The sequence below is a fragment of the Ursus maritimus genome, unplaced genomic scaffold (assembly GCF_017311325.1).
Source record: "Ursus maritimus isolate PB19 unplaced genomic scaffold, ASM1731132v1 scaffold_27, whole genome shotgun sequence".
NCBI classification, from domain to species: domain Eukaryota; kingdom Metazoa; phylum Chordata; class Mammalia; order Carnivora; family Ursidae; genus Ursus; species Ursus maritimus.
The window spans coordinates 26,687,535-26,817,215 of NW_024425230.1; the positions used below are offsets into that span (position 1 = coordinate 26,687,535).

The window sequence follows — 129,681 nt, forward strand, 5'->3', positions numbered from 1 at the left end:
ACATAGGAACAACTGTGATTTGTTCAGTGAAATGCCGATGTTTTGTTTTCAACATTAATCTAAAATACAAAAATAAATCACTACTTTTTCAATTTGTATTTAGTAAGCCATATCATCTTTATTTACATTTAAAATAATCAATACTAAAAATTGGAAGTCAGCGCCTGGGTGGCGCAGTCGTTAAAGCATCTGCCTTCGGCTCAGGGCGTGATCCCCGGGTTCCGGATCGAGTCCACATCGGTCTCCGCTAGAGCCTGCTCCTCTCTCACTCGCCTGCTGTGTTCTCTCGCTGGCTGTCTCTCTGTCACATAAATAAATAAAATCTTTAAAAAAAAAAAAAATTGGAAAGTCATTAAATACTTTCAGTTCTGAAATTGTTGAGGCCTATTTTCAAATATTTAAACCTGTTTTTTAACCTTATTTTTATTCTTTCCACAGTGGAATCTCTGCACTGTCACTCATGGCTGGCATGGAACAAAGTTAAATATCTTTAATGTAGAAATACCTAAGATTTGATCTTTATATATAAATAATTCCACCACATGCAGCTGAGAAATCAGAATTCCATTTTGGTTCAGTTTAAAAAGCTGTTTACTGTCTCGAAAAGTACTTTGTAGGTGTTTTCTTTGGAATTATTGGATAGTATGTAAGGTTATGTGCATAAAATTATATCAATAAAGAAAATGTATATAAGCTGTCTGTACTTATATTTCCTACTCTAAGATACATTTATGGTATTGATACCTTTAAAGGTGAATTATGTCATTTTTGGAAATGCAGTTATTGGCATTAAAAAGAAAGCATTTTAAATTCTTCTGTTCTCCTTTTGCTTGGTCACAGAAACTTTATATAGTTTTCTTTGTTTCTGTTTTTTTTTTTTTTTTTAGGTCTTAAATTCAAGTAGGTTAACATACACTGTGTTACTAATTTCAGGAGTAGAATTTCCCAAGATCTACACGGACACCACTGTCTTACTACAAAGCTTTTCCACTCATCACCCAGTTACCCCATCCTAAACCCACCTCCCTTCAGCAACCCTCAGTTTGTTCTCTATAGTTAAGGGTCTCTTATGGTTTGCCTCCTGTTTTCTCTATTTTTTCCTTCCCTTCCCCTATGTTCATCTGTTTTGTTTCTTAAATTCACATGGTGAAATCTCATATGGTATTTGTCTTCTCTGATTTACTTAGCTTAGCATGATACCTCTTAGTTCCATCCACATGTCATTGCAAATGGCAAGACTGCATTCTTTTTGATGGCTGAGTAATATACCACTGTATATATACACACCACATCTTTCCATTCATCTGTTGATGGACATCTGTTCTTTCCATAGCTTGGGTATTGTGGACATTGCTGCTATAAACATTGGGGTGCACGTGCCTTAATCACTATGTTTGTATCCTTTGGATAAATACATAGCGTGCAGTTGCTGGGTCATAGGCTGCTCTGTTTTTAACTTTTTGAGGAGTCTCCATACTGTTTTCCAGAGTGTTCGTACCATTGCATCCCACCAACAAGGTAAGAGGATTCCCCTTCTCCACATCCTTGCCAACATCTGTTCTTTCCTTGTGTGTATTTTGCCATTCTGACCAGCTCTTTATTCATTGATCTGTTCTGGTTTTGTTGTTGTTGTTTCTACATATATATATATATATATTAACATTTATGTATTTATTTGAGAAAGCATTGTGGGAGGGGGAGAGAAGGAGAGAGAGTCTTAAGCAGACTCACATCTGAGCACAGAGCCCAGTGCAGGGCTCGTCTCAAGATTCCAAGATCACGACCTTAGCGTAAACCAAGAGTTGGATGCTTAAGTGATTGTGCCACCTGGGTGCTCTTCTGTATCATTTATTTCTGTTCTGTATTATTTCCCTTCTCCTGGCTTTAGGCTTTATTTGCTGTTCCTTTTCTAGCTTCTTAAGGTGTAAGGTTAGGTAGTGTTGAGACTGCTCTTGCTTCTTGGGTGGGCCTGTATTACAATATACTTACCTCTTAGGGCCACTTTTGCTGCATTCCAAAGGTTTTGGACTGTCATGTTTTCATTCTCATTTGATTCCATGTATTTTTTTATTTCTTCTTTAATTTCCTGGTTTACCCATTCATTTATTAGTAAGATGTTTTTATCTTCATGTATTTGTGCTCTTTCCACATTTTTTTTCTTGTGGTTGACTTCAGTTTCATAGTGTTGTGATCTGAAAATTGTATGGTATAATCTTGATCTTTTATACTTCGAAGTCCAGGTTTGTGACCCAGTGATCTATTCTGGAGAATGCCCTGTGCACTTGAAAAGAATGTGTTTTCCTTTTGCTTTAGGTGAAATGTTCTGAATATATCTATTAAGTCCATCTGGTCCATGTGTCACTCAAAGCTTCATTCTCTTGTTGATTTCGCTCAGATGATCTGTCTATTGTGAGTAGGGTGTTAAAATCCCTCTACTATTACTGTATTATTATCAATGAGTTTCTTTATGTTTGTTATTAATTGATTTATATATAGTGCTCCCAAGTTGGGGGCATAAATATTTACAATTACTAGATCTTCTTGTTGGATAGAAGCCTGAATTATAATATAGTGCCCTTCTTCATCTCTTATTACAGTCTTTTTTTAAAATGTAGTCTGTCTGTTATAAGTATGGCTACTCTGACTTTCTTTGATGTCCATTAGGATAATGGTTCTCTGCCCCCTCACTTTCAATCTGGAGGTGTCTTAGGTCTAAAATGAATCTCTTCTAGGCAGCATATAGATGGATCTTGTTTATTCATTCTGATACCCTATGTCTTTTGATTGGAGCAGTTAGTCCATTTTACATTTGGAGTGATGATTGAAAGATACCACATTAGTTGCTGATGGGTGGGGACGGAGGGGGACAGTAGGGGAATGGTGTTGCCCTGCTCTCTGACCCCTGAGCAGTGAGTTCACACCTACCTCTTCAGGCTCTCACAAAGATCAAACAATCACCCCTCTTGTGTCCCAGCTTCCTTCAGATCCCCCTGCTTCTTCACCCGCACCTGCTAAGTGCTCGTCGCCAGCAACCCATTCAAAACTCCAAATTTTAGAGATCCCGCGCAGACCCATCCTGGGGAGGGTCTCCCCATGCTTTTGCCATTTGCCGGTTTGTCCTAGAAATCAGTTGTGTGATAGCGCAGCAGTTTGAAGTTTATGGTAAAGATCAGCAAAAGACAGCACCATGGCTTGCTGCCCTCAGCTGGTATCGTTGTTCCTATGCAAGGGAACAGGGCAGCTCAGTGGTGCCCATGAGGTCCTTTGTCCTGAGGCTGTTGTGCCCTTCTCCCAAATGTACTCCAGGCAGGAATTGCTTCTCCCCGTGCAACCAAGGAGATCCTGAGACCACGCTGCCTGTTCTACCCTCCTTTCCCACTCAGAGCACTGCCGAGCCCAGCAGGCACAACCCTGGATGGCACGGACCTCCAAAACTTCAGACTTTGTGCTCCGCTGCTTGTCAGTGCTGCTCAGTCAGCCCCTTTCCTTTTCCCAGGCAGTGGTTTTGGAGAAGTTTTCTTGTGCAATGCCCTGCATGCTGATGCTGATTCACTGTGTGTGTGTCTCTCCCTGTCTTCTTTCTCTCTCTCTCTCTCTATCTCTCTCGATCTCTCTCCCCACTCTCCATGATCAGGGCTCCCTCCCATTACAGCACCCTCAGTTCTTTTCTCCCCAAATCAACTCTCCACAGTTCCTACCTTCCATGATGTCATTTTTGCTTCCTCTTGTGGAGTTTTCCTCTCTCAACTCTCAGATCAATTTCTTGGGTGTTCAAAATTATTTGACATTTATCTAGTTGTGTTTGAGGGATGAGGCAAGCTAGCCCGCACCCCCCACTCCTCCACCATCTTAACTCCCTCTCTGCAAAAGGATTTTTAAATTGACTTTTATTTTAATTTGACATCTGGCTAAAATAAACAAAGGAAATATACAAAGGATGGCTTTCAGATAATCAAATCCATTTAGGATGTATTATAATGAACATGGACATTCCTATGTCTGATGGTGAAATGACAAGGTATAATTAATTTATTGAAGATAAATCATTCTTGTTTATGATGTATTTGTTTCTCATTTGTCCTCTTCACTGCACTGTGAGATCCTTGGGCACAGGCTCATCTGACCATGTATGGTCAGTATCTGTCATGGGGCAAGGTGCATGGAGGTGCTCAGTGTGTTTAAAGAGTAAATACCGACAATGAAAATGGGTTATCTGTGTCATGAACCTGTATGTCCTCATAAAAACAGAATCAGTGTATAAAATGCACTACATGTTGTATTCCAGCATAGTGAGAAGAAGTGCAGTTATGCTCTTTTTGTTTCTTTGCTTTTACAAATCAGGTCAGATTCTTTGCATTGAATTAGACACTGTATTGAACTTCAGTTTGAATGTGTTTCCATTTACTAGTTTGTAAATTGACTTTCTCTTTTTTTTTTTTAAACTTTTATATTTAAGTAATCTCTACACCCAACATGGGGCTCAAACTTACAACCACAAGATCAAGAGTCACATGCCCTACCAACTGAGCCAGACAGGTATCTCTGCTTTCTATTTTTAAAGTCAAGTTTATTGAGGAAAAACTTGGGGTAAAAGTTGCTCTTTTTAGATCTGTAGCTCTTTGAATTCTGATGTACCCATTAGTCCAGTCGTTAGAGAACACTTTTATCATCTCCAGTTCTCACATGCCTCTTGTGTCAGTCTCTCCCTTGAACACGCCCCTTGCAACAACTTAATCTGTATTCTATCCGCTGATGTTGTCTTTTCCAGAATATCATAAAACACGAAACCACATATTATTTTTTTAAAATAATTTTTTATTATGTTAGTCACCATACAGTGCATCCCAAGTTTTTGATGTAAGCTTCCATGATTCATTACTTGCGTGTAACACCTAGCGCACCGTGCAACGTGCCTCCTTAATAGCCATCACCAGCCTATCCCGATCCCTCACCGCACTCCCCTCTAAAGCCCTCAGTTTGTTTCCCAGAGTCCATAGTCTCTCATGGTTCATTCCCCCGTCTTTTTACCCTCCCTTCCTTCTTCCCGTTTTTCTCCTACCGATCTTCCTACTTATGTTCCATAAATGAGTGAAATCATGTGATAATTGTCTATCTCGACTTGACTTATTTCACTTAGCATACTCCTCCAGTCCCGCCCATGTTGCTGCAAATGTTGGGTAATCATTCTTCCTGATGGTGAGTAATATTCCATTGTATGTATGGACCACATCTTCTTTATCCATTCGTCTATTGATGGGCATCTTGGCTCCAAACCCAAAAGACTCCACCCCAAATTACTACAACTTATAGAGAATTCATGTAGTGCGGATACAAAATCAATGCTCAGAAATCAGTTGCATTTCTATACACGAACAATGAGAATGAAGAAAGAGAAATTAGGGAACCCATTCCATTTACAATAGCACCAAGAATCATACGTTATCTCGGAATTAACTTAACCAGAGACGTAAAGGATCTGTATTCTAGAAACTACAAATCACTCTTAAAAGACATTGAAGAAGACACAAAAAGATGGAAAAATATTCCATGCTCATGGATCAGAAGAATAAACATAGTTAAAATGTCAGTGCTACCCAGAGCAATCTATACTTTCAATGCCACCCCGATCAAAATACCAATGACATCTTTCAAAGAACTGGAACAAACAGCCCTTAAATTTCTGTGGAACCAGAAAAGGCCCCGAATCGCCAAGGAAGTGTTGAAAAGGAAAAACAAAGCTGGGGGCATCATGTCGCTGGATTTCAAGCTATACTACAAAGCTGTGATCACAAAGCCAGCATGGTACTGGCACAAAAACAGACACATAGACCAATGGAACAGAACAGAGAACCAAGAAATGCACCCTCGGCTCTTTGGGCAACTAATCCTTGACAAAGCAAAAAAAAACATCCAGTGGAAAAAAGACAGTCTCTTCAATAAAGGTGTGTGGAAAAACAGCTGCATGCAAAGAAAACCTTGACCACTCTCTCACACCAACACAAAGATAAACTCCAAGTGGATGAAAGACCTCGATGGAGACAGGAATCCATCAAACTTAGAGGAGAACATAGGCTGCAACCCTTTTGACATAGGTCACAGCAACCTTTTTCATGACACATCCCCAAAGGCAAGAGAAACAAAAGAAAAAATGAACTTGTGGGACTTCCTCAAGATAAAAAGCTTCTGCACAGCCAAGGAAACAGTCCAAAAAACTAAGAGGCAGCCCACGGAATGGGAGAAGATAATTGCAAATGACACTACAGATAAAGATTAGTACCAAGATCTACAAAGAGCTTCTCAAACTCAATACATATGAAACAAATAATCAATCAAAAATGGGCAGAAGATACGAACGAATTTTTCCAGTGAAGACGATTAAAATGGCTAACAGACACAGGAAAATATGTTCAAAATCATTAGCCATCAGGGAAATTCAAATCAAAACCACACTGAGATACCACCTTATGCCGGTTAGAATGGCACAAATGGACAAGGCAGGAAACAACAAATGTTGGAGAGGATGTGGAGAAAAGGGATCCCTCCTCATTGTGGGAATGCAGCTGGTACAGCCACTCTGGAAAACAGTGTGGAGGTCCCTTCAAAGAAAATTGAGCTACCCTATGATTCAGCCATATTGCACTACTGGGTATTTACCCCAAAGATACAGACGTAGTGAAGAGAAAAAGTGTGCACTCCAATGTCCATAGCAGCATTGTCCACAATAGCTAAATCGGAAAGAGCCGAGATGCCCTTCAACAGATGACTGGATTAAGAAGATGTGGTCCATAATACAATGGAATATTACTCAGCCATCGAAAAGAACGATTTCTCAACATTTGCTGCAACATGGACGAGACTGGAGGAGATCGTATGTAAGTAAGTCAAGTAGAGAAAGACAATTATCATATGGTTTCACTCATTTATGGAACATAAGAAGTAGGAAGATCGGTAGGAGAAGAAAGGGAAGAAAAAGGGGGGGGGTAAACTGAAGGGAATGAGCCATGCGAGACTATGGACTCTCGGAAACAAACGGAGGGCTTCAGAGGAGAGGGGGGTGAGGGAATGGGATAGGCTGGTGATGGGTAGTAAGGAGGGCACATATTGCATGGTGCACTGGGTGTTATACGCAAGTAATGAATCATGGAACTTTACATCAAAAACTAGGGATGTGCTATATAGTGACTAACATAATATAATAAATAATATTATTTATTATAAATAAATAATAAATAATTATAATAAATAAATATTATTTTAAAAAGATTTCTTTATTCAAGAAGGAATGTGAACATCTGTCCATCATTTAAATTAGCATAGGAAGTAAAAGAATCAAATAACTCTCAGGCTGTAAAAACAACAGGACTTTAATATAAAGATATTTAAATCTAGCATTTACTAAATATCGCCCCTCCAAATAGGTATATATAGGCCTTGAGAAGTCAGGAGATGGGTGGGATCATTGCCTCTTCCCCTGGCCTTCAGGGGACCACAGGAAGAGCCTCCCAATGGTCTCCTTCCTCAGAGCAGGGTCCTGAACCCCAAGCATCCCAGTTGTGTCCCCACAGCTGAGGAAGAGGTTGCATTGCCAGGCTGGACACTCACTTGCCCCTGAGCTTGATGGTGGCTGGCTCTTCCTGGCCTTGACAGTTCTGCTGGCTGACTAGGAGCGGGGCTCCAGCTGGCAGGACAGGATGTAGCTACAGGACAGAGTGACACCTATGAGCCTATCAGGAGCCACAGTTAAGATGTCCTTCCCAGTGTCTGACCAGCAGCTAAAGTCCAGGTACTCCAGGGGTCACAGTGCAAAAAGGTCTGGGGCTGTCCGGAGAGCCATGGACACAGGTTCTCTGGACTGGCCACCAGGGAGAGTCCACCACTGCCCTCCCCACCTCCGGCCTGGCGCTATCTCACCTCTCTTTCTCACTTCCTCCATGTCTCGGAACCAGGCCCCAAATTGCTCCTCGAGGTTGTAATTCTTTGCAGCCACCTGAAGCAGCAGGATCTCCCTCATTATTTCATATCTCTGGGGCCAGAGAGGAGGACAGGATACAGCCAAGAGCTCATGGGGATGCTGGAAGGCCTCATGGGTACGAGGAATGGGCCAGGGATAGGTCCTAGGTCTTTGCATACATGGGAACCTGCCTTCCCTCAATTCCATCCAGACCATGTCTGTTCTGAGAAGTAGGTATAAATAGCCCGTCCTAAAGGAAGTTTGCTCGAATCTACCCCCAACCCCACCCCAAACGTCAGTTGGCCGGGTATTACACTTCTCTGCTATCAGATCTGCCCAATAAACATAAAACACGCGATGGATCCAGGAGCAATCTGTTGGGGTGGGGGTGGAGGTCTCTGATTTCCACTCCCAACTTCTCCTGCAGGAGGTGTCACAGCTGCACCTCATTCCTCTTCCTGAGATTGAGCTCTCCCCTGGAAGGCAGACAATCAAAATCCATCAGAAAGAGCCCAGTAGCCACATTAGCCCCCTTATGCCCACTTTTCTCATGTTGCACTACCGCCAGGTCCGCAAGGGGCCAGACACATAAAGAAAACAGGACAAGGTCTACCAGGTCTGGGCCCAAAGAAGTGGGGGCATGGGGACAGAGGCTCAGAGGCTCAGGGACGTTATAGCCCAGCCCTTTCTGGTGATGATACGAGGGAAGCTGAGGCCTCAGGAGAAGGGATCCCATTCACTTATGTGCTTCCTGACGTGGAGGGCTAGACTTCGCTCTTCCGAAGGGGCATCATATGAGGAAAAAGACTGATTCCAGCTCTGTCAGAACCTTGTGCACTTTGCAGTCAGGCATGTCTGCTGCTTTACCAGCTCGAGCCCAGACCAATGTCTTATGGAGTCTCCCTTCACTCACCCTTAAGATGGGCATGATTTACCAGCTCACAGGAGTGGCTATGAGGTTCTCAGGAGAGGAGGTTTGCCAAGTTCTCACAGCTCAGGCGCAGCACAGGGGCTGTCTACCTCAAGCCTCAGTCATGGTTCCCTGCTCAGTCCCCAGGCTAACTCACCTCCAGATATTCCTCCATTGTCAGGTGCAGCATAAGCAGGTCATTGATGAATGTTTGAAGGTAGGCGACAACACCCTGTGCCATCATAGGTAGGGGTGGATGAGCCCCTGCTCTCAGGAGCCCACAGCTTTCCACAGAAAACTCCTCACCCTCAGCCTCTTGGCCCACCCCAGAGTTCCCACATGGAGCAGGCTATGTCCCTCAGCAGCCTCCCCAATTCCTCCTCTCCTCACCCTCCAAGACCACCAGACGCCTAATTACTCCCAGGACCTGACTTTGGCAAATCGCAGGGTTATGTGGTCCCAGGCCCCTCCCTACCCCCAAATCCATCCTGCACCCAGCTTTACACACCATCTTCCTGGTCACGAAGGAAGGATTTCAGGCGCCGACAAGAGGAGTCAGGGCTGGAAGAAGGCCCTCCTCTCTTGATTTGGAGGCCTCCTGCTGGAGGGGGAGCCCCTGCTCTCACCTCTGGATCCCCTGCCCCACGGAATACTTACTTTCTGCTGCTGGCTCTCCTGGGTTTCCTGGGTGTTTATCCTGGGTGACAAACTTGGAGGGTGCCTCCTGCCAGGGTGAGGATGGGGTCAGTGAGGCTACACTCCTCACTCAAATGGTTTGAGCACCACTGGTTTTGGCCACAGGACATCTGACCTGAGTTATCTGTTCAGTGTTATTCTATCTTCCCAGTGTGTCTGATTCTGGATCAATCCCAGCTCCCGCACTCACTCTGTGTGTGACCTAGGGACCACAGGCTTGGCACTCCTGAGCCTGCTCCCCTCATCGGATAAGAAAAGCTTAGGCCCAATGTCTGAGAGGGGACATCGCCATCCTCCCAGCATCTCATCTGAGCGCAGAATCTTCTCTCCAGTCCGGCACTAACTCGGTCCACACTCTTCTGTCCGGAGAGCTCTCTCTAGCCACAGTCCTAGAAGCCGAGAACCAAGGCAAAGCCAAATATTTCACCTCTCGCCAAAGACCAGCTCCCCTCAGGGCATTCCTCAGCGGAGCAGTCTTTCTTCATTCACTCAGGAAGGGAACCCTGAAAGTGCTACCTCTGGCTGACAGAGAAGAGGATGACAGGACACTTTGTTTCCCCACTAACATGAAGCTGCTGAGGCCCATCTGAAGGATCCACTGTGAATCTACATTTCCAGACGCTCCTCATTAGCCTCGAGGGCATATGTCGTTGTCAACTGGACACTCAGGTGAGAAGTAGCAGGTGAGTGTACCGTGGTGTCACAGAATGCACACATATCTGTCTCTGGACCCAAGCCCGGGAAGCCTTTTTGTCCACCGGGTCCATGGGAATCCTCAGATGCCCTCCCCTTGAGTGTTGCGAAACAGAAGAACAAGCAGAATCCAGGTTTCTGAGAGCAGGCTGGGCTGGTTTAGGAAAGAGAGGAATCCCTAACCATCCCATCCACTCAATAGCCTAGAGGAAGATTCGTGCCAGCAAGATGGGCTCTCACGGAAGCAAGAGATTTGCTAATGTTGCCAGCTGGACAGCCCAGCCGACACCGCCATACACTATGACCAGAGACCCCTGTACCTCAAAGTGCCCCCCCCCACTTGGCCATAGGCCACACGGGTCCCTCTTCTTGTTAGTCCAGAAAGTCTAAAACATTAAGTGGGAAACTAACAGAACCACATCCTGCACAGTCCCCCTTCCCTCTCAGTCCTCCTCTCTTTCCAGACCCCAGCCTCCACTCTACCCTGGTCATCAGGTCCCTGCTCAGTGCCTTGTCTTGGGTTTGCAGTTTCTTATATTTTTGGTAGTTCTTCCTGAGAGGAGAGAAAAGAAAAAGAAAAATTTAGGAATAATGAGGGATCTGAGGGCAAGTCCCTTTATTTCAGAGCCAAAAGCTTCACCTGAATGAGTGTTTTCCCCTGGGTTCCTCTGTGCGCTAAGGTCTCTGTGTGACTGGGGAGGGGACCTCCCGTGCGCCTGAGGCCTCATTCGCATTTCTGTTGAGCTTCTCTGTGTTGCCTAGTTTTGGTTTTCTCTGTTGCTGTAAACACTTGAATATCTCCAACTTAAACCAACCCAGTATCTGACATAGTAAAGAAACTGCCTCCGAGGCAGAACTGGTGGACTGAGGACCCAGAGAGGCTAAAGACCCCGACATCAGCCCAGTCTCTGTCTCCAGGGTTTGCTGCCTCCAGGAGCTCCCAGCTGACTGAGGGAGCAATGGCAGACATGAGAGACCCCTAATCCATCCTGGTCTGACCTGTGGAGAGAGGCCTATCTACCCGGAAACTTGCTGCCTGTGTTCTTCAGACCGCAATGGAGGTGCTGCAGAGCAGAGAGGATTGCATGCAAAGAGGAGTAGTTCCTCAGAATTTGGCACTCCTGGGGAGGAAAGAGGATGAGCTGTGAGGTGGGAGCGAGCCTTATTTGCTCTAGCTTCAGTCCCCTCATTTTAAATCTCTCCCCTGCCTCCCGCACCCCAGATGAGACAGATACTCAGGGAGCCCTGGAAGTGCACATTTAGGGCCAGAAGAGTAACACTCACAGGGAGGAGGATTTTGTTTAATTCAAAAAGAAGAAGCCAGGTAGGCCCACCACTGGCACATGTGAGTCAAAGTCAGTGTGCCTCTTGCAGGAAAGGCCTAGGGACCGTTGGAGGGGCTCAGACCACAGAACTGAGAAGCTGAAGAGGCAGTTCCCAAGAATCCAGAGTGGGACTCCACTGGAACTCCCCAGCATACCTGCGCCACCTGGATCCAGTACTCCACTACCCTGGCCCTGTCCTGGGCAGTCATGCTCAGGTCCCTGAGGCAGGTGGTGATGACACAACTGGTTACACTTTGGTAATGGGTGATGGCAGCACGGACTGTGGGTGCCAGGTGCTCATTGCCAGGCTTGTTCCTCTTGGACCAGATGGAGCCCAGGCAATGACTGGGTACCACCTTCTTGAATAGCTCCTGGGGACCAAGGAGAGAGTCACCTGGCACTGCCACACCCCAGCTCAGTGTTCACAGTCCCCCACAGTCCCAGGCAGGAGTGACTGGTCTAGACCTGGAGCTCAGGAAGCTGAGGAAATGTCTGAGCCTTGTGGGAGTGCCTAGGTTTTGTTCTCTGTCTACTGAGGGCATACAGCATGGGATGACTGGTGGGGAAGGAAGGAGTCATTTGCATCCAGCCCATCCTCATTAACTCTACGATTCCAGAAGGTGGTTCAAGTTGGTTCTTCCCAAGGGAGCATCTTTCACCCATGCTGATCACCCTCTGCTCTTTCTATTGAGATGCCCATTCTCCTGTGACAGCTACAGCCATGGCCTTGTTTGTCCTCCTTGTAATTAAGTACACAGGTGCCTAATAAGTGTGAGGCTGCTGAGCCTCCTGGCAAATGGGTCAACCCATGGGCCTGGCTGCTCTATCTGTTCTACTCCCTTTTAATCTGCACAGTCAACCTTTGCAGCAGGTGCTATTAGTGTCCATCTGTCCTGACCAAGGTGGATAGCAAAGGCACAGGGGCTAAGAAAGTTACCCACGTCACACAAATGGCAGGTGGTGGAACTGGGTTTTGAATCCAGATCGTAAGAGTCCAGATCAGGAAAAGGCAGGTCTGGGGCAGCTGATGGCAGAGGAAATCCCCGCCCCCTCCCAACAAGAAACCAGCTGCTCACCGCATCTATTACTGTTAATTGTTCTGCCACCAGCTGGGAGGGAAGGCCATGAGGTCAGGCTCTCCCTCAGTGGATTGCTCTTATTGGCCACATGCCAGGGGCAGGAGGCTCTCTGAGGCTGGAGCTGGCTCGTCTACTTTCAGAGGTGGAGATGAGGTTCTGAATATAGCTGAAGGTCCAGCTGACTCGGTTCAGGGCCGGTACAGGCATGAGCTGATGTTTGCTCTTGCTCCAACACTGGAGCCCTTGATGGTGGCTCCATCACTAAAGGTGGTGGTAAAAACAGAGCTGGAACAAGCTCTAAATCCAGAGTTGGCCCTTGTTCTGACTTGGCAGTGGGCTGGGGCACTGGAGCTGGCAACGCAGAGGATAAAGAGAAAAAGTTCAACAATGTACCTGGACGCATGCGCTCTTTCCAGAGAAGGGATCCTACTGCCTTTATTGGAATACCCAGCACATGAACCCCACCCTAGATATTTTTCCCAGACTGAAGTCCCCCTTACCCTTTTTCTGCCTCCTCATAGGCACTAGATGTTCCAAATGGACCATGGAAAGTGGGTCGGCGCCTCAGGCCCAAGCCAGGCTGAAGTTGGTGTGCATGTCGCTCACCTTTAGTTTTAACCAAGTGGTAGAGGGTCTGCCAGTCCTCCGTAGCATTGATCTGGCCAGGTGTGTGCAAGATGGGGAGAGAGGGCCTGGAAGTCGTATGGAACAGAGTCGAGGCCCATCCTTGACACCGTCTTCACATCCCCTTCCTTGTGTTGTCTGACCAAAAGATGGCTCCCACCCTTACCCCAACCACTCTGTGGCCATTTTTGCAATGAAGGCACGGTCAAGGAGCCATCTAAAAGAGATCCCCAGGAGGCTCATCTTCCTGACACTTGTCTCCCCAAAGGGCCTGGGCATAGCCTACCCCATCTTCCATGCTGTTGATCGCCAGGATTGAGGTTTATGGCATATTTGTGAGCAGGCTGCTTACCACACCTACTATTCTGGGCCCCAGTGGTAGTGGTCAGAAGAGATGGATATGGACAGGCAGGGAGTGTAAGATCGGTGGGAACGACTTGAGTCCTCAGGGGCTGACCTCAGCCCAGCCTCTCCCTCTGCCTCCCAGGTAGAATCCACAGCTCTCTGACTCATTTTCTCATGATAAGCCCTCAGACCCTCAGACTCCTATGGGAATCCAAACATGTGTGAGATCAGGGGACTACCAGTCCTTCCAGGGGCTCCCTTACTATCCCATTCTGCCTAGGCCCAAAGACTACTTATTCATTATTTCTTGTTCCTTCGTCACGTCCAAACATGGGGGTGCATCTGTATCTACAGGAGGTCACGAGGTCATCACATCTAATGTACTGAGAACACGACTGCTTATGATATCTAGTGTGACGCTACTAATTCTCAGACTAAATTGAGGCCCAAGGATTGAGTCTGCTTAGATCATGAATTATCTTAGTAGCTACAAGCTCCTGCATGTGTTTAATATATATTGTGGAATGAAGATGAACCCCAACCAGAACCTCCCCAGACATCTGAGTGGGACCAGGGCCCTCTTCCTGCCCTCAGAGACTAATCTGGCTACACCAGCACCGGGAATAGTGGGATGGAATCTCAAAACTTCTTTTGCAATTGGGAAACCGGGTTGCTTTCAATGTGCCTTTAAATCTCACAGAGGCCACAGGCCTGGGAGGGCAAGACAGAGAACTCTTCACTAGGGACAGAAAATAACAAACATGAAGATGCCCGGCAGCCCATCGCGGTCCTTTCTGCAGAGCCAGGCACCAGGTAAGCATCCACCATGGGCTTATCCCACGATTTCCTACAGTGACTCTGTCCTGTTTGTTCTCTTGCACCCTACTTTTCAGAAGAGCAAGGTGAAGCTGTCGAGACGTGTTGACATTCCCGAGACACACAGTTAGTAGTGAGACTCGCCTGCATAATGCTATGGAGAAAGTGCATCACCTTTAAAAATAATCCAGGATCTTTTGGGAGCTGGTGAAGGCCTGGTAGGGGTCAGGAATGTAGTGAGGTGAGATGTTTTCACATCTTGGGTATGCTGGTACCAGGGACTCTAACATTGAATGGCCTCCTGGAGTGTCTGCATTAGGGGCCTTCATCCAGAGCACAGTGTGGACTCTTTCACGCTGGTGGACAAGAGGAGCCTATCACTATGAGCCACCAGGAAGATCGCGGTCTGGCTCAGACTGGCCTCTCTATCACCTCAAGAACTGTGCAAAGAGGCACCTGAGTGTCTAACCATAAAATGTTCTAGGCTTTAAAAGTACATTTCCTGTATGGTCTCACTCATATGTGGAATTTAAGAATGAAAACAGATGAACATACGGGAAAGGGGGGGTGAAAGGAGAGAGGGAAACAAACCATAAGACACTCTTAATGATAGAGAACAAACTGAGGGTTGATGGAGGGAGGTGGGGGGGATGGGCTAGGTGGGTGATGGGTATTGAAGAGGGCACTTGTGATGAGCACTGGGTGTTGTATGTAAGTGATGAATCACTGAATTCCACTGTAGAAACCAATACTGCACTGTATGTTAACTAAGTAAAATTTAAATTAAAAGAAAAGTTTTTAAGTAAAATAAATAGAAGTACATTTTGATTTGGGGGGAATGATGAATAATTGATACCTTCAAGGCATTTTGTTAGCTGAAAACAATAGCACCTCTCTGTATTAATAGCCCATATTAAGAGGATTATCCCAGTGACTTAGAATTGTATGATGTGATACATCAACAAACTTCCCCACTGTGATGATCTGGGAAAGAGGCAGTTAGGGATTTCGATTAGAGCTAAGATCATGCACATCCGAACTGAGAGTCATCTAAGAGTAGTCTGATGACATTCTCAATCTAAATTACCCTGAGGTCATGACAGGGATGGGAAGGATATGGAGTAACCACATTCCTGGCCAGTTTGTCAGATTTGAGTCATGTTCTGGGCCCAATCCCCAGTCCCGGCTGTGGTAAATCTGTAACCCCTCTGTGCCTACACTACGAGCCCAATGTCGGCTCTCTCTTGCTTGTCCTGGTGCATCTGCCCCTTGCTTAGGAGAAGGAGTAGCTGAACCCATCCACGTCAGCTCGATGATCTCCTGGTTTGAGTTCTGCAAAGACAGTGCCTAATAGCTTGGCCAGGAGGAATAAAGGACATGTCTGGACATTGCCACCGGGGGATACTCTCAAGAGAAGAACTCCACAGTTGGGGCAGGAGTAGGGCATCTGCAAGAACTACCCAGAGAGGAAACAAGATAAAACCATAGGGCTTGGGATTAACATATGGGTAGAGAATTACCTCTCATGCACCAGCCATGACCCAAAGGTATGAACATGAAAGAACCACCAGGCTTCCAACACCTACCAACCAGCTTCTGCCCAGAAGGGACCCAACCCTGATCCCCTGCCTCCATCCCCAACACACAACACACACACACACACACACACACACACACACACACACACATGTGATGAGGGACAGAGGGTCAGGGCTGCTCAGGGGGAATCACAATTTTGTCCCAGCCTGAATTGCCTCCCTGGCTCTTCTGTGTTACCTTCTCGATTGCCTTCTCCATAATGACCAGATCTCGCTGGACTGATGGCTGAGCCAATGTCTACAACGACAAAAGATTCTCAGTCTGAGCTTTCTTGGGCCCAGATCTTCTGCTACCGGGAGACAACATCGGAACATTTCCTCTCCTGACTGTCTCCAGCAAGTGAGCTGAGTGCAGGCTATCTCTAGAATGTAGGTACTTGGTTACCAGAGTTTCTAAGTTCTGTTGGAGGTCTCCACATACCAAACAAGTAGGTCACTTTTGAAGATTCTGCTACAGGGCCCTCCTTCAACCAGACTTACCCCTATGGACTGCTTACTGCTCCTCCTCCCCCCCCATGCCAACTCCCTTAATCAGTACAAAATTAGTCAAATCATCCCTCTTCACAGATCCCTGAAATGTCATGAATCCTAACTTGAGAAGACGAGAGCTGATTTGGGGCTCTCCTTTTTCTTACTATTCTTTGTCCTGGCAAAATCACTGTGCCTCCAGGTCCTCCCCAGTCACCAAACCTGCACAAAAGGGATGAGGCTGAGAACCTACTTTCTAGGGACCTCATCAGTTGTATCTGAGATTATATCTATACACCTGTGGGATGGTGTCCTATGTATCTATGGCACAATTTAGTGATTGAGAACAGAAGGGGTTGGAATTCCCAAGAGCAGACCATGCGTCCAGCAGTGTGGTATTGGAAAGCACTTCCCAACTTTGCCTCATTTCTAGGTCAGACCCATGGGTGGATGAAATTAATGTTAATTCAGATATTGTCATCCTCTGGCATAAAATTTGTCCATTGTCTCCGTTATATTTAGAATGAGACCCATGTACGTCATCTCAGCTTATGGGTGGACTGCCTCCACAATGGCTTTCAGTGATCCCCTCCCTCCTGAGTATACACATCCCCGTGTAACCACTAACTGTTTAGAAACTGGTTCATGACCAACAGAATATAGCTAATGTGATGGGATGTCTAAATTTTCAGACAAAATGTCAAAAAAGGCTCTCACTTTCCTCTCATTCCATCTCTGCGTTTCTCCTCTCTCTCTCTCCCTGGCTCTCTCTCTCCTGCTCTTCTCTCTCTCTGGTTTGCCTCTGTCACATCCCCAGGGAATCAGGCACTGATGCTTTGAGCTGCCCCGTTGAGTCTCATAGAAGAGAACCAGGGTGCCCAAGCACTGACACATGGGAAAGATCTCAGGCTCTCTGTTGAAACTGCAGTTGAGGAGCCCCTGTGAGTGAACTCTGGGATTACTGCACAGTCGAGCCTTTAGTGGGGCTACAGCCCCAACCTTGTGATAATCTTAAGGCAGAGACACAGCAGAGACACAGGTGGTGTCATGCCTGGACAGCTGGTGCACACAAATGTGAGATATTAAATATTTGTGGTTTTAAATGCAAGGTATTGGGGCAATATAGTCAGAGAGAGGAAAAACTGACACAGCCACGAGGCTCCCAGAACTTTGGCCATGCCACCATTGCCCCCTTCCTCCAAGGCTCCCTCCAGCACACTGGCCCACTTCTCTAACCTTGCTGATCAAATCCACTTTTGCCTGTGAGTCTCTGTACCAGTGGTGCCTTCTCCCTGACACCCTGCTCCAAGACTTGTGCAGAGTGGCTTCCTCTCGTCATTTTGCTAACAGCAATGTCACCCCCAGTGAGGCCTTGCAGACCCTCCACAGTCCTCCTCCAGCAACCACTCTTTGCCACAACACTTGCTGTTTCTTTTTCACATGTCACGCTTTGTGCTTTAGTCCATCCCCGCCCCACCCAGACATGAACTTCCTCCCTCTCCTGGCAGGCAGGGGATCACTGGGTCATTTTCTTCCCTGTTGTAGGCGAGAGTGCTCCTTAGCGAAGGGAGAGAGTTAGCATGCATAGTTGCTGAAGGAATAAATGGGGTCTTGTACCTCCTCCTTGTGCTTTTTGAGCACCAGATAGTGGAGATGAATGCTAGTAATAGGAGATGCAAGTTTCTGGGGCGGGGAGTTACAGCCAAAAGACCTCTGCGTGACTCTGATGCTCCCGTAGCTCAAGAAATATTCAGCTGGTACCGTGTAAGTTTAGTGTACAGCATAATTATTGTCTATCAAGGTTTGTGTAATGATTACCTAAGTTTAGTTAACATCACCTCAAAATAATATATATATATTTTTCCACTTGTCCTGAGAAGTTTTAGGATTATTCTCTTAGCACCTTTTCAAATATACCACACGGAGTGTTAATTTATACAGTGCTTCTATGTCCAAATATCTCAATAAACTGCAACACAGAAGAAACAAAACTCAGTGGGCACACTGACACAGGAGACTACCTTCTTCCTGGAGGCCAGCAGCGCCTGCACCCCCACGCAGGAACACTACTAAAACAAAACAGGAACGCGTTTATTTGAGTTTCTGCACGATAGAGTCTCTCCAGAGTCCCAGGGTAAAGGAGCGGGACCTGCAGGCTTCCAGGGAGCGTAGGAGGGACTTGAGAGACCCCCATGCTCCCCTATTTCTACGAATCTCCCCCCGCCACCCAAGTGTCCTCTTAACTCATGAGGCATCCTTTTACCAATTTTTATTTAAATTCTACTCAGTTAACACATAGGCAATATTGTTTTCTGGGGTAGAATTTGTGAGTCAACAATTCTTGATATTTTTATGACAAATTGCCTCTTATCACCATCACTCCATCATAAAGCCCATCCCCCACCCACCTCCTTTCCCACCAAACCTCAGTTTGTTCTCTGTCGTAAAGAGTCTCAAAGGGGACTGAAACATGAGAGACTATGGACTATGGGAAACAAACTGAGTGCCTCAGAGGGAGGGGGTTGGGGGAATGGGGAATGCGTGATGGGTAGTAAGGAGGGCAAACATAAAAGGCACTGGGTGTTATAGCAACTAATGGAATCATCGAGCTTACCATGTCTGAAACTGTGGGATGTACTGCTGGTGACTGACTAACATAATATAATAAAAATCATTAAAAAAAGAAAAGAGTCTCCTATGGTTTGTTCCTTCCTCTCTCTCTTTTTTCCCTTCCCATGTGTTCATCTGTTTTCTTTCTTAAACTCCACATATGAGTGGAAATCACATGGCATTTGTCTTAGTCTCCTGTCTTATTCTTCACTTAACATAATACATTCTAGCTCCATCCTCGTCATTGCAAATGGCAAGATTTCATTCTTTGATAGGTGAGTAATATTCTTATTGCATATATATAATTCACATCTTCTCTGGTCCATTCATCAGTTGATGTACATTTGGGCTCTTTCCATAGTTTGGCTGTTGTTGATAGTGCTACTATAAACATTGGGGTTCATGTATGCCTTCAAACCTGTATTTTTGTATTCTTTGGGTAAATACTCTAGTAGTGCCACCTGCTGGATCATAGTAGTCTATTTTAACTTTTATTTACATGTCTGTTAGCAACAGATTGCTGAGGGTAGGATTTCCAGTACTATGGTGAACAACAGTAGTGAGTGTGGACATCCCTGTTGTTCCTGAACTTCGGGAAAGCTCTCGTTTTTCCCACCGAGCATGATGTTTGTGTGGGTTTCATAAATGGCTTTTATGATATTGAGGTATGTCCTTCTTCCCACACTGCAGAGAGTCAAGCAAGAAAGGATGCATTTTGTCAAAAAGCTTTTTCTGCTTATTGAGAGGATCATATCGTTCTGTGCTTTCTTTTTTTTAATGTGGATGATATCAAATTCATAGATCTCATGGATGTTGAAACCCTTGCCACAGCTCAGGAATAAATTCACTTGGTCGTGGTGAATAATGATTTTAATGATTTTTATTATATTATGTGATCACCACTACAGTACATCCCCGGCTTTCCGATGTAAGGCTCGATGATTCAGTAGTTGTAGTATAACACCCAGTCCACCATGCAATACGTGGCCCTCCACATACCCATCACCAGCCTATCCCATTCCCTCACCCCCCTCTCCTCTGAAGCCCTCCGTTTGTTTCCGAGAGTCCATAGTCTCGCATGGCTCATTCCCTTCAGTTTACCCCCCCCTTTTTCTTCCCTTTCTTCTCCTACCGATCTTCCTACTTCTTATGTTCCATAAATGAGTGAAACCATATGATAATTGTCTTTCTCTACTTGACTTACTTCGCTTAGCATGATCTCCTCCAGTCTCGTCCATGTTGCAGCAAATGTTGAGAAATCGTTCTTTTCGATGGCTGAGTAATATTCCATTGTATTATGGACCACATCTTCTTAATCCAGTCATCTGTTGAAGGGCATCTCGGCTCTTTCCACGATTTAGCTATTGTGGACAATGCTGCTATGGACATTGGGTGCACATGGCCTTTCTCTTCACTACGTCTGTATCTTTGGGGTAAATACCCAGTAGTGCAATGGCTGGATCATAGGGTAGCTCAATTTTTAACTTTTGAAGGGACCTCCACACTGTTTTCCAGAGTGGCTGTACCAACTTGCATTCCCACCAACAATGCAGGAGGGATCCCTTTTCTCCACATCCTCTCCAACATTTGTTGTTTCCTGCCTTGTCCATTTGTGCCATTCTAACCGGCATAAGGTGGTATCTCAGTGTGGTTTTGATTTGAATTTCCCTGATGGCTAATGATTTTGAACATATTTTCCTGTGTCTGTTAGCCATTTGTACGTCTTCACTGGAAAAATGTCTGTTCGTATCTTCTGCCCATTTTTTGATTTGATTATTTGTTTCATATGTATTGAGTTTGAGAAGCTCTTTGTAGATCTTGGTACTAATCTTTTATCTGTAGTGTCATTTGCAATTATCTTCTCCCATTCCGTGGGCTGCCTCTTAGTTTTTTGGACTGTTTCCTTGGCTGTGCAGAAGCTTTTTATCTTGAGGAAGTCCCACAAGTTCATTTTTTCTTTTGTTTCTCTTGCCTTTGGGGATGTGTCATGAAAAAGGTTGCTGTGACCTATGTCAAAGAGGTTGCAGCCTATGTTCTCCTCTAGGATTTTGATGGATTCCTGTCTCACATCGAGGTCTTTCATCCACTTGGAGTTTATCTTTGTGTATGGTGTGAGAGAGTGGTCAAGTTTCATTCTTTGCATGCAGCTGTCCAATTTTCCCAGCACCCTTTATTGAAGAGACTGTCTTTTTTCCACTGGATGTTTTTTTTTGCTTTGTCAAGGATTAGTTGCCCAAAGAGCCGAGGGTGCATTTCTTGGTTCTCTGTTCTGTTCCATTGGTCTATGTGTCTGTTTTTGTGCCAGTACCATGCTGGCTTTGTGATCACAGCTTTGTAGTATAGCTTGAAATCCAGCGACATGATGCCCCCAGCTTTGTTTTTCCTTTTCAACACTTCCTTGGCGATTCGGGGCCTTTTCTGGTTCCACAGAAATTTAAGGGCTGTTTGTTCCAGTTCTTTGAAAGATGTCATTGGTATTTTGATCGGGGTGGCATTGAAAGTATAGATTGCTCTGGGTAGCACTGACATTTTAACTATGTTTATTCTTCTGATCCATGAGCATGGAATATTTTTCCATCTTTTTGTGTCTTCTTCAATGTCTTTTAAGAGTGATTTGTAGTTTCTAGAATACAGATCCTTTACGTCTCTGGTTAAGTTAATTCCGAGATAACGTATGATTCTTGGTGCTATTGTAAATGGAATGGGTTCCCTAATTTCTCTTTCTTCATTCTCATTGTTCGTGTATAGAAATGCAACTGATTTCTGAGCATTGATTTTGTATCCCGGCACATTACTGAATTGCTCTATAAGTTGTAGTAATTTGGGGGTGGAGTCTTTTGGGTTTGGAGCCAAGATGCCCATCAATAGACGAATGGATAAAGAAGATGTGGTCCATACATACAATGGAATATTACTCAGCCATCAGGAAGAATGATTACCCAACATTTGCAGCAACATGGACGGGACTGGAGGAGAGTATGCTAAGTGAAATAAGTCAAGTCGAGATAGACAATTATCACATGATTTCACTCATTTATGGAACATAAGTAGGAAGATCGGTAGGAGAAGAAACGGAAGAAGGAAGGGAGGGTAAAAAGACGGGGGAATGAACCATGAGAGACTATGGACTCTGGGAAACAAACTGAGGGCTTTAGAGGGGAGTGCGGTGAGGGATCGGGATAGGCTGGTGATGGCTATTAAGGAGGGCACGTATTGCACGGTGCGCTAGGTGTTACACGCAAGTAATGAATCATGGAAGCTTACATCAAAAACTTGGGATGCACTGTATGGTGACTAACATAATAAAAAATTATTTTAAAAAAATAATATGTGGTTTCGTGTTTTATGATATTCTGGAAAAGACAACATCATCGGATAGAATACAGATTAAGTTGTTGCAAGGGGCTGGTGTTCAAGGGAGAGACTGACACAAAGGGGCATGTGAGAACTGGAGATGATAAAAGTGTTCTCTATTTTGACTGGACTAATGGGTACATCAGAATTCAAAGAGCTACAGATCTAAAAAGAGCAACTTTTACCCCAAGTTTTTCCTCAATAAACTTGACTTTAAAAATAGAAAGCAGAGATACCTGTCTGGCTCAGTTGGTAGGGCATGTGACTCTTGATCTTGTGGTTGTAAGTTTGAGCCCCATGTTGGGTGTAGAGATTACTTAAATATAAAAGTTTAAAAAAAAAAAAAAAGAGAAAGTCAATTTACAAACTAGTAAATGGAAAACTTAATTCAAACTGAAGTTCAATACAGTGTCCTAATTCAATGCAAAGAATCTGACCTGATTTGTAAAAGCAAAGAAACAAAAAGAGCATAACTGCACTTCTTCTCATATGCTGGAATACAACATGTAGTGCATTTTATACACTGATTCTGTTTTATATGAGGACATACAGGTTCATGACACAGATAACCCATTTTTCATTGTGCGAGGTATTTACTCTTTAAACACACACTGAGCACCTCCTGTACACCTTGCCCCATGACAGATACTGACCATAACATGGTCAGATATAGGCCTGTGCCCAAGGATCTCACAGTGCAGTGAAGAGGACAAATGAGAAACAAATACATCATAAACAAGAGCATATTTATCTTCAATAAATTAATTATACCTTGTCATTTTCACCATCAGACATAGGAATGTCCATGTTCATTATAATACATCCTAAATGGTAATTTGATTATCTGAAAGCCATCCTTTGTATATTTCCTTTGTTTATTTTAGCCAGATGTCAAATTAAAATAAAAGTCAATTTAAAAATCCTTTTGCAGAGAGGAGTTAAGATGGTGGAGGAGTGGGGGGGGGGGTGCGGGCTAAGCTTGCCTCATCCCTCAAACACAACTAGATAAATGTCAAATAATTTTGAACACCCAAGAAATTGATCTGAGGATTGAGAGAGGAAAACTCCACAAGAGGAAGCAAAAAATGACATCATGGAAGGTAGGAACTGTGGAGAGTTGATTTGGGGGGAGAAAAGAACTGAGGGTGCTGTAATGGGGAGGGAGCCCTGATCATGGAGAGTGGGGAGAGAGATCGAGAGAGATAGAGAGAGAGAGAGAGAGAGAAAGACAGGGAGAGACACACACACAGTGAATCAGCATCAGCATGCAGGGCATTGCACAAGAAAAACTTCTCCAAAACCACTGCCTGGGAAAAGGAAAGGGGCTGACTACGACAAGCACTGACAAGCAGCGGAGCACAAAGTCTGAAGTTTTGGAGGTCCGTGCCATCACCAGGGTTGTGCCTGCTGGGCTCGGCAGTGCTCTGGTGGGAAAGGAGGGTAGAACAGGCAGCGTGGTCTCAGGATCTCCTTGGTTGCACGGGGAGAAGCAATTCCCCTGCCTGGAGTACATTTGGGAGAAGGGGCACAACAGCTCCAGGGACAAAGGACCTCATGGGCACCACTGAGCTGCCCTGTTCCCTTGCATAGGAACAACGATACCAGCTGAGGGCAGCAAGCCATGGTGCTGTCTTTTTGCTGATCTTTACCATAAACTTCAAACTGCTGCGCTATCACACAACTGATTTCTAGGACAAACCGGCAAATGGCAAAAGCATGGGGAGACCCTCCCCCAGAGGATCAGCATGGGTCTGCGCCCCAGGGATCTCTAAAATTTGGAGTTTTGAAACCCAGCCCCACGCACGCCTGAGATAAAACACAGGAGTACTATACCACCCAGCAGGCGGATGCAAGCAGGGTGAAGGCAGGGATCTGAAGGAAGCTGGGGACACAAGAGGGGTGATTGTTTGATCTTTTGTGAGAGCTTCCTGAAGAGAGGTAGGTGTGAACTCACTGCTCAGGGGTCTAGAGAGCAGGGCAACACCATTCCCCCTACTGTCCCCCCTCCGTCCCCACCCATCAGCAATGAATTGGTATCTTTCAATCATCACTCCAAATGTAAAATGGACTAACTGCTCCAATCAAAAGACATAGGGTATCAGAATGAATAAAAAACAAGATCCATCTATATGCTGCCTAGAAGAGATTCATTTTAGACCTAAGACACCTCCAGATTGAAAGTGAGGGGGCAGAGAACCATTTATCCTGCTAATGGACATCAAAGAAAGTCAGAGTAGCCATACTTATAACAGACAGACTACATTTTAAACCAAAGACTGTAATAAGAGATGAAGAAGGGCACTATATTATAATTCAGGGTTCTATCCAACAAGAAGATCTAGTAATTGTAAATATTTATGCCCCCAACTTGGGAGCACCCAAATATATAAATCAATTAATAACAAACATAAAGAAACTCATTGATAATAATACAGTAATAGTAGAGGATTTTAACACCCTACTCACAGCAATAGACAGATCATCTAGGCAGAAAATCAACAAGGAAACAATGGCTTTGAGTGACACACTGGACCAGATGGACTTAATAGATATATTCAGAACATTTCACCCTAAAGCAAAGGAAAACACATTCTTTTCAAGTGCACAGGGAGCATTCTCCAGAATAGATCACATACTGGGTCACAAACCTGGACTTCGCAAGTATAAAAAGATCAAGATTATACCATGCAAATTTTCAGATCACAACACTATGAAACTTGAAGTCAACCACAAGAAAAAAATGTGGAAAGAGCACAAATACATGAAGATTAAAAAACATCTTACTAATAAATGAATGGGTAAACCAGGAAATTAAAGAAGAAATAAAAAAATACATGGAATCAAATGAGAATGAAAACATGACAGTCCAAAACCTTTGGAATGCAGCAAAAGTGGCCCTAAGAGGTAAGTATATTGTAATACAGGCCCACCCCAAGAAGCAAGAGCAGTCTCAAACACTACCTAACCTTACACCTTAAGAAGCTAGAAAAGGAACAGCAAATAAAGCCTAAAGCCAGGAGAAGGGAAATAATACAGAACAGAAATAAATGATACAGAAGAGCACCCAGGTGGCACAATCACTTAAGCATCCAACTCTTGGTTTACGCTAAGGTCGTGATCTTGGAATCTTGAGACTGAGCCCTGCACTGGGCTCTGTGCTCAGTGTGGAGTCTGCTTAAGACTCTCTCTCCTTCTCTCTCTGCCCCTCCCCACAATGCTTTCTCTCTCAAATAAATACATAAATGTTAATATATATATATATATATGTAGAAACAACAACAACAAAACCAGAACAGATCAATGAAATAAAGAGCTGGTCAGAATGGCTAAAATCACAACTCAGGAAAGAACAGATGTTGGCAAGGATGTGGAGAAGGGGGAATCCTCTTACCTTGTTGGTGGGATGCAAATTGGTACAGACACTCTGGAAAACAGTATGGAGACTCCTCAAAAAGTTAAAAACAGAGCTAGCCTATGACCCAGCAACTGCACCGCTATGTATTTATCCAAAGGATACTAACATAGTGATTCAAAGGGGCACGTGCACCCCAATGTTTATAGCAGCAATGTCCACAATACCCAAGCTATGGAAAGAGCCCAGATGTCCATCAACAGATGAATGAAGGATGAATAGATAAAGAAACTGCGGCATATATACACAGTGGAATATTATTCAACCTTAAAAAAGTTAATCCTGCCATTAGTGACAACGTGGATGGACCTTGACAGCATCATGCTAAGCGAAGTAAATCAGAGAAAGACAAATACCATATGATTTCACTCATGTAGAATTTAAGAAACAAAACAGATGAACATAGGGGAAGGGAAGGAAAAATAAAATAGGAAAACAGGGAGGCAAACCATAAGAGACCCTTAACTATAGAGAACAAACTGAGGGTTGCTGAAGGGGAGGTGGGTTTAGGGATGGGGTAACTGGGTGATGGGCATTAAGGAAAGCACTTGAAGTAAAGAGCAGTGGATGTTATATGCAAATGATGAATCACTAAATTCTACTCCTGAAATTAGTAACACAGTGTATGTTAACCTACTTGAATTTAAGACCTAAAAAAAAAAAAAAAAACAGAAACAAAGAAAAACTATATAAAAGTTTCTGTGACCAAGCAAAAGGAGAACAGAAGAATTTAAAATGCTTTCTTTTTAATGCCAATAACTGCATTTCCAAAAATGACATAATTCACCTTTAAAGGTATCAATACCATAAATGTATCTTAGAGTAGGAAATATAAGTACAGACAGCTTATATACATTTTTCTTTATTGATATAATTTTATGCACATAACCTTACATACTATCCAATAATCTCCAAAGAAAACACCTACAAATGTACTTGTCGAGACAGTAAACAACTGTTTTTAAACTGAACCAAAATAGAGATTCTGATTTCTCAGCTGCATGTGGTGGAATTATTTATATATAAAGATCAAATCTTAGGTATTTACTACATTAAAGATATTTAACTTTGTTCCATGCCAGCCATGAGTGACAGTGCGAGAGATTCCACTGTGGAAAGAATAAAAATAAGGTTAAAAAACAGGTTTAAATATTTGAAAATAAGGCCTCAACAATTTCAGAACTGAAAGTATTTAATGACTTTCCAATTTTTTTTTTTTTTTTAAAGATTTTATTTATTTATGTGACAGAGAGACAGCCAGCGAGAGAGGGAACACAGCAGGCGAGTGAGAGAGGAAGAAGCAGGCTCCTAGCGGAGGAGCCCGATGTGGGACTCGATCCCGGAACCCCGGGATCACGCCCTGAGCCGAAGGCAGACGCTTTAACGACTGCGCCACCCAGGCGCCCCCATGACTTTCCAATTTTTAAGTATTGATTATTTTAAATGTAAATAAAGATGATAATGGCTTACTAAATACAAATTGAAAAAGTAGTGATTTATTTTGTATTTTAGATTAATGTTGAAAACAAAACATCTGGCATTTCACTGAACAAATCACAGTTGTTCCCTATGTCATAGAACCTAGAGTCAGTTCATAATAAAATGCTATGTTCTAACCTGTGAATGGATCCTATTCGCATAACAATCACCCAATGCAAAAATGGACAAATGAGTCAATGTTTTCTCTAACACATTTCTAACATAGTGTTTTTTAAAAATGTTCACCGTCTCTTAATTAGCATATCACAATTAGAATATGCAGAAAAAGGGAAGAGATTCTGCACGCTTCAAAAAAAAAAGCTGTGCATGATATCTTGGAAGGATGCTATTGGGACAGATACTTTGAATTTTAGTGAATAAAGGTTATTTCTGTGGTTGAATTATCCTTAAAAAAAAAAAAAAGCTGTGCAAAGAGATATTACTTAGTCCTCTGTTTCTACAGATGAAACAGCTCTCTTTTCCCTGTGACTCAATCCACAGACCTGTCTGCCTCATGTGGTATTTTGAACTGTTACACTTGTACTTTCCTCAAGTTTTTAAAATTGTGGGAAAAAGGGGTGCCTGGGTGGCACAGCGGTTAAGCGTCTGCCTTCGGCTCAGGGTGTGATCCCGGTGTTATGGGATCGAGCCCCACATCAGGCTCCTCCGCTAGGAGCCTGCTTCTTCCTCTCCCACTCCCCCTGCTTGTGTTCCCTCTCTCGCTGGCTGTCTCTATCTCTGTCAAATAAATAAATAAAATCTTTTAAAAAAAATTTAAAAAAAAATTAAAAAAATTGTGGGGAAAAAAAACAATGCTTATCTTTTGAAAAGGAATAATTACAAGAGCTACACATAATAATAAAGTATGACTGAAATCTATTCTGTCATCTGCTTTACTTAATAATAGTTATAGAAATCCACTGGTGTAACAAATCATATACTAAAAAGCATTATCCGCAGTCTCAGTGTTTTACGTTTGATATTCACTCATCACATTGTAATTCTGAAAAAACAAGTCAAAGCATGGCACAACTGCTGAGGGATGTTCCAGGTTTGAAATGGTGAAAAATTCTCATTCTTCATGAGATTAGTACTAAACAGTAGACTTAGCTACAAGAAAATATAAAAGCAGTAAGAATTTACTATGGTATACTCACGATGGGGAAAGGATCCTCTACAGACAGCTTTGTTTAAAATGGTTACAAGAAACATATGGCAGTTTTTAAAATCAGACTCCATTTTCTCGATAGATTCCATTCTAGGAAAGAAAGTAAATTTCAATTTAAGTAAGTAAATAAAGGGTTAATGGGTAGGCTACAAAACATCTTTGGAGTAATTTCAAATGTACTTCAGTTTAATTTCCTAAATCTAAAGATTACGAAGTAGAAAACTTCCCGCCCCACTTTAAAATATAAGCTTTCCAAATATTTGAAGGAAAAAGTCATCAGGACATAAAACTGTGCTCTTTTTGGGTGGTACTGTGTTCCGAAGCTGGGATGACTAGGGATGTTCCCTTTTCCATTACACATTTCTGTATTTTTCATTTGCATATCTTCTTTTTGAAACAAATTATAAAGATATAAAACCCTACATTTTAAAATTATTAAAAAATGGGAGGGAAAAATCAAATAAGACGAAATCAGAGAGGGAGACAAACCATAAGAGACTCTTAACTATAGGGAACAAACTGAGGTTTGCTGGGGGGGAAGTGGGTGGGGGATGGGGTAACTGGGTGATGGGCATTAAGGAGGGCACGTGATGTAATGAGCACTGGGTGTTCTAATGCAACTGATGAATTACTGAACTCTACATCTAAAACTAATGATACACTATATGTTAACTAATTGAATTTAAATAATAAGTTATAAAAAATAAAATCTCAAAAAAAAAAAAACTTTATCATGGGCAATATGGAACATACAAAACAGAGAGCGCAGAGGACACTCACACACCCACAACCAGCTTCTGCAGCCATCTACTGCCTAGAGGCTCTGTGCACAGCCCAGCCCCACCACATTTAGAAGCAAATCTGAGACATCATAGCCCTTCTGTCATAAATATTTCAGTGTGTATACATTAAAGATAAAGATTCATTTTAAAACATAGCCACAATACTAATTGCTTGAAAAAATTTAACAATGATTTTTTAATGTCATCAAGTAACCAGTGTTCAAAATTCACGTTGCTTTTGAAATTTTTCACTCTTCTGCTGTAAGTCTGAATCAGGATCAATTAATTTCCACGCACTATAATGGCTGATAATGCTTCTGAAGACCTCCTCACTCCTGGTTGTTTTTCCCCACAATTTACTTGTTGAAGAAACTGAAACAATTCAATTTTAGCCAAGCATATGCAGCAGTGTTATTTTCTCCTCTACCTCACAGTGATATGGAAAGAAAAATATGCTTTCCATACTTTGAGACTGCCTTAACAAAGCAAGTAAGACTTTTATTTTTATCCTGCAATTAAGAATTCTAAACTACACTTAGTTTCTTCATTCAGAGTATTCTGGTACAGCCATAGATTAAAATTTTAAATTTGATTAGCACTATCATGAACTCTCACCTCCTTACTGACAAGTACAAGCTATTATTCCAACACTCTGGTTGGCCAGACTTGTGCATTTATTTTAGGGAAGTAACAGAGGCATTACCATTACATTAATTTTATGAACAAGACAGGGACAAACTACTGAAGGTTTACAGGTTAACAGTAGAGGATGGTACTCTAGATATGAAGAGCAAGCTCCTGGCTGCACAACTGTCCTCTGATTTCATGGCATCTGTCTTTTTTTTTTTTTTTTTAAGATTTTATTTATTCATTTGACAGAGAGAGACAGCCAGCGAGAGAGGGAACACAAGCAGGGGGAGTGGGAGAGGAAGAAGCAGGCTCCCCGCGGAGGAGCCTGATGCAGGGCTCGATCCCAGGACCCTGGGATCACACCCTGGGCCGAAGGCAGATGCTTAACAACTGAGCCACCCAGGCGCCCCAGCACCTGTCTTTCTACATGATTTTGGACAATAGCCTACCAAGACATCCAATTTGCCTTAAAATAACTCAGCAAGTTATGAATGGGGGTAGACACCCAGAGTTTGTTATGCAGTTCTACTTGTGTGTATGTTTGAAAAGTGTTCATAATTAACAAAACCTATACAAGTAAACATGAATGCAATCTAAGAATATTTACTTGTTCCAATTATGTTTCAGACATTTCTTCTTGTTTTACAACTCATAAAAGAACTGCACACTTTTGATTCTGCCTAAAGTGAAAAACTTCAACTCTTCCCTTAATATAAGTGATGTGTAATACACTGCCAAGATGTAAAAAGACTCCCACAATGTACTTTACAAAAAAGGGTTTCTAAAATAAAGCCTGTTTAAAAAATTTTTAATTTAAATTCAATTTAATTAACATAACCTGTATTATTAGTTTCTGTGATAGAATTAGTGATTCCTCAATTCTATACAACATCCACTGCTCTTTACTTCAAGTGCTTTCCTTAATGCCCATCACCCAGTTACCCCATCCCTAAACCCACCTCCCCTTCAGCAACCCTCAGTTTGTTCTCTATAGTTAAGGGTCTCTTATGGTTTGCCTCCGTTTTCCTATTTCATTTTTCCTTCCCTTCCCCTATGTTCATCTGTTTTGTTTCTTAAATTCTACATGAGTGAAATCATATGGTATTTGTCTTTCTCTGACTTACTTCGCTTAGCATGATACCCTCTAGTTCCATCCACATGTCATTGCAAATGGCAAGACTGCATTCTTTTTGATGGCTGAGTAATATACCACTGTATATATACACACCACATCTTTACTCATTCATCTGTTGATGGACATCTGGGCTCTTTCCATAGCTTGAGTATTGTGGACATTGCTGCTATAAACATTGGGGTGCACGTGCCCCTTTGAATCACTATGTTTGTATCCTTTGGATAAATACATAGTGGTGCAGTTGCTGGGTCATAGGCTAGCTCTGTTTTTAACTTTTTGAGGAGTCTCCATACTGTTTTCCAGAGTGTCTGTACCAATTTGCATCCCACCAACAAGGTAAGAGGATTCCCCCTTCTCTACATCCTTGCCAACATCTGTTCTTTCTTGAGTTGTTAATTTTAGCCATTCTGCCTGGTGTGAGAGATGGTATCTCACAGTGGTTTTGATCTGTATTTCCCTGATGCTGAGTGATGTTGAGCATTTTTTCCTGTGTCTGTTGGCCATTTGTAGGTCTTCTCTGGAGAAATATCTGTTCATGTCTTCTGCCCATTTTTTGACTGGATTGTTTTTTAGGTGTTGAGTTTGGTGAGTTTTTTTTTTTTTTTTTTAAGATTTTATTTATTTTTCAGAGAGAGCGAGCAATAGAGCACAAGCCGGGCGGAGCAGCAGGCAGAGGGAGAAGCAGACTCCCCGCTGAGCAGGGAGCCTAATGTGGGCTCCATTCCAGGACCCAGGGATCATGACCTGAGCTGAAGATAGACGCTTAACCGACTGAGTCACCCAGGTGTCCCAATAAGTTCTTTATAGAGTTTGGGTACTAGCCTTTTATCTGATGTCATTTGTATCTTCTCCCATTCCATAGGCTGCCTTTAGTTTGTTGCCTGTTTCCTTTGTTTTGCAGAAGCTTTTTATCTTGATGAAGTCCCAATAGTTCATTTTTGCTTTTGTCTCCCTTTCCTTCGGAGACATGTGTAGCAAGAAGTGGCTGCGGCTGAGGGCAAAGAGGTTGCTGCCAGTGTTCTCCTCTAGGATTTTAATGGATTCCTGTCTCACATTGAGGTCTTTCATCCATTTTGAGTTTATTTTTGTGTATGGTGTAAGACAGTGGTTCAGTTTCATTCTTCTGCATGTGGCTGTCCAATTTTCCCTACACCATTTGCTGAAGCGACTGTCTTTTCTCCACTGGATATTTTTTCCTGCTTTGTTGATTAGTTGACCATAGAGTTAAGGGTCCATCTCTAGCTTCTCTGTTCTGTTCCATTGATCTATATGTCTGTTTTTATGCCAGTACCATACTGTCTTGATGATTACAGTCTGTATTACAGCGTGAAGTCTAGAATTGTGATGCCTCCAGCTTTGGCTCTTTTTCAATATTCCTTTGGCTACTCAGGGTCTTTTCTAGGTTCCATACGAATTTTAGGATTATTTGTTACAGCTCTGTGAAAAATGCAAGCTGTGTTTTGATAGGGACTGCACTGAATGTGTGGATTGTTCTGGGTAGCACAGAAATTTTTAACAACATTTGTTCTTCCAATCCATGAGCATGGAATGTTTTTCCATTTCTTTCAGAAGGGTGCTTATACTCTTCAGAGTACAGATCTTTTACCTCTTTGATTAGGTTTACTCCTAAGTATCTTATGGTTTTTGGTGCAATTGTGAATGGGATGGATTCCTTGCTTTCTCCTCCTTCTGTCTCATTGGTGGGTGTACAGAAATGCAACTGACTTCTGTACGTTGATTTTATATCCTGCCACTTTGCTGAATTTTTGTAGGAGTTCTAGTAATTTGTGGGTGGAGTCTTTTAGGTTTTCAACATAGATTATCATGTCATCTGTGATGGGTGAAAGTTGACTTTTTTTCCAATTTGGATGGCTTTTATTTCTTTTTGTTGTCTGGTTGCTGAGGCTAGGACTGCCAGTACTATGTGGAACAACAGTGGTGAGAATGGACATCCCTGTCGTGTTCCTTACCTTAGGGGAAAAGCTCTGTTTTTCCCCCTTGAGGATGATACTCACTGGGTTTTTTTGTATGTTGAGGAATGTTCCCTCTATCCCTACTTTTTGAGGGTTTTTATCAAGAAAGGATGCTGTATTTTGTCAAATGTTTTTTCTGCATTAAGAGGATCATATGGTTCTTGTCCTTTCTTTTCCTAATGTGGTGTATCACCTTGATTGGTTTGAGGATGTTGAACCACCCTTCCCAGGAATAAATCCCACTTGGCCCTGGTGAATAAGCCTTTTAATGTACTGCTGGATCCTATTAGCTAGTATCTTGGTGAGAATTTCTGCATCTATCTTCATCAGAGATTTGGTCTGTAATTCTCCTTTTTGGTGGGGTCTTTGGTTTTGGGATCAAGGTAATGCTGGCCTCACAGAGTGAGTCTGGAAGTTTTCCTGCCATTTCTATTTTTTCAAACAGCTTCAGAAGAATAGGTATTAATTCTTCTTTAAATGATTGGTAGATTCTGCTGGGAGGCCATCTGGCCCTGGACTCTTATTTGTTGGGAGATTTTTGATTACTTATTCAATTTCTTTGCTGGTTATGGGTCTGTTCAGGTTTTCTATTTCTTCCTGTTCTAGTTTTGCTAGTTTTTAAGTTTCTAGGAATGCATCCATTTCTTCCAGATGGCCCAATTTGTTGCCATGTAGTTTGTATTTTTTTGGTGTTGGTTCTGATTTCTCCTCTTTTCATTTATGATTTTATTGATTTGGGTCCTTTCTCTTTTCTTTTTGATAACCTGGCTAGGGGTTTATCGATCTTATTATTTCAAAGAACCAGCAATTAGTTTCATCGATCTGTTCTATTGTCCCCCCTCCCCATGTCATTGATTTCTGCTCTAATCTTTATTATTTCTCATCTCCTCCTGGATTTAGGCTTTATTTCATGTTCTTTTCCCAGCTCCTTTAGGTGTAAGGTAAGGTTCTGTATTTGAGATTTTTCTTGCTTCTTGAGGAAGGCTTGTATTGCTATATACTTCCCTCTTATAATCAGGTTTGTTGTAGCCCAAGGGTTTGAACTGTCATGTTCTCATTTTCATTTTCTTCCACGCGTTTTTTAAATTCTTAATTTCCTGGCTGACCCATTCATTCCTTAGTAGGATGCTCTTTAACCTCCAAGTATTTGTGTTCCTTCCAAATTTTCTCTTGTGATTGAGTTCCAGTTTTAAAGCACTGTGGTCTGAAATAGGCATGTCATAATCTCAGTCTTTTGGTACAGCTGAGACCTGATTTGTGACCCAGTATGTGATCTATTCTGGAGAACGCTCCATGTGTAATTGAGAAGAATGTGTATTCTGTTGCTTTAGAATTAAATGCTCTGAATATGTCTGTGAAGTCCATCTGGTCCATTATAATGTCTTTCAAAGCCCTTGTTTCCTTGTTGATGTTCTTCTTAGATGATCTGTCCATTGCTGTGAGTGGGGTGTTAAAGTCCCCTACTATTATTATATTATTAACAATGTGTTTCTTTCAAAGTCTTTGTTTCCTTGTTGATCTTCTGCTTAAATCATCTGTCCATTGCTATGAGTGGGGTGTTAAAGTCCCCTACTATTAGTATATTATTATCAATGTGTTTCTTTAATTTTGTTTATATGCTTGGCTGCTCCATCAGGGGCATAAATATTTAGAACTGTTAGATCTTCTTGTTGGATAGACCCTTTAATTATGATATAGTGTCCTTCTTCATCTCTTATTACAGTCTTGGATTTAGAATCCAGTTTGTCTAAGGATGACTACTCTGGCTATCTTTTGATGCCCATTAGTATGACAAATGGTTCTCCACCCCCTCACTTTCAATCTGGAGGTGTTGTTGAATCTAAAATGAGTCTCTTGTAAGCAGCACATTGATAGGTCTTATTTTTTTATACATTCTGATACCCTATGTCTTTTGATTGGAGCACTTAGTCCATTTACATTCAGAGTAATTTACTGAAAGATATGAGTTTAGTGTAATTCTATTACTTGTAAAGTCACTGTTCCTGTAGATTGCCTCTGTTGCTTTTTAGTCTCTGTTATTTTTGGGCTCTCTCTTCGCTCAAAGTATTCCCTTTAATATTTCTTGCAGGGCTGGTTTAATGTTCACAAATTCCTTTGGTTTTTGTTTTCCTGGAAACTCTATCTCTCTTTCTATTCTGAATGACAGCCTTGCTGGATAAAGTATTCTTGGCAGCATATTTCCCCCATTTAGCCCATTGAATGTATCATGCCAGTCCTTTCTGGCCTGCCAGGTCTCTGTGGCCAGCTCTGTTGCCAGTCTATGTTTCTACTCTAGCAGGTTCCGGACCTACTGTCCCGAGTGGCTTTCAGGATTCTCTCTTTACTTCTGAAATTTGCAAGCTTCGCCATCATGTCGAGGGGTTGACCTGCTTTTACTGATTTTGAGGGTGCAGTTCTCTGTGCTTCCTGGATTTGAATGCTTGTTTCCCTCCCCAGATTAGGGAAGTTCTCAGCTATAATTTGTTCAAATGAACCTTTTGCCCCTCTCTCTCTTCATTTTCTGGGACCCCTATTATCTGGATATTATTTTGCTTTATGGAATCGCTAATTTCTTACAGCCTCCTTTTGTGATCCAGTAGTTGTCTCTTTTCTTTCCAGCTTCTTTATTTTCCATCATCTTGTCTTCTGTATCACTTACTTCTCCTCTGCCTCATTCATCCTCGCTGTTAGAGCCTCCATTTTTGACTGCATCTCAGTAATAGCATTTTAAATTTTGCCCTGATTAGATTTTAGCTTTTATTTCTCCAGTAAGGGATGTTGTAGTGTCTTCTACGGTTTTTTCAAGCCCAGCCAGTATCTTTATAATTGTTTTAAATTCTAGTTCAGACATCTTAGTTATATCCATATTTAAATCCCTGGCATTGAGTGCTACCCCCTTTTCTTTCTTTCATGTGAATTTCTCCATCTGGTCATTATGTCCAGAAAAGAAGAAAGAGAAAAGACAACAATACCAACAAGAACAACAGAAAAAAATAACAAATCAGAAGAAAACAAAAACAAGACAAAATAAGAAAAAGTCAAACCAAAAATGAACCGAACAAAACAAAATACTAGTCCTGGGTTTATTTTGGTCTGCCTGTTAAAAGAAACTAGATTCCAAAATAGGAAAGAAAACATACATACATATACATATACATATACATATACATATACATATATATATGCATATGTATATATATATACACACACACAAAGTAAAATAAAATATACAATGAATAGAAAGCATATATATATATAACATATATATAAAAATAAAAAAAAAGAAAAAATAAGAAAACAGCAGAAGAAAAAATAAAACAGAAAGATTAAAGAATAATAAAACAACCACAAATGCTATATACTGCTTCCCCAAGAGCTGAAGTTTTACAGTTCTTTATGACTGGTAAATTTGGTGCTGGTTGGTTGCTCCTGCTGGTCTTCTGGGGGAGGGCCCTGTTACACTGATTCTCAGGTGCCCTTGCGGTGGTGAAACTGCGCCTCCCTTGCTGGGAGGCCAAGTTCAGTGTTAGTGGCTCTGGATTCTACTTTGTGGTGCTGTTTTGCTCCCTGAAGGCTTTCAGCATCAATGGGGGGCAGAGAAAATGGCAGCGCCCCACTCTCTAGTCCCAGAGCTGAAAGTTTGTGCCCACCACTCTTCAGTGAGCCCTCATAGAAAAGCAGTCATTCATAAAGCCAGTTTTAAAAGGAAGCTGAAATGGTCAAAATGCAGAGGTTCCACAAGCTACATACTTACTGCCATGCCCCCAGACCTGCTTGCCAACCATCTGCAAACATAAGAGCCAAATTCAGTACCTTCATGATGGCTTCTTTCACAAAACTGACCTGGAGATTAAAGCCACAGACAGAATACAGGCTCTGTAACTATGGACACTAACACCAACACTTTTATTTAATCCACATGAGTCACAGAAAAAGTTCATCAATGCAATGACAGCCTTCAACATAATATAAAAGGGTGCTAGGCTGTGAATAAGTGCACTTGGAATCAGGCCATGCACCTAATTCACTTGTGATACAGGGAGTATTAGCAACAGAGTCGACAAACAGAGCAAGTGGCGATTTCCTAGGATGGCCATTTAAATTCACTAACAAAAGGAACCAAGTAATCCAATGGCTGTAAATTGACTTAATCCCATATATTTTCACTAAGCTGGATGCACTTCCTGACCAGAGACACAATTTTCCAATTGAATCCAAGTGCAGTGCAGGGTGCAGATGATCATAATACAGTTTTCATCTGTTTCTCTTAGACATAATTTCTAGTAAAGGGCACAAATTTGTAACTTTATTTGATTTGGTCATTCCTTATAGAATATTCTGCTTTGTAAGTACAAAATTCCGAAGCAGAGACAACCTCCCTTGACCAGCTTCGTTCCTGCCTCAGTGGCCAAATCTGCAGATGACATCTCACATACCTTTTCTCTCAGCAAACATCGATCATGGATAGTTGACAAGTATCTATAGTGAATCTTAATCAACTGATCTAAATCCTTGGCTTCCTCAACTTGATGTTGAAACTCCAGCCCTGTGCTGTGAAGAATCTTGAAGAGAAAGATGAAAAGGTTTAATGAGCAGACTTCTCTGAGGACTTGTATGCTAGACACAAAACTTTTTACCAACCTCTTCTACTCCTCTCAAATTCTTTCTTCAATAATTACATCTGTAAACTTTACAAAGTACCTCCTTTAAAGGCTGACATTCTTATCCTAGAATAATGGTGGGGGCCAGTTCTTTAGGAAATCCATTCACATAGTAAATGAATGCCTTGCTTTGGACTAACAGTGTTCCTGGTGGGGAGCGGCAAGTACATCAAATCACATACAAATGCATTGATCTTTTTTTTTAAATTATCAGGAAATTGAACTTACATGTTTTTATAAGTTCCAATGTTTTTTATAATGATCTTTCTTTAAAAGTAGCATAGAAATACTTTAACTAGAAAACAAGAAAGAAGCAAAAACTTAAACTGCTACCGTTTACTCTCAATAATTGGTTTAAGGCTGCCTCTGAAAGCCAATGCATGGTAAGCAGAAAGCACCTCTGCCATATGCATCATGTCTATAACACAGGCTTCAAAGGCTCACTTCTTCCAAATAAAATGAGTTTCAGAATTTGTGTACAAATGAGTTTTTTTTTTTAAAGCAACCATTTTAAATCCCAAATGAATACTATCTTCCAAGAACACTGCTATTGTTCAAATATCTGAACTCCTCTTCCAGACTTCCTCTAGATCTGGTTTTAAGATGTATAAGAAAAGCAGTTTCATTTACTTCGTAATGAGTTGCTTCTTGTTTCTAAGAAAAAAGTTTGTAATCAGGCTGCATCTTCCTCCTTACACACCACACTAGTCTGACAAATTTTGGCTGTTATTAAGATTTGAAGCCATTTTACAGGGACAGACCTGTCATCACTGATAAAAGTTTAAAAAGCTATACTGCAAGTTCTGAAGGCAATTCCAGAAAAGGAGCTCTGGGTATGCCCATCCTAAGAGGCTGCTGGACAGGAGGGACAGGAGGAATCTCTGGATACACATGCTCTGGCAATTTTAAAAAAACATTTTCCCCCTCTGCATGTTATTTTATGATCAAATCTTTTATATGTGCTATTTTCACACTTATAGTCTACAACTATTTTGTGGGCTCTTATAAATATATCACAAGTAATCCAGACACAAACCCTGGTCATGATGTAGTTGTGTAAGCTGTTCACAAAGTGCATGAGCTTTACTCTCAAGAGGAACATACGATGAATCTGTTGTCTTATTGGTTCCTTTTGCGGTCCAAACTGAGCAGTTGTGTCTTGTTCACGTAAAAGTCCTTCTCTGAGCTGTGGTTTTCCAGCAGTACTAGCTAGTTCTGTACAAGATTGAAAGAGCAGAGTAGGTGGGAAGAACATCTACTCAAACCCCACCAGTGCCACTGCACAGGGGTGGGACTTCTGATGTGGTCATAAACCTGCAAAGGGCACTCTACAGGAGGCACATTAGGGACCCTGCCTTCGATGTCTCTGGAAGGTAAAGCAGTGAAAAGCTCCCCTTATCACCGTCATTAAAACGTAAATGCCAAGTCCCAATACTTTGTCATTAAAATTTTTTGCACAATTTAAGAATATTTACTCTGGCCAAATTCTTCAACAAGCTGTTACATTTCAGAATGACTGCAGTACAATTCCCTGGTATCTCATTCAGGGAAGTTAATTTTGACAACAGTAAAACTGTTGCTATAAATACCTGTCATTTGGGCACTTGTGTTACAAAAAAAATGACCAAAGATCACCACTTCTTTATTTCAGGGCTAAAATTCAATTATAATTTATCTGTTGAAAACAAATCTTACCACCAAATAGTAAAACATCCAGACTATATTTTGCCCACTTTATTTGCAATAAGAGAAGGAACACCTGATTATAAATTTTTTGACATTCCAAACTTATAACAATATCCACAGGCCATGGGATCTATGAAAACAAAAACAGAAAATTAGAATAGAAAGTAGCCTATTACTTGCATGTTGTAATTTTAATAGAAAACAATGTTCTTACAAAATGTATCAGCACATACCTTATAGCTCAGGGTCAGACCATCTAAGATATGAACAGGGAGTTTCTTCTTGGTTGTCTCAACATTTTCATAAGATATAGACAGACTAGATAAAGAAATTTCAGTTTTAGTTTGTGAAAGTACTATGCTCAAATAAAAATACTCTTTAAAAAACGATTAGCATTTTAACATTTACATCATATTTCAAAGAAGATATAGTTCATAAAAGGAATGCAAATATTTCAATAAAGGTTTTCTAGCATATACTCCAGAACAGGAATTTGGTTTTAGAAGTAAGAGGAGCAAAGTTTTTAAATAATGGGTTTAGCTATGAAACAGAAGAGACACTTCTACGTAGTTAAGTTAGGAAAAAAGATGGAAGTCAGGGAAGAAGATATAATGGTAATAGGCTGGGTGCGTAATTCTGATAAAATTCAGGCAACAGGCTCAGAAGAGAGACCTCTGCTGAAGGCAGTGGAGGGAGACTGCTTTCCTTGCCCTGGAGAGTGTGTGTGCAAGTCTGTTGACAGCAGTGGGGTTTGCTTCTAAAGCAAAGGTCTTTCCTAACATTGGTTTGAATTTGACTCTAAATAAAAGAATCAACAAATGTGCATGAGAACGTCCTTGCACCAGGCACCACATGGGCAGTTAACTGCCCTTACTCATTCATCCCCACAGTAGTCCTGTCAGTGGACTGGGAAACGATGCAACTCTCCCACAATTACAGGGGCATCAAGTGATGAAACCAGGATGCAGACCATGGAAGGTTTAAGTGTAACACAGAGGTGGGGAGGCAGCCTTACAATCAGAGACAGAAAGCACAGTGTGTAACTTATAAATTAGTCAATTTGTTCTATGTCACAGCACTAGTCAGAATTTTTTTAACTTGTAAGTTATGTGCACCCACTGAGTACTTAGGAGGCACTTACTGAATACCTTTGTCAGTCATCATGCCACACAGGTGAAAGAAAGTCAATCAATTCTCCCCTTCTAGGGACTCACAGCCCAGAGAAAATCCCAGAGCAGACACAGGGTGCTGCACCAATCCAAGCCAAGCAGAACTCTGCAGGAGAGCAGACCACTGCCGGGCCATACAAATGGAAGAGCACATAACTGGAGGAAGCTATGAAGCAGGGAGAGTACAGCTCTTCAGCAAACCAGAAATATTCCAAATTCCTGAAATGGAAAGTGTGGTAGGAGAAAGAACATGATGTGTCTGTATGTGTATACGTATTAGAATGAACAAGATAGTAAAAGCATGCCCTCTCATGAGAAGGAGCTCAGCCCATCTGTTAGGAGGAGCCAATGAGGAGCCTGAACACAACTGGTGGAGGGAGTTGCTGGTATCACTGTGGTCATTCTGGTGGCCCTGTCAGGGTCAAATGGAAGGGAATGAAGCTGAGACACAGAGACAGGAGGTGTCAAGAGAGGAGCTCTTGAGTCAGCACTGAGAGGTAAGGGGAAACGTTATCTAGGAGGCACAACAACCAGGGAGGGTGTAGGAGCTAGGACAGAGGGAGGAATCTAGGGCAAGCCACACTGCCTTCGGGCACCAGAATGAACAATGGTGCTCGACTAGAAGAGACAAAAGATTGTTTGGGATGAGACAATGATGAGCTCAGTTTCAGATACATGACATTTGAGTATAGTCACAAGCTGCTGGCTGTGCAGGCACCTGGGCTAAAGGTACTGATCTGCAGATCATAAGGGGTCACTGAAGCCATTAACAGGGACTGGAACTGTCCCAGGCAGGAGCGCTGAGGCAGTAGAGCGAGAAGCTGTGCCAAAGGTAGGTGGGAAGCAAGAGGTCCACAGGGAGATTACAGAAAGAGCAGCAGGGATGTGGGAGGGTTGTAAGGCAGCGGTACTGGGCAGGGCAGGAAAGCAGCATTGGCACTGATGCTGGAACTGAGAGGGAGACTCAAGGGCCAGACTCAACAAGCCTGAGGAGGCAGACAGCTACCCAGAACATATGGAAGCCAATGCAGAAGGGGTCCCTGGGGGTGGCTCATTTCTCCTGAATTAATCTATGAATAGAATGCAATCTCAATAAAAATACCATCAAAGTTTTTGTTTTGGTGAAGCTAGACAAGTTGGCAATAAAGTACATTTGGAAAAATAAACAAACAAGAATAGCCAGGAAAGCCCTATTATTAAAACAGGACGTTATTAGCACATGAATAAACAGAACAGGGAAACAGAATGGGGAATCTAGAAAGATACTCAAGTACATATGAAAATTTAATGACAAAGGGATATGTCAAATAAATGCAGGAAAGATGGATTTTTTTTTAAAGAAATAAGTGATGGGAACGAATTAGTCATTTGGAAAAAGATAAAACTAGATCTATTTCTCATGTTTTTAGCTGGATAAATTCCAAATGGATCAATATCTAAATGTAAAAAAAAAAAATAACCTACTCAAGTATTAGGAGAAAAGATGGGTGAATTTCTTTGTAACCTGAGAAAAAGTAAAACTTTCTTAACTCAAAATCCAAAAGTAGTAAAAGCCTGATAAATTATAAAACTAAAAAAATCTACATGACGGAACAACAAAAAATGATTATACCATAAGCAGAATGAAAAGACAAGTGTCAAATTGGGAAATGTATATAATATAAATAGCTTCTAAAAGAATAAGAGACTGATAACTAACAGAAATGGTGGCAAAAGATATGGATAGTTCACATTAAAAAATTCAAAACTAAACATATGGAAAGATGATAAAGCTCACTCATAGTTAGAAAAATGTAAATGAAAACTATACTAAAATACTGTTTCTCAGCAGACTGGCAAAATTCCAAAAGTGACAACATATTCTGTTGGTGAGGCTGTGGAGAAAGCCACTCAACACATTGCTGGTGGGAATCCGAAAAAATACAGCCCATATGAAGAGAAATTTGGAACAGCTGGCAGAATTTCACACACATGTACCCTTTTACCCAGCAATCCCATTCTAGGAATATACTCCAAAGTTACACTGGCAAAAATATGAAGTGAGATACACAAGATTAGTCAGTCACTGCAGATATGTACAGCAGAAGAACTGAAACCAAAATGCCCACCAACTGACTGAAAAAATACAGCGGAAAGCCGGTCAGCTGTAAAGGAGTAAGGACAAGGTCTCTAGCTTATAAATGGAGTGGGTGTGAGATACATTAGTAACATAAGAAAAATAAACCAGATGCCAGAGTGGGCAATGCATGCTACCTTTTGTACAACATGCAACAGTTGCCTAAAGGAAAGGGAGGAAAAGGGCAGGAACAGAAGACAGATCTCCCTAGAAGTACCACTGTTATCAATGATTTTAACTTAAGAAACATACAGCTGTTTACATAATTTAAGAAAAAAATTGAATCAAGAAAAAAAAAAGCAGTTACTAAAAGTAGAAAATAAACTAAAACAAATGAACTTGACCCTATATTAAGCTGGTGGCATAATCACACAGAGAATTATTCCAAATGACCTCGAAATAGCGTATTCTGATGATTTGATAGTTTAGGAAGAGAAAACAATCACAAACAGTAATTTAAACTCAGGGTGGGCTTGTTGCTATTATTGTTATTTTGGAACTATTACCTATTATAGAATAAAAAAACCATTAGTTATGTTAGTGTGTTAATAAGCACTCAAGAGAAGAAATACAAAGGAAAATCAAAGAAAAACTAATCTTTAAATTGGAAATATCAATATGAAATTATGATTATTCTTCCTACACATTTCATTTCTCTGTCCACTGAGAAAGCCCAGAAGTATTGACAATCCAATACTGACGAATACTCTGGCACCCAGATAAAGGGCTTTTTAAGCCATCAAAGAGATGGGACCAGTGCTCCTGGGAGACGTATACAGGCCTAAGGCAGGGGATGCACAGGACAAGCCTGTATATCTGACTAGTCCTGAAAAGTATGGACACACTCTGAGATTACTAGGGTCATACGAAGGGGTTCCCTCTGGGTAAAAATGCAAGTCTGAGCAACAAAAAAAGAAAAGCCATAATAGACTGTGCCATTGAACATAACAAATTCCTGAGTTTCTGCTGGTAGTGAAAAACAACTTTCCCTGGCTCCCTCTGGGGGTTGCTGGGCACCAATTTCTTCTTATGAAAAGAACTCAGCTGTTACTCTGCTTTTACTAAATATGTAACTGATAAAAATTCTGCTTTTATGGAGGAATTAAAGGTAATAAAAAAGAATGACATAAAATAAGAGGAATTAAAATAATCTACTAAGTAGTAGCTTGGTAACCTGGCATGGCTGTGAGGAAAAGAATGCTTTGTCTGGCATATCATGTTAATTACTATTACTATTCTTGAAGGACCACTGAGGGAGCTGAGAAAGGAAGCCAAGTAACAGAGCCACACAGGGACATGGAACAGGAAAAAGGACTGCCAAGCAGTGTAGTAGATGAGTCTCTGCTTCACAAAGATTTGGTGGTACCAACCCACAGACCTGGGTGAGTTGAATGTTCAGCAGGCAGACTGAGAGGGAGACAGGATTGATTAGCTCCACAGCTGGGTATAAGCTGACGTAACAGGTTGAGAGAGACAAATCCTAATCACTAGACCACCAGGGATGACATAACTGTTTGAAAACATGCAACACTGTCCATGAAGTGGTGGAATCTACTTCCCACCCCTGAACTTGGCCTGACCTGTGACTCGGTTTGACCAACAGCATGTGGTGGAAGTGAAGGTCCTTGAAGCCTGGAGCTCAGGCCTCAGCAGGTACTGAGAGTTTTGTTCTGTCTTAGAACATCGCCTAAGACTTCTATGTAAGGAGGCCAGCACAACCGGCTGGAGAGCAAGGCCAGTGGAGCAGAGAGGTGCCACACCCAGTGGCTAGCACTGACTGTAGTCCTTGAGGGAGGCCGCGAAACCCTGACAGCCTACATGGCCCCATTTCATCATCTCCTCTTGCTTAGTGGGCAAGTCATTTAGCTATCTTCTGCCTCAGCTTTCTAATATGAAAAATAATATTAGTAAAATTTATAGGGTTAGTGTGAAGACTAAATAATATACGTAAAAATTCACAGAAAAGTTGTTGCACATGGATTATTTTGTATTATTTAAAATAAAAAGGTGCCTCCTGTATTTTACCGTGAACTGTCTTCAGGATAACGTTGTCCTACTGCTTCTTGAAGCTGGACATTAAGAAAAGACACATTCTGCCAGGTTTCCTTTTCTCTTATTTTATCAAAAATTGATGTATAGAAGTCGTACATGGTATCTCCACCTTCCATTAAGAAAAAATTTCTCATAGCCTGCAAGTATTCAACCAACCTAAATGGAGAGAAAATAAGCGACAGAAAGATCTTACAATCATGAGACAGAATTCTGGATCAGTACCAGTCTTTGTACACTACTAATTTTGAAACAGGTTTACATTCTACATTTACTAAAAACAGAAACATTAACACCTTTTAAAGACCTTTAAAATAACGAAAATAGTATATGGTTGCCTTCAGTAGACAGAAAGAAATAAATTACTTTTCTGTAACATTGTAGAAAGATGGGAAAAGTAAAAAAAGTGTAACAAAATAAAGTTAGTCCAAATCCTGCTATTCATAGTGAATTTCTACTGTCAATATTTGGGGTATTTCTTTCCCATCTTTTTTACTATGCATTAAAAAAATATAGTTCCCACCATATTATATATTCCGCCTTTTAAGCTTTAAGAACACTTTATACTATTTAAAACTCTGTATAAACATAATTTGTTTAAACTTTATAAAGTTCATACATGACACTGATATGCCATTATCTAAAGAACTAGTCATCCACTACTAAGTAATTTCATGTTCTTCCCTCTGACAGCAAGTTTTCTGATGGGTTTTTTGTGCAACAAGCTTTTTCTGTATTTCCTTCAGGACAGAGTCTCAGATACAAAGGATTAAATTTACAATATAATGGTGTGAAACACTGATGGTTTGTTGATTCTCTCAAAAGAAAACAGTTTACTGAATACCCATTTCTTACTTTATTAAAAATTAACTTGAAATATAGGTTTTAAAATAATTTAAACTGTTCTTAAAGTACAATAAACTACTGACTACTTCTACAACTAAACTACTCCCTTATACCTGTAATCTTTTTTTAGAGTTCGCATGAGGTTTCCACAGCACTCTAGATATTGCTTATCAATATGAGGATAGAGGCAAGATCTCAGTGTTAACTCAAAAGTCTGGCACGTCACAGATTCTGATGATCTATCCACACATATATCTCCACCAGCAAACTTCTCATGAAAGTCACTCTGTTCCAAATACAACCTTCAAGATAAAAATATGAGTCTCTTTTTATGAGCTGCTGTCAACAGAATTCCCTTCATCAAAACTCCAGAGTCCCCTTTTTACATTTAGTCTTAAAATTACCAACTATTATAGAAACTCTCCCCCCCCCCCGCCCCAAATATCCTTCAAGTGAAACAGTTTTTCAGCCACTTCTGCCTTAAGAATCAAGTACTGAGTAGGTCTTTTTGGCCACTGGGCCTCGGGCAATGAATAATGGCCATCAGACAATAGGGTGCTGTGTGGGTATTAATGACTTACTTCCTACAAGCACCTAAGGGCCAAGATGCATTTTAAGCAGGGTGTGTGTGTGTACGTGTGTGTCTGTCTGATGCCTGCAGATGACCCAGACTTTCGGAAACATCTTCTGTATGAGTAACGGCAACTCCCAATGGATACAGGGCACATGAAAGTCGGTGGACTTTAACAAAACAAGGAGGCCAAACTGAACGCAATGTCTTCTTGCATTCATTAGAAAGGATGAGCTACAAAGGTTTTTATTTTTAAGGGTGGAAAGCCCTACTTGGCAGAAATAAACGGTTATTAAATAGTAACTGCACAGATTCTGCTATTTCAATCATCCAAAATCTTCCAGGTATGTATCACCTTGCAAAGTTAATTGCCAGGAGTGGATCGTGAACATCATCCAGTTCAAGATGCCTTTCAGCAATGGACTGCATCTTAATTAGGTTCTCTTTGGTGGCCTGCTGCTCAGTGAGGACCTGTGCAGTGGAATCTTCTCCATGTCGAAGACGCGACTGTACAGATTCCAGAAACAGGGTATACAAGCTTTTTCTTTCTGCATCTGAAACATAAAGTTATCACCAAAGTGGATAGCACTATGATAATACTAATAGGAGTCATAATTTCACTGGGGAAAACACTTCTGACAGTGGCCCTGGAAGCTCATTACATTTTATTATTCAGTCAAAAAGGAAACATTCTGCAAAGTGAAAATATTATTTAAATACAATAATACAAAGTAATGTAACATTAAGGTGATTTACAAACAAATAATTAGGTCACATATATACCTTTCTTTTTGGTCAGCTGATAAAACTTGAAGTATATTACTTAAATTATATCAAAAAAGGCCAGAAATCGTATCAAGGTTTTCTCAAAACCTACGATCAAGTCTGAATTACTAAAATAACAAATTCCTATCTACCAGGGTTTATATTTATGGTCCTCAACAGCTAAATGCTGCACTGCATTAAGAAATGCCAGAAAATTATTTTTTAAAGGACCAGTTCTAAGGAATCAAGATTAAGGAAAAAGCATGTGGAACTGACTTTGAAACACAGTGCTACAAGCTTCCGGTGAGGATAATCTTTTCAATCAGGAGCAGTAGTTTGATCAAGGTGATAATTTCCACAAAAATAAAAAGCTTTGATAATTTTCCAACTACAAAATAATTACTATCTATCTCAGGATGACAGGAGTGAAGAGAGAACAGCTGCCTGACTGCTGAAGGGTACATGAAGAAGGAACCTGCTACCTCTGGCTGTGTCCTGGGATGTGGTGCTCTCCACACACTGCAGGTTCTTCAGCAGCTGCATTGACTTGCCAGCCATAATTATCTGCTTAAGGACAGGTTTGAGGAAGGACACCATGGTATGCTGCCTGCTGGAGGGGCCCTGGTCACTGCCAGAACTTGCACTGGCATTATCACTCATTTTTTCTTCATTTTCTGTCTTTTCCGATACACTGTATAGTGTATAAGTCGCATACCAAAAGTCTCTGTGATTTACTGGAACATTTTTGTTTCTATAGAGATTCAAAAGAATTTTAAATTTCAACTTTTCTGCCATAAAAACAACAATATATCTGTTCTAGCTTAGGCATGTCGTCCAGACATTCCAAAACACAATATCATCAATTATTAGTAAAATGAAGCAATCTTCAGGCAAAATGGGGCAGAGGTTTTATTTGACTTCAGTTTAACACAGAAAAGTGGATAAATACTCTGAATGGCACAGGTAAAATTTAACTAAGTAGAAAGTTTCTTGAATTGGAATTAAACAAAATATGATTACTTTGGTTCTCTTTAGAGGTAGAATAAAAATTTACCTATTTTGCCATTTCCTATAAAAGTAATCTCCAGATTTCTGCATCTTTTTTCTACATAGTTTTTTTTTTTTTTTTTTTTTAATGTAGGCTCCATACCCAGCATGGAGCCCAACATGGGGCTTGAACTTAAGATCCTGAGATCAAGACCTGAGCTGAAATCAAGAGCTGGACGCTTGACTGACTGGGCCACCCAGGCGGCCCTCAACACAGATTTTAAAAAATTATTTATTTATTTATTTATTTATTTATTTATTTATTTGTCAGAGAGAGAGCGCGCATAAGCAGGGGGAGTGGCAGGCAGAAGGAGAAGTAGACTTGGGAGAAGCAGGGAGCCCGACTTGGGACTCGATCCCAGAACCCAGGGATCATGACCTGAGCCGAAGGCAGACACTTAAAAAGGAGCCACCCAGGCGTCCCTCCATGTAGATTCTTAACTGAATTGCTTTTAACAATGAAACAGTGGTCACTCATCACCCTTTAAGAACAACCAGAATCCCATTTTCACAAAAATTATCATGCAAGATCAATGAAAAACAATATAACAACAGATATGATTCAGTTAGAGAAGGCCTACTAATTTATATGAGCACTGCTAAACAGGGTTACATTTTCAGAGCTGTAAGGACTTAATACTTTCCTTCCTGATGAGTTAAATGGATAGCTATCCACAAGAACCATACATCTAAACAGAGTGCACAATTTAAAACCAAGTTAAGAGAGTTCTACATTGCAGTTTGTATGATTCTGTTCAGAAAAATCAATTAACTGAAGGGGAAATCATAATAAGTGAATTATGATTTTCCCTAATGTTTTATTAAATATTATACAAAGAAGGTTAACAACAACAACAAAAAAAAACCCTAATCTGGAGAAATAAATATATTAGAGGAATATCCTGTAATATTTTCATATCTTTTATCCTATTGATAATTTGTAATGGGAATTAGTTGAAGCCATTTGATACCACCTAAATTAATTTTGTGGGAAGCAATGTGCCTTTTATAGTACCAGCCAACCATCAACACACTACCATTTAAAAAAATGAATTTGCTAAGAAAAGCTATAAACTGACATAAAACTTGGAAACATATTTTTTTGGTACCTGACATTTCCTATAAAAATGCAAAAGAACTTGTTTATGGTAAAAACACAGCTCTGTCACTCACACTGTTATCCCTCAGTATCACCTAACTAACAAAAGCGCATAATTTTCCTGTGAGAGAAAAGAGGTACAAGCAGCGCCCCACATCTCCCAAGCTGTGTGTGGGACCCGACCTCTGGATGATGAACTCCCTAGCGCAGTCACATAGGTGCCCATGCACGATCCACTCATCCACAATCTGCAGGTAGGGTCGCACTGTTTCCACCCAGAGAGAGAACAGCAGCGAGACCTGAGGACAGAGTGTGCATAGTCAATTCTCGGAACTCCCTTGTCTCTGGATAAAATGAAGTTTAAACATTTCTGATACACTGTTTTTTTCTTTTAAGAGAGGGAGAGAAAGAGACAGAGCATGTGCATGGCGGGGGGGGGGGGGGGGAGAATGCAGAGAGGGAAAGAATGGAGCCTGACAGGGGGGCTTGATCTCACAAACCTGAGATTATGACCTGAGCCAAAATCAAGTCAGATGCTTAACCAGCCGAGCCACCCAGGCACCCCTCTGCAACACCTTTTAAAAAGTGATCAGATTTCTGTTTTTTGACACAAAGAAGTTAAAATTCCAAAACATACTCTATAAAATCCTTATGAAAACTCACCTAAATATGAGATGACCCCACTGTCTGTAGTCCATACCAGGACTCTCTTGAAAGTTAAAGAGGGACAACAGTTCTAAGCTCGACAGTCCAAACTGAGGTACAGCTATCCTATCTAAAGCATGCTATTAGCAAAACGTCCACTAAGAATGAGGAAATGATTTCATTCTTAAAAAAAAAATGCATAGCTGACAGAAATCAACCTGTTTTATACTGAAATGCAGTACCAAAATGGTGAGAAAACAAAGTTACCTCAACTAAGAAACACACCTAATATGTGTATCTAAACAAACATGCAGTTTTCTAGATTATAGTCTCTAGATTATAGTCTCTTGTATTTTTTTAAATTGTGGCAAAAAAATGTAACACTTTTAAGTGTACAATTCAGTAGTGTTAAGTATATTTATATTGTTGTGGAAACAGATCTCTGGCATCATGTTGCAAAACTGAAACCCTGTACCTATTAAACACCTTCCCTTTTCTCCTCTCCCCATTGTGGCAGAACCATTCTACTTTCTGTTTCTATGAATTTGACTACTCTAGATACCTTATATAATAGATTTGTATTTTTACTGAAAAAAAGTTATTGTAAGTATCTATATAATTCAGCTAGGTATTTTTCACATTTTGCTTTTGTTTTGCTCTGTCCTTGCTGCATCCTCCCCATGATCTCTGTGATTAAAGCCAAGAAGCTGGTTTCCTGTAGCCTTGAATTTAGAAGCTAATTTAAAAACTCTGAATAGCTGTCTGACACAGCGTGACTTAAGCATTTTTATTTTTACAAAGAGCTATAACAAGTTATCCACCACTCCTTTGGTTGAACAGAAGGGAGTCATACAACTTAGGACGGAGGTCTTACATACCGTTTGCTCAGAGGCTTCTCCAACATTGTCGTATTCAAGAATGGCCTTGTACAGTGTGTTGAGCAGGTGAGATGCCCGAACAACATTTCGAGTGTCAGGTGGAACTTCTGCTACTCCAGTACTAAATACTTTATGCAGAACTTTGAGCTGAGCCAGTCGAGGTGACAACTTGTCCACCACTATTGCAAGAGTTATCGTAGTATCTGCAAAATATTCAGAAATCAAACTCATTCGCAAGGAAGAATATCTGCATTGAGAATGTGACATAAATGCTAAGTCACTTATGGAAAGACATGGCAAACTGGAGGCTGGTGGGTTTTAATCTCATATCATAAGGAGCTAATCTCCCTAAAGAAAGAAAAAACAGCTCAGAAAAAAAAATAATGTATAAAGGACCTGAGAGTTAAGGGGAAAGGAAATAAAAGATATTCTTAAACATACAGAGATACTCGACCACAATTATAACAAAAGAAAACAAACTAAAACTACATTCAGCAAATAAAAAACAGACTTCCGTGGGCTACAGTATTAGTGAGGGAATGGTTACTACAAAGGGGAATAAGAACCAGTTTTTTCATGGGGATGGCAGAGCTCTGTATCCTGAAGATGGAAGTGGATATACAAATACATACATGTAATACAGTGTCAGAGAACTATACACAAAGATATTACTCTCCTCCCCACGAAGAGCAAGTACCTGCAAAACCAGTGACACTCATGTCAGGTCTACAGACCAATTAATGTGCCAATGTCAACTTCCTAGTTTGGGTAACATAATATAATTATGTTAAGGTGGGGATTATTGGGGGAAGTTGGGTGATGGGAACGCAGGACTTCTGGGTACTATTTTTTATAGTAGTTGAAAATGAAAGCAGAGGGCACAGGGAAGCTAACACTGGTAACCATTTTATTCCTCTTTGATAACACATTGTTGATAATATACCACTGACAAGAGTGTGAGGGAACAGGTATTCATATACATTGCTGGCAACTATTTCTATGGAGAACCATGTGGCAGTATGTATCAAAATCACACATGCCATCACATAATCTTTAACCTAGGAATTCCATTAAGAATATATGCTACAGGGATGGGAAAAGATGGCAGAGGAGTAGGGGACCCAATTTCAACTGCTCCCCTGAATTTAGCTGGATATCCACCAAACCATTCTGAATACCCATGAAATCAGCCTAAGATGTAAGAATACATAGCTAGAGCTCTACAAACAGAATACCTCCAACCGTGTCGAAGTATGATGCAGGGAGCCATGATTCTGCACACAGATAAAGGAAGATAAACAGAAGTTGGAGGGAGCCGCCATAAGCTGGCACCGAGAAGGTGATGTAATGCCGGAGCGCAAAAGCATCCTGCTCTGGGGACTGGGCACGGACTCGAACACCAGTAGCGGCGGGGAAAGGACTTCAGTTCAGCCCCCAGACAGGATCCAGAAGCTGCAGGTGCATGCACGAACCAGGGGGTACGGGGGCCTGTGGTTTTAGAAGCAGAAAGGGTAGAGACAGGCCAGTCCTGGGTTCCACCGCTGGGAGCGTTACTGTGGGGCGCACAACTGGAGAGGCTGTGGTTTTTAGTAGCGCAGACAGAAACAGAGACTGTATGGCCCGGTAAGCTCAGTGAAGACCAGACTGAGATCTCTCTGTTCTGAGACAGAGGTTTGGATGCGGTCACGTCTGCTCTGACTCTCAGAAGACAGATGGAAAGCTGCCAGGGAAAGCTGCCAGAGAACTAAAGCCCCCCAAAACTCATTTTCACTGAGTCCATCCCGGCCCCACAGGGGGCAGGACAACTCTGCCCAAGCAGGGTTGCCTGAGTAACAGTGCGGCAGGCCCTTCCCCCAGAAGATAAGCTGGAAGAACAAGAGGCCCACAACCCTAAGGTCCCTATAAAACAGGTGCATCTTGCTTGGGTCGTGGTTAATAATTTGGACTCTGTACATTACCTCTACCACACCCCCCAACAGAGTGACTAAGAGGAGGAACCCCCAACAAAGAAAAGAATCAGAGACTAAGAGAGATTAATGACGCTATGAAATATTCCAATGTCAGAATTATTGGGATCCCTGAGGGGGTTGAGAGAGAGAGGTCTAGAAGATATATTTGAGCAAATCATAACTGAGAACTTCCCTAATATGGGAAGGAAACAAGCATTCATGTCCAAGAGGCAGAGAGCAGCCCTCCCAAGATCAATGAGAACAGACCGACACCCCGACATATAACTGTAAATTTGCAAATCTTAGATCCAAGGAAACAATCTTGAAAGTGATGAGGGGGAAGAGATTTCTTACGTACAGAGGGAGTAACATCAGAATAACGTCAGACCTGTCCACAGAGACATGACAAGCAAGAAAGGGCTGGCAAAACATATTCAGGGTACTAAATGAGAAGAACATGCAGCCAAGGATACTTTATCCAGCAAGGCTGTCATTCAGAATGGATGGAGAGACAAGAGCTTCCAAGACCAGCAGAAACTGAAAGAATATGTAACCACCAAGCTGGCCCTACAAGAAATATTAAGGGGGGGTTCTATAAAATAAGAAAGACCCCAAGAGTGATATAGAACAGAAATTTACAGAGACAATCTATGGAAAAAAGGACTTCACAGGCAATATGATGGCACTGAAATCATATCTTCCAATAATCACTCTCAATGTGAATGGCCTAAATGCTCCCATGAAACGGCACAGGGTTGTAGGTTGGATAAAAAGACATGACCCATACATATGCTCTCTACAACAGACTCATTTGGAACCCAAAGACACCTCCACATTGCAAGTGAGGAGATTGAGAACCATTTTTCATGCTAACGGACCTAAAAAGAAAGCTGGGGAAGCAATTCTCATATCACACAAATTAGATTTTAAGCTGAAAACTGTAGTAAGAGATACAGGACATTATATCATTCTTAAAGGGTCTATCCAACAAGAAGATCTAATAATTGTAACTACCTATGCCCCCAAAATGGGAGCATCCAACTACATAAGCCAACTGTTAACCAAAATAAAGAACCGTAATGATAATGATACATTAAGAGTTGGAGACCTCAACACTCCACTATCACCAACAGACAGATCACTAAGCAGATCAACAAAGAAACAAGAGCTCTGAATGACACACTGGACCAGATGGACCTCATAGATATACACAGAACATTCCACCCTAAAACAACAGAATACTCATTCTTTTCCAGTGCATATGGAACTTTCTCCAGAACAGACCACATATCAGGTCTCAACCAATATCATAAGACTGAGATGATTCCCTACATATTCTCAGACCACAGTGCTTTGAAACTGGAACTCAATCACAAGAAAAAAATTGGAAGGAATTCAAACACTGGGAACCTAAAAACCATCCTGCTTAAGAATGTTTGGGTCAACCAGGAAACTAAAGAAGAAGTTAAACAATTCATGGAAACCAATAAGAATGAAAACACATTGGTCCAACACCTATGGGATACTGCAAAGGCGGTCCTAAGGGGGAAATACATAGCCATCTGAGCTTCACTCAAAAAAAAAAAAGAAAGAAAGAAAAGAAAAAAAGAAAAGAAAAATTCTGAATATGGAAGCAAACTTCACACTTTAAATAAGTGGAGAAAGAACAACAAATAAAGCCTAGCCAAGCAGGAGAAGAGATAATAAATATTAGAGCAGAGATCTATAAATTAGAAACCAGAAATACAGTAGAGCACATGAACGAAACTAGAAGCTTGTTCTTTGAGAGAATTAATAAGATCGATAAAACACTGGCCAGACTTTATCCAAAAGACAAGAGAAAGGACCCAAATTAATAAAATTCTGAATGAAAGGGGAGAGATCATGACTAAAACCAAGGAAAAAGAAACAATTATTAGAAATTATTATCAACAACTATATGCCAAAAAATTAAGCAATCTGGAAGAAATGGATGCCTTCCTGGAAGCCTATAAAGTACCAAGACTGAAACAGGAAGAAACAGACAATCTGAGTAGACCAATAACCAGTAATGAGGTTGAAGTAGTGATCAAAAACCTTCCAAACACAAGAGACCAGGGCCTGACAGACTCCCAGGGGAATTCTATCAACATTTAAGAAGAAATAATACCTATTCTCCTAAAGCTGTTTCAAAAAATAGAAAGGAGTTTGGAAAACTTCCAATCTCATTCTATGAATCCATTACCTTGATCCCAAAACCAGGCAAAGACCCCATCAAAAAGGAGAATTACAGACCAATATCCTCGATGCATATGGATGCCAAAATTCTCAAGAAGATCCTAGCCGATAGGATCCAACAGTACACTGAAAGGATTCTCCAACACAACCAGGTGGGATTTAGTCCTGGGATGCAAGGGTGGTTCAACATTCGCAAATCAATCAACACGATACAGCATGTTAACAAAAGAAGAGACAAGAACCATATGATCCTCTCAATTGATTCAGAAAAGGTATCTGACAAAATATAGCATCCTTTCCCGATTACAACTCTTCAGAGTGTAGGGACAGACGGTACATTCCTCAATTTCATAAAAACCACCTACGAAAAGCCCACAGTGAATATCATTCTCAGTGGGGAAAAGCTGAGAGCCTTTCCCTTAAGATCAGGGACACGACAAGGATGACCACTCTCGCCACTATGGTTCAACATAATACTAGAAATCCTAGCAACAGCAATCAGACAACAAAAAGAAATAAAAGGTATTCAAATTGGCAGAGAAGTCAAATTCTTTCTCTTTGCAGATGAAATGATACTTTATGTGGAAAACCCAAAAGACTCCACCCCCAAATTACTAGAACTCATACAGCAATTCAGTAATGGGGCAGGATAAAAAAAAAAAATCAATGCACAGAAATCAGTTGTTTTCCTATGCACTAACAATGTAACTGTAGAAAAAGAAATTAGGGAATCAGTTACATTTACAACAGCACCAAAAATCATAAAATACTTTGGAATAAACGTACCAAGGAGGTAAAGGGTCTATACTCTAGAAACTACAGAACACTGATGAAAGAAATTGAAGAAGACACAAGAAGATGGAAAAACATTCCATGCTCACGGATTGGAAGAATAAACATTGTTAAAATGTCTATGCTGTAAAGATCAATCTATACTTTCAACACCATCCCATGCAAAGTACCAATGCCATTTTTCAAAGTGCTGGAATAAACAATCCTAAAATTCGAATGGAACCAGAAAATACCCCAAATCACCAAGGGAATGTTGAAAAAGAAAAACAAAGCTAGGGGCATCACGTTAACCTGATTTCAAGCTATACTACAAAGCTGTGATCACCAAGACAGCATGGTACTGGCACAAAAACAGACACACAGATCAAAGGAACAGAACAGAGAACCCAGAAATGGACTCTCAACTCTATGGTCAACTAATCTTCGACAAAGCAAGAAAAAACATCCAATGGAAAAAAGACAGTCTCTTCATTAAATGGTGCTGGGAAATTGGATAGCTACATACAGAAGAACGAAACTGGACCATTCTCTTACAGCATACACAAAGATAAACTCAAAATGGATGAAAGACTTTGATGTGAGACAGGAATCCATCAAAATCCTACAGGAGAACATAGGCAGTAACCTCTTCGACATCGGCCAAGGCAACTTCTTTCATGACACATCTCCAAAGGAAGGGAAACAAAAGCAAAAATGAACTTTTGGGATGTCATCAAGATAAAAAGCTTCTACACAGCAAAGGAAACAGTCAATAAAACAAAGAGGCAACCCACAGAATGGGAGAAGATATTTGCAAATGGCATTACAGATAAAGGGCTGGTATAGAAGATCTATAAAGAACTTCTTAAACTCAAAGATAAATAATCAAGTCAAAAAATGGGCAGAAGACATGAACAGACACTTCTCCAATGAAGACATGCAAATGGCTAAGAGACACATGAAAAAATATTCAACATCATTAGCCATCAGGGAAATTCAAATCAAAACCACACTGAGATACCATCTTATACCAGTTAGAATGGCGAAAATTGACAAGGCAAGAAACAACAAATGTTGGAGAGGATGTGGAGAAGGGGGATCCCTCCTACATTGTTGGTGGGAATCCAAGTTGGTACAGCCACGCTGGAAAACAGTGTGGAGATTCCTCAAAAAATTAAAAATAGAGCTATCCTGTTACCCAGCAATTGAACTACTGGGTACTTACCCCAAAGATACAGATGTAGTGATAACAAGGGGCACATGTACCCCAATGTTCACCGCACAGCAATGTCCACAATAGCCAAACTATGGAAGGAGCCAAGTGGCTCTTCGAGACACGAATGGATAAAGAAGATGTGGTCCATATACACAGTGGAATATCACTCAGCCATCAGAAGGGATGAATACCTATCATTTGTATCGACTTGGATGGAACTGGAGGTGATTATGCTAAGTGAAGTATGTCAAGCAGAGAAAGACAATTATGTTCCACACATAAGGGATAGCATAGAGGAAATTAGGAGAAGGAAGGGAAAAATGAAGCGGGTGAGACGAACCACGAGAGATTATGGACTCCAGGAAACAATTTGAGGGTTTCAGAGGGGAGGTTGGTGGGAGGATGGGTTGCCCGGTGATGGGTATTGCATGTATTGCAATGAGCACTGGGTGGTAAAGCAAATAATGAATCGTGGAACACTACATCAAAAACTAAGGAAGTACTGTACGGCAACTAGCATAAGAAAAAAAAAATGAAATGAAAAAATATATTGCCCAAAAAAAAGAGTTTATGCTATAACTTGCTGCACATGTGTACAATATACTTACATGTAAGTGGTTATCACTATAGCACTGTTGGCAACTGAAGATCAGAAACAACTTAAATTCATCAAAAGAGGACTGGTCTATGATATATTTGCATAATTAAATACTCAATTTGTAAAAAAGAATGAGGAGAGGTTTTACATTTTTGAATGGTATATTCCCCAAAATTTAAATTGGAGAATAATTTGAAGACAGAAGTTAATAGACTAATAGGTAGGTATATATGAATATGCCTTGTTTTATATATTTAAATTATTTCTAGAAGAATGCAAAAGAAACTTATGACTTATCTCCTCTGGGGAGAGGAACTGAGTACTTGGCTGGAGAATTAGCATAGGAAGAATAATTTTCACTGTAAACTTTCTGTACTAATTGGATTTTTAGAGAACGAATGGCTTAAAACACAAATTTAAAATGATTTAAAATGATCACGAGTATTACTTATTTGTCATGTTATTTACAAACACTGTATCAATTAATAACCTAGATGGCACTGAAAATATGACTTATGTGTCTTATGAGTAAAAGGGAAGGACATTTAAATACCATTATTAATGATGTACTTCTCAATGTCAGTAAGTTCCTTTTTGAAACTAATGAAGTATTTGTATAGGGCCCACATGAAAGCCTGGTATGTCCTAAAAGGAGCTTCAGTCAACTTCTTAGGAAGAGAACCATTTCCAGGTAAGATGCCTTCGGAGCTGTGCCCCATAACTTCATCGATGAACTCCTGGAGTCGAAACACAACCTGGCCGTATGCTGCTATTTGTTCTAGCACTGATCGTAAACAGCTCTATAACAGAAGCAAACCGCACACATTTGAAGTCTTCTATAAACATTCAAATACATACTCGCTCACTAAAATATTTTGTGACTTTTAAATAGTATGCTTAGTATAAGAAAAATAAAACAAATAGTTTTATACTCAAAGTAAATAATGTAAGCATTAATTTCCACAGAGTATAGAATTGTGGCTTATACTTTTTAAAAACACATATAAGGTAAATAAATGTACTACAAGCAAAAAATTTATAGTACACAGCTTCCCAATACAGAATTGACAGAATTAAGCAGAAAACACAAACTGAAACTAAATGTAAATATAACAAAAATATTAAAGAATTCTCTAGCACTGTAAAGATGGACAATTTAATTTTGTCTTTTGGATCTTAAGTATATTTAATAATTAATTTTAATACTGCAAAATGTTTTAGAGTTACAGAACTACGGTTTACATAAATCCTATTATTTAATATTAATTAAAATAAATACAAACAACTTACATGAGTCAAATGAGTTACTATAATACTGTTTCTCACAGTTACCTTCCCATCTATCAACTGAAATATAAAGAGCTTTTTTACTCCCGAAAGTAACCTGAAATGGAATAAAAAAGATTAATGTACTTTAAGTCTACAAAAATATTCACTACAGTAATACCTAAGAAATTATTTCCTTACAAATTTTTATTTAAATTCTAGTTAGTTAACATATAGTGTAATATTGGTTTCAGGAGTAGGATTTAGTGATTCATTACTTACATATAATACCCAGTGTGCATCATAACAACTGTCTTCCTTATTAGCTCACAATCCACCCACCTCCCTTCATCAACTCTGTTGAATCAGTTATGGTTTGCCTCCCTCCTCTCCTTTTCTTTTTTTCTCCCTTCTCACACATTCAACTGTTGTTTCCCAAATTCCACATATGAATGAAATCATATGATATTTGTCCTTCTGTGACTGACTTATTCACTTAGCATAATACACTCTTAGCTCCATCCTTGCCATTGCAAGCCATGCTTAAGAAATTTTAATAAAAGATTCAGAATTGGGGGTTGGGGCAAAGAGGTCGGATAATTAGAAAATAGAAGGCATTCATCTTTTTATCTGATTACCTTAAGACTCAAGATATTTCAAGAGAGAAGTCAAAATAGTGTTGTCAAAGCATTTCTTCAACTGTGTGATGGCCCAAACAGACCTTCCCATTTTTTTAAAAATGTCAATATTAGGAGAGGCAAAATGGTGGAAGAGCAGGGGACCTCATTTTATCTGGTCCCCTGAATTAAGCTAGATAACCATCAAATCATTTTAAACACCTGTGAATTCAATCTGAGATCGAAGAAAAGAATTGTTGGAATTCTACAAATAGAAAAGCGACCACTTTTTGCAAGTAGGAGTGTGGAGAAGTGAAACTGAGGGGATATATCGGAGGATACACAGCAGGGAAGGGAGCCTCCAAAAGCCAGCTACTGGAAAGTGATCTAGCCCCGGAGCACAAAAAAAAGCACAACTTTTAGAAATCTGCTCCAGTCAGACACGTCCCTGCCTGAAAGGTGCTGTAGTGAAATGGGGCAGAATCCAAGGTGGGACAGTGTGGGCTCAATATCCTCAGGGTGACAGAAAGAACGGGGGTACCTGAGCTGGTAGAGTTCCCAAGCACTGGAGCTGGGAAACCGGTCATGGTCAGCGAGCCTGAGAGGGGGGTCTCATCTCACTTGGCAATAAACTGAGAACCGCTGCCTGATCTGGTGACTGCTCTCCATGTAGGGGCCCAGCAAAGGACAGTGACCTGGCAATCCTCCGCCTTTCCCCAGGGAGGATAAGTGTCGGCACGCACAGTAGGAGTCTGCAGAGTTTGGCACACAGTGAAATCTTTCAGCTCCAGGGCTAGAGAGGCAGGTGCGGTCACTTTTATTTTCACCCTCTAAAGAGGCATGGAAAGTCTTCCGGGAACAAAAGCCACACAGAGAACCAGCTTACACTGAGCCAGGCTCCCTGGCAAGGGGCAGTGCAACTTTGCCTGGGCAAAGACACCTGACAATCAGCGTAGCAGGCCCCTCCCTCAGAGGACCAGCTGGAAGAACAGGTGAACAGCAAGTTTATGGATGAAACAGAACTGCAAAACTCCAGTGGTAGGGGAAAACAGTATACAGAATTTGAGTTTTTTTTCTCATGATTCGATTATCTTTCAGTTTAAAATTTTCCATTTCTTTTTTTCCTTTTCCCTTTTCAACTAGTTTGTTATTTTATCAACTCTTTGTTTTTAAGCCTTTTTTTAACTTTCATTTTTTACATTTGCATTTTTTAGATATAGTCTCACTGTATCCATTTCTATTTTTATATGTATCCAAGTTCTCTCTCACAAAGAGAACTGTACAATTCTCTTTACAATTTTGGGATCTAGTGTCTTCTAACACACAGACCAAAATACATTCAGGATCAAGTGGATCACCCTGTCTTGTCCACCCTGGGTGATTATATTCTCTCTTCCCCTGCCTTTTTTCTCTTTCCTTCTTTTTCTTTTCTGTTTTGGTTTCTGACCTCCTGGGATTTCTCTACTGTGTATTTCGCTTGGGTCATTGTTGACAGTTTTAGTTTACTCATTCATTCATCCATTCTTCTCTGGGCAAAATGACTAGAAGGAGGCATTCACAATAAAAGAAAGAACCACAGGTAATATTCTCGGCTACAGATCTAATCAATATGGATATAAGTAAGATATCAGAGCTGGAATTCAGGATAACAATTATAAAATTACTAGCTAGGCTTCAAAATAGCATAAAAGACACTAGAGAATCTCTTAGTGTAGAAATGAAATCTAATCAGGCCAAAATTAAAAATGCAGTCTAAACTGGATGCTAACAGCTACGGTAAATGAGGCAGAAGAAAGAGTAAGTGACATAGAAGACAAGTTGACAGAAAGGAAGGAAGCCAAGGAAAAGAGAGGAAAAACAACTAATGGACCATGAGCGGAGGCATCAAGAAATCAGCAATGCCACCAAACAAAAAAAATATTAGAATTATGGAGTCCCCATATGTGGAACATAAAGAATAGCATGGAGGACATTAGGAGAAGGAAGGGAAAAATGAAGGTGGGGAAATCAGAGGGGAGACGAACATTGAGAGACTATGGACTCTGGGAAACAATCTGAGGGTTTCAGAGGGGAGGGAGGTGGGGGATTGGGATAGGCCGGTAATGGGTATTAAGGAGGGCACGAATTGCATGGAGCACTGGGTGTTACACGCAAACAATGAATCATGGAACACTACATCAAAAACTAATGAAGTACTGTATGGTGACTAACAATAAAAAAACGTAAAATAAGTGTTTTACTTTATTTGTTTCCAAGACATTTATAAAGCATGTAAAGCTCTTAGCTAATACTATGTCAGCAATTTGTACTCAATAAATGATATTTTAGGGGAAAACAACAACAACAACAACAACAACAACAAAAAAAGAATTATTGGAGTCCCTGAGGGAAAAGAAAGAAAGAGAGGGACAGAAGGTATAATTGAACAAATCACAGCTGAGAACTTCCCTACTCTGGGGAAGGAAACAGGCATTCAAGTCCACGAGGTAGAGAGGACCCCAACCAAAATCAATAAAAACAGATTAACACCCTAACATGTAATAGGGAAGCTTGCAAATTTCAGAGATAAAGAGAAAATCCTGAAAGCAGCTCAAGACAAGAGGTTCTTAACGTACAATGGTAGAAACGGAAGGCTGGCAATAGAGCTATCCAGAAACCCAGCAGGCCAAAAATGAATGGCATGATATATTCAGTGTGCTAAATGAGAAAAATATGCAGCCGAGAATACTTTATGCAGGAAGGCTGTCAATCAAATGGAAGGAGATAAAAAAGAGCTTCCAGGACAGACAGAAACTGGAAGAATATGTAACCACTAAGCCAGCCCTGCAAGAAATATTAAGGGACATCCTGTAAGCAAAGAGAGAGCCCAAAAGTAACAAAGACCAGCAAAAACAGAGACAATCTAAAGAAACAGGGACTTTATAGGTAATACAATGGCAATTACTTTCAACATCATATCTTTCGACAATTACTCTGAATGTAAACGTGCTAATTGCTTCAATTAAAAAGACACAGGGTATCAGATTGGATAAAAAAGCAAGACCCGTCCATCCATATGCCGTCAAGAAGAGACTCATTTTAGACGTAAAGAGACCTCCAAATTGAGAGTGAAGGGGCGGAGAACCATTTACCATGCTAATGAGCATCAAAAGAAAACTGGGGTAGCAATCCTCATTTCAGGCAAATTAGACTTTATTTTTTATTTATTTATTTATTTATTAGACAGAGATAGAGACAGCCAGTGAGAGAGGGAACACAAGCAGGGGGAGTGGGAGAGGAAGAAGCAGGCTCACAGCGGAGGAGCCTGACGTGGGGCTCGATCCCATAACGCCAGGATCACGCCCTGAGCCAAAGGCAGACGCTTAACCGCTGTGCCACCCAGGCGCCCCCAGGCAAATTAGACTTTAAACCAAAGACTGTAGTACAGGATAAAGAGGGATACTATATCATACTTAGAGAGTCTTTTAAACAAGAAGATCCAACAATTATAAATATTTATGCTCTTAACTTGGGAGTGGCCAATAATATAAACCAATTAATAACCAAATTAAAGGAACACATGGAAAATAATACAATAATAGCAGGGGACTCTAAAACCCCACTCACAGCAATGGACACATCATCTAAGCAGAAGATCAACAAAGAAACAAGAGCTTTGAATGACACATTGGACCAGATAGGACTTCACACACATATATAGAACATTCCATCCTAAAACAACAGAATATACATTCCTCTAAAGTGCTCATGGAACTTTCTCAAGAACTGACCACATACTGGGTCACAAATCAGGTCTCAACTGATACCAAAAGACTGAGATCATTCCCTGCATATTTTCAGACCACATGCTTTGAAACTGGAACTCAATCACAAGAAGAAATTTAGAGGGAACTCGAACACCTGGAGGCTAAAGAGCAGCCTGCTGAAGAATGAACAGGTCAACCAGGAAATTAAAGAACAATGTAAAAAATTCATAAAAACAAATCAAAATAAAAACAACAGTTCAAAACTTTGGGATACAGCAAAGGTGGTCCTAAGAGGACACTGCAATACAAACCTTTCTCAAAAAATTGGAAATATCTCAAATGTACAAGCTAACCTTAAACATAAAGAAGCTGGAGAAAGAACAACAAATCAAGCCCACAATAAGCAGGAGAAGAGAAATAATAAAGATAAGAGCAGAAATCAAGGAAATAGAAACCAGAAGAACAGTAAAACAGATCAAAGAAACTAGAAGCCGGTTCTTTGAAAGAATTAATAAGATTGATAAACCCATGCCAGACTTATCAAAAGGAAGAGAAAGGACCCAAAACAATAAAGTCATGAATGAAAGGGGTGAGATCAGGACCAACCCAAGGAAATACAAACAATTTTAAGAACATATTATGAGCAACGACATCCCATTAGGCAATTTGGAAGAAATGAATGCATTCCTGGAAATTTATAAACTACCAAAACTGAAACAGGAAGAAATAGACAATCTGAATAGACCAATAACCAGTAATGAGATTGAAGCAGTGATAAAAAACCTCCAAAAACAAGAGTTCAGGGCCAGATGGCTTCCCAGGGGAATTCTACCAAATGTTTAAAGAAGAAACAATACCTATTCTTCTGATGCTCTTTCAAAAAACAGAAACCGAAGGAAAACTTCCAAACTCGTTCTATGAGGCCAGCATTTGCTTGATCCCAGAAGCAAGCAAAGACCCCACCAAAAAGAATTACAGACCAATATCCCTGATAGACATGGATGCCAAAATACTCATCAAGAGAGTAGCCAACAGGATCCAACAGTACACTAAAAGGATTATTTACCACGACCTAGTGAATGTAAGGGTGGTTCAACATCCGGAAATCAATCAACGTGATATATCACATTAATAAGAGAAAGGACAAGAACCATATGATACTCTCAATTGATCAGAGAAACCATTTGACAAAATACAGCATCCTTTCTTGAATAAAACTCTCCACAGTGTAGGGATAGAAGCAAAATACCTCAATATCATAAAAGCCATCTACGAAACGTCCACAGTGAACATCATTCTCAATGGAGAAAAACTGAGACCTTTTGCCCTAAAGTCAGGAACACAACAGGGATGTCCATTCTCACCACTTTTGTTCAACACAGTACTAGAAGTCCTAGCCTCAGCAATCAGACAACAAAAAGAAATAAAAAGCATTCAAACTGGCAAAGAAGTCAAACTCTCTCTTCACTGATGACAGGATACTTTATCTCCTCAGGACATTAAAAATAGAGCTACCCTATGACCCAGCCATTGTACTACTGGGTATGTACCCCAAAGTTACAGATGGAGCGAAAAGAAGGGGCATCCGCACCCCAATGTTCTGGCAGCAATGTCCAAAAAAGCCCAGCTCTGGAAAGAAACGAAATGTCTATCGACACTTGAATGGATAAAGGAGATGTGGTATATATATATACAATGGAATATTACTCAGCCATCAGAAAGGATGAATACCTGCCATTTACATCAACGTGGATGAACCAGAGGGTATTATGCCAGTGAAATGAGTCAATCAGAGACAGACAGTTATCATGTGGTTTCACTCACATGTGGAGTTATGGGAAATAGCATAGAGAATCATGGGGTAGGGGAGGGAAAACTGAATGGGAAGTCATAAGAGAGGGAAAAGAACCATGAGAGACTCTTGACTACAGGAAACAAACTAAGGGCTGCTGGAAGGAAGGTGGATGGGGGATGGGGTGATTGGGTGATGGGCATTAATGAGGGCATGTGATGTGATGAGCACTGGGTGTTATATGCAGGTGATGAACTGCTGAACACTACATTTGAAATTATGTTGGCTAATTGAATTTAAATAAAATGAAGTTGTAGAAGTGTCAAAAAAAAACCACAAAAAAACAGGAAAAAAAGAAAAGATGTCAATATTATCCTGTGTGGCAGAGAGAACCAGAACCTGGAACTCTTAGTAGTACCAGGCCTACATGTTGCATTTCTCATTTTCATTTTTATGTGAACACAATCTAAATTCTTTTTTTTTTTTTCCCCACAACCTAAATTCATAGATTCCTGGTTTCCAGGTATAGGACACAGGTTCTCACTGACATACTCTGCCTAGCAAACTAGGAGCCTTTCTTTGAACTCAGTAATTAAGAAAATAATGGTGTAATCTAATTAAATAGCATACTACATGATTTAAAATGGAAAAGAAGTAAACATATCACATTCTCACAATCTCCACAATCGACTTTGAAGTTTGGGTTTTCTGAGTTCCCCAATTTACATTTAGGTGCCCATTAGAAAGGTTTTAGGTTAAACCTACTGGCCCATTTTTAGTATGCATGTGAAGAAACCATGAATACTTTTCCTTAAAATATCAAAATTCTGCTTCTCAGTAACAAAGTCTTCTACACTATTAATTAAGCTTAATAGGTCTTACCATAAGGTTTCCCGAATAACCTGTGTCTCAGTAACAAAAACTCTGTCATCTGGAACATATAACGGGTCACTGCTATACAAGTGTTGGTCCCTATTAGACAGCAAACATCAAATGTCAATGAAAAGGTTTCTCATGAAGTAAAATTACATGCGTTAAAGAATATATGCATTTAGTGTTAATTTAAGCAGTAACCAATAAGCGAATAAATATAATAATATGTTTTAAATGCCCTCCCATACTCATTTCTACATATCAACTCTAATACTCTCAGATAAGTACTTTCAGAACAATTCCAATTTTTTAAAAAAAGATTTTATTTATTTATTTGAGAGAAATAGGGAAAGAAGGCACGAGTGTGGGGGGTTGCTGAGGTGAGGGGAGAGGGAGAAGGAGGCTCCCCGCTGAGCAGGGAGCCCGATGTGGGGCTCAATCCCAGGACCCTGGGACCACGACCTGAGCTGAAGACAGACACTTAACCAACTGAACCACATAGGCACCCCAGAGCAATTCCAATTATTATACTCACTGCTGATATAACCAAGTGCTTAAAACTATGTATCATGGCCTAATTCATACCACTCCATTAGCTTTGAAAGTAACAAATCAAAAAACAGGCTATAATTAAATAATAATCTAATTTTTAAAATAATTAAATAACTGAAAAATGTGTTAAATCAGAATCACTAAAATTTTTCTTTAAATTTCAGGGAAGTATTTAAATCATAAATCAAAAGCAAATACTAAAACATCGAAGTTTCTCCTATTTACACATTAAATGAAAAACTTAGCTTCTTACCAGACAGAGGCTAAATTGGAGTGCAGATGTAAACTATGAGGAAACCTTGAGGATCTGGCTGTCCAGTACTGATGAACCACATGCTGTTCCAGCCAGCTTCGGCCATCTGTCTCATCTACTGGAAGGATATTTAAAACGTTTAAATTATGAGAGTTAACAAAAAAAAACCCAAAACACTTGAGCAACTATGCCACAATTCCGGATTTATGACTCCATTCAAATAGTCAATAAAAAAGCTCTTTAGGGGAGCCTGGGTGGCTCAGTTAAGCGTCTGCCTTCGGCTCAGGGCATGATCCCAGGGTCCTGGGATCGAGCCCCGCATCGGGCTCCCTGCTCTGCTGGGAGCCTGCTTCTTCCTCTCCCACTCTCCCTGCTTGTGTTCCCTCTCTCACTGGCTGTCTGTCAAATAAATAAATAAAAATCTTTAAAGAAAAAAAAACAAAAGAAAAGAAAAGGCTCTTTAACTTACCAAACTCAAAACCCATAAAACAAATAATACAGTTAAGAAATGGGCAGAAGACATGAATAGACACGTTTCCAAACAAGACACCCAGATGGCTAACAGACACACGAAAAGATACTCAACATCATCATCATCATGGAAATACAAATCAAAACCACAATGAGATACCACCTTACACCTCTCAGAAAGGGGTAAAATTAACAACACAAGAAGAAACAACAGTTACTGGCAAGGATGCAGAGAAAGGGGAACCCTTGCACTGTTGGTGGGAATGCAAACTGGTGCAGCCACTCTGGAGAAGTTTGGAGGTTCCTCAAAAAGCTAAAAATAGAACTACCCTACAATCCAGTAATTGCACTACTAGGTATTTACCAAAGGATACAAAAATACAGATTCAAAGGGGTATACGACGCACCCTGATGCTTATAGTAGCATTATCAACAACAGCCAAACTATGGAGAGAAACCAAATGTTGATCAACAGATGGATAAAGAAGATATGGTATATATACACAATGGAATATTATTCAACCATCAAAAAGAATGAAATCTTGCCATTAGCAACAGGTGGATGGAGCTAGAGTGTATTATGCTAAGTGAAATGAGTCTGTCAGAAAAAGACAAATACCACATGATCTCACTCACATGTGGAATTTAAGAAAGAACACAGATGAACATATGGGAAGGGGTTAAAGGAAAAAAAAAGGAGAAAGGGAAACAAGCCATAAGAGACTCTTAACAACAGAGAACAAACTGAGGGTTTATGGAGGGAGGTGGGAGGTGGGGGGTGTGTGTGCTAGATGGAGGACGGGTATTAAAGACAGCACTTGTGATGAGCACTGGGTGTTGTATAAAAGTGATAAATCACTGAATTCTACTCCAGAAACCTATATTGCACGGTATGTTAACTAACAAAATTTAAATTAAAAAAATTTAAAAAGAAAAGGCTCTTTAAAATATATATAGAGAAATGTACATACAAAATTTAGTTAAATATCATTGTCTGTAAAAAAAAAAATTACTCAATTTTAAATGACCCCATGAATAAGACGACACAAACCGTATATTCAGATAGTTCAATAATCATTAAAGTAATCAAAATAGTAAGTAAAGATGTTCTCAAGAACCCCCAAACCCTCAGGACTGGTACTAAGCTTTCAAGAATTAGAATGTCTTATTCAGATTATAAGGCTAATATAACCTTGCTTCTAAAACCAGATAAAGACATAAAAAAGTTCATCGAAGAATAAAAATGAAAAATCCTAAATTAAAAAATTGCTAACTCAGGGGCACCTGGGTGGCTCAGCTGGTGGATCATGTGACTCCTGATCTCAGGGTCTTGAGTATGATTGAGCCCCACGTTAGGTGTAGAGCTTATTTAAAAAAATGTAGTAAAAAATAACAGAATCATTATGGGAATTTAGCTCAGGAATTCAAGGATGATTCACTATCACAAAATCAATGTAGGAATAGAACAAAAGAGAAAAATTAGGATTATCTCACAGTTAAAGAAGAACTTTTTTTGTGTGTGTGTAAGATTTTATTTATTTATTTGACAGAGAGAGACACAGCCAGCGAGAGAGTAAACACAAGCAGGGGGAGTGGGAGAGGAAGAAGCAGGCTCCCACAGGAGCAAGTAGCCCAATGTGGGCCTGGGCCGAAGGCAGACGCTTAACGACTGAGCCACCCAGGCGCCCTAAAGAAGAACATTTGATAAAGTTCAATATTTATGATTAAAGACTTCTAGAAAAACAGGAATAGAAGGAAATTGTCTTAATTTGATAAAGGCTACATACCCAGAACCTATACCAAAACTCATCACACTCAATGGAGGAATTTCAGATGCAACCCTTTAGACTGAGACCCACTCCAGGAAAACTGCTCTCACTGCTGATGCTTCCTCTGCAGACTAGAGGCCTGGCCAGAACAGACACCATTAACGTAGTCACAAAAGAAAATACAAGAATTGATAGGAGACAAAACTGTTTGTAGACAATAATGATCATCTACATTAAAAAACAGGGAGAGGGGTCCAAGATGGCAGTATAGGAAGACTCTGAACTCTTCTCCTCCCACAAACACACCAAATGTATACCTATATATAGAGCAATTCCTCCTGAAGAACAGGGCTGACTGAACAGCTTCTGCACAACAAAATATAGAGGGACCATAGAGAGAGGGGTAGGAGAAGCAGAAACATAGTAATGACAGGAATCTGATCCCCAATGCTGTGAAATGCAGCGGGAAGAGATAGTACTGAGGGACCAGTAGAAGATTTACCCAAGCTAGGTCAAAGAAAAAAGCTGCAGATTAAAGGGCAACTAGACTAGAGGTGATGGAAACCCTTTTACTACCCCAGAGTGTCCACCAAACAGCAGAGGAATAGCTAAGAACTCTCTGCAGATCAGACGTGCTGGTGAACATCATTGTTTATGTTCCTTCTCCACCTTGATATACAGAGGGGAGCAGAGTCTGGGTGCTCCAGGTGGCCGTGTTGCCTTGGTGAGTCCTGGGCGCCTAGCCCATACCAGCTCCAGCTGCATACCCAACGTAGTACCTCTGCCTGTACTCATCCCAGCTCCTGTCTCCCAATAAGGCTATCCCAGTGTGGTAGATAATGGAACAACCCTAGCCTGCACTGACTACAGCTCCAGCACTCTTGCCAAAACGGCCCTGATGTGGAGCACACTGGGGACACCCTGGCCCATGCCTGCTCCAGCACCAGCTTTTCTGACACAGCACCCCCTACATGGAGCAGCCAGGTTTGTGGCTGTTCCACCTGTCCATCAGGGTGCCCCTGATGCAGAGTGCCCCCATACCTCCAGCCTGTACCTGCTACAGCTCCAGCCAGCCAGCCTAAGTTGCCAGGTATACATAGTCTATGCAGGGGATATTCCTACACATGGCTATACCTTCAAGACTGGGAGATGTAGCTACTCCATCTAATTCATAGAAACAAACAGAGAGTGTAAAACAGAACGAGGAGACAGAGAAATATGCTCTAAATGAAAGAACAAGGGCCCCCCTGAGTGGCCCAGTCAGTTAAGCGTCCAACTCTTGATTTTGGCTCAGGTCATGAGATCGAACCCTGTGTCAGGCTCCGTGCTCAGTGGGGAGTCTGCTTCTCTCCCTCTCCCTCTCCCCCCATCCTCTCTCTCAAAACAATAAATCTTTAAAAATATAAATGAGAGAACAAGACTAAAGAACTAAGTGAAACAGAGATATGGAATCTAGCTGATAAAGAGTTGAAAGTAATAATCATAAAGATCCTCACTGCACCTGATAGAAGAGTGGAGGAACTCAGAACTTCAACAAAGAGACAGAAAATATAAAAAAGAGCCAATCAGAGCTGATATGAAATACACAGTAGAAGGAATCAGCAGCAGATTAGAGGATGTATAAGAATAGAGCAGCTACCTAGAATACAGAATACTGGAAAGTATTCAAGCCGAACTGCAAAAAGAAAAAAAAAGAATTAAGAAAAAAAGCCCACCAGGGATAGGTTAAGGTACTTCCGAGACAATAAGCATACTAACATTTACATTATAGTAATTCGAGAAGGAGAAGAGAGTTTAGGGAAAGAGGCAAAAAAACTTGAAAAAAAAAAATAGCTGAAAACTTTCCTAACCTGGGGAAGGAAATGGACATCCAGGTCCAGGAAGCACAGAGAATCCAAAAAAAGATGAACCCAAAGACGTCCACACCAAGCCACATAACACGTAAAACGTCACAAATTAAAGATAAAGAGAGGCTCTTAAAAGCAACAAGAGAAAAACAACTAGTTTTGTACAAGAAAAACCTGGCTAAGAGTAACAGCTAACTTTTCAGCAGAAACTCTGCAGGTAAGAAGAGAGTGGCATGATATATATGTTCAAAGTGCTGAAAGAAAACCTACAACCAACAACCTACACAGCAAGATTATCATTCAGAATTGATGGAGAGATATTTTCCAAAGCAAAAGTTAAAGTAGTTCACCATCACTAAACTGGCCTATATCATGAAATTAAGGGACTTCTTTAAGCAGAAATGAAATGGCTAAGAGTAGAAGAAAGAAAATTATGAAAGAAAAACAATTTCACTGGTAAACACATAATAAAGTTGGTAGATCAATCACTTATAAAGCTAGTATGAAAGTTGAAAAGACAAAAGTAGTAACTTGTATCTAAAAAATTAGTTAAGGACTCATAAAATAAAAAGATGTAAAACAGGAAAAAATATACATTAAAACATTGGGGAATAAAAATGTGCCTTTCAAATGTATTCAAACTTAAACAACCACCAACTTAAGTACAGAATGCTATATACCTAGGATGTTAAATATGAACCTCATGGTAACTAAAAACCAAAACCAAAAACAAAACAAAATAAAAAATAAAAGATATACACACAAAAAAGAAAAAAGAATCCAATTTTCATAAAACTAAAGAAAGTCCTCAGTCATGAGGGAAGACAGCAACAGAGGAAAGGAACAGGAAAGAGCCACAAGAACAAACAAAACAATTAACAAAATGGCAATACCATTTTGTATATACCTGCCAATAATTACTTCGATTGCAAACGGAGTCAAGACTCCAATCAAAAGACACAGGATGACTGGGTGGACAAAAAAAGAAGACCCATCTACATGCTGCTACAAGAGATTCACTTCAGATCCTAAGACACATACAGACTACTGAAAATGAGAGGATGAAAAAGATATTCCATGCAAATGTAAGACAAAGGACAAAAGACAGGAAACAAAAAAAAGCTGGCGCAGCAATACGTACATGAGAGAAAACAGACTTTTAAAATTCTGTAATAAGAGACAAAGGGCATGATGTAATGATAAAGGGATCAATCCAACAAGAGGATTTAACAATTACACATATTTATACACCTAAATATATAAAGCAAATATTAACAGACATAAAGGGAGAAACTGACAATGATACAATAATAGTAGGAGACTTTAACACCACATACATCAATGGATAGATCATTCAGACAGAAAATCAATATGGAAAACAGTGGCTTTGAACCACACAACAGATCAGATGAACTTAGTAGATACATACAGAACATTTCATCCCAAATCAGCAGAATATACTTTCTTCTTCAGGGTACATGGAACATTCTCCAGGGTAGATTACATGTTAGGCCACAAAACAAGTCTCAATAAATTTAAGATGGAAGTCACATCAAGTATCTTTTCTGAGCACAATGGTATGAAACCAGAAATTAATTATGAAAAACCAATTGGAAAAAACCCACAAACATGTGCAGGCTAAACAACCTGTAATTAAACAACCAATGGGTCAACGAAGAAATCAAGGAGAAAATTAAAAAATACATGCAGACAAGGAAAATGGAAACATAAGAGTCCAAATTCTTTGGGATGTCATAAAAGTAGTTCTATGAGGGAAGTTTATAATGGTAACAAGCTTTCCTAAAGAAAAAAGAGAAATCTCAAATAAGCAATCTAACCTTATACTTAAAGGAACTAAAAAAAACCAAAAACAAACAAAACCCAAAGTTAGTAGAACCAATAACAATTACAACAGAAATAAGTGAAATAGAGACTAAAAAACAACAGAGAAGATCAATGAAATTAGGACCTGGCTTTTGAAAAGATAAAAAAAATTGATAAACCTTTATCCAGAATCATCAAAAAAAAAAAAAAAAAAAGCTGGGGGGAGAGGATTCAAATTAATGAAATCGGAAATGAAAGAGAAGTTACAACCCAAACCACAGAAACACAAAGGACTGTAAGAGACTATTACGAAAAACTATATGCCAACCAACTGGACAACCTAGAAGAAATGAATAAATTCCTAGAAACATACAATTTTCCAACAGTGAATAAGGAAGAAATAGAAAATCTGAATGGACTAACTACTAGTAACAAAATTGAATCAGTAATACAAAAACTCCCAATAAACACAGGTCTAGTACAGATAGCTTCCTGGGTAAATCTCACATTTAAAGAACAGTGAATAACTATTCTTCTCAAACTATTTCAAAATAGAAAAAAAAAAAAAAGATTCCAAATTCATTCCATGAAGTCAATATTACCCTGACACCAAAACCAGATAAAGACACTACAAAGAAAGATTACAGGCCAACATCCCCAATGATGCAGACGCAAAAATCCTCAACAAAATATTAGCAAGCTAAATTCAACATACATTAAGAGGATCATCCACCATGATTCATCAAGTAGATTTTTTTCCCAGAAATGCAAGGATGGATACATATTTGCAAATCAATCAACATGATACACCACATTAACAAAATGAAGGATAAAAATCATATGATCATCTCAGTAGAAGCAGAAAAATCATTTCACAAAATTCAACATCCATTCACAATAAAAATTTTCAATAAAGTGGGTTTAGAGGAAACATACCTCAACATAATAAAGGCTGGATATAAAAAACCCACAAGTAACATCATACTCAAAGGTGAAAAGCTGAGGATCAGGAACAGGACCTACCACTTTTACTCAACATAACACTGGAAGTCCAAGACATAGCAACCAGAAGAGAAAGAACTAAAAGGCATCCAAATTGGTGAGGAAGAAGTAACACTGTTATTATTTGCAGATGATATGATATAATATATTGAAAACCCCAAAGGCTCCACCAGAAAAAAACTATTAGAACTAATAAATGGAGGGACAAGATGGCAGCAGAGTAGGGGACTCTGTTTTATCTGGTCCCCAAATTTAGATGGATATCTATCAAACCATTCTGAACACATATGAATTCAACCTGAGATGTAAGTAAATTTATCTGGATTTCTACAAACGGAAAAACCACTTTTTGCAAGGTAGGAGATGCAGAATCTTGAATCTTCGCGGGGAAATATGAGAACATAAATGGAGGGGGCAGGGAGCCTCCATAAGCTAGCCACCGGAAAGTGATATAATACCAGAGAACAAAATCGGGACCCTCAGAAATCTGCTCCAGTGACATCCCATTCTGAAAAGGGCACAGGGGATGAACAGGACAGAATTCTAGGTGGATCACTGTGGTCTCAGGATCCCAGGAGACTCAGAAAGAATGGGGGAGCCTGAACCAATACAGTGCCCAAGCAGTGGAGCAGTGAGACTGGTTATGGTCAGCGAGCCCAGAAGGGACTCTCAGCTCCAGTCACCATAAACTGCGAGCCGGGCCGGTAGGGAGACTGCTCTCTGCCTGAGCGCCCTGAAAAGCACTAGAGGATGTGGGCTGTTTAATATCCCAGGGGAAATACGAAATGGCTTGCGCCCACAACAGGGCAACAGCTCTCAGGGTGGTGTGACCCCCGAAAGGACACTGGGGCAGCACCCAGCCATGACCTGGGAGCTGCGGAAGAGGGTGCATGCACAAGCCCACAACTGCTTGCCAATGCAAAGGCACAAAGCACACAGACGCTCATGATTCCCTGGAACTACCCCGGGAGAGTTGCAGCAGGTGTGAATAGCACGAGTCTGTGGAGTCTGGTGCACACAGAAGTGGAGACGGTCTGACCTGGAGAGCTTATTGAAGAAAGGGGACCGTGACCTTGTAGCACTGGGCCAGAGATTCGTGCATGGCCATATTTGCTCTGACTCTCTAAAGAGGCACAGAAAGCCACCAGGGAAAAAAACTACACAGACAACCAGCTCACATTAAGCCCATCTCCTTGACAAGGGGGGGAGCAACCCCACCCAGGCAACGACTCGGAGAAGCCGAGCAGCAGGCCCCTCTCCCGGAAGACAGACTGGAAGAACAGGTGAATGACAAGCTTATTTCCCACAGGACTGTAAAACTCCAGCACCAGGGGAAAATAATATATTGAGCTCCAAGTGTTCCCTCATGACTCATTTATACTTGAGGCCAAAATTTTACATTTCTTTTTAGTTTCTATTCTTTCTTCTTCTCCTTAGTTTCTATTCTTTCTTCTTCTCCTTTTTCTTTTTTTTAACTCTCTTCCCATTTCAAATAGATTATTTCCCAACCTATGTTTTTAAGCCGCTTTTTAATTTTTCCCACATTTATGTTTATATTTATGCCCCATACCAGACCATTTTTCACTCTACTCAATTATATCTTGATATATATATAAATTCTGATTTCTTTGCAATTTTGGGATATGGTATCTTCTAACATACAGACCAAAAATCAATCAAGAACAGGCAGATCACCCTGCTTTGTCCACCCTGAGAGATTATGGTCTCTCTTACTCCTTTTTTTTTTATTCTTTTGGATCATCTTGGCTTTGTTTGTATACTGTGGTAGCTTCTGGCAACTTCAAATTTTTTCTAGGGTGCATTTTGTTTGGGTCGTGGTTGATATTTTGGGCCCTGTTCATTCACTGAACCATCCCTTGACAGAATTACTAAGAAGAGGAACTCTCGGGGCGCCTGGGTGGCACAGCGGTTAAGCGCCTGCCTTCGGCTCAGGGCGTGATCCCGGCGTTCCGGGATCGAGTCCCACATCAGGCTCCTCCGCTATGAGCCTGCTTCTTCCTCTCCCACTCCCCCTGCTTGTGTTCCCTCTCTCACTGGCTGTCTCTCTCTCTGTCAAATAAATAAATAAAATCTTAAAAAAAAAAAAAAAAAAGAGGAACTCTCAACAAAGAAAAGAACCAGAGACAATGTCCTCTGCCATAGAACTAATGGATATGGAAATAAGCAAGATATCAGAGACAGAATTCAGGAGAGCAATTATAAAGCTATTAGCTAGGCTTGAAAAAAGCACAAATAACAATACAGACTCTCTAAGGGCAGAAATGAAATCCAAACAGGCCAAAGTTAAAAATCCTATGAATGAGATGCAATCTAAATTGGATGCTCTAATGGAGAGGGTAAGCGAGGCAGAAGAGAGAATAAGTGATCTAGAAGACAGGCTGATGGAAAGGAAGGAAACTGAAGAAAAGAGAGTAAAACAACTCATAGCACATGAAGAGAGACTTAGAGAATTTAATGATACATTGAAAAGAACCAATATCAAGATCATTGGGATCCAAGAGGGGGTGGGGACAGAGGGCTAGAAGGTATACTTGAGCAGATCATGGTTGAGAACTTCTCTAATCTGGGGAAGGAAACAAGCATTCATGTCCAAGAGGCAGAAACGACTCCTCCCAAAATCAGTAAAAACAGATCAATGCCCCTACATATATTAGTGAAATTTGCAAACCTTAGAGCTGGGGAAGCTATCCTGAGAGCAGCTCGGGGGAAGATATTTCTTACTTATGGAGGGAGGAACATCAGAATAACATCAGACCTATCCAGAGAAACATGGCAGGCCAGAAAGGGCTGGCAAGATATATTCAGGGTACTAAATGAGAAGAAATAGCAGCCAAAAAACTTAATCCAACAAGGCTATCACTCAGAATGCAAGGAGAGATAAAGAGTTGTGGCCACTAGAAATATTAAGGGGGATACTGTAAGCAAAGAGAGACCCCAAAAGTAGCATAGACCAGAAAGCATCAGAGACAATCTACAGAAACGGGGATTTTACAGGCAATACAATGGCACTAAATACATATCATTCAATAGTTAGTCTAAATGTAAATGGACTGAATGTGCCAATAAAAAGACAAAGAGTATCAGATTGGATAAAAAGCAGGACCCACCCATATGTGTATACAAGAGACTACATTTTGAACCTAAAGACACCTACAGATTGAAAGTGAAAGGATGCAGAACCATCTACCATGCTAATGGGCATCAAAAGAAAGCTGGGGTAGCAATCCTCATATCAGACAAATTAGACTTTATACCAAAGACTGTAATATGGGATAAAGAGGGAAACTATATCATACTTAAAGGGTCTTCTCAACAAGAAGTCTTAACAATTATAAACATTTATGCTCCTACCTTGGGAATAGCCAATAATATAAACCAATTAATAACCATATTGAAAATAACACACAGATAATAATAGAATAATAGCAGGGGACTTTAACACTCCACTCACAGCAATGGACACATCATCTAAGCAGAAGATCAACAAAGAAACAAGAGCTTTGAATGACACACTGGACCAGATGGAACTTCACACACCAGAACATTCCATCCTAGAACAACAGAATACACAATCTCAAAGCACATGCTAACCTTAAACCTAAAGAAGCTGGAGAAAGAACAACAAATCAAGCCCACAACAAGCAGAGGAAATAATAAAGATCAGAGCAGAAATCAATGAAATAGAAACCAGAAGAACAGAACAGATCAAAGAAACTAGAAGCTGGTTCCTTTTCTTTTCTTTTTTTAAAGATTTTATTTATTTATTCAACAGAGACAGAGGCAGCGAGAGAGGGAACACAAGCAGGGGCAGTGGGAGAGGGAGAAGCAGGCTTCCCGCTGAGCAGGGAGCCCAATGCAGGGCTTGATCCCAGAACACTGGGATTATGACCTGAGCCAAAGGCAGACACTTAACGACTGAGCCACCCAGGTGCCCCTAGAAGTTGGTTCCTTGAAAGAATTAATAAGATCGATAAAACCCTAGCCAGACTTATCAAAAAGAAGAGAGAAAGGACCCATATCAATAAAATCATGAATGAAAGGGGTGAGATCATGACCAACACCAAGGAAATACAAACAATTTTAAAAACATTATGAGCAACGACATGCCAACACATTAGGCAATTTGGAAGAAATGAATGCATTCCTGGAAATTTATAAACTACCAAAACTGAAACAGGAAGAAATAGACAATCTGAATAGACCACTAACCAGCAATGAGTTTGAAGCAGTAATCAAAAACCTCCAAAAACAAGAGTCCAGGGCTTGATCCCAGAACACTGGGATTACGGCTTCCCAGGGGAATTCTACCAAATGTTTAAAGAAGAAATAATACCTATTCTTCTGACACTCTTTCAAAAACCGGAAAAAGGAAAACTTCCAAACTCGTTCTATGAGGCCAGCATTACCTTTATCACCAAAGCAGGCAAAGACCCCATCAAAAAGGAGAATTACAGACCAACATCCCTGATGAATATGGATGCCAAAACTCTCAACAAGATCCTAGCTAATAGGATCCAACAGTACATTAAAAGGATTATCCATCATGACCAGGTGGGATTTATCCCTGGGATGCAAGGGTGGTTCAACATTCGCAAATCAGTCAGTGTGACAGAAGACATTAATAATAGAAGAGACGAAAATCATATAGTCCTCTCAATCGATGCAGAAAAAGCATCTGACAAAATACAGCACCCTTTACTGATTAAAATGCTTCAGAGTGTAGGGACAGACGGTACATTCCTCAAGCTCATAAAAACCATCTATGAAAAGCCTACAGCGAATATCATTCTCAATGGGGAAAAGCTGAGAGCCTTTCCCTTAAGATCGGGAACAAACAAGGATGACCTCTCTCACCACTATGGTTCAACATAGTACTAGAAGTCCTAGCAACAGCAATCAGACAACAAAAAGAAATACAAGGTATGCAAATTGTCAAAGAAGAAGTCAAACTCTCTCTTTGCAGATGACATGATACTTTATTTGGAAACCCCAAAAGACTCCACCCCCAAATTACTAGAACTCATACAGCAATTCAGTAATGGGGCAGGACACAAAACCAATGCACAGAAATCAGTTGCTTTCCTATACACTAACAATGTAAATGCAGAAAGAGAAATTAGGGAATTGATTCCATTTACAACAGCGCCAAAAACCGTAAGATATCTTGGAATAAATCTAACCAAAGAGGTAAAGATTCTATGCTCTAGAAACTACAGAACACTGTTGAAAAACATTGAAGACGACACAAGAAATGGAAAAACATTCCATGCTCATGGATCGGAAGAATAAACGTTGTTAAAATGTCTATGCTACCCAGAACAATCTACACTTTCAAAGCCATCCTGATCAAAATACGAATGCCATTTTTTCGAAGTGCTGGAACAAATAATACTAAAATTTGTATGGAACCAGAAAAGACCCTGAATTGCCAAGGAGTAGTGCAAAAGAAAAACAAAGCTGGGGGCATCACATTGCCTGATTTCAAGCTATACTACAAAGCTGTGATCACCAAGACAACCCGGTACTGGCACAAAAACAGACACATAGATCATTGGAATGGACAGAGACTCCAGAAATGGACCTTCAAATCTATGGTCAACTAATCTTCCACAAAATAGGAAAAAATATCCAATGGAGAAAAGACAGTCTCTTCAATAAATGGTGCTGTGAAAATGGGACAGCTACATACAGAAGAATGAAACTGGACCATTCTCTTACAGCATACACAAAGATAAACTCCAAATGGATGAAGGACCTCAATGTGAGACAGGAATCTATCAAAATCACAGAGGGGAACATAGACAGTAACCTCTCTGGCATCGGCCACAGCAACTTCTTTCAAGACATGGCTCCACAGGCAAGGGAAACAAAAGCAAAAATAAACTTTTGGGACTTCATCAAGATAAAAAGCTTTTGCGCAGCAAAGGAAACAGTCAACAAAACTAAGACGCACCCCATGGAATGGGAGAAGGTATTTGCAAATGGCATTACAGATAAAGGGCTGGTATCTAAGATCTATAAAGAACTTCTCAAATTCACATGCAAGGAACAAGTCAAAAAATGGGCAGAAGATATGAATAGACACTTCTCCAATGAAGACATGCAAATGGCTAAGACACATGAAAAAATGCACAACACCATTAGCCATCAGGGAAATTCAAATCAAAACCACACTAAGATACCACCTTACACCAGTTAGAATGGTGAAAATTGACAAGGCAAGAAACAACAAATGTTGGAGAGGATGTGGAGAAGGGGGAGCCCTCTTACACTGTTGGTGGGAATCCAAGTTGGTATAGCCATTCTGGAAAACAGCGTGAAGGTTCCTCAAAAAATTAAAAATAGAGCTACCCTGTAACCCAACAATTGGAACTACTGGGTATTTATCCCAAAGATACAGATGTAGTGATAACAAGGGGCACATGCACTCCAATGGTCATCAGAGCAATGTCCACAATAGCCAAAATGTGGAAGGAGCCGAGATGCCATTCAACAGAGGACTGGATTAAGAGTATGTGGTCCATATATACAAAGGAATATTTCTCAGCTATCAAGATGATTACCCAACATCTGCATCAACATGGACGGAACTGGAGGGGATTACGCTAAGTGAAGTATGTCAAGCAGAGAAAGACAATTATATGGTTTCACTTATTTGTGGAATATAAGGAATAGCAGGGAGGACATTAGGAGAAGGAAGGGAAAATGAATGGGGGGAACAGTGGGGGAGACAAACCATGAACGACTATGGAGTCTGGGAAACAAACTGAGGGTTTTGGGGAGGGGCATGGGCTAGCCCAGTGATGGGTATTAAGGAGGGCACATATTACATGGAGCACCGGGTGTTATAGGCAAACAATAAATCACGGAACACTACATCAAAAACTAATGATGTACTGTATGGTGACTAACATACCATAATAATTAAAAAACTAAATAAAAATAAAATGAATTGAATAACATACAGCATATTTAGTTTCAGAGGCAGAATTTAGTGATTCATCACTTGCATATAACACCCAATGCTCATTACGTCAAGTGCCCTCCTTAATGTCCATTACCCAGTTACACCATCCCCCCCCACCTCCCCTCCAGCAACCCTGTTTCCTATAGTTAAAGAGTGTCTTATGGTTTATCTCCATGATTTCGTCTTATTTTTTGTTCCCTTCACCTGTGTTCGTCTGAAAAACCAGTAACTTTTAAGATACTTCTGCAAATATTAAATTCTAAATGAGTCCAAAATTTAATATACAGGCATTAAATGTGAATCAGTTTTAAGAACAGAGTTCAGCCAAAAATAGTAAAAAGCTATTAATATATCAAAATACTCTTTTGAGAACCATACCTCTTTCAAATATATCTAAAATCATTTAGTTAAATGATCTAATAGTTCTGGGATCTCAAGTAGGATTCTAAATCATAAACATCTATCTCGATGTTTTCTGAAGTGTAATCCATGACCCATTTCAGAATCACCTGGAATGCTAGTTTAACATACAGATGCCTTATAATGAACCTACCAAAAATCAGACTCCCTGAGTTAAGTACCCTGTAATCAGTATTCTTAAACAGTTTCTCCGGGTGGCTTCTTATGATACTAAAATTTTATAAATAATTACTTTCAAGATCACAAATGTAAATTCTTCTAAGTTGTTCTGACTCTAGTCAACCTTTCCTGCCTCTCTCAGATAAAGCTGTTCCATCCTTTAGGTTCTCTTAAGCATTACACCTTATAGCACTTACCACACTGAATCACAATTTATCTGTTAACAAAATAGTTTCCCACACTAGACTGTGAGTTCTTCATAGGAAGTAATAATGCTTTTTGTTTTTTTATCTATTTGTTTTATCTTGGTGATGAACACCAAGAGCTCAATGAATTTGGTTAAATGAACAGATGAATACATGAAACATCACAGTTCTAAAAAGAGCATGTGACTTTTACTTGTCCCCAGGATAAAAAAACTTACCTATTTCCAATTCCAAATAGCATAAAATTAGCATCTGTCCAATAATCAGTTAAAATTGGGGGTGGGGTGGGGAAAATAGAATTCTTTAAAATTCTAGATATACCTTTAAAACTTCAGCTTCCCTAAATTCTTATCAAAAAAGGAAAAAAAAAAAAAAGAGAGAGAAAAGCCCCCTGGAATCAACAAACTATTATAATTAATATGTAAGTTTAGCAAGAATGCTGGATGTAAGAGCAATTTATAAAAACCAAGTGTTCTTGTACACCAGCAATAAAACAAAAGAGATATCACCCACAGCAAAAACTATAAGCATGTATCAAAATTAACAAATACTTATGATCTTTCTAAAGAGAATTTCCAAATCTAGTAAAATGAAAAATTAGAATGAATGTAGATACTTTCATAGTAAAAATGTCTAATCTCCCCAGGCTAACTATATAAATTCAATGCAATCCCAATAAATTTCAGATGGATTTTTAAAAAGAACTTATACTGCTTCTAAAAAGTCTATGGAAGAATAAGAGTTCACAAGTAGCTAAGTCAAAGTTTTGTTTCAATATGTTGAAATTATATAAATATAGGTGATTATCATATTTAACTGTATACAAAATTTTTTCCTTTAATTTAAATTTTGATAGTTAACATATAGTGCAATATTGGTTTCTGGATCAGAATTCAGTGATTCATCACCTAAAAGAAATACCCAGTGCTCATCATAAGAAGCACCCTCCTTAATACCCATCACCCATCTAGTTCATTCCCTGCCCACCTCCGTCCATCAAACTTCACGTTGTTCTCTGTCGTTAAGAGTCTCTTATGGGTGTTATGTGCAACTCATAAATCGTTGAATACTACATCAAAAAGTAATGATGTACTATATGTTGGCTAACTGAACATTAAAAAAAAGTCTCTTATGGCTTGCTCCCCTCTTTCCTTTTTTTCTTTTCCCCCTTCCCATATGCTCATCTGTTTTCTTTCTTAAGATCCACATATGAATGAGATCATATGGTATTTGTCCTTCTCTGATTTAACTTAGCATAATACACTCTAGCTCCATCCATGTTATTGCAAATGGTAAGATTTCATTCTTTTTGATGGTTAAATAATACTCCATTGTGTGTGTGTGTGTGTGTGTGTGTGTATGCACACATACGTATGTGTATATATATATGCCACCTACGTATGTGTGTGTATATATGCCATATCTTCTTAAATTTTTTTAAATTCAATTAATTAAAATACAGTGATTAGTTTCAGAGGTAGAATTTAGTGATTCCCTCATCTGCATATAACACCCAGGTTTATTACCTCACATGCCCTCTTTAATACTCATCACCCAGTTACCATATTCCCCCACCCACTTCACCTCCAGCAATCCTTAATTTGCTTCCTATAGTTAAGAGTCTCTTATGGTTTGTTTCCCTCTAGGATTTCATCTTATTTTATTTTTCCCTCCCTTTCCCTATAATCCTCTGTTTTGAATCTTAAATTCCATACGAGTGAAAGCATGTAATTGTCTTTCTCTGATTGACTTATTTCCCTTAGTATAACATCCTCTAGTTAAATCCATGTCATTACATATGGTAAGATTTCATTTTTTTGATGGCTGAGTAGCATTCCATTCCATTCACATCTTCTTTATATATTCATTTGTCGTGGACATCTGGGCTCTTTCCATTTAGCTATCGTGGACGTTGTTGCTATAAACACTGGGGTGCAAGTGCCCCTTCAAATCACTACATTTGTATCCTTTGGATAAATACTCAGTAGTGCAGTTGCTAGGTCCTAGGGTACCTCTATTTTTAACTTTTTGAGGAACCTCCATACTGTGTTCGAGTGGCTGTACCAGCTTGCATTCCCACAAGCAGTATAAGAGGGTTCCCCTTTCTCTGCATCCTCGCCAACGTCTGCTGTTTGCTGACTTGCTCATTTTGGTCATTCTGACTATGTGAGGTGGTATTTCCTTGTGGTTTTGATTTGTATTTCCCTGATGCCAAGTGATGTGGAGCATTTTCTCATATGTCTGTTGGCCATTTGTATGTGTTCCTTGGAGAATGTCTGTTATGTCTTCTTCCCATTTCTTGATTGGATTATTTGTTTCTTGGGTGATGAGTTTCAGAAGTTCTTTACAGATATTGGATACCAGCCCTTTATCTGATAAAACATTTGCAAATATTTTCTCCCATTTTGTAGGTTGTCTTTGGTTTGGTCGACTGTTTCCTTTGCTGTGCAGAAGCTTCTTCTCTTGTCCCAATAGTTCATTTTTGCTTTCGTTTCCTTTGCCTTTGAAGACGTGTCTAGCAAAAAGTTGCTGTGACAAAGGCCAAGAGCTACCTGTGTTCTCCTCTATGATTTTGATGGATTCCTGTCTCACATTTAGGTCTTTCATCCATTTTGAATTTATTTTTGTGTGTGCTATAAGACAGTGCTCAGTTTCATTCTTCTACACGTGTCCCTCCAGTTTTCCCAGTACCATTTGTGGAAGAGACTGTCCTTTTTCCACCGGATATTCTTTCCTGCTTTGTGGAAGATTAGTTGATCACAGAGTTGAGGGTCCATTTCTGGGTTCTGTATTCTGTTCCACTCTATGTGTCTGCTTTTGGGCCAGTACTATACTGTCTTGATGATTACATCTTTGTAATATAGCTTGAGGTCTGAAACTGTGATGCCACCAGCTTTGGTTTGCTTTTACAACTTTCCTCTGGCTAGTCGGGGTCTTTTCTGGGTCTATTTTAGGGTTGTCTGTTCCAGTTCTGAGAAAAATGTTGATGGTATTTCCATAGGGACTGCACTGCATGTGTAGATTGTTCTGGGTAGCATAGACATTTCAACAACGTTTGTTCTTCCAATCCATGAGCATGGAAAGTTTTTCCATTTCTTTGTGTCTTCCTTTATTTCTTTCGTAAGTGTTCTGTAGTTTTCAGAGTACAGATCCTTTACCTCTTTGGTTAGGTTTATTCCTAGGTATCTTATGGTTTTTGGTGCAATTGTATATGGGACTGATTCCTCAATATCTCTTTCTGTTGCTTCATTGTTGGTGTACAGAAATGTAACTGATTTCTGTGTATTGATTTTATATCATTCCACGTGGCTGAAATCCTGTATGAGAGCTAGCCATTTCTGGGTGGAGTCTCTTGGGTTTCAAACATAGAGTGTCATGTCATCTCCAAAGTTGAGACTTTGACATCTTTTTTGCTGATCTGGATGGCTTTTATTTCTTTTTGTTGTCTGACTGCCAAGGCTAGGACTTCCAGTACTATGTTAAACAACAGTGGTGGGAGTGGACATCCCTGTCGTATTCCTGACCTTAGGGGAAAAAGCTCTCTTTTTCCCCCTTGAGGATGATATTCACTGTGGGCTTTTTGCAGATGGCTTTTATGATATTGATGTATGTTCCCTCTATCCCTACACTGCACAGAGTGTTTATCAAGAACAGATGCTATATTCTGTCAAATGCTTTTTCGGCATCAACCGAGAGGATCATATGGTTCTTATCCTTTCTTTTATTAATGTGATGTACCACACTGCTTAATTTGCAGATGTTGAACCACCCTTGCAGCCCAGGGATAAATCCTACTTGTCCTGGTGGATAATCCTTTTACTGTATTTTTGGATCCCATTAGCTAGTATCTTGGTGAGAATTTTTGCATCCATCTTCATCAGAGATTTGGTCTGTAATTCTCCTTTTTGGTGGGGTCTTTGGTTGTAGGATCAAGGTAATGCTGGGGCACCTGGGAGGCTCAGTTGGTTAAGCATCTGCCTTTGGCTCAGGTTCTGATCCCAAAGTCCTGGTATCAAGCCCCGCATTGGGCTCCCTGCTCAGTGGGGAGTCTGCTTCTCCCTCTCCCTCTGCTCCTCCCCCTACTCATGCTCTCTCTCTTGCTTGCTCTCCGAAATAAATAAATAAAATCTTTTTTTTTTTTTTAAAGGTAATTCTGGACTCATAGAGTGAGTCTGGAAATTTTCCTTCCATTTCTATTTTTTTCAAACAGCTCCAGAGGAACAGGTATTAATCCTTCTTTAAATGATTGGTAGAATTCCGCTGGGAGGCCCCCTGGACCTGGACTCTTGTTTGTCGGGAGATGTTTATTACTGCTTCAATTTCTTTGCTGGTTATGTGTCTGTTCAGGATTTCTATTTCTTCCTGTTTCAGTTTTGGCAGTTTATGTGTTTCTAGGAATTTATCCATTTCTTCTAGATTGCCTAATTTGTTGTCATATAGTTGCTCATAATATTCTAATTGTATTTTTTTCAGTTTGTATTTTCAGTGTTGGTTCTGATCTCTCCTCTTTCATTTATGATTTATTTGGGTCCTTTCTTTTTTGATAAGTATGGCTAGGGGTTTATCGATCTTATTAATTCCTTCAAAGAACCAGCTCCTAGTTTTGTTGATCTACTCTATTGTGTTTTTTTGTTTCTATATCATTGATTTCTATTCTAATTCTTATTTATTTCTCTTCTCCTGCTGGATATGTTGTTCTTTCTCCAGCTCTTTTAGGTGTACGTTTAGGTTAAGTGTTTGAGACTTCTTGTTTCGTGAGAAAAGCTTGCATTGCTATATACTTTCCTCTTAGGACCACCTTTGCTGCATCCCAAGGGTTCTGAAATATCGTGTTTTCACTTTCATTTGCTTCCACGAGTTTTTAAATTCTTCTTTTATTTCGTGGTTGACCCATAGTAGGATGCTCTTTAACCTCCATGTATTTGTGTTCCTTCCAAATTTTCCCTTGTGATTCAATTCAAGTTGCAAAGCATAGTGGTTTGAAAATATGCAGGGAATAATCCCAATATTCTGGTACTGGTTGAGACCTGATTTGTGATCCTGTATGTTAATTATTCTGGAGAATGTCACATATGCACTCAAGGAGAATATGTATTCTGTTGCTTTAGGATGAAAGGTTCTGAATATATCTCTGAAGTCCATCTGGTCCAGTATGTCAGTCAAAGCCCTTGTTTCCTTGTTGATCTCTGCTTAGATGATCTGTCCATTGCTGTGAGTGGAGTGGTAAAGTCCCCTACTATTACTGTATTCTTTTCCATGAGTTTTTTAGTTTTGTTATTAATTGGTTTATATAATTGGCTGTTCCCATGTTAGGGGCATAAATATTTACAACTGTCAGATCTTCTTATTGGATAGACCCTTTAATTATGATACACTGTCCCTCTTCAGCTCTTATTACAGTCTTTGGTTTAAAATCTAATTTGATATAAGGATTGCTACTCCAGTTTCCTTTGATGTCCATTAGCATGATAAATGGTTCTCTACCCCCTCATTTTCAATCTGGAGGTGTCACTGGGTCTAAAAGGAGTCTCTTGTAGATAGCATATCGATGGGTCGTGGTCTTTTTTTTTTTTTTAAATCCACTCTGCTACCCTGTGTCTTTTCATTGGAGCATTTAGCCCATTTACATTCAGAGTAATTATTGAAAGATATGAATTTAGTGCCATTGTATTATCCGTAATGTCAGTGTTTCTGTATAGTGTCTTTGTTCCTTTCCGGTCTTTGTTACATTTGGGCGCTCTCTTTGTTTATAGGATCCCTTTTAATATTTCTTGCAGGGCTGGTTTAGTGATCACAAATTCTTTGTTTCTGCTTGTTCTAGAAGCTTTTTATCTCTCCTCCTATTCTGAATGACAGCTTTGCTGGATCAAGTATTTTGGCTGCGTATTTTTCTCGTTTAGCATGTTGAATGTATCATGCCAGTCCTTTCTGGCCTGTCATGTCTTTGCGGCCAGGTCTGCTGCCTTGCAGGTTAAGGACCTCTTGTCCTGAGTTGCTTTCAGGATTTTCTCTTTATTGCTGAAACTTGTAAGGTTCAGTACTCTATGTCAAGGTTATTGGTTTTGAGGGTGGTTCTCTGTGCTTCCCTGTTTTGAAAGCTTATTTCCTTCCCCAGATTAGGGAATTTCTCAGCTATAATTTATTCAAATAAACCTTCTGTCTCTCCCACTCCTCTTCCTCTGGGACCCCAATTATTCTAATATTGTTCTGCTTTATGGTATTGCTGATCTCTTGAATCTTCCCCTTGTGATCCAGTAGTTGTTTATCTCTCTTTCTCAGCTTCCTTATTCTCCATCATTTTCTCTTCCATATCACTGACTTCCTCTTCTGCCTCGTTTATCCTAGCAGTTAGAGCCTCCATTTTTTATTGCAACTCAGTAATAACGTTTTTTATTTCGACCTTATTAGATTTCAGTTCTTTTATTTCTCTAGTAAGGGATTCGTTACCGTCCTCTATGTTTTTTTCAAACCCAGGTATAATTCATTGTTTTGAATTCTAGTTCTGACATCTTACTTATATCCATATTGATTAAATAACTCGAGTGAGTACTGCCTCTTGCCCTTTTTTTTGGAATGAGTTCTTCTGTATTATCATTATGTCCAGAGAATAACAGATGAAAGAGAGAGAAAATACAAAAACAACAAGGATACCAGAAAAATACACACTATACAAATCAGTAGAGAACAGAAACAAAAAGGAAAGAAAAAAAATGAGAATAAAATCAGACAAGAAGTTGAACAGAACATTAAACTAGATCCTGGGTGTATTATGGTCTGTTTGTTAGAAGAAACTGGTTCCCAAAATAGGTAAGAAAAACTCTATGTATATACGTATGTATGCATATATACACAAAAATTTAGTTGAATACAATGAAAGGAAGCCAAAGATGAAAAATAACAGATATAAACCGTAAGTATAAAAATAAAAAGCAAAAATGACTTAAGAAAAGAACTGATAAAATACGAAAACAGCTGAAAAGGAAAATAAAATATAAAACTGAAAGACTAAAGAATAATAAGAATAAACCATGAATGCTATATAAACTAGAGTTTTACAGTTCTGTATTATCAGTAAACTTGGTACTCACCGGAAGTTCCTGCTGGTCTTTTGGGGGAGGGGCCTGCTACAGATTCCCTGATGTCTTTGCCTGGGTGGAATTGCACCGCCCTTGCCAGGGGGCTGGGCTCAATGTATACAGATCAGGATGCACTGTGTAGCGCTGTTTTGCTCCCTGAAGGCATTCTGCACTGATGTAGGGGATAAGAATGGTAGTGTCCCAATCTCTAGACTGAGAGCTGAAAGTTTATGTCTCCCACTCTGCAGTGAGCCCTCAAAGAAAAGTAGTCAACCACTCTTGTCTCCCTGGTTTCCGTCCAAACTCTGTGTTCACCCAGCCTATGACCAACATTTTTATCTCAGGCACACACGAGTTTCTAAACTTATGGACTCTTGTGGCATGCACCCATACCACTCCTCTTGGGGGAGGGAGGAAGGTCTCCCCGTTGTTCTGCCTCTTGCTGGGCCCCTACTGGGAAAGTGGTTGCATGACTGCACAGCAGTTTGCGGTTTATGCCAACACCAAGCAGAAAGCTATTGCCTGGACTCACTGTTTGTAACTGGCTTCCTTGCTCCAATGCCTGGGAACTGTGCCACACTCAGGCACCCCTGTTCTTTTTGTGCCCGTAGGATCCTGAGACCATGCTGTCTCACCTGGGATTCCACCCTGCTTTGCCTCCTAAGCACCTGTCAGGCAAACTTCTAAAAGTTCCAATTTTGTGCTCTGCTGCTTATAAGACTTTCCAGTACCTGGCTTATGGAGGGTCTCTCCCACCATGGTTTATCTTGGGTTATATCACCTCAGATTCATGTCTCCACACCTCCTACCTTGCAAAAAGTGGTCGCCTTTCTATTTGCAGAATTGTAGCAATTCTTTTCTCAGATATCTGGTTGATTTTGCAGGTTTTCAGAATGATTTGATAACCCTCTATCTGATTTTAAGGGACCAGGATCCCCTAAAGGAAACTAGGATCTCCTACTCCTCCGCCATCTTACCTCTCTCGCTTACCACATCTTTATTGGACATTTGGGCTCTCTCCATAGTTTGGCTATTGTTGATAATGCTGCTAAGCCAATTTTGAAAAAGTGTAAAGGAGGTGATGGGGAAACTAGCATTCTGTGTGTTGAGATATATTATAAAACCATATAAACAAAAACATTCTGTTCCTCAGCGATGCACACTGAAGGAAGAAAACACAATGTTCAGAAATAAATACATGTATATATGAAAACTTGATACATAATAATGGTAGAATCCAGGGCAATGTTGATAGAATGGGTTATTTACTAGATGCTTCTGGGAAAACTGGCTCCTAACATCGGAGAAAGGTAAGTTAGACCCTTTAAACTCAGTTCATATACAAAAGTGGACCTGGTGGTCACTAAAGACCTAAACATAAGGTATAAAAAAAAGCCAACAGACGGAAAATACAACGGAATGTTATTGCACAGAAAAGTATCAAGACCCAAATGCTAACCATATCATGAAAAATGTATAGGTCTGAGTACAACAAAACACTGAAAAAAAAAAAAATCACAGATTCTGTTCAAAGTATCTCATGAAAAATGTTAATAGTAAGGTGACTAGATGATAACTGCAATGTCTAAAACCTAGGAATTAATATCTAGACATACAAGGAACTCTGAAGGATGGGGTTGGGAAGGAAATCATGAATACCAAAAGAAAACAAGCAGAGTGTTATCAATGGGTACTTCACAGAAGGGGTAAAACTGAAGGACCTGAGGAACCACAAGTACTTATCCCAAACAGACACATGTAAATTAAAACAAAAGCAGCCAAAATCAGAGGGGTGGATCTTATCAAGTAGGGAGGAGACTGTGGGCCAGGTCCATAATGGGCATGGCACTAGGTAGGGGGGGGCAAAAACTTCCCTGTGGAAGTGATAATTTAAATGTGGTACTGCAAACTGCAAAAAATCTATACGGCAGTTAGGAGTAACAGAAGAAATCTTCACAGAGTTGACAGAGACAGATTTAAAACGGAGATAAATGAAAGAGAAATAGACCAAAGTCTGCACATAGAATAATACCAGTACATAATTTTAAAGCAGAACACACCAACCAACAGAATGTATTTTATAAGAACTTGACTTGTGTGAGAACACAGGTATCAAATACTCTACAACAGGTGCCTAGAACTGGGCTGGCAGAGAAAGGGAATAGGTAGTGAGAATCAGAAATAGCAGAATAGAGGATATAACCTAAACTAAAAGTTCCTGCATGGATTAGTAATGACCACACTCTGCCCTCAAGGTCCAATACAAAAATTAAAAAGAAATAGAAAATCATTAGGATGCTAAATCAGCTTTAAATACTTTGTCCATTTAGCAAGGTTCGAGTACAGTAAACAGGGTCTGGTTACATAGCCCAGCTTCTGGGGTGAGTTTCACAGCTACGTGACCATAGAAAAATCAACGTAACCAGGACTTTGTTTCCTTACCCACAAAATGAGGAGTAGAATTAGATAATCTAATCTCTGAGGTTGCTTCTAGTTCTTTCTAGAGTCTACCTATTCAAAGTTCTTCACTAAAACTCAAACATTCCAATTTAAAATTAAATTGTACAGATCCTTTTTCCTTTTATTTGCTTTCTAACTTTAGCAAAGTCAACCCTTCTCCAATAAGAAACAAACTGAAATATTTAGGACTAGTAAAGGTCTCAGAACTATAAAAAAAAGAACTGAATTTTACTCTAAATCTCCTTTCAACATTAATTTTGTGGTACCACTTCTTAGACACTATAGATCTACTAATGGTTTAAAAAGATTTGTGAGGATGGCAGAGCTTACCAGTATCTTCAATCATATAGATTGATTCCCATGCCTGTCCTACTACAAGACAATGATGCATCTGAGAACACACAGTACCTTTCCAGCTGACACGAGGCCCCAGTTTTCTGTTTTGATCTTGTTCTTCTAACGGTGTCCTGTCCACTTGAATCCCAGAATCTTCTCTACTTAAGGGCTGTTGATCATTTTCATCTTCACTGTCTTCAGACCAATTCTGATTAAAAAGGGAAATACATCAAGGGAAGAAGAAAGGGCGGGGGGTAAACAGAAGGGGGAATGAACCATGAGAGACTATGGACTCTGGGAAACAAACTGAGGGCTTCAGAGGGGAGCGGGGTGGGGGAATGGGATAGGCTGGTGATGGGTAGTAAGGAGGGCACATATTGCATAGTGCACTGGGTGTTATATGCAAGTAATGAATCATGGAACTTTACATCAAAAACCAGGGATGTACTGTATGGTGACTAACATAATATAATAAAAAAGTATTATTAAAAAAATAAAATAAAACTATTTTCATACACATCTTCTAAAAACCTATTTTATCTAAATAGTCAATGTTTAAAATTGAAAGGGAAAATATAAATTATATAATTAGGGATATATTCAGATGCTAATTGTATTATAATACAAACAATAAGTATATTAAATTATGTAAAAAAAAAAAAAGGAAAATACATCTTACCCTTAAGAGTATATGGTGACTGAAGCTATTTAGATGAAAAGAACAAGAAAATTTCAAAAAAAAAAAGCAAAAACTACACCTAATGACACTTTTTTCTAAACGTCTTGAAAGTTACTATGATAGCCTGGAATTATTTTTGGTGGCAAAACCCCCAGGATTAAAGGATACTCCTTACACGATACTTACATTCATTCCATTCAACTTCCTCATACTATTGGTTCAGTGCAAAATCTTAATAAATCTTTGATAATAAACTATACTAATTTAGTGAAGAATGTTCTTGTTTTAGTTAAGTTGCTCTAGAGTGAAAGGAACCATAAAAATAATGTATCACTTGGCATATATTTATATTTTCAATAGCGAAACTATTGCCACTTACTGGTGTGTCCACATTTGGACCAAGGTCAATTTCTTCACCTTCCATCAAGTATTTTCCCCAGTCAAAATCATCTTTCTTTTCTAAAACATAACAGAAGAATTTCATCAGCTTTATAAAAAATATGTGGGAAAAAACCCCAAAACTATAGGAAAAAAGTCTATCAAAACTTAAAACGCACTCCGGAGATGACAAAGCTCAAAATTACTGAAACACTCAATAAATTGATATTCTACTACATTTTAAAATTTAACTTAACTTCAAAAGTGATTTTTCTCTTTATATAGTTGAAAGTAGTTTAACTTAAAGTCAGAACTTAAACTTTAAATGATTTGTCATTGCAATTATATCCAAAGCAACAGAAATATTTTAGTTTCATAGATTTTTACAACTTTTTATAAAATGTCTGGTAATTAATAAAACCAATTTCACTTTTGTTATATATTAAACATTTGGCTACGTACCCACTTCTTTATCTCTTGGTGTTTCCACATAATTGCTGTTTGAAGGAGAATCAGATAGACACAGAAGAAGTGACAATATAGAATAATGTGCATCTGTCTTTAAAAAAAAAATGAAGATATGAATCACTGAGGTTGGTGAGAGCTTTCAAAACTAGTTTAAGAAAAGATAACCCCATGTCAATTATGTCCCCAATATTTTTTCTAGTTTGAGAAAACATGAATTATATCTAAATAAATCCAAAGCCCTAGCCTTTTTTAGAGTTCAAATGTGTACGTACAAAGAACATGTCAAAAATGCATTACCTTAATTATAATGAGGAATCATCAAGAAATACCAAAACTGAGGCTGTGCTCTCAAAAAATGTCAAGGTCAAGAAAAAGAAAGCCTGAGGAACTATTCCAGATTCAAAAAACACTGATTAGTGAACCTGAGCAAAGAATACACTGGAGTTCACTTAATATTCTTCAACTCTTCTTTAAGTTAAAAAAAAAAAAACTATATTTAAAAAAAACCATATCTGGGGTGCCTGGGTGGCTTAGTTGGTTAAGCATCCAACTCTTGATTTCAGCTCAGGTCATGATCTCAGGGTCTTGGGATCGGGACCCACGTCCGGCTCCGCACTCTCTGCAGAGTCTGCTTGTCCCTCTTGCTCTGCTCCTCCCACTACTTGTGCTATCTCTAAAATAAATAAATAAAAATAAAATCTTAAAAAACCAAATCATGTTTAAAAGTTACCAAAAATAAAAATACCCCAAATGGGCTAAAAGTCATAAACTATACTGGAAAGAAGAGATGGGTTAAATTCAAGGAAGGTAAGTCTCCAATGCCTAAAGACCCCGTGAGCTTTTCCTATTGTATGTTCTAAACAAGTCTTCCACAACTTACGATGGGGTTATATCCCAAGAAAGCCATTGTAAGTTGGAAATATTGTAACTCAAAAATGCATTTGATATACCTAACCTACTGAACATCATAGCTTGGCCTACCCTACCTTTTTTTTTTTTTTTTTTAAAGTAATCTCTACACCCAACATAAGGACTCGGGACCACAAGATCAAGAGTCCCACGCTCTACTGACTGAGCCAGCCAGGCATCCCTGCCCTACCTTATGTGAAACATGCTCAGAAGACCTATATTAGCCTATAGTTGGGCAAAATCATCTAAGGCAAAACCTATATAATTATTAAGTGCTGAATATCTCATGCAATTTATTGAATACTGTATCAAAGGTGAAAAACAGAATGGTTGTACAGGTATAACATGGCTGTAAGTGTATTGGTTGTTTACCCTCATGAACACCTAGCTGACTGGGAGCTGTGGCTTGCTGCTGCTGTCCAGCATCACCCAGACAGTGTCATACTGCTTATCACTAACCTGAGAAAAGATCAAAGTTCAAAATCTGAATTTCCCCTGAACATGAATTGCTTTTGTACCACTCTAAGTCAGGGACCATCTGTAGTACCTTGCATATGTCTTCATAATGTTTATCATAATTACAATTAAATACTATTAAAAATCCGGGCAATGATGATCATGTCTTGTTTATTCTGTATTCCTACCACCTAGTATGATGCCAGGGGCACAGTAAACACTTACTAAACTTTCCTAGGAATGTTTAGGAAATATATCACTAATAAAACTGCAAGGAACTGCCCTTTCTCTGATAATTTCTCACCCGCTTGGTAATGCCTGAAATTCCTTTAACAAAGAAAAGAATTTTTATTCCACAAAGAAAAGTGGAATAAAAAGTCTAAAATATAAATCCTTAAAGAAAACACCTCTCACTATAGAAATCTATTATTTAGTAGGAATTGCGAGCATCAGATATTTTTTTATTTTGGATTTTGTGCACCTGAATGAGGTGAGAATTACCAATGACAGAGGAAGGAAGTAGGTACAGTAAAAGGGCACATACTGCACCCTTGCAGACCTCCCTACTTTGCCAAGGATTAGAACTATTGCTGTGTAGCAGTGTAGGGATGCACAAAAAGCAGCTCTTGGTCATGGGAGGAGAACCTGAATGATGCCATTTCCCCACTTCTATATATTGTTCATTTTTGAGTAACATCTATAAAGGAGCTTGACCCTGATGGGACTCATTAATTGGGTTATCACTGAACTACAAATTAGCACTAATGGTCAAAACATAGCCTATCAACCAGCTATATATCATGCTTTGACCAAAATTACTAATTGTAATAAAGAAAAAGAAGACTGCTTAGACTTAGGACTCTAGGACTTACATTTAGAAGATATGAACTATTTTATTTAACTTCAAAAATATAAGTTAACTTGTTTTTTATACCATCTCTTTACATAAGAGATAAAGGTAAAGAGTTGGAACTCTATCTACACATCAGCCACATGACCCTAGTCTGTCTTCTGAGTAGTAGTCCCTGCTACTCTGTAAAAAGTCAATGAACACACACATGAACACACACACACACACACACACACACACACACACACGATGAAAGAAGCAATCCCATGTGTTGTACATTGTATCAGAGGTGGTCTTGAATCTCAAAGGATATTTAAGGATAACTTACACTCCACTTTCACATTCTTTGAAACTCAAAGCTACAAAGAAGTAGAATTCATAGTTCCACTGGGGTTTTATAAATATGTCAAAGTCTTTGCTTATTTTTTCCAGAATAACAAATAACCCCAAATTCTCTTTTGCCAAATATCATTCAGAGCCTGGAAATAGTGAACTGTCATTTACTGAATAACCCCCATGGATAATATAAATCCCTAACTATTTATAATAGATAGTGTGGTTAGAGATATACTTCTGGCATGATGAAAGGAAGTGGTCTTCAAAACTTTTCCCCTAAAAGTAACTAAAAGCTGGACAAAACTGCCAGAGAACCATTTCAGTGCTCTCAGTAGAGCATGGGCATACAAACGGTGAGAAGCATTTATTCATGAAAATGGTCTCAGGGAGGAACTGTGTGAGTTTGTGGCATATTTGCCCAGAGCTATTTTCCTCCTCCTTCTAGCTTTATCACAGTTGTAGTTCAACCAGACTAGACAAGGACTGAAAACTAGCAGCTTTGCTTCTGTTGATGGAAGAGTCTCACTGGACTCAAATAGCTGTCAGTTAAAGTGGCAAACGCAGTGGCAAGGGAAGTGGGGTGTCAGTGATTGCAGTCCTGTGTGGGGTGAGTAGCAGGATACCAGAATAGCTGAGGGTTTATCAGGGAATTCCTGGAGGCACAACAGCCACACAGGGCTTGCTTCAGCTCTCCATATGTCTTGGGTGACTACAGGCTGTGCTGTACACAGCAGAGCCTTGGCTGATGGAACATGAGTTCATGCAAAGAGAAGAAGAGAGACAACCAACACAAAATATAAGCCAGGAAAGTCTTGAAAATGGCCTTAAGTATGAATGTACTTCTCAGTCCACACACACAAATCAGATTAACACCCTAAGTTCATTTAATATAATACATCATATATTATGAACTAAAAGTGTGTGTCCCTCTCAAATTCCTGTGCTGAAACTCTTTTTTTTTTTTTAAAGATTTATTTATTTATTAGAGAGAGACAGCCAGCGAGAGAGGGAACACAAGCAGGGGGAGCAGGAGAGGAAGAAGCAGGCTCATAGCGGAGGAGCCTGATGTGGGGCTTGATCCCAGAACGCCGGATCACGCCCTGAGCCGAAGGCAGACGCCTAACCGCTGTGCCACCCAGGCGCCCCTTGTGCTGAAACTCTTAACTGCCAGTGTGATGGTATTTGCAGATGGGGCTTTCAGAGGTTATTAGTTCATAAGGGTGAAGCCCAGGTCCAATGTGATAAGAAGAGATACCAGAGAGCTCTGCCATTGAAGATGGCCACCTATGAGTCAGACAGAATCATAACCAGCAACTGAATCAGCCAGCATCTTAATCTTAGTCCTCCCAGACTCCACTACCATGAGAAAATAAATTTGTGTCTTTAAGCCATCCAGTCTATGGTATTTTGTTACAGCAGGCGGTCTAACACCTCATATTAACAGAATACAAAACAAAAAACCTATGATTATCTCAAAGGTACCTAAAGAGATTTGACAATATCCAACACTTAATCATGATAAAAACTCTCAACAGACTAGGAGTAAAAGAGAACATCTTCAAACTGATAAAGGGCATCTATGAAAAATCTGTGATTAATATCATAATTAAGGGTTAAAACTGAAGCTATTCCTCTAAGACTATGAACAAGGAAAAAAAATGTCCACTCTCCTGTTCAGCATTGTATTGCAGCTTCTGGCCAGTGCAAAAAGCCCCAAAACACTTTGCATTGGAAAGGAAGAAGTCAAACTACTTTTGGAGATAACATGACCCTCAGGGTAGAAAATACTAAGGAATCCAGAAGAAAATTACTAAAATAAACGACTTTAACAAGGCTAACTACATAAAAAATCAATATAAAAGTGAATTTTATTTTTATATGCTAACAATAAGCAACCTGCGAATAAAATTAAGAAGAAAATTCCATTCAGAGTAGCACCAAATAGAATAAAACATTTAGGAGTAAACATTAGAAATGAAAGATTTGTACCTGGAAAAATAAAATTGCTGAGAAAAATGAAAGATGATCCAAATAAATGGAGAGTTCATACAGATTAGAAGATTTAATATTGGTAAGACTGTGTAGTAGTTTCCTTGGGCTGCCATAACAAAATTCTACAAACTGCGTGGCTTAAAAGCAATTTATTCTTCCTCAGTTCTTGGGGCTAGAAATCTGAGATCAAGCTGTCAGCAAGGCCACACTCAATCTGAAAGCTTGAGGGAAGAATCCCTCCTTGCCTCTTCCAGCTTCTGGTGGTTGCCACAAATCCTTAGGGCTCCTTGATTTGCAGCTGCATGGCTCTAATCTTTGCCTCCATTATTGCATGTCTGCCCTGTGTGTATCTGTTCAAATTTCTATTGTCTTACAAGGATATCAATCATGGATCAGAGACTACCCTAATCCAGTCTGACTTCATTTCAATTTGCTTACATTGTCAAACATCCCATAGGAAGGTCACATTCACAGACATCAAGGGATACATATGATCCTCTCAATTGATGCAGAAAAAGCATTTGACAAAATACAGCATCCTTTCCTGATTAAAACACTTCAGAGTGTAGGGATAGAGGGTACATTGCTCAATCTCATAAAAACCATCTAGGAAAAGCCTACAGCAAATATCATTCTCAATGGGCAAAAGCTGGAAGCCTTTCCCTTAAGATCAGGAACACGACAAGGATGCCCACTCTCCCCACTACTATTCAACTTAGTACTAGAAGTCCTTGCAACAGCAATCAGACAACAAAAAGGGATAAAAGGTATCCAAATCAGCAAAGAAGTCAAACTGTCTCTCTTCACAGATGACATGATACTCTATATGGAAAACCCAAAAGACTCTACCCCCAAACTATTAGAAGTTATAGAGCAATTCAGTAATGTGGCGGGATACAAAATCCATGCTCAGAAATCAGTTGCATTTCTATACATGAACAATGAGACTGAGGAAAGAGAAATTAGGGAATCCATTCCATTTACAATAGCACCAAAAATCATACGTTACCTTGGAATTAACTTAACCAGAGATGTAAAGGACCTATATTCTAGAAACTACAAATCACTCTTGAAAGACATTGAAGAAGACACAAAGAGATGGAAAAATATTCCATGCTCATGGATCAGAAGAATAAACATAGTTAAAATGTCTATGCTACCCAGAGCAATCTACACTTTCAATGCCATCCCGATCAAAATACCAATGACATTTTTCAAAGAACTGGAACAAACAGCCCTTAAATTTGTGTGGAACCAGAAAAGGCCCCGAATCACCAAGGAACTGTTGAAAAGGAAAAACAAAGCTGGGGGCATCACGTTGCCGGATTTCAAGTTGTACTACAAAGCTGTGATCACAAAGACAGCATGGTACTGGCACAAAAACAGACACATAGACCAATGGAACAGAATAGAGAACTCAGAAATGGACCCTCAGCTCTTTGGGAAACTAATCTTCGACAAAGCAGGAAAAAACATCCAGTGGAAAAAAGACAGTCTCTTCAGTAAATGGTGCTGGGAAAATTGGACAGCTACATGCAAAAGAATGAAACTTGACCACTCTCTCACACCACACACAAAGATAAACTCCAAATGGATGAAAGACCTCGATGTGAGACAGGAATCCATCAAAATCCTAGAGGAGAACATAGGCAGCAACCTCTTTGACATCAGCCACAGCAACTTTCTTCATGACACATCTCCAAAGACAAGAGAAACAAAAGATAAATGAACTTGTGGGACTTCATCAAGATAAAAAGCTTCTGCACAGCCAAGGAAACAGTCAAAAACACTAAGAGGCAGCCCATGGAATGGGAGAAGATATTTGCAAATGACACTACAGATAAAAGACTGGTATCCAAGATCTACAAAGAATTTCTCAAACTCAATACACAAGAAACAAATAAATCAAAAAATGGGCAGAAGATATAAACAGACACTTTTCCAACGAAGACATACAAATGGCTAAGACACATGAAAAAATGTTCAAAATCATTAGCCATCAGGGAAATTCAAATCAAAACCACACTGAGATACCACCTTATGCCAGTTAGAATGGCACAAATGGACAAGGCAGGAAACAACAAATGTTGGAGAGGATGTGGAGAAAGGGGATCCCTCCTACATTGTTGGTGGGAATGCAAGTTGGTACAGCCACTTTGGAAAACAGTGTGGAGATCCCTTCAAAAGTTAAAAATTGAGCTACCCTATGATCCAGCCATTGCACTACTGGGTATTTACCCCAAAGATACAGATGTAGTGAAGAGAAGGTCTATATGCACCCCAATATTCATAGCAGCATTGTCCACAATAGCTAAATCATGGAAGGAGCCGAGATGCCCTTCAACAGATGACTGGATTAAGAAGTTGTGGTCCATATATACAATGGAATATTACTCAGCTATCAGAAAGAACTATTTCTCAACACATGCTGTAACACGGACGGGACTGGAGGAGATAATGTTAATCGAAATAAGTCAAGCAGAGAAAGATAATTATCATATGGTTTCACTCATTTATGGAACATAAGAAGTAGGAAGATCGGTAGGAGAAGAAAGGGAAGAAGAAAGCGGGGGTAAACAGAAGGGGGAATGAACCATGAGAGACTATGGACTGTGGGATACAAACTGAGGCTTCCGGGGGGAATGGGATAGGCCGGTGATGCGTATTAAGGAGGGCACGTATTGCATGGTGCAGTGGGTGTTATATGCAAGTAATGATCATGGAACTTTACATCAAAAACTAGGGATGTACTGTATGGTGACTAATATAATAAAAAAATATTATTATTAAAAAAACATAGACCTCAAGGGATAGGACTTGAGAACAAATCTTTTCTGGGTTCACAATTCAACCAATGAGAGCAATACTGCCCAAATGATCTAATGATTCAACGCAATCCCTGACAAAATTTCTGAAGGCTTATTGTAGAAATTTAGCTAATCCTAAAATGTGCATAGAAATTCAAAGGGTCTCGAATAGAGAAAATGGTTTTAAAAAATAAAAAAGTTGCAGTACTTATATTACCTGATTCCAAAACTCACTGTAAAGCTACAATAATAAACACAGTGTGGTATTTGTGTAAGGATAGGCATATAAATTAGTGACACAATTCAGAGTCCAGAAATAAATCCTTGTATTTATGTCCAATTTGTTTTTGACGACGTTGCCAAGACAATTCGATAGGTAAAAAATAGTCTTTTCTACAACTGAATATCTGAAGGTAAAAAAAATTTAATTAAGATCCTTTCCTTACAACATTTAACTCATAATAAAACATAAATTGAAATGCAAGTGCTTAAACTGCTAGAAGACAAGACAGGAGAAAAGCCTTTTAGCTTTGGATTAGGCAGAGTTCTTAGATATGACCCCAAAATCACAATTCATGAAAGAAAGAAATAGATAAATTGAACTTCATTAAAATGAAAAACTTATGAACTTCAAAAAAACACCACTTAGAAAATGAAAAGACAAGCTAGAGACTGGAAGAAAATACTTGTAAATCATTTTTTTGATGAAGAACTTGTGTGAGGAATAAACAACTCTGATGACTCAGTAAGAAGACAAGCAATCCAATTTCAAAATGGGAAAGGACTTTAACAGACATTACAGAAGAGATACAAATGGCTAAAAAGCACATGAAAAAATGCTCAATATCTTTAGTCATTAGGGAAATGTAAATCAAAACCACAATGATGTATCATCACATTTTCTCTAGGATGTCTATAATATAAAAGATTAAAAACAAGTGTTGGCAAGGATGTGGAGAAACTGGAACTCTTGCATATTGCTTGGGGGAATATAAAATGATATAGCCACTCTGGGAAATAACTTGGCAGTTTTTCAAAAGGTTCAACCTAAGCTTACCATATAAAGGAACAATTACACTCCTAGTAATCTGTCCAAAAAGCGTGAATACTTAAATTCACACAAAGCTTCTACGAGAATGTTAACAGCAGTTCATTATTCATGCTAACCAAAAACTGGCAACAATCTAAGTGTCATCTACTGGTGCATCAGCAAGATGTGGCTTAGCTATACAATGAATACCATTCAGCAATTAAAATAAATAGAAAACCGAAACATACTACAACATGAATAAATCTCAAAAATATCATGAAAGAGACATAAAAATTGCATATTGTGTGAACTCATTTATATGAAACGCCCAGAAAAGAAAACTTTATAGATAGAGCAAACAGATTAGCAGCTGTCTGGGGTTGGGGTAGGAGCAGGCACTGACTGGAAATGAGCTTAAGGGAAACTTCTGGGGCGATGGAAATGTTCTAAAACTAGGTTGTGGTTATATAACTACATGTTTACTAAAACTGGTGGAATGTACATTCACAATGGATGGATTTTATGGTATGTGAAGTTATATACTGATAAAGCTAAAAAAAAGTATAAAGTATTGCTACACTATAACAGATGTGTGGAAGATGCCTCAGCAGGGGGGAAAATGGTAACCAATTCTGCATGTAAGTAGGGCAAGAACTGAGGACAGACAGGGACAGAATGGCAGACAGGATTGTACAGATTTCATTCTGCAACAGGTATTTATTGTCTACTCTGGTCTAGGTACCTGAGAACAAATCAGATGAAGAACCCTGAACTTGTAAAACTAGCATGTTAAACCAGGAGACAGGAAATAAATAATAACAAACATAATAAATAACTGAAATACATAGTATCTATATAGACAACACTTGAATTTAATATTAAAAGATGAGATTCCTCAGGCAGGAGAGAAGGGGAAGAGCAGTGCGAGTATAGGACATAGGATGTGCCACAGCAGAGCAAGGGAATGTGGTTCCCCTGTGTTCAGGGAAATGTACAGAAAAATGACCAGAGATGGCAATGAAAAGGTCAAAGTAGGAATAAGAAGTGACACTCATGGTTTCTTTCATTTAATTATTCTGTATAACACAAGTATTTTCATTGGTACAAACGAGACTGCAATTAAGGCATCTGCCTTGCCAAAATGAGTATAGTAATACTACTGAGTAGTATAATAATACCTACTGAGTATGGTCTTTATGGGACTAAGAGAGCCTGGCATGCATCAAGTGCTCTAAAAATGCTTGCCATTATTATTATTACTTATTTATTTTTATTTACTTAACATTTTTATTTAAATTCAATTAAGTTGATATATAGTGTACTATTAGTTTCAAGGATCAAATTTAGTGAATCATCGGTTGCATATAACACCCAGTGCTCATTACATCAAGTGCCCTCCTTAACACCCATCACCCAATTACCCCACTCCCCATCTACCTCCCCTACAGCAACCCTCAATTTTCTCCCTATAATTAAGTTTCTTATGGTTTCTCTCCCTGTTTTCATCTTACTTTATTTTTCCTTCCCTTCCCCTATGTTCATCTGTCTTGTTTCTTAAATTCCACATGAGTGAAATCATATGGTATTTGTCTTTCACTGACTTACTCTGTTTAGCATAGCACCCTCTAGTTCCATCCACGTTGTTACAAATGGCAAGCTTTCATTCTTTTTGATGACTGAGTAATATTCCATTATGCACATATACCACATCTTCTTTATCCATTCATCTATCAATGGACATCTAGGCTCTTTCCATAGTTTGGGTATTGTGGACACTGCTGCTATAAACATTGGGGCTCATGTGCCCCTTCAAATCACTATGTTTGTATCTTTTGGATAAATACATAGTAGTGCAATTGCTGGGTCATAGAGTAGTTCTATTTTTAACTTTTTTTTAGGAACCTCCACACTGTTTTCCAGGGTAGCTGCACCAGTTTGTTTTGTTTTGTTTTTAAAGTAGGCTCCACGCCCAGAGGTGCCTGGATGGCTCAGTCAGTTAAGCATTTGACTTCAGCTCAGGTCATGATCCCATGGTCCTTGATCATGGTCCCATGATCCCTACTTAGCAGGGAGTCTGCTTGTACCTCTCCCTCTCCCCCTACCCCTGCTCATGCTCTCTCTCTCTCTCAAATAAATAAAATCTTAAAAAACAAAAACAAAAACGTAGGCTCCACGCCCAGTGAGGAGCCCAATGCGGGGCTTGAACCGATGACCCTGAGATCAAAACCTGAGCTGAAATCATGAGTTGAATGCTTAATCAACTGAGCCACCCAGGTGCCCTGCCATTTTTAAAAAATTAATATTATGTTGTTATAGGATCTAAATTATTAAATTCTAAAGTCTAAAGTCTATCTAAGAAGCTATATAAAATAAACTAAGAAAAGATCTAAAAAAGATTTTCCTATTTCTCTTTTAAAATGGTCCTTACAGGAATAATACACAGAAGTGTGTTTCTAATCCTCAGGGCATGGATTCAGAGCTCTATGTAGCTTTCTTTTCCAGAAATATTTTTATAGCCTTTCCTTAAATTAATAGACAGTTTTAAAGAATTATCTAAAGCTCTCTTCCTCACGAAGAAGGAAGATCTCTTCCTTACCACTTCCCACAGTATAGACAAAGGGAAAGCCTAACAATTACAGAATACCTCAGTGTTTACTGTGAGGACGAGTTAATATATGTGCACAATAAAGGGTTTACTCAGGAAGCCTGAGTTGCCCAAACTCTGAACATTTCAAAGGTCTTTAGGACTGGCCCTTGACTAGCTCCTGAGAGAGAACCTCTGAGCCCCGGGAATATCCTGCAGAGAAGAGTGTTTCTGTATACCAGAGGCTTTGGGCCATGAGGTATCAGTTTGACTAGTTTATGTTAACAATTTGACTTACAGTGAATGTCTGAGGTCCTTGGTTTGACCTCTGAGGGGTTGGCGACTAAAGGGCTATGGTCAGCCACATGTGCACTGCACATCCATGTGACTGACCACCAATCAAAATGTTAGACACCAAGGCTCAGGTGAACTTCCTTGGTTTGCAACACTTTGCACATGTTGTCATACATTATCATTGGGAGAATTAAGTGCATCCTCATACAACTCCACTGGGAAGGCACACCTAGAAGCTTATACCTGGTTTCTGACTTTATCCTATGTATCTTTTCCCTTTGTTCATTTTAAATCCATATCTTTTTACTATAATAAACCTAACAGGATAGCAGCATTTTTAAAGTTCTGTGAATCCTTCCAGTAAATCAAGTCTAAGGGTGATCTTACAGACCCACAACTGAATATGAATGTGGTTAGGATAGTACATGGCATTTGGTTAGCATTACATAAGTAGTTATTATTACCAAGTGCTGAAAAGCCATTTAAAAGTTTTAAGATAGCCAGGGGCTCCTGGGTGGCACAGCGGTTAAGCATCTGCCTTCGGCTTAGGGCGTGATCCCGGGGTTATGGGATCGAGCCCCACATCAGGCTCTTCCGCTATGAGCCTGCTTCTTCCTCTCCCACTCCCCCTGCTTGTGTTCCCTCTCTCGCTGGCTGTCTCTCTCTCTGTCGAATAAATAAATAAAATCTTTAAAAAAAAAAAAAAAGTTTTAAGATAGCCAGACAGTGCTATTATTTGTGCCAATCTCTGATCTCAATTTCCACAGTCGGTTCAGCTAAGAAGACAATTACACAAGAACACGCTTGTTCATGGATCATAAGCCTGAGGCACACTGGGTTTGATGACAATGCTTAAGTCAATTTCCAGAAGGTTCTGCTCCAATTAGCAGATAATTATAAAATAGAATGAATGTTTAAATAGTAACAGAAACAAGCTGACGATAATAGACTGGAAACAGTAAAATACAAGGAGATGTCACAATATAATGCATACCTTTATTTCCTTTATGCTCAGAAGTGATGCATTTAGAAATTCTTCAGTTAGTCTCTTCCAACTAGCAGCTTTGCTGAGATCAGAATGAATGATGAATTTTTCATAAATTCTAAAATATATTTAAAAAAATAAACTGATAGTTATAAACTTACATTAATAAAAAGATCTACAAGTAAATATGTACTATTTCTGAATATATACATATATATACATACATATGAAACTAACTTACCCTGCTATTGTCTTTTCTACTTTGTGGCTGTTAACATCCAAGAAACGATGAAATCTAAAAGATAAAATGCAATTCTTATATGAATCTTGTCATATAGCTAAGTGGACTAGTCGAGAGCCCTCCATATCCCTACAGATACCCTATATTCAGCAATATTATTTCTAGGAGTGCACCTCTCTCCTCTCATCACTTCTACCCAGGCAAACAGCCACTCAGTGGTCTTGGAGACTGCTCAAGCACAGGTCATCCTTAGCCTCCTCTGTCCTCTGATTTCTTCACCTTCCCATAATGCCCTGCATCTAAGTCCAGCATAGCACATTCTATAGCAGGGGTTCCTAATCTCTTTATGCCATAGTGAAGCCCAGTGAAGTTTAGGGCTCCCTTCTCAGAATAATGTTTTTAGATCATAAAATGAGCTACAAAGAAAACCAAGTATACTAAAATATAGTGGTGAAATATTTTTTAAAGTTTGCTGATATAGTAAGAGACATATTTATTAAAGCATTAAATAACAAGATCTAGCAGTGGATCCTTAACTATCATTAAAGTAACAGTAAAAAATATTTAGAAATATATGCCACAACTTTATGATGTGAACTGTGTGATTTCTACCTTTGACAGAGTCATAGGTAAACCAGTATTGCTTGTTGCTTTCATTCATAATTTAAGAAAATGCTACTTTTTAGTTAGAGGTTAGTGTAATTTTTTTTCTTGTCCAAATTCATAACACCTGAATTCTATCTTCAGGCTCTCAGGTTAAAAACACCTATTCTACATCATATGTAATTAACTTTTGTCTCTGTCTTCCTTTAGGATAGAAGCTATATCTCACTTACCTGATTTTCTAGGGCCTAGAACATGGCCACAATTTAAAAAAAAAACAAACATGAGTAGTTCATTTTCCTGATGGACTAAAACATTATAAAATTGTCGTACAGCTCAATCAACTCGTTTTCCATTTTTTAGTATCAAAGACAACAATCTGTATTTAAAAGAAGTAATTCACACTACTAAATAATATAGCTAATGCTATCCCAGTAAATGGCTGAGTAGAACACCACTTTAACCTATTATTTAGTTTCTCTTTTTTTATCAGTTTCTCAATGTGTAAAAGGAGATAGTAAATTCTAATGTCTCTCCCAAGTCTAAAATGATATCCATCTACTTAATGCCATTGAGAAATTAATTAAAAGAGAAATTACTTGGGATACAGCACTTAAATTTCCATCTTGTATGACCTATTCAGACAGTTATATTTAAGTGACACTTAAGAAATGAGCTTATTATTTCAGAAACTTGGTGAGCTTTTAGACTCATTGTTCTCATTATAAACCAAGTAGGTACTGTATGTATGATTGTTAGGGCTGATATTCAAAATTACAGATACTGAAAAACATTACTATTCAAGATTTCTACTGAAGTGACGCCTGGGTGGCTCAGTCGGTTAAGCGTCTGCCTTCATTCAGCTCAGGTTGGGATGAAGTCCTGCACTGTGCTCCATTCTCAGGAGGGAGCCTGCTTCTCCCTCTGCATGCTACTCTGCCTGCTTGTGCTCTCTCTCCGACAAAGACATAAATAAAATCTTTATTTAAAAAAAGATTTCTACTGAAATTAAATAGGCAGAATATTAACACTGATGAACATTTTTTTAGTAATAATTCCATTACAGATAATGATAACAGTATTGTCTAATTTACATCCTCCATAAATAAAAATAAGAGCTCTGACTTCACCTAAGTATCTAAACCAGACAAATCTTGAAAAATTACATGAGAAACTGTATTAGAAGTTGTATTATTTGGTGGCTTAGGACTATGTGCCAGGAACTGTTCTAGGTGTTGGGATAATAAATGAACAAAACAGACCAAGATCCCTAACCTGGTGGAACTTAGATTCTAGCTGGAGGTAGGGGTGGAGGAGACAAACGGTATAAGTTATTCAGTGTATTATGCTGTGTGTTTTGGAAAAAGAAAAAAAAAAGACCAAAGTAAGAGAAATCTGGAATGGACCAAGAAGAAATAGGGAATCAGTAAGAACACAGTGTTAAGCAGGGTGTGACCATTATTCTGCTCTAAAACTTCACTTACCTATCCATTCAAAAAACAATGCGCAGTGTACCGCGCTAAGGGCAGTGGGTGGAACAAGAAACAACAGACACAGACCAGTTCTCCAGAAGCGCGCTTCTAAAGGATAAGGCCGACCCTCAACAACCCACAACCCACTATTTCAGTATGCGTGTGTCACACACGACAGAGATTTAGGGAGCATTAGGGCACCAAGCTACTGCAGGAGCAGCAGGGCGCGCGAGAGCTTTGCTGGGGGTGGGGAAACCCGGCCGCGCGCTCCAGATACTGCTTGACCCCTTCCTGTCCCTAGCCTCGGCCCGGGAGCCGCGCCGCACACCTGAAGTTGGACCACGCAAAGTGCAGGGCGAGCTGGAAGTTGGGGTCCGCCTCGTCCTGAAGGCCCGCCACATGGCGAACGAGCTCCCGAACGTCGCGCTCCTGCTGCTGGTCCAGTTCGCCCCAATGTAAAGGCGGCCGAGACATACTGCTGGAACTTCTACCGCAACGAGCCTCCGCGGGGTTGTGGTCGCTCTCGCGAGAGTTCAAGCTCCCGCTTCTTTGCGCCTCCGAGAGCCTCAGGACGCTGTCGCGAGAGTTCGCCCTAACGCTGCGTTGCTTCCACGCCGGTGCTTGCCTGCGGTTCCGGGCTGCCTTTGCCAGTCTCACCTCGGTACGTTTAGGAGTGTCCTCAAAGAATTAGCCGTTAGATTAATGATAGTAATAATAATGATAATAATGCAATTAATAATAGTAATCTCTGGCTAACCTTGGCTGGTGGTTTACCTTACGATATTTCCAGAGCCGCCTGTTAGTTTTCATTCAGTGTACCTATTTGCACCCGCCTTTTCAGGTACCGTGACCAGTTGTCCATTCTTATCCCAGCTTTAGTTTCTCCTTCTAGTGGTGATCTCTAATCTCTCAGTTTCACTTTGTCTACTCAGGTCACACTGCATGGTCCACACTACAGCAGGTATCAGCAAAGAGGCTTGTCTGGCCGAGACAGGCTGAGCGTTGCTCCGCTGTGATTAGGAGCACCGAAAGGCAATTTTATCATCCTTGTTGACCAGAGATGGGGTATTGTCTTTGTTGTTCATAATTAAAACTACCTTTGAACTGACTTTCTGTCTCAATATTGTATATAACCATTCCAGAAACCTGTTATATACACCTCTGTTTTTTATTTTAGTGATCTGCTGGATTTTCATGTGATTTATTACATTGCATTACTGTAGTAATAGCTGATATACCACTGTCAGTCCATTTGGGCTTTGGAAACAAAATACCACAGACTATGTGGCTTATAAACAACAGAAATTTATTTCTCACAGTTCTGGAGGCTGGAATTCAAGATGAGTGTGCCAGGATGGGATTGGTGAGAGCCCTCTTCCTGGAGCAGACTTATGGTTGTGTCCTCAACATGGTGAAAGGGGCAAAGGAGCTCACTGGGGCCTCTTTTATAAGGGCACTAATCCCATTCATGAGGGCTCCATCCTTATGACCTAATCACCTCTAGGAGGACCAACCTGCTAATACATTGGTCATTAAGATTTCAACATATAAATTTGGGGGGGACCGTTCAGACACCATAGCAACCACCTAAAACATAGACTGCAGGTGATTGCACAAATCTCACAAAGAGAGAATCTTAGTATTAGAAATGGTTCTGTGGAAGGGGATTTTTACTCTTTTCCTGGGGAAATTTTGTACTCCAGTTTCACCTATCATCTCTAAATTTATAACTCTCACATCTGTGTAAGTTCACAATTTTCTTAGCACCCCAAATCTATAATCTAACTGCTTACCGTACATCTCTAAAAATCAAAGTATGGGGGCGCCTGGGTGGCACAGTTGTTAAGCGTCTGCCTTCGGCTCAGGGCGTGATCCCAGCGTTCTGGGATCGAGCCCCACATCAGGCTCCTCCGCTAGGAGCCTGCTTCTTCCTCTCCCACTCCCCCTGCTTGTGTTCCCTCTCTTGCTGGCTGTCTCTGTCAAATAAATAAATAAAAATCTTAAAAAAAAATCAAAGTACGCACACACACACTCACATGTGTCTCCCATTTCCTTGTCCAGACAGTTGGTTTTGGCTTTTGGAGGGAGCCTTAGAAAACTTTCCACGGGTTGCTCCCAGTGACTTGGACCTCTTAAAGACTGAGCCACTCTCCTGGCCTTCTCTGGTTGGCCTGGGCCAATGTCTCCTTTCTGGAAAGGGAATTGGAAAATTTTTTCAGAGGTGCCCTGGATGACTGAGCCCCATTCAAAATACCATAGGGTTCTAGATACCTTCTGTAGACCTCTAAAGCTGACCCTTGCTGGTCACCCCTTCTGTAGTGGACATGGAGAAATTTGGGGGAAGTACATATGAAGATGGGACAGCAAACAAGCCAGGCACACTGCCACCAGTCCTTCGCAGACCTGGATCAGTGCTGTTCTCCAGAATGGCACTTAGATAAATTTTCTGGAAGTGCATGCAAAGGCTGGGCTCCATGCATGACTGCAGCCTGGCCGAAAGCACCATCCTCACCCTACTTGTCCATCTTGTCCCAACGCTCCCCCCACATGCTCGCTTGAGGGGCTCTTAGAAATATTTAAAGGGTGTCTCTGTCAAATGTGCCACCCATGGGACTATGTCAGTCTGGGGATACATATCACAGACCCGCATGCCCCGCCCCAAGTCTGTACTGGTTTCTGAAGGGGACTTACAAAATTTGGAGGATGTGCAATGCCCTTCTCTTCATCCATGGCCAGCCTGAGGCAGTGCCTAACTCTGAAAGAGAAATTGGAAATGTTTTGGGAGCCAAGTCAACGGCCAGGACGCGTGTGGGACTTGTGGCCAGCAGAGTGCACTCCCCAGGCCTGTCTGTACTAAGCAGGCTGGTCCTGGTCTTTGGAGGGGTAATTAGAAACTTTTTGGGTGGAGCTCCCAATTCCAAGACTCATCAAAGCTCCTTCTCAAGGACTTGGTGGCATGCCCAGGCTTTTCCATGCCAGAGAGAAACTTAGAAATGTTTTGGGGGTGCCTCCAAAGAACAGTTCCCAGGCAGGGCAATAGCCAGATCCATGGTACCCTTCTAGGACCCCCAGACCTGCCCTGGTAATTGCCCTCTTTGGAGGGAGGCATAAACATTTTCTGAATGTGCATTCAGCTTCTAGTCTCCAAAGTGCGATCACATTAGAACTGGGGTGACCTCTTGGGCCTCCCTGTTAACCTGTAAAACTGATTAAGCTGGTGCCTATAAAGTAAAGAGGTGCCTCCCAAAAATGTTTCTTGACCCACCTCCAGTGGCTGAGACGGAAACAGCCTGCCAGGGAGGCCTGAGAGGGCGCTAAGGGTCATGCCCTGGTCCTGTGTGGTCATTAGATGGCCTCCGAATATCCCTCTCTGGAGGATGTGGCACTGGCTGGGCCAATAGGGGCTGCCCAGGGAGGGGGTCTCATGAGGTCTAGGTTGTGCCCCCAGAAACTTTTTCTATGTCCCTCTCTCGAGGTGGACATCAGCCTGTGACTGACATGGAGGCCACAGCAGGGCATCTTGGTCCTGGCCATGGTTGCCAGATGCCTCTTGGAAACAGGGATTGATCCAAGCTGGCCAGAGAGGCCTTAAGTTGGTGCCTATGGCCCAGCTGTGGCCCCACATGGGACCTAGTCATATGAGGCACTCCCAAAACATTCCTACTCCAAAGATGGGGAGCTGGTGAGAACCAAAAAGGGGATGCCCAGGTCTGGCGGTTTCCCATGTGGGGCTGCTTACCATATGCAGCCCCCCACATATTTTCTATGTCCCTCACCAGAGAAGGGAGCACTATAGGCAGGTCAGATACACTCTGAGATTGCACTCCAGGCTCATTGAGGTCTTGTGTAGGGCCAGTCATCGGAAATACCACCTGACAAGTTTCTTAAGCTCTCTTTGGTTGACGGAGCCTGGCTTGGGTGGGTAGAGAGCCTTGTGAAAGTGTCCTGACCATAGTCAAGTGTGGGTACTCATCACCTGATGTGCCTGTGGAAAACGTTTCTGAGTCCTGTCTGTGGCACTGGGTAGGGATGCCATGGGATGGTGACGTGACCCAAACGCAGTCCCATTTGGAAGTAGAGATCAGCCTGGGATGGACAAGGAGGCCCAGTGACAGCATGGTCTTGGCCACAGTCCTGGGTGTGATTAGGTGGTCTGATGTGCCTTTTAAATATTTTTCAGATCTCTGGAGTGGCCAGCCAGAGACATCTGTGGAGCAATCAGTGGTCTGACCATAGTCCTGCATGGACTCCTGTCATCACATGTCCCTCTAGAAAATGTTTCCAGGTCCATTTCTGGACCAGACAGGTAGGCCTGGAAGGGTGCCTGGAACCGGCTTCCCACTTCCAGGGTTGGCACACCTCCAAAAACATTTCCTAGAGGGCTGGAACAATCTGACTAGAGGGGTGACCATGGAATTTGTCCAAGCTCCCCCCACACCACTGCATGGATCCCACCCACCCCTGTGTTGGTAGAAACAAAGTATTCCAGGAGGCCCTGGGGGTGAGGACTGCAGAACTCTCAGCATATAACAATTCCCTCTAAACCCCTGCATTAGGAGACTTGACCAAACTCTAGCATGGCTTTTTGCAGCATTAGGCTATGTTCCTAGGATGACTCCCCAACCCCCGCACCCTAAAACCCACCTGCTGGAGCCCCCTCTGTAGAATTCACCTTGCACCTGTTGCACAACCAGGCTGTCTTCTCCATTTCTGTACTTTGCATATACACTGTGCCGTTCAATTATAATTTATAGAGAAATAACAACTCCTTGCTCACCCATTCTACATCATCCTAACTTGACTCCTTGAACATCTAGATGTTCCATGCACCTAATAATTTGCACACCAATTGTGTTATCCAGTTTATATGCCTCATACCCATTGTGAACCGTCACTTATCCAAACATTGTACACTGTCTTTTAGCTGTTTGAAGATCTACTTCCACTTCTTGGACATCAAGTTTCACTTTCAGCACCTGTGCTATATTGATTCAAAACCACTATCTGAATACCAGTTGTGCAGCAACCAATGTCTGCATCTTGACACCTGCTGCCTTTCAGATATCAGTCTTGCATTCCCACTGTGTGTGATTCAGTAGCCACTTCTTGTTCATTCATCTGCACCATCCAACATATACTTCATGCACACCCATGCTGGTGCCATTCAACCTTCTTTTCCTTGTGCACCCATTGTACTCACTGCAACTTCCCTTTGATGCCCACCTCTGTGCTATTCAACTTATACCCAGCCAGGCTGTGCCATTTGACTTCCAATTTTTTGTTCATCAGCAATTTCGCAACTAAATACCATGCCCCTCAAACTTGTTTGTGATTCAACCACTCTATGCAGAACCACTCTGTATCATTCAGCCATCACTCCTTGCATGCCCAACATGTACTAGTCAATTTGACTCCTTGCACATCCAGTGGGTTCTATTTTCTCTAATGCTATTCAACTTAGAGCAAAACTATACTATAAAATTATACTATACTATACTATAGTATACTATAAAATTATGCCGATAGCATACCCTCGAACAATTTGGAGATTCGGGGTTCCTGGCTCCCACACAGTTGAAAATCCCAATATAACTTTTGATTCCCCAACAACTGCTAATAGCTGACTATTGATCAGAAGCCTTACCAAATAACAAAAATAGTTGATTAACACATATTTTGTATGTTCTATGTATTATATACTGTATTCTACAATAAGGTAAGTTAGAGAAAAGAAAATATTATTAAAATCATAATAGCTTCCAAGCTCATGGCTCAACTCCACCATGGCTTCCAAAGGCGGTTCCAAGCAGCAGTCCAAAGATGACCTGCTCCTGCAGGATTTGGCCAAGTCCGCCATGCTCTTCTTTGGGAATACCTTCATCATGTCCGCCATCCCTGGCCAGTTATCTGGGCGAATATGGCATATGGATTTTTAAAAATATTTTTTATTATATTATGTTGGTCACCATACAGTACATCCCTGGTTTTTGATGTAAAGTGTGATGATTCATTAGTTGCGTATAACACCCAGTGCACCATGCAATACGTGCCCTCCTTACTACCCATCACCAGCCTATCCCATCCCTCTACCCCCCTCCCCTCTGAAGCCCTCAGTTTGTTTCTCAGAGTCCATAGTCTCTCATGCTTCATTCCCCCCTCTGATTACCCCCCTTTCTTTATCCCTTTCTTCTCCTACCGATCTTTCTACTTCTTATGTTCCATAGATGAGAGAAACCATATAATTGTCTTTCTCTGCTTGACTTATTTCACTGAGCATTATCTCCTCCAGTGCCGTCCATGTTGCAGCAAATGTTGAGAACTCGTTCTTTCTGATAGCTGAGTAATATTCCATTGTATATATGGACCACAACTTCTTAATCCAGTCATCTGTTGAAGGGCATCTCGGTTCCTTCCATGATTTACCTATTGTGGACAATGCTGCTATGAACATTGGGGTGCATATGGCCCTTCTCTTCACTACGTCTGTATCTTTGGGGTAAAGATACTATTGCAATGGCTGGGTCATAGGGTAGCTCAATTTTTAACTTTTTAAAGGACCTCCACACTGTTTTCCAGAGTGGCTGCACCAACCTGTGTTCCCACCAACAATGTAGAAGGGATCCCCTTTCTCCACATCCTCTCCAGCAATTGCTGTTTCCTGCCTTGTTGATTTTTGCCATTCTAACTGGCATTAAGGTGGTATCATAGTCTGGTTTTGATTTGAATTTCTCTGATAGCTAATGATTTTGAACATTTTTTCATGTGTCTGTTAGCCATTTGTATGTCCTCATTGGAAAAGTGTTCATATCTCCTGCCCATTTCATGATTTTTTTATTTGTTTCTCACGTATGGAGTTTGAGAAGTTCTTAGCAGAACTTGGATACCAGTCTTTTATCTGTAGCATCATTTGCAAATATATTCTCCCATTCCGTGGGCGGCCTCTTAGTTTTTTTTATTGTTTCCTTGGCTGTGCAGAAGATTTTTATCTTGATGAAGTCCCACAAGTTCATTTTATCTTTTGTTTCTCTTGCCTTTGGAGATGTGTCATGAAAAAGGTTGCTGTACCCGATGTTGTAAGAGGTTGTTGCCTATATTGTCCTCCAGGATTCTGTTGGAATCCTGCCTCACATCGAGGTCTTTCATCCACTTGGAGTTTATCTTTGTGTATAGTGTGAGAGAGTGGTCAAGTTTCATTCTTTTGCATGTAGCTGTCCAATTTTCCCAGCACCATTTATTGAAGAGACTGTCTTTTTTCCACTGGATGATTTTTCCTGCTTTATCAAAGATTAGTTGCCCAAAGAGCCTAGGGTCCATTTCTGGGTTCTCTATTCTGTTGTATTGAGATATGTGCCTGTTTTTCTGCCAATACCGGGCTGTCTTTGTGATCACAGCTTTGTAGAACAGCTCAAAATCCGGCATTGTGATGCCCCCAGCTTTGTTTTTCCTTTTCAACAGTTCTTTGGCGATTCGGGGCCTTTTCCAGTTCCATACAAATTTAAGGACTATTTGTTCCAGTTCCTTGAAAAATGTCCTCGGTATTTTGATCGGGATAGCATTGAAAGTGTAGATTGCTCTGGGTAGCAGGGACATTTTAACTATGTTAATTCTTCCGATCCAGGAGCATGGAATATTTTTCCATCTTTTTGTGTCTTCCTCAATGTCTTTCAAGAGTGATGTATAGTTTCTAGAATATAGGTCCTTTACGTCTCTGGTTATGTTAATTCCAAGGAAACATATGGTTTTTGGTGCTATTATAAATGGGATGGATTCCCTAATTTCTCTTTCTTCAGTCTCATTATTCGTGTATAGAAATGCAACTGATTTCTGAGCATTGATTTTGTATCCTGCCACATTACTGAATTGCTCTATCACTTCTAATAGTTTGGGAGTGGATTCTTTTTGGTTTTCCATATAGAGTATCATGTCATCGGTGAAGAGAGACATTTTGACTTCTTTGCCGTTTTGGATACCTTTTTGTTGTCTGATTGCTGTTGCAAGGACTTCTAGTACTATGTTGAATAATAGTGGCGAGAGCGGGCATCCGTGTCGTGTTCCTGATCTTAAGGGAAAGGCTTCCAGATTTTCCCCATTGAGAATAATATTTGCTGTAGGCTTTTCATAGATGGCTTTTATGAGCTGGAGAAATGAACCCTCTATTCCTAAACTCTGAAGGGTTTTAATTGGAAACAGATGCTGTATTTTGACAAATGCTTTTTCTGCATCTATTGAGAGAATCATATGATTTCTGAATTTTTGTTTCTGAATAAAATCTAAGACACTGATAGATTTGTGAATGTTTACCACCCTTGCATCCCAGAGATGAATCCCACTTGGTCATGATGGATAATCCTTTTAATGTACTGTTGGATCCTATTTGCCAGGATCTTGTTGAGGATTTTGGCGTCCATATTCATTAGGGAAATTGGTCTGTAATTCTCCTTTTTGTTGGGGTCTTTGCCTGGTTTGGGGATCAAGGTAATATCGGCCTCATAGAATGAGTTTGGTACCTTTCCTTCTGTTTCTATTTTTTGAAATAGCTTTAGGAGAACAGGTATTATTTCTTTTTTGAATGTTTGGTAGAATTCCCCAGGAAAAACATCTGGGCCTGAAGTTTTATTTCTTGGAAGATTGTTTATCACTGACTCAATCTCTTCATAATTAATTGGCCTGTTTAAAAAATCAATTTCTTCCTCTTTCAGTCTTGGTAGTTTAAGGATTTCCAGGAAGGCCCCCATCTCTTCCAGATTGCTTAATTTATTGGCATAAAGGTGTTGATAAAAGTTTCTAATAATCCTGAGAATTTCATTCTTGTTGGTTGTGACCTCTCCTTTTTCTTTCAGAATTTTTTAAATTTGCGTCCTTTCTCTATTGTTTTGGATAAGGCTTGCCAGTGGTCTGTCAATTTTATTTATTCTTTCAAAACACCAGCTTCCAGTTCGGTTGATCTGCTATACTGTGCTCCTAGTTTCTAATTCGTTGATTTCTGCTCTAATCTTGATCAACTGCTTTCTCATGCATGGATTAGGCCTGTCCCTCTGTTGCTGTTCCAGCTTCTTGAGGTGAGAATATAAAAACTGCATTTTTGATTTTTCTATTCTTTTGAGTGAGGCTTGGATGGCTATGTATTTCCCCCTTAGGACTGCCTTTGCAGTATCCCATAGGTTTTGGACCATTGTGTTTTCATTCTTGTTTGTCACCATAAATTGTTTAAATTGATTTTTGATTTCCTGATTTATCGACTCATTCCTGAGCAGAATGGTTCTTAGTCTCCAGGTGTTTGAGTTTCCTCCAAATTTTTCCTTGAGATTGAGTTCTGATTTCAAAGCATTGTGGTCTGAGATTATGCAGGGAATAATTTCAGTCCTTTCCTATCAGTTGACAGCTGTTTTGTGACCAAGAGCATGATCTATTCTTGAGAATGTTCCATATGCATTAGAGTAGAATGAGTATTCTTTGGTTCTGGGGTGTAGTGTTCTATATATATCTACGAGGTCCAACTTGTCTAGTATGGCATTCAAACCTCTTCTTTCTTCGTTGATTTTCTGCTTAGGTGATCTATCTGTTGCTGATAGTGGCATGTTGAGGTCCCCTACTATTAACGTATTTTTATCTATATGTCTCTTTATTCTGGTTAAGAGTTGGCTTGTGTATCTTGCTGCTCCCCTGCTGGGGGCATATATATTTATAATTGTCATATCCATTTGTTGGATACATCCTTTAAGAATAATATAGTGCCCTTCTGTGTCTCTAACTATAGTCTTTAGTTTAAAATCCAATCTGTCTGATATGAGAATTGCTACCCCAGCTTTTATGAGGTCCATTGGCATGAAAGATAGTATTCCATCCCTTTACATTCAGTCTGAATGTATCTTGAGGTTCAAAATGAGTCTCTTGTAGACAGCAAATGGATGTGTCATGTCTTTTTATCCAATCTGCAAACCTGTTGTGTTTTATGTGAGCATTTAGGCCATTTACATTGAGACTGATTATTGAGAGATATGAATTTAATGATTCCATGTTGCCAGTAAAGTCTTTGTTTCTATAGATTGTGACTTTCTGTTCTGTATCACTCTTGGGGCCTTTTTACTCTTATAGAGCCCCCCCTAATATCTCCTGTAGGGCTTGTTTCGTGGTTACAAAATTGGTCAATGCCTGGCGATTCTGGAAGGTCTTTGTCTCTCCATCAATTCTGAATGACAACGTTGCTGGATAAAGGATCCTTGGCTGCATGTTTTTCTCTGAAAGAGCTTTAAAAATACCCTCCCCCCAACCCTTTCTCTCATTCCAGGTCTGTGTAGACAGGTCAGATGTAATTCTGATACCTTTGCCTTGGTACGTGAGAAATTTCTTTGCCCTGGCCGCTTTCAATACTGTATCCTTGTATCTAATATTTGTGAATTGCACTATGACATGACGTGGTGTAGGTTTGTAGTGGTTTAGGTTGGGAGGGGTTCTCTCTGCCTCTTGGACACGAATGTTTGCTTCTTTTGCTCAATTAGGGAAGTTTTCAGCTACATTTGTTCTAATATCTCTTCTAGACCTCTGTTTTTCTCCACCCCCCTCAGGGATGCTGATGATTCTGACATTGGAACATTTTATTGAGTCAGTAATCTCCCATAACCTACATTCCTGAGAATGGATTTTTTTGAGCCCAGATTCTATTTTAGCTTTGTCTTCTACTAACCCATCCTCCAATTCACTGATACGTTCTTCTGCCTCATTCAGCCTGTCTGTCAGAGCCTCTAGTTTTGACTGCATTTGGCTCATAGAATTTTTAATTTCTGCCAGATTCGCTCTCATTTCTGCCCTTAGAGATTCTATATTCTCATTAACATTTTCGTTAATACTTTTTTCAAGTCTACACATCATCTTACCGTTGTTACTCTGAATTCCATTTCTGATAATTTGCTTATATCCATATCCATTAGTTCTGTGGCAGATGCCACAGACTCATCGTCTTTTCTTGGCTGGGGGGGGGGGGTTTCTCCTTCTCGTCATTCTGATGAGGAGAGGTTGCGGGGTTGTCCAGAGCCCAAATTATTGACCAGGACCCAGGCAGTGTGCACTTGTTTTATAGGGATCTTAGGGATGTGGGCTTCTTGATTTTTCAGCCTGCCTTCTGGGGGAGGGGCCTGCCGTGCTGATACTCAGGCAACCCTGTTTGGATAGAGACTCTCTGTCCCCTGCGAGGGGGGATGTGATGAGCACACTATGAGCTGGTTTTTCCAGGCTTTTGTTCTCTGGTGGCTTTCCCTGGAGGTTTGCTGTGCCTCTTCTGAGAGTCAGAGCAGCAGTAGCTGAATCTCAGCCTCTGTCTCAGAACAGAAGGATCATAGTCCACTCTCCACCGAGCTCTTCTGGCCTCTTTAACTCTGTTTATGTTGGTGCTGCTAAACCCTATAGCGTCCCGGGATGTGCGCCCCACAGCCGGCATCCCAAACCTCACTTTCTAGGCCGGCACGTCTCTGTCTTTTGTGTTTCTAACACCGCCAGCTGCCATTCACCCCTGTATGCACTCCGGAGCTCTGTTTCAGTGTGGTTCACATGCACTCAGGAGCTCTGGTTTTTACTCTGGCCGTGCGCTTTCCCCAGCTCATGGTCTCACTCTGCTCTCTCGTGGGTGCCGGTCCTCAAGTCTGGCCGCTCCCCAGTGCGGGTGGCTACAGCTTCCTGGGCCCGAACACAGTGGCTCCCTCCCCCTTCCGTTTATCTTCTGATATCTGTGCGAGGATCACGGCTCCCTGCTTCGAACCTCAATACTCAGTGCTGGAGATGTTCATTTGTAGAGATCCAGATGTATCATCCTGCATCTCAAGCTGATCCCATGGGTGTTCAGGAAGGTCTGGTACCTATCCAGCTCGAATCAGGGGACCAGCTGAAAAAGGGGACTCCTACTCCTCCACCATCTTAACTCCTATCTTCTGTAATCGTTCTTTCTGATGGCTGAGTAATATTCCACTGTATATTTGGACCACATCTTCTTAATCCAGTCATCCGTTGAAGGGCATCTCAGCTCCTCCCACATGTTAGCAATGGTGGACAGTGCTGCTATGAACACTGGGGTGCATCTGGCCCTTCTCTTCTGTAGCTTTCGGGTAAATACCCAGTAGTGCATTGCTGGATCATAGGGTAGCTCAGTTTTTTTACTTTTTAAGGGAAGCTCCTTACTGTTTTCCAAAGTGGCTGTGCCAACTTGCATTATTCCCACCAACAGCATAATAGGGATCCCCTTTCCACACATCCTCTCTAACTTTTGTTGTTTCCTGCCTTGTCATTTTTTGCCACTCTAGCTGGCATAAGGTGGTTTCTCAATGTGGTTTTGATTGGAATTTCCCTGATGGCTAATGATTTTGAACTTTTTTCCATGTGTCTATCAGCCATTTGTATGTCTTCATTAGAAGAGTGTCTGTTCATATTTTCTGCCCATTGTTTTGATTTGATGATTTGTTTCCTGTGTATTGAGTTTGAGAAGTTCTTTGTAAAGCTTGGATTCTAGGCTTTCGTCTGTAGTGGCATTTGCAGATATCTTCTCCCATTGCATGGGCTCTTTCCTTGGCTGTGCAGAAGCTTTTTATCTTGATGACGTCCCACAAGTTCATTGTTTCTTTTGTTTCTCTTGCCTTTGGAGATGTGTCATGAAAGAAAGTTGCCATGGCTGATGTCAAAGTGGTTGCAGCCTATGTTCTTCTCTATGATTTTGATGGATTCTGGCCTCACATCGAGGTCTTTCCTCCATTTGGGGTTTATCTTTGTGTATGGTGTGAGAGAGAGTGGTCAAGTTTCATTTTTTTGCCTATAGCTGTCCAATTTTCCCAGCACAATCTATTGAAGAGACTGTCTTTTGTCCCACTGGATGTAGAAGCATTCTCAAATGTCTGTGTGCAGAGGAGAAGGAAACATCCACATAGCGAATGCATTGAAATCGAAGGGGGCAGGGGTAAGGCACCCTTCATGCACATCTTCTTTCACCGATGTCTGTGTGGATGCATGAGGCAAGTGTCAAACGACGATCTCCTTGAAACAGCCCTGTGGGCAATGCATCCCTCAACTAACATCTTCTCTCAGGAAGTTAGAAGTGTTTTCAAACGTATGAGTGGAAGTGTAAGGAAACTGCTATAGACTGGACCCCCTTCGAACAACAGTGTGTGGGAAGCATCTTTCAACAGATATGAGGGTTCATGCAGGGAGAAGTATTTTCACATATATCTGTGGAAGGCGGAGGAAAGTGCAAAGTACTCAACCTTGCAAATGCCATCTTCCTTCATGAAGAGAATAGCGTTTGCAAATATACAGGTTGAGGCATAAGGCACATGCCACACACTTGACTCGCTGAAAGACACTGTGTAGAAGAAAGCATCATTCAGCTAACATCTTCTCTCATGAAGCTAGCAGGGCTTTCAAAGGTATGTGTGGAAACAGAAGGAAAGTGCCATATACTTAAGTCAATGAAACAGCACCCTGGGTACTATATCTTGGCTAACTGAATTTAGGCTTAAAAAAAGGAAAAGAAAAGAGTGAGGAAGAGGACTCTTTCAAAAGCATCTTTCAGATACCATCCTTGCTTGCAATGGTGGGGAAACTTAAGGAAGGTGCCATTATTTCCCTCATCCAAACTTCACTGTGTAGAAAAGCATCTTAAAACGAACTGCTATCGTGAAGATAGATCTCAGCATATATTGTGAGATATCTAACAATACCTCATAAGATCTCATTCTAAATCTTATGACATCTTGTTCAAATGTCGTGAGATTGTTCTCCAAATTTTCTGAGAATCTAGGCTTAATCTCTTTAGTACTCAGGCCAAATCTAGTGCAATCGCAGCATATCTGTCAAGATATCCACCAAAATCTGGTGAGATTTCATCCAAATCTCCTCAGATCTCATCTTAATCTCGTGAGATCTTAGTTCAAATCTCCTGAGATCTGTATTTCTCTTTACATATGTAGCCTAATCTCATGAGATCTCATTCAAATTCTCCTGACTTCTCATCTAAATCTCTTGAGGTCTTCATTCAAATCTTGTGAGAACTCAGGGCAAACCTGGAGAGATCTCAGGCTAAATTTCATGAGTGGCATACAAATCTCATGGGATTGTAGGCCAAGTCTCCTGAGATCATAGTATATCTCATGAGATATGCATTTAAATCTAGCAAGATCTCATTCTAATCTCCTGATTTCTTAGTCCAAATCAAGTAAAGAAATGACACCAAATCTCATGAGAACTCAGGCTATATCTCATGAAATCTCCACATATCTTGTGAGACACCTAGCCAAATCTCGTGAGATCTCTGTTGGAATCTTATGAGATATCATCCAAATCTCATGAGATCTCATCCAACTCTCATGAGATCTCATCTAAATCTATTGGCATCTTAGTCCAAATCTTGTGAGATATCAGCATATCTCACAAAATATCCATCGAAGTCTCAGGAGATCTCAGTGGAAATCTCATGAGTTCTCATCCAAATCTCTGAGATCTTAGTCCAAATCACGTGAGATCTCAGCATATCTCATGAGATATCTAGCCTAATATCATTAGATCTCAGTATATCTTGCAAGACATCTAGTGAAATCTAGTGAGATCTCAGTCAATATTACGTGAGAAATCATCCAAATCTTGTTAGATCTTAGTCCAAATCTCATGAGATCTGACCATATCTCATGAGATATTCAGCAAAATCTCATGAGATATCATCCAAATATCACGAGACCTCAACTAAATTTTGTTCATAGTCCAATCTCTTAAGATCTCAATACATCTCACACATTATCCATCAAAATGTCACGTGATCTCATCCAAATCTTGTGAGATGACATGTAAATCTGATGAGGTCTTAGTCCAAAACTTGTGAAATCTCAGCATATTTCAAGAGATATCCATTGAAATCTCATGATGATCTCATCTAAATCTCATGAGATTTTGGTACAAATCTCATGAGCTCTCAGCATATCTCACGAGATATCCCTCAAAATCTAGTGAGATCTCACCTAAGTCTCATAAGATCTTAGTCCAATTCTTGTGAGATCTCAGCATATCTTGCGGGATATCCATCGAAATCTTGTGAGATCTCCTCCAAATCTCGTGAGATCTCATATAAATCTCGTGACATCTTAGTCTAAATCTCATGTGATATCAGCATATCCCACAAGATATTTACCAGATCTCATAAGACCTCAGTAGAACTCTCATGCGATCTCATTCAAATCTCATGAGATCTTAGCCCAAATCTTGTGAGATTTCCACATATCTCATGAGACACCCATTGAAATCTCAAGAATTCTCATCCAAATCTTCTGGAATCTTAGTCCAAATCTCATGAGAACTCAGGCCAGATCTCCTGAGAACTCAAGCTAAATCTCATGAGATCTCAGAATATCTCATGATATATCCATTGAAATCTTGTGAGATCTCATCCAAAACCGTGAGAACTCATCTAAATCTTGTGAGTTATTAGTCCAAATCATGTCAGCTCTCTGCATATCTCATGACTTATCTATCCAATCACGTGACATCTCAGTCGAAATCTCATGACAACTCATCCAAATCTTGTGAGAAGTCAGGCAAAATCTCCTTGGTACTCAGGCCAAACCTCAAGAGATCTCATCCAAATCTTGTGAGCTCTTAGGCCAAATCTCCTGAGATCACAGTATATCTCGTGAGATTTCCGTTGAAATCTCATAAGATCTCATCTAACCAACATGATATCTTAGTAAAAATCTCATATGTCAACATATCTTGTTAGATATCTATCAAAATCTCGTGACATCTCTATCAAAATCTCGTGACATCTCATCCAAATCTCATGAGATCTTTGTCCAAATCTCATAAGATCTCAGGCCAAATCTCGTGAGGCCTTAACATTTCTCAAAGGACATCCAACAAAATCTCGTGAAATCTCAGCCAAATCTTGTGAGACCTCATCTAAATCTCGTGACATTGTACTCCAAATCTCAAGAGATATCTGTCTATCTCACCAGACATCTAGCCAAATCTTGTGAGATCACAGCAGAAAACTCGTGAGGGAGTTAAGATGGTGGAGGAGTATCGGACCCGTTTTTCAGTCGGTCCCCCGAGTCGAGCTGGATAGGTACCAGACCATTCTGAACATACAAAGAATCAGCATGAGATGCAGGAAGATACATCTGGATCTCTACAAATGAACATTTCCAGCGCTGAGTATTGAGGTACGAAGCAGGGAGCCTTGAAACCACGGACAGATATCGGAAGATAAATGGAAGGGGGAGGGAGCCGCCACATTAGGGCACCAGGAAGCAGTAGCCACCTGCATGGGGGAGCGGTCGGACTCGCGGACCGGCACGTGCGAGAGACCAGACTGAGACCGTGAGCCAGGGAAAGTGCACGACAAGAGTGAAACAGAGCTCCGGTGCGCTCACTGGAACCAGACTGAGACCGGGACCACAGGAGCGCGTGGGGGTGGCTGGCAGCTGGCGGTGTTAGAAACACAAAGGACAGAGATGCACTGGCCCTGGAAGTAAGGGCTGGGACGCCGGTTGTGGGGCGCACATCCCGGGACACTGCATGGTTGAGCAGCGCCAACAGAAACAGAGTTAAGTGGCAGAACATCAGAGAAGAACAGTCCGCGATTCCTCTGTTCTGAGACAGAGGCTGAGATTTGGCTACTGCTGCTCTGACTCTCAGAAGAGGCACAGCAAACCTCCAGGGAAAGCCTCCAGAGAACAAAAGCTTGGAAATACCGGCTCACACTGTGCCCATCCCCATCCCCCCTTGCAGGGAACACGGAGTCTCTACCCAAATAGGGTTGCCTGAGTATCAGCACGGCAGGCCCCTCCCCCAGAAGGCAGGCTGAAAAATCAAGAAGCCCACATCCCTAAGATCCCTATAAAACAAGAGTGAACTGCCGGGGTTCCGATCACTAATTTGGGCTCTGGACAACCCCGCAACCTCTCCTCATCAGAATGATGAGAAGGAGAAACCCCCCCACCCCAGCCAAGAAAAGACAATGAGTCTGTGGCATCTGCCACAGAACTAATGGATATGGATGTAACCAAATTATCGGAAATGGAATTCAGAGTAACAATGGTCAAGATGATGTGTAGACTTGAAAAAAGTATTAACGAAAATGTTAATGAGAATATAGAATCTCTAAGGGCGGAAATGAGAGCGAATCTGGCAGAAATTAAAAATTCTATGAGCCAAATGCAGTCAAAGCTAGAGGCTCTGACAGCCAGGGTGAATGAGGCAGAAGAACATATCAGCGAATTAGAGGATGGGTAAGTAGAAGAGAAAGCTAAAATAGAATCTGGGCTCAAAAAAATCCATTCTCAGGAATGTAGGTAACGGGAGATTACTGACTCAATGAAATGTTCCAAAGTCAGAATCATCAGCATCCCGAAGGGGGTGGAGAAAAACAGAGGTCTAGAAGAGATATTTGAACAAATTGTGGCTAGAAACTTCCATAATCGAGCAAAGGAAACAAACATTCATGTCCAAGAGGCAGAGAAGAACCTCCCAAGCTCAACCACGACAAACCTATGCCATGTCACGTCATAGTGAAATTCGCAAATATTAGATCCAAGGATACAGTATTGAAAGCGGCCAGAGCAAAGAAATTTCTCACATACCAAGGCAAAGGTATCAGAATTACGTCAGACCTGTCTACACAGACCTGGAATGAGACAAAGGGTTTGGGGGGCATTGTTAAAGCTCTTTCAGAGAAAAACATACAGCCAAGGATTCCTTAACCAGCAAGGCTGTCATTCAGAATTGATGGAGAGATAAAGAAATTCCAGAATCGCCAGGCATTGACCCATTTCGTAACCATGGAACCAGCCCTACAGGAGATATTAAGGGGGGTAATATAAAAGTAAAAAGACCCAAAGAGTGATACAGAACAGAAAGTCACAATCTATAGAAACAAAGACTTTACTGGCAACATGGCATCATTAAAATCATATCTCTCAATAATCTGTCTCAATGTAAATGACCTAAATGTTCCCATTAAACACCACAGGGTTGCAGATTGGATAAAAAGACATGACCCATCCATTTGCTGCCTACAAGAGACTCACTTTGAACCTAAAGATACGTTCAGACTGAAAGTAAAGGGATGGAATACCATCTTTCACGCCAATGGACCTCAAAAGAAAGCTGGGGTAGCAATTCTCATAAGAGGCAGATTGGACTTTAAACCAAAGACTGTAGTTAGAGATACGGAAGGGCACTATATTATTCTTAAAAGATGTATCCAACAAGTGGATATGACAATTATAAATATATATGCCCCCAACAGGGGAGCAGGAAGATACTAAAGCCAACTCTTAACCACAATAAAGAGACATATAGATAAAAATACATAAATAGTAGGGGACCTCAACACTCCACTATCAGCAACAGACAGAGCACTGGAGAAGAAAATCAACATAGAAACAGGAGCTTTGAATGCCATACTTGATGAGTTGGACATTATATGTATATAAAACACTAAACCCCAGAACCAAAGAATACTCACTCTATTCTAATGCCCATGGAACATTCTCAAGAAGAGACCATGTTCTGGGGCACAAAACAGGTCTCAACTGAAACCTAAAGACGGAAATTATTCCCTGCATATTCTCAGACCACAACGCTTTGAAATTAGAACTCAACCACAAGGAAAAATTTGGAAGAAACTCAAACACTTGGAGACTAAGAACCATCCTGCTCAGGAATGAGTCGATAAACCAGGAAATAAAAAATCAATTTAAACAATTTATGGAGACCAGTGAGAAAGAAAACACAATGGTCCCAAACCTATGGGATACTGCAAAGGAAGACCTAAGGGTGAAATACATAGCCATCCAAGCCTCACTCAAATAATAGAAAAATCTAAAATGTAGTTTTTATATTCTCACCTCAAGAAGCTGGAACAGCAACAGAGGGACAGGCCTAATCCATGCATGAGGAAGCAGCTGACCAAGATTAGAGCAGAAATCACTGAATTAGAAACTAGGAGCACAGTAAAGCAGAACAACTGAACTGGAAGCTGGTGTTTTGAAAGAATAAGTAAAATTGACAGACCACTGGCAAGGCTTGTCCAAAAGAATAGAGAAAGGAACCAAATTAATAAAATTATGAAAGAAAAAGGAGAGGGCATAACCAACACCAATGAAATTGGAAGGACTATTAGAAACTTTTATCAACACCTTTATGCAAATAAATTAAGCAATCTGGAAGAGATGGAGGCCTTCCTGGAAACCTATAAACTACCAAGACTGAAACAGGAAGAAATTGATTTTTTAAACAGGCCAATTAATTATGGAGAGATTGAGTCGGTGATAAACAACCTTCCAAAAAACAAAACTCCAGGCCCGGATGGTTTTCCTGGGAAATTTTACCAAACATTCAGAGAAGAAATAATACCTATTCTCCTAAAGCTATTTCAAAAAAAAAAAGAAACAGAGGAAAGCTACCTAACTCATTCTATGAGGCCAATATTACCTTGATCCCCAAACCAGGCAAAGACCCCATCAAAAAGGAGAATTACAGACCGATTTCCCTAATGAATATGGACGCCAAAATCCTCAACAAGATCCTGGCTAATAGAATCCAACAGTACATTAAAAGGATTATCCATCATGACCAAGTGGGATTCATCCCTGGGATGCAAGCGTGGTTCAACATTTGCAAATCGATTGGTGTCTTAGATTTTATCCAGAAAGAAAAATTCAGAAATCATATGATTCTCTCAATAGATGCAGAAAAAGCATTTGACAAAATACAGCATCCTTTTCTGATTAAACCCTTCAGAGTGTAGGGATAGAGGGTACATTCCTCAGTAAAATAAAAACCATCTACGAAAAGCCTACAGCAAATATCATTCTCAATGGGGAAAATCTGGAAGCCTTTCCCTTAAGATCAGGAACACGACACGGATGCCCACTCTCACCATTACTGTTCAACATAGTACTAGAAGTCCTTGCAACAGCAATCAGACAACAGAAAGGGATAAAAGGTATCCAAATCAGCAAAGAAGTCAAACTGTCTCTCTTCACAGATGACATGATACTCTATATGGAAAACCCAAAAGAATTCACTCCCCAACTATTAGAAGTTATAGAGCAATTCAGTAATGTGGCGGGATACAAAATCCATGCTCAGAAATCAGTTGCATTTCTATACACGAACAATGAGACTGAAGAAAGAGAAATTAGGGAATCCATCCCATTTACAATAGCACCAAAAATCATACGTTACCTTGGAATTAACTTAACCAGAGACGTAAAGGACCTATATTCTAGAAACTATAAATCAGTCTTGAAAGACATTGAGGAAGACACAAAAAGATGGAAAAATATTCCACGCTCATGGATCGGAAGAATTAACATAGTGAAAATGTCCATGCTACCCAGAGCAATCTACACTTTCAATGCTATCCTGATCAAAATGCCAATGACACTTTTCAAAGAACTGGAACACATAGCCCTTAAATTTGTGTGGAACAAGAAAAGGCTCCGAATCACCAAGGAACTGTTGAAAAGGAAAAAGAAAGCTGCGGGCATCACAATGCCAGATTTCAAGCTGTACTACAAAGCTGTGATCACAAAGACAGCATGGTACTGGCACAAAAACAGACACCTAGACCAATGGAACAGAATAGAGAACCCAGAAATGGACCCTTGGCTCTTTGGGCAACTAATCTTCGATAAAGCAAGAAAAAACACCCAGTGGAAAAAACACAGTCTATTCAATAAATGGTGTTGGGAAAATTGGACAGCTACATGCAAAAAATGAAGCTTGACCACTCTCTCACACCATACACAAAGATAAACTCCAAGTGGATGAAAGATCTCGATGTGAGACAGGAATCCATCAAAATCCTAGAGGAGAGCACAGGCAGCAACCTCTACGACATTGGCCACAGCAACCTTTTTCATGACACATCTCCAAAGAGAAGAGAAACAAAAGATAAAATGAACTTCTGGTACCTCAGCAAGATAAAAATCTTCTGCACAGCCAAGGAAACAATCAAAACTAAGAGGCAGCCCACGGAATGGGAGAATATATTTGCAAATGATGCTACAGATAAAAGACTGGTATCCAAGATCTACAAAGAACTTCTCAAACTCAATACACGAGAAACAAATAAACAAATCATAAAATGGGTAGAAGATAGGAACAGACACTTTTCCAATGAAGACAAACAAATGGCTAACAGACCCATGAAAAAATGTTCAAAATCATTAGCCATCAGGGAAATTCAAATCAAAGCCACACTAAGATACCACCTTATGCCAGTTAGAATGGCAAAAATAGACAAGGCAAGAAACAACAATTGTTGGAGAGGATGTGGAGAAAGGGGATCCCTCCTACATTGTTGGTGGGAATGCAAGTTGGTACTGGCACTCTGGAGAACAGTGTGGAGGTCCCTTAAAAAGTTAAAAATTGAGCTACCCTATGATCCAGCCATTGCACTACTGGGTGTTTACCCCAAAGATACAGACATAGTGAAGAGAAGGGCCATATGCACCCCAATGTTCATAGCAGCAATGTCCACAATAGCTAAATCGTGGAAGGAGCCGAGATGCCCTTCAACAGATGACTGGATTAAGAAGTTGTGGTCCATATATACAATGGAATATTACTCAGCTATCAGAAAGAACGAGTTCTCAACATTTGCTACAACATGGACGGCACTGGAGGAGATAATGCTAAGTGAAATAAGTCAAGCAGAGAAAGACAACTATCATATGATTTCTCTCATCTATGGAACATAAGAACTAGAATGATCAGTAGGGGAAGAAAGGGATAAAGAAAGGGGGGTAATCAGAAGGGGGAATGAAACATGAGAGACTATGGACTATGAGAAACAAACTGAGGACTTCAGAGGGGAGGAGGGTGGGGGAATGGGATAGACCGGTGATGGGTAGTAAGGAGGGCACGTATTGCATGGTGCACTGGGTGTTATACACAACTAATGAATCATCGAGCCTTACATCGGAAACCGGGGATGTACTGTATGGTGACTAACATAATATAATAAAAAATCATTAAAAAAAAAAAAAAAAAAAGAAAAAGTGCATTGAATGGGCACAAATAAATACATTTCATTAATATTGTACTTATGAACAAATTTACCATTCTTGGAAACATTATTTATGCATGTATCTTTTAAAAGCACACTAAGTTTACCATGGTGAGTTGAACACATTCTTTCAAATAAATAATATGTGAATGCAAAAACATTCTATAACTCTTAAAAACACTTTGTGTGATCTACAAAGAGTATTCTGTGCACTTCAGTGTTTACACATTTTTCAATGTTATAATACTTTACATATTCTCATATTCAACCAACATTCTTAAAAAGCTTATGAATATGCTTTTTTTTTTTTGTTTTTATTCAGATTCCTGTTAGTTAACAGACAGTGTAGTATTAGTTTCATGTGTACAGCTTAGTGACTCAACACCTACACACAACTTCCAGTGCTCATCAAAACAATTGCACTACTTAATCCCCATCACTTATGTAACCTGTCCCCCACCCACCTCTTCTTTGGTAACAATCAGTTTGTTCTCTATAGTTAAGAGGTTGTTTTCTGGTTTGCCTCTTTTTTGTTTCTCCCTATGTTCATCTGTTTCATTTCTTAAA

The 129,681-nt window shown here is 40.2% G+C and overlaps 1 protein-coding gene across 2 annotated transcripts; it reads right to left on the bottom strand.

The window, feature by feature from the left end:
* Positions 1-26,610: 26,610 nt before the first annotated feature.
* On the bottom strand, positions 26,611-107,737 carry TUBGCP5 (tubulin gamma complex associated protein 5). Of its 2 annotated transcripts, none has more exons than XM_008712064.2 (23): positions 107,401-107,737; positions 104,998-105,051; positions 104,766-104,874; positions 92,508-92,604; positions 92,047-92,126; positions 91,061-91,196; positions 66,431-66,548; positions 65,635-65,724; positions 58,622-58,715; positions 57,885-58,131; positions 50,581-50,783; positions 49,241-49,356; positions 47,394-47,662; positions 46,502-46,700; positions 45,689-45,877; positions 44,706-44,888; positions 39,629-39,713; positions 39,405-39,525; positions 38,746-38,924; positions 37,485-37,610; positions 36,803-36,891; positions 28,518-28,618; positions 26,611-26,990 (listed from the first exon to the last, which is right to left on the bottom strand). In XM_008712064.2, the coding sequence occupies exons 1-23, from the start codon at positions 107,544-107,546 to the stop codon at positions 26,944-26,946; spliced, it is 3,078 nt and encodes a 1,025-aa protein (XP_008710286.1). In that variant the 5' UTR covers positions 107,547-107,737; the 3' UTR covers positions 26,611-26,943. The 2 variants fall into 2 exon arrangements, with proteins under 2 accessions (XP_008710286.1, XP_008710287.1); XM_008712065.2 differs by having other exon boundaries at positions 66,431-66,545; positions 107,401-107,608.
* Between the last annotated feature and the right edge of the window lie 21,944 nt (positions 107,738-129,681).

Excerpts from the sequence above, each read along its gene's own strand:
- TUBGCP5 (XM_008712064.2), bottom strand. The coding sequence starts at position 107,546 with ATGTCTCGGCCGCCTTTACATTGGGGCGAACTGGACCAGCAGCAGGAG. Across the intron at positions 38,925-39,404 it reads GGATGTTTTACTATTTGGTG|AACTAGCTAGTACTGCTGGA; the intron begins GTAAGATTTGTT and ends AATCTTGTACAG. Across the intron at positions 36,892-37,484 it reads GATGTTTGCTGAGAGAAAAG|GTCAGTTTTGTGAAAGAAGC; the intron begins GTATGTGAGATG and ends TTTAATCTCCAG.